We start from the raw sequence: 144,179 nt of genomic DNA, 5'->3' as shown, positions 1-144,179 counted from the left end.
TGACAGTGGGCCTGTATCTGTCTGGAAAGGAGATCCTTGGACACCAAGTCAAACCGCTCCTCACTGTAGTAGCTACTTCCCTTAATCCCTTTAATAAATTAATAATTCCAAAATTATCTTTGTCAGTTGCAAAACGGTACTGTCTGGGCTGTAACTGGAGCAAAGCAAGGGAGAGTTGAGTGCCCATCAGTTTTAACAGCAGGGAAGAAGTTAAAACACCAGGGGGCAGTTGTTGTAGGGGTTTTGTATCCCAGAGAATATCTGTTGCCAACCACCACTTCTCGCATGTAGAAAGTTAAGCTGAAACTGTCCACAGTTGTGAAACTGTGTATTAGTGTCAACAGGTAAAACAAGATGAAAAGAAAAAAACAAAAAAACATCAAACACCAAAGAAAGAAATAAAAAACAGAGAGTTGGCCCAGAAATTCTGATTCTGGCTGCAGGGGCCATCCAAGCTGCCAGCTACAGAGCAGCTTGGGCAAACTGAATTCAGCATGTGCTCTTCGCCGCGTCACCTGCCTTCAGCCCATCACGTTCCTCTTCTGCTGGACCACCCAGACTTCAAAACAGCACCAAACAGCAAGCTCTTTTTTCCTCCAATCAATCTGCTGCAAAAAGTTTTGTTCTTCTAACCAGATTCAAAATCTTCCTTCTCAAAATAATAGCAACTTGAGATTTGGGAGGGACAGTATTGAAACTGGGAGAAGAATGACAAAGCTAAGACCTGCCATCTAGAAGTGAGTGCTGAACAGTGAGAAATATCTCTAGCAAGGACATTCCAGAGCTCTTCTTTCCTCATAAATGTGAAGCATTTTATTCTATTTGTAGACTAGAATATCATAGAGAGGAGTTTAAAAAAATGTCTTTTTTTCCTCTTTTGCCCTCAGAGGGTCAGCTTTATGGCATTTGTGCCACTTATCCTTCCTGGATGTTTGACACACCACATTAATCCTAAAGCTCAATTTTCAACTCCAAGAAGCCAAAGAGACTCACAGTGATGTGGCATTTGGGCACAGTCGGCTCTTGTGCGTAGGCTATTTGTGGTTCCAGTATTCTTGAACCATGTGGGCTTTCCCAAGCTTCTGCCAGGAGCCTTGCACCATCCCTTCCTGGATTGGTATGCACCACTTCTGTTCCCTTCCCTCACATGCACCCCTCTGTCATTTATATACGTTGTAGGGCTGGCAGCTGCAAGTGTTTATTGCTGATGTTTATCTTTGTGTACTGATCATTGCTCTCTCCTCATGTAATTTTATTGTTTTTCTATCCTTAATGCCTGTTATTTGTTGGCAAAGGAAAGCTACCAAAAGAGCAACAAAAAGTGCTCCAGAGCAGAGAAGCGTGCAGTGAAAAGAGAGATTGGATGGAGCCTCTTGTTTCCACTCCATGGACAGCAGCTTGTGGTCATTTGAAGTGGGGCATTTTCCCCATAGCTCTTTTCCAAAAGCATATCTTGCCAAGGAGTCAGGCATGGGTGCAGTGGCCACTCCAGGCTGGGGAGCGAGTGGGGACCCGGGTGGCAGTGATGCTCAGTGGGAGAGGGTGGCAGGTGGCAGCAACACTTCCCCAGCACACCTAATGCATGTTTAGTGCTTGAACATGTGAGTTTGCTCTCTGAATGGCCTGGATTCAGAAACCAACTCCCAACGATTTTTTGTGAGGTCTCACCTCCAGAAAGAAGTCATCAATGCCAAAAAAGGAGAGAAACTGAGGGCAAAGAACAGCACATCACCTGACAGAATGGGCAAATGTACTGCCACACAGCTGAGACTGATGCTTCTGATAAGGAGTGACAGACACAACACCTCATTGCAGGTTTTCTCTTGAATAGCCCTAGGCTGCAATGTTTGACCTCAAGCCTGGTCTTTTTTGACATTTAGAGGCAATGTGTTCAAGACCATCTTTGATGTCTAAAGCTTTACTGATGTTTTCATCAATGATGTGTTCAAAAATTTTGGTTTAATCTCATCACTGCTGATCACCCCAGCCATAACCAGTAAGTTGTCTCGGAGTATGTGCTTAACTGCAAACATATACACCAACCCGCAGCTTGCAGCAAGAGCATCTGATTGAGTTGCAGGTTTGACATGTTGGTAGATCAGAGAGTTTATTGCAGAAAAGGTGGAAGGCAGAAAAAGAAAGTTAGAAAAGGGTACTGGAAATTAATATGCAGTGACAGACAGTGTTAATCTACTATATTTCATGTTCATACCATGAGATGTAGCTTGCTGCTAATGGAAACATTTGGGCACATCTTTAGGTAATGGACACAAACAGATGGAAATCAGGCAGTCTATGCCAATGAAGGTGATAAACTTCCAGTAAAATTCCAAATCTTACTTTCTGTTCAATGGAAAGCAAATTTCAGAATGAGTGGTAACACCACAGCAGAGAGTACTGAACTTTAAAGTTGTCAATAGCAGTGTAGTTGCCTAGAAAACTCTTGCCCTGGCTCATTCCACAATTTCCTGCTCTGGTTAGACTTTATGTTTTTTAACATTTTTACTCATTGACTTTATTCTGAATCCCTGATTCAGCCAGATGCTCTTTCAGAGGACGAATCAGAAGCCATGAAAAAGTCTATTCCCCTCTAACAATGCACTGAAGTAACGGGTTGATAGTGAGCGTATCAGTAATTTCATGGGTAAAAGTACATCAACTTAAAAAGTCTTGGCCATGATTCAGCAACATATCCCTATTCAGCAAAACACTTAAGCACTTTAAATTCTATGGACTTCAATAAGATTTAAGCCTGTACTTAGGAACCTAAACATTTACATAGAGTTTTATTCCTTCTTTTCACAGCAGGAATGACTAACTTAGCCTTTTAGTAATTTAAGATGGAAAAGGCTATATAGTTTATCATAGTCCATCCCCATGCAGCCATGAGAGATTAAATGGGTAGGCGACACAGAGCTGGGATATAAGTGCACTCACCTTTATTTCACTGTGCTCCAGGGGCAGGAGTCTGAAGCGTCTCTTCCTGAGTCTTCAAGTCATCTCTTCATCATCCAAACACCCCATTTGTCACAAAGCTTCATGTGTCTCCCAAGACCTTGATATAAGCAGAATTTTATTGTCAAAGCCATTTGAAGTTGAGGAGAAGCCATTTCTCACTTTTTTAATAAATAGAGATACTGTTTATATGAATAAAAGTGAAAAGTACTTTCCCTGGATACTTTTGAAGCTTCCAAAAATAGTTCTAAGTCTCAGCCAAAGTTACTGCTGCTGAGCTTCCCCAGGAGAGCATCAGTACATGGTACTGCTGTGTGAAATATTCTTGCTGCCAGTTAAATTGGTGAGAAATCACGTTTTGGTGGTTTTGTAATAAAACAGAATATTTTGTGGCCTGGCCCCTAATTCTTGGCTTATTTTTAAAGAAAAAAAAAGCCTGTTTCCATAGCTACAAAAATAGGGAAACATCTCTGTAAAAAATTAGGCTGCAGTCTAGAACTGAGAAATTTCACAATTTTGCCCATAGCTGAGTAGCGATTCCGTCTGCAAATAGAGAACCTTGTTCTGTTTGCATTAAAACACTTCACTGTTTGACAGATGTGTTTTCCTCTTGATCAGGTTTGAGATGTGTAGGTGGGGGGTTCTCACACAAGTTCCTCTTTCTGCAGAAGCACTCTCTATCACAGGACCTAATCCTTCAAGGTGCAGAGCGGTCTCAGTTCCCAGCAGTCACACAGAACATTTTTTTTTACTTCTTTTGTTCTTCTGTATCAGAAAGAGCTAGGTTTTGGACTTGCTGCTGCATTCCTTACCTACTTGAATAATCCCACAGGGCAGCCAGATAAGACAGTAAAAGCTGTGGTAATGTTTCTTTTACTTTTGACTTAGTGATAACTGTGAATAGGAAAGCCAAATGAGCACTAAGGACCAGGGGATGTAGTCACTGATTCCTGCTTGTTATTTTCTGCAGTGGAGAGACTGTTTACACACAGTCTTTAAGGCTGGGTATGTATAATATGGAAAAATATTAAGTAGATCAATATAGCAAAGTAGAAGGAGATCAGCAAAGCACCAGTGTCACTGCCAAGAGTTTGTTTAGAATGACAAAACTTCTAATAGCAGATAGTCATTGAAAAATCTACCTCTGCGTGGCATTATTTTCAAATATCGTACTTATCTGCTCTCTCTAAAACACACAGCTAAATGAATGCACACTCACGTGGCAATACATAACTACTTATTGAGCAAGAATTTTAAAAATTAATCCATTCTAGTGTTTTAAATTTTGTCTTAAACATAGCAATGTGTGCTTCTATGAATGGGTAAGAGGCACGAAAGTTATCAAATAACAGCACCTTCATGAAGTCTCAGCGCACTGCAAAGAACAGCAGTGATTCCCCTGTAGAGAGAATCCATGATTACTTCTTCACAGCCATGATGGTCGCTTAGCACAGAACAGGAGCCACATACTTCTTGAGCCTTCATGAAAGACAGCCTGAGATGATGGGAACCATCTCCTCTAAACCATCCAAAGAGCTTATGAAATAATTTCACACTTAAATTCTGCTTCATTACAAATGGAATTTTGTTACGGCTGCATCACCATAAGTCAGTCCCTGTGCGTGCTTTGGCACACGACTGCCACTGCACTTCACTTGTCACTTAAGAGAAGCCCCTTTCAGGGAGCAGAAGCCTTCATTATTGCTATCAGTTCCTGCCTTGTACAGTGGCCTGAGGATTGTTTCTAACTCTATTGCTATTTCGTATTCAGGACTCCCCTTCACTAATATGCATCAGTGCATTTTCTATTAGCACTGTGGATGGTAAAATCTGGTGTTATAGCCAGGGTCACTTACACAATTCATTTACTGCCAACATACAGATGCTTGAATGTTCAGCTGTTACTAGCACCCAAGAGAAAACACTATGCTATAACTGGACTTTACATTAACTAGCTTAGGTCCTGTTTTCCACAAGCCAGGTTTGGAACCTCTCGACACTGTCTCTTGTGTCCCATTGACGTGATACAGACATTTCTCATTGAAGCACAGTAATTAGATTTGCTCTTTAGTACTTTGTAAGGTAAAACAGAGGTTCCGCTTAGATGAGTACGTCAAGCCTGCAAGTACAGTAGGCCTGCATCTCAGGTGCTGACTGCAAGTGCATTTTAATCTATTTCAGGGTTATTTATAAGGTACACCCATACTACCCTTTGGAATCTGTTCATAAAAAAGACAGTCCATTCCTTAGATGATCTTTTTCTAAATTCTTAAAATTTAAAAAAAAAAAAAGCTCAAACAGCATGTCTGGCAGTTTAGTGCAGTGAGTTGAAGAGCCAAGGTGTCTTTAGCAAACATTGCCCTGCTGGCAGTCCTTGCTATCAAGCAGAGCTGCCTCCCAAATGCCTCCATTGATGGCTGTTGAGTAGTGTGCTTTGAGGAGAGAGCCTGCATCCAGAGTTTTAAAGGTCAGCACCAATACCTTGAATCCCGCTGGCAGCCAAGACAGCTCAGAGCACGTTGGTGTGACATGCTGCAAATTTAAGATCTGATTAATATGTGACTGCTGCATTCCTGACTTCCTTCAGGCTCTGAATAATCTCAAGCAATAGCCAAAAGGAAAGAATATTACAGGAGGCTAACCTTGAGGTGACAAGACTGTGAAGAAGCATAGCAAGTTCCATTTAGGGGAATTTTTTGTTATTCCAGGTAGATCACAAATTGTGGAATGGAAATTAAAATGCGTATGCACCTTCTGAACTGCAGCACATGTGAGCTACGGCTGCTAAGTGCATTGAAGTGATTTGATGTTAGGTATTCTGGGAGTGGAATGAGTAGCATTTCATTTTTCTACAACTGCTAGGAGTTTGCTCTGACTGCCTGTATGCACCTTCACACTGTCCAAGGGATTCTGATTTCTGCCCTGTACTGGTAGTGAATGTTCTGTTTCATCTCTCCTGTCTGCAAGATGGATGCAGAGAGATTTCCTTTGGGTCTTGATTCCAGATTGCTGCTATTGTTCCAGCCAGTTAGAACAGACACTCAGATAATAATATATTATGTTAACAGACTTGTATGTTGCCCACAGCAGTAGATGAGTTGTGTATAGAAAGGGGCACCTTAGGTGACACACAGCTTTTTTGGAATATAATGTCCCACTAGTGTTGGCTCAACTCATATATTCATCAAAGGCCCTGACTTTTACAAGATAAATGAGGATTTAGATTCTAGGAAGTAATTTGCTGTGTTGCATGAAAATTAATGAAAATCTTGCTGCTCCAATAGTGGTAGACAGAATGGTGGAAAAAATATTTAGGTTTGGGACTAATTAATAAACCAAGGGATTTTAATGCATTGGGTAGGACTAAACCAGAGATTAATTTGGTCCACATTGCACATACTTTGTGTAATGAAGGATATTAAGCTCCCTTAAATTCAATGTTGTAGGATTCCTACATATTCGATACAGGGCTGCACGAGTTTCCACTTACCCAAAACTGAGACTTTGACAGAGACAGTAGCAGAGTTATGGTGTGTCACTTTAGCTTTGTATTGAATTTTGCCTGTGGTTTTATTTTCCTCTATAACATAACACTTTATGGCTACAATCTCCTATCCTTCCTAACAATGAGCAGTATCTTGCCTTATTGCTCTCAACAGACGATTGTACACAGGTGCTGCTTCAAGACTGCAGGTGAAAGAATCCAGTCCTTACACAGGAACTCCAATTGATCATAACTTAAATGTTGGTAGAAACATCTGCAAAATGCCAAAGTGTTGCCAAGGCTCTCTGCCCTGGTAAAAGTAAGCCTGTGGGAAAGAAGCATGGTTGTTTGCTCTGGAGACCTGCCCCCCAGTGGCAACACACGCTAGCCAGGCTGGAAGAGGAGGAGAGCAACAGAGGCAGAGGCAAAAGTCAGATTTCACAGAAGCAAAAGATGACACCAAAATTACGTACAGCAATATAGCTGTTGCATGGCACAAGGTGAAATCCTTTGGTTAGGTCTGTACTCATGAACCGTGGGCCAGGGCGCACTGGGAAATTATCTGTAGCACATTTTGATCTGAACAAGCTAACACTCTCCTAGACTTGCAGATGTGTTTTTCAGGTATAAACACAGACTAGGAATCATTCCTGGTAGGCAATTTAAAAGTGGCCAACCCATTTTGACTGAAGTATTTCACCATCATAGGGACATGAAATACCTTGCATCAGTCGTGTTGGTGTCAGGGAATTATAAATAGCCCATTTGTTATCATGTTGTATTAATATAGAATTATTGTATCCTAATTATTCTATGTCTGTATTAATAGGATGATTAGTATAGACATATCCTCAGAGACCTGTCTGCCTCACTTCATTCATTCTGTAATATAAGGATAATAATGTTTGTCTCCCCCACTGCCTAACAAGGATGCTGTAAAAATTTATGTTCTATAAATGGTAAAGCTTTGAGGATTTGGGCAAAGTACAATGGGACACACATTAAATAGCACTTACACTTTTAATCTAATTTTGTCATTCCTTCTAAGCATTCTAGCAGCTGCATTTCCTACCTAGTACCCAGTAATTTATGTTTTCTCATATGGAGTGATGGGGAAGAGTCCTGGTTAAATTTATTATGCTGTCTAAGTGAAAATTCATTTAGGAATTAGTCTTTTTACTCCACTCCACTGGATAGCTGCTACAGAACTGACTGTCTTCAAAGGAAGGACGTGGTATACCATTTGCCTTTATGAAGGATTTAACACATCGGCCGTGGGCAGAGAGAAAGACACACACATATAAAATATATATATCTATATCTATATATATATAGATACAGATAGATATAAATATATATACATACATATATATATACAGTAAGACCTGCTCATGTAAAGGTCACATAAAAACTACCAGCTATACAAAAACAACAAGTTGGCTATCAACTGTCCCTAGGGTCAAAATTCTCCAAGACCTAGTGAAATCAAGTTGGCAGGATATGAAACATATGTTGTTGCTCCCACACGTCTCATGCAAAACTTCAGGAAATTGCATTCATGTTTCTTACACCAACACTCTCAAATGAGATACACTTTTTCAGTGCAAGGACACTCAGAAAGACATATTAAAGAACTGCTATCCTCATCCACTCTGAAATTTCACTATATTAAGTACTGTCTGGAACAGCAAAACCAAGAATATTGGAAAAACACCAGGAAGACGAAAGAGTGGAGAGAGCAGTTTGTTTGCTGATGTCAAGAAAAATAGGAGAGAGGCAGCAGGTCAATCTGCGCAGACGGGCCCAGGGGAAAGGCCCTGGTGTTGCCCTATGTCAGAGGACAGGGCTTCTCCAGGGAAAAGAAGGCAGAAGGAGCTCCAACAGGAGCATGGTCTGCGCCCATTCTGTGTGCGGAAGCTGGGGGGAAGAAATGTGAGATATTAACACTCCTGAACAGGCATCTCCATTTCCTAGCATTGTTGGAGTGGAGAGCTGTGGGCTTTGCTTTCTTTTTTTTTCTTTACAAAATCTCTTATCTAGCTCTACTAGGACTTAAAGGAAGAGCAAGTTGAACATTTCCCCTTCCCTGACTCCACAGATACCTCAGAGGAAGAGTACCTTACGCAGAGGAGATTATGTAGAGTAGAAGAGTCAGGCAATCTGTTGTGTGTCCCTTCGTTCATCAGTTCAGCGAATTAATGCTTTCATTAATTCCACAATCACAACTTAACAAATCCCCTTAATGCTGATGCTGCCTTTCTTGTGTTTTTATTTTATTCTTTTAATCCAACCTCTTCAGGTAACTTTGATGATCCAGAGGGTGAGTTATGTCACTGGAAAGCACTGTCTGGAAATTATTAGTGGTATGATCCTGTTCAGCCTTGATGGTTTTCTCTTTTGCACTGAAGCAGACACAGAGTATTGCCAGTGATGATACTCAGATAAGGAGCAGTAACAAATCAGTGAGGCAGAGAGGGACCGACTTAAACTGGACCAGCTTCATTGGTGATGCACATCCAGTTCCACTGCATGGAGAAGGGATCTTTGCCATGTGCTAGCTTAGCACATGGTTAGCATATACCCCACTGAAACTGCCCTCCCAGTCCAAGGGCTACTTATACGTGGGAGAAGTTTAGGTCTGGAACTTTAACATTTAAGGTTGTGATGGCACAGAGGCAGCAGGTGAGCGCTTCTGCCTCCTCTGCAGATGCCTGTAGTCTTTAAGTGCTACAGACAAAGTCCCAGCAGTCTGAACACTCAAGTTCAGCTTCAGTGACATGGTCCAACGCAGAGTATAGGTGAACACTGTGGCTTAGAGGCCACATGAGATGATGATACTTGTTCCATTTACCCTTCAAAAATTTATTAACTGTAAAAGGTTTGTGACCCTAGAAATGCTTTAGGAGATTGACTTGTCGTGAAGACTCTGCCTAATGCACATGAAGTAACCTGCACCTCTTGTTGCTGCCATATGTTGATAGCTCAGCTCATGCCTCTGTCCTAATGGAGCACCCTCCTTTACCAGAGCATGTGAGGTGGGACAGCCAGGCTCAGAATCTTTGTGCTCTGTGGCTGAAGTTTTGGGGTTTGGGGGTTTTTTTGGGATGCTAATTTAGAAAAAAAATCTTACTAATTCAAATACTAGGTTTCCAGTCTCGGGAAAGCACCTGAAGAACAAGCTAAAAAAGCTAGTTTACAATTGCCATTTACTGATGGCAAAGCTATGAAACAAAGTGACAGTGCTGGGTGTTCAGCCAACTGCTAACTACAGCCATGCTGAAAAGAGGCTGAACCACAAGAGCCACGCTTAATTTGCACACTGAAGGAGGCCACTGAGAATGGACTGGGGAAAACTCAAGAAAACAAAACACTATGATTTCATTTCACAGCTTCATTGTAAAAGAAGTCTGAAAAGTCACTGCTGAAAGTCAGCTCTGCCTGGTGATTTTTCTCTTGTTGAACTGAGAGTGATGTAGCATAGGGCCTAAGTGACAGAAAGAGGAAGGTTTGGAAGGTGACTCACTACCTTTTTCACAAGCAGAGGCGAGCACTTGGTAAATATGGGGAATATGAAATTAATACCTACGCAGCCTTTTAATAATAAGTAAGAGTACTTCCTCTGGTGGCATAACACTGTATATTTGAATGAGCTGTCCTATGAGGAGACGGTGCATTTTCCCCAGCATTGGAAAGACGCTGAATAGTCATCACATAGCAATACATGTTCTGAGCTTCTGTGCTTCCTGCTCTTAACAGACATGAAAAGGAACAATCAGGGCTAATTATAAGGTAGTAAAGAAGGGATTCCTGCCTTAAGGTTTCTGAGTGCTTAGCTCAAATATAATTAAAAACAAGAGTTTAAAGGGAAAAAAATCAGCCTTGTCCAGTAAGCAGAACAATCATAAATTTATCCTGTCCATCTAGGTAGATATAACCTTTCCAGAGTACCTGAATGTGCTTAAAGTAAACACTTAGCAACACCACACTTAAATATTCTTGGTCACTAGCTCCAAGCAGTTCATATGACAGGAGAAAGGAATCTGGGCTGCTTGCACATGTACGTGGAAAATTTTCCTGTGTATGTGGAAACAGTTAAAAATCACTGGAAGTCAACATCCATCTTGTCAGGATGACACCATGCCAGTGTTAGCTCTTCTTTCAATTCATCTGATCTTAATTGATGCCTTGAGAGGCCACCTATAAACAGAGACTAGACAGGAGTAAGGGAATAAAGGTAGGTATTTATTTGAAAGGCCTTCGGAGGTACCTCCTGGGGAGTCAGAGGCTATTGCCAAGATGGACCCCAAGATGGACAACAGGTCACAAGTTCTTCACACTTTTATAGGTTTGGTTCATTTGCATATCAGGGTTAATTCTCCAATTAAAGCTTCAGTTTAATGATGTAATTCCCCTCAGCTTGCCCCCCTTTCAGAGGTTTTTGGTTTACACTTTTGGGTCCAGGACGGTCTGGGTGTCCTTGGAGAGCAGGCCTGGAGAGGCTTTGTTATGTCTACCTAGCACAAGAGAGCAGAAGTTAACAGGCTACAAGAAACTTCAGAGTTACACACTAAACAGTACAAGATTTGAAAAATATGAAAATTAAAACCTAAGGCATCATAATCACCACAATAATGGGTAGGTCAACCCAACACTACGTATTCGCCTGACACTTTTTCAGTTTTGTATGCTACAATGGTTCTGTGTTTGCTGTCAGCCCTATCAGGGGCAAGTAGTGAGCACAGCTTTCTAAGCAGTATGGCACTGCTGATTCACAACCAGAGCACTGCATGCTGTCATCCTGCCTTGCTAGGCACAACCCACACTCCACAACTCCCGCACAGCCCATACTCCGCAGCCCCACATGCAGGGCACTACAGCAGTTTCCTGGTTGCCTGGAGAAGTTGTAGATGCCCCAACCCTGGAAGTGTGTAAGGCCAGGTTGGATGGGGCCCTGAGAAACCTGATCTAGTGGGTGGCATCCCTGGCCATGGCAGGGGGTTCAAACTAAATGATGTCTAAGGACCCTTCCAACCCAAAACATTGTATGATTCCATTATTCCATGATTTACAGTAATACTAGATGTGAACTCCTGTAATAAGACGTGAAGGCTGTATCTTCCAACATTTTTAAGTTGAAAGAAGTAGCTTCTGACCATACATTAAATTTGTCCCCAGATTCAATTGGTAGATAGGGGAAGGAAGAAAAGACAACTCTTTGGAACCCTGGAAACCCCCTTGCATCAAACCAGTTGGGACAGGATGGATGCCATCATACAGGTGATAGCCTTTAGAAATGTTTTAGCTATTCCTCAGACTCTTCTGATTGACTTCAACTGCTTGATGCCCACTGCTGGGTACCAAGCAAGTGGTAGAACACTACAGAGAGGAACTGATCCTGCACAGCCTGGAAAATTAATGCAGTCAGCTCATCAACAGGTCATAGTCATCAAAAACTGTGTAATAGACATGGTATTACATCTATTGAAAGTTGAGTCTCGAAGTTGTTCCAGTCATTAGTTTTTCTCTGCTAGACTGTGATCTGGTAACAAAAAAGCCCACAAGACACACACTGTTTTGTTCACACACCTATGGGAATTCATAGAATCATGGAATGGTTAGGCTTGAAAAGACCTTTAAGACCACTGAGTCCAAACATTAACTCAGCATTGCCAGGTACCCCAATAAACCATGTCCCTAAGCATCACACCTGCACATTCTTTGAACAGTTCCAGGGGCAGCTATTCCGCCACTTGCCTGGGAAGCCTGTTTCCAGTGTTTGACAACCTTTTCTGCGAAGAAATTTTTCCTCATATCCAATCTAAACCTCTGCTGGCACAATTTGAGGTCATTTCCTTTTGTCCTATTGCTTGTTATTTGGAGAAGAGACCAACCCCTACCTGGCTACGTCCTCCTTTCAGGTAATTGTAGAGAGTGATAAGGTCCTCCCTGAGCATCCTTTTTTCCAGGCTAAACAACCCCAGCTCCCTCAGCCGCTCCTTATCAGACTTGTGCTTGAGGCCCTTCCCCATCTCCACTGTTCTTCCCTGGACATGCTCCAATACCGTATATGCCTTTTGCTTCCTGATTTTAAAAGTAATCCAGAGTTAACACCTGTGAACCTGGTCGTGATTTGTACAGTAAAAAGTGACAACTGGCATAGTTTAGATAATCTGACCTCCTGTCCTATCTGAAAGCAACATGTCTTGACGGTATTCATCCACCCACTGGAAGATGTATTTAAATTTACAAAATGAACACTAGAGGTTCTGTAAAGATGTGTAATTGTGATCTTTAACATGTGTGTCTGCTCTGTCAAAGCCTTTGTCTACCATCACCAGCATCTTGAGGTGCTTCCCAATACTATGGAGGGTTTGGTACAGAACTGCAAATGCATTTCATAGGGGAAAAATCTCTTTTCTGGTTCTTCCAAAGTTCTTTTCAAGGGTCTGCCAAAAATTCTTGAGAATAATACATGCTGATATAGAGAAATTGTCAAATAGTGTTATCTATGTTGTACCTACCAGTACTGGGCATGGACTAAATCTAAGTCTTCAGAGCTGTCAACTTTAATCATTAGAAGATTATTTAGAGAAAACTGATGAACAAGGAGAAAACATTTGGAAGAAAGTAAGGAGAAAACATTTGAAAGAAAGACCTAGGTTTCTTGAAGCTAATCAATTAATTTGCTGGTGGTGTTGTATGTGTGTATCTTCATTTCCTATGATAACTGCGCACGTCAAACAATTCAAAGTTACACACCTAAATGCTCATCTGCATGGCTGATCGCCTTGCCTAATCAATACACTTTCAGACCTAACTTCTCTGCATATAAAAATGTTTCCTACAGAATGTACCTTCCCAAACCACTTTAGATACCTCCATAGACAACTCATAGTGTAGATGTCATTTTTGTTGCTCTTCATAAAACTTAAACAGTAGTCACAATGATAAGGGGTTTCAATGGCTGGTGTGCTTATTAGATCTTCCCTTTTTAAATTAAAAAATCCTAATAAAAATGATGCTTAAAAACCACCAGGGACTTTCCTTGTATGAGTATTGTAGCTTTCCTTACAAAGATGTTTCAGCAACCACATAAAAAACTATTTAGGGAAAAAAAGGAAACAGCACATTTAAAGCAAGATTAAAATAAGCATAATTGATTTGAACTTCTCTCTTTTTTTTTTTTTTTTAAATTCAAAAGTTTGTTCTTCCCATATTGTTCAGGAAAATGTGCCCATGTGCAAAAGTATACGATGCCTAATTGGTTCTGAAAGTAGAGTTCATCTGTAAATACTTGGTTTGAGAAGACAATGACAAATCTCCCCCATTACTCATCAGGATAGAGCTCTTGCTGATTGTCAGTGCAGCTTCCTGAGCTATCACAATTCTATTGCTCAAAGCCATATTTTCAGAGTACCATGTATCTGTTTCTGTACTTAATTTAGTACAGAATATTTAGAGCTAGCAGCTGAGTTAAGTCTGAGAATGCATTTTCTCCTGCTGGCATTTAGACTGGACCAGAAGTGGTGGGGGGAGGAAAGCATAAAAAAGAAACCTTAACCTTTTAATATTTAATTCTGTATTTTAAAAGCAAAACTAGGAAAACACAGCTAACAGAAATAACCAGGGGAATATAACATTTAAAATGAACTAAAGAAAGCAGATTTAGTAATATCTTTCAAAGACACTATAAAGTCAACAGAGTTGCAGAATGTATCTCAGTATTGCATTTTTTTAATATATTTTTAATAGGTTTTCTTATGGCTCAGTCTCTATCATTTTCCCCCAAATTCACCATATGGGGAAGAGTCAGAGCAATATAAGGGTGCTGACAGACAAAGATTAAACCCAAAAAGTATTAAGTCCAACTCAATCAAAAAATTGTGTTTGATCCAAGCTCTTGTCTGTCTAAAGATAGTTCTTGCATCCAAACACTTTCTCCCAAATCTCTCCTTAGTGGCATAACTTGGGGATGATATAGCTACCAAGAGGTTGGCTTCTTTCCATCCTTACTGTTGGAAATGTTCCATTTCATATAAATTATCAACTACCATTGATCTAGAAATCAAAGTACAGGGAAGATAGCAGGGAGAGAGAGGACACCTTGACTCTCTAGCCCACTAGCTGGGAAACACAGCAAAGTTCCGAGTTCAAAGACCTTCTCAAATAAGTATTTAATTATTGATATTAAGTGGAGCACCCCTCACAGGAGTGGATGAGAGACTCTTCCCATATTAGCCAGTACACTGGTCACTCATGCAGTCACCCAGAATACAAGAGACTAAGTTCAACTGCTACATTAGGGCTAGATTAGAAACACCTTGGTTAGAAAGTACCCTTGAGAAACTCATCTTTTGGCCTATATTAAGAAGGATCTTGTTGTTTTCATGTTAACTAGGAAAAGGTTACTTAGACAAATAGTGCAGTACTAGAAACCCACTTTTTAAAACACATATCTCATTAAATACATGCAATATTAAAAATGTTTAAATAAATAGCAATTTTCTACTCTGCAAAACATAAAAGGTTCAACGGGGCAGACAATTTTCCTGCAACGGACATCTATTAATGCCGTATGGGTATTCCCCTGGCACGAGGAAGTTAACTGTCATCTTGCCGCTGAGGATGTATTCATCATACTCACTGACCACAAGGAATGAGTGCAAGATACCACTTGGGCCCCTGTATGAGGAACCTTTATCTGGAACTACGGCTTGAGATAGATATATGCATATATATAGATACATATATCTATACAGATATATACATCCACTAAGAATTAGAGACCTGACAAAGTACTTCCACGACATCATACTTGGCATATGCAATAGGTGTAGATGTTAATTCAGCCGACTGCATGCAGATTCAAACCTGTGAATATTTATCTGGAAGGACTGCTCACTGGCTAATTGTGTCCTGCCGAATGCTGTTAAAACATTTTCTATGATGTATGTAAAGCATGAAAGTAGGAGATGTAATGAAGTTATGTTTAGATCCCAATACTGAAACAAATGACAGGTACAGAAGCCTCTTACCTTTCTCTTCAATGTGCATTAAATTTAAGGTTAATGTAAAGAATCAAATTACTATTGGAAGGAGACAAGAAATATACATGTTTCAACTGATCTACACTTCCACATAAGAAGAAAGATGAGCCAATGATAGGGAAGGGAATGAAGCTATTAGTGGATTGTCAAAGAAAAGAAAGTGCTGGAGAAGAGGTTTTGGAATTAGGAGACTGATAAACATAAGTTCTGGTCAGAAAATCTGGAGAATAGATTTCCCACTGGAAAACTGACATCTTTCAGCAGAGGAGCAATAACTTCAAAACTGTGATCTATAAATGCGACTTCAGTATCTCATTTTGGGCCAGAAGTCCCATGTGCCTGAGGAAGTCTCCCCATCAGCCCCCACCTCCTATGGCATGTACAGCTGTCCCCAGCATGAACACAGCTCCCCCAGCACCATGGAAGCTGAAGCCAGGATGGGAAACTTGCTCACAGAACAGGGAAACTAAGTCACTGCATTATATTTTCTAAGAGGTACCACTGTGCCACATTCAAATTATTTTGTCTTGATGAAGACAAATAAGACTGGCTGAAATATTGCATTTGCTTATATTTTCAGGTATATTTCCTTATTTTTCCAGGCATTCTTTACAGTCAACATTTTCCATGGTAATAAACAGATACTCTTCTCAGGTCTACACTGCACATGCACAAAACAAAAAAACCTCAGTCTTCCACTGCAAACAGATTTGAAAAAAAAAAAAAAACAACAATCAGATTTAAAAATTATACTCAAGAGTAAATAATTAAGCACTTCAATTTTTGAAATAATTTCTAAAATATTGATTAAGGAGGTAGCAGCCTTCCTGGACAGTTGAATCAGTGACACTTCTTGACTTTGTAAAAAGCTGCAATCTCCAGGATGGATCCTTAAGGTTAATCAGTGAAACCAACTTTCTCCCTGATTATCTATCTACCTGCCTGGCACTGACAGAGAGAAGACAAGCCAGAATGTGGCCTCTGAATATCTTCAGTAAATCGTGTGCTTAGCCATCACTCTGGCTACTTTGGAACAATCTTGAAAAAACAGTACAGAAAAGGCAAACCTACTTTTGTTCCATTGACTCAAGCATTTGTACATATGCTACCTCAGCACCGAATATTGCAAATTTGTCACTAGATCATTTCATCTGATACTTGTTTTTCATTGGTTGGAGCTGAAAATCTCAGTAAGAAAAAGCTTTCTTGCAGAAGTGAGCCTTGCCATTGGATCAGCACATGCTGCATGGTGTGTTTTGCAAACATGTGGCCAATGTGCAGGTGGCAGGAAGGGGAAGCAAAGCTAATATTGGTTTGTTTAATTTCTTACCCAGTTCCATCAGAGAAGCCATCTTGCTCAAAGGTTTCCCCTGGTGTTAATCTCCTAATAGCTTGGTTTTCGTCCATGCCATTGATTCATCGGTCCAATCTTTCTTCAAATTTCAACAAAGAGAGAAAAAGAAAAAAAGTGTTTTCCCATTTCCAATAGAAATCCCTGTGCTAGCTCTCTGCCTTTTTCTGTCACAGGCCTATGGGTTAATGCTTGATAAAAGGAAAGACATAGGTATTTGTCTCCTGCCTGGAGAGAAATTCTTTGCCTCTTTGCCAGGGAAAACATCTGATCCTGTTGCAATGATTTTTCTTTTAATTGGAATGCAAAGATCTTATCTTTTTATTACTCTTTTATTGTTGATAATCACCCCACTTGCTCACTCTCCACAAATGTCCAGCTTATATATACAACCAGGGAAGCAGTTCATTTTTCCTCCTTTTTAGCTTTAATCATTTGCCTAACAACTGAATAGTGTCAGAGTGGTTCATATATCCCTTCCTGCACAGCCGTCTCTTTCTCAGATGCCTGGTCTGTGTCTGTCACTCTCTAATTTTCAGGCACAGATTGGCCCAGTACTGCCTCCTGCTCTCTCAACTCCCTGAGGTGTGGGAGATCACTTTATGGGAATTCAGTCACATGGGCCAATGCAAAAATAACAGTAAACGAGAAATTTGCAGTGAAAGGGAAACATTGCATGCAAGTCAAACGCCTACTACTCTCCTAATTTAGTTTCTTTGTGGCTTTGCATCGCCATACGTTCTGTAATGTCAGATTAGTGCGTGGGGAAGCGATGGCCTCATGGATGGAGCTGAGGCGCAGGAAATCTGAGGTTTATTCTCAGCTCTGCCCAGCTCCCACAGAAGCACGGCGTCACCCATCTGCTTGCCAGCACACAGGGAGAGCCTTGCTGCCTGCTGCCCACCTGCCCTGCTGCTCAGCTGAAGGATGCTCCTGGAGACATGCTCTAGCAGAGCAGCTGTGGGCACCTCCAGAGCCTCAGGGTTTCCACAGCAACTCCACTGCATGCAGAGCAGGAGGTGTTTGGGGACTTCTTGTAACCAGAACAGCTACAGATGTCTTAACCCTGCCTTTTTCTGTGCGAGACAGTCCCCCTCATTCTAATACTAATTTTCTGTCAATTGTGACATATGTGTGAGCATGTGTTTGTGTACAAACAATACCACTTCGTCTGTTGCTCTCTGATTACTGTTGTTCCTTTAAGAACCTCTCCCACAATTGTAGGTCCTCAGCTGGTACCTTAAGTCTCTTAATGCCCTCTGTGCTTCCTGCCCTTCTCCCTTTTTCTTCCTCCTTCCCATATTCCTCTTCCCTTAGCACATTTTCAGTTCTGGTTTTGACCATCTCTTCCGCTCCCATCTCCAGCCCCAGACTGCCCCTGCCAAAGGGATATGTTCAGAGTGTGGCACTGTGAAGTGCATGTACATGGATGAACGTGCCAATACAGGATCAGTGCTCCTGATAACTGTGCTGTAGCCATGCAACTGGTCTGGTCGCTTCATATTGCAAACCCTCCTGAAGAAAAAATTATTACTCTTACACAGTCTCGTAGGACAATAAGCCTACTGCTACTTCCATCCTAGCGGTGATTACAGGGATGCTGTCCCATTCTTCTTCTGCTGCTAATTCCTCTGCCACACAGCACATCACACCAGCCCACAGCTCATACCAAGGCTGTGGCTGGACCCATCCGCTGCCCGCCGTGGAAATAGACATCATCACCATGCCTGTGCCACGGGGGTTTGGCAAAGTTTAATTCCTTAATTAAGGAATGTGTGTGTGTGACATGCTCAGGGCCTGTGCAGTTGTGAACTTGCAGTGTCTCTAGTTTGGGATACTGCATCTGGAAACATATGAGAATATTAGCTGAATATTAGCTGCAGTGCTAAAGGTTTGTTCTTGAAGAGTTACCCCAGTTTCACACACACATTTACTATGTATTACTGTTTCTATCTGTGCAAGAAGAAAACCCAGATTATATATCTGGAAAAGAAGATAGAACTTTTGTATAGTTATGAGTGAACAGGTAGATGTTTTTTCTCAGTTCAGTTTAGACAATGTAGCCACATCTCATACTAAATAGGTATTTCTATCCACTTTTCAGTTACCACTATATCACTAGAACTAACTAAGAGAAAGGTATGTTCTGAAAGAACTAAAAAAGAAAAATAATCTTCTCTTCAGATAAAATGGATATTTTCCTGGAGTTACACTGCAAAGAAAAATACCAGGTTTCAGAAATGTTACAGATAGAGGCTGAAGTCTAACACTTAGTGTAAGAGTAGCACTCCTCTCAGATACGGCTAAGAGTGCTGGGTGCTAACTATAGAAAATGCATTTTTCCTCCATTAAGTCTTCCAGTGCAGGCTGGTTCTGTATCAGATCATATTAGTCATCCCAGAAACTTTCTGAAACATAAAACTGCCCTTTATTGGGAAGCGGAGAAAACAGAACTGCTGCTCTGCTGCATTTATGTGGAGCCTTTATCACACCTTTAGCAGCACTGTTGAACTCTACTTTTTGTTTATCTGTCAGTGGACTACTGGGACTACTAAACACATGTACATAAGCTTTAAAAAAGAGGCATCACTAACTGATAAATACTACTTGAAGACCCCTTTAGCTTTTGTTTATCAAACTATCTGTCTCCAGCAGCAGCCTGAGCAAATAGGTGAACATTACCCATGGTTATGCCTCTCGAAGCTTCCACTCGATGAGGGCAGGGGGGGCAGAGTTCAAAGCTGAGTGCCCAGCATTCACTTCTCTGCATTCAAACCAAGACCATAATACCTTTCCTTGCTCACCCACTGGAATGGATGTAGTAGGGAAGAAAGAACAAGCATTACAAATCATAAATTATGTCCCCAGCATTCAAAGCATTACCCTAATGGATTTATGAATTAAGAATGTCATCATATTTTTTAGATAGAAAATTAATATTTTCAACTCTTCTGCTGAACTGTGAAGTTTTTAGTGACCAAGAATCACAGTAGCTGTGAAATTAAGCCACTTGTCAATATGGCATTCAGTCTCCTGGATGGTCTTGGTACAGATTTAGCCAGGCAGTGAGTGCAACACACTAGCACAGACATTACAAGTATCAGTAAGATGTTGATACTGTGGGTTGAGTGTTAGCAGCAGTTCAAAGCAGGATGTATTGTCTAAAACTTGAATTGGCCGTGGCAATGATATAGACCTGATGAGACTTTACTGTATTGCATCCTGACAAAAATGTCATGGAGAAAGAAACACCATCAGCATCTCACTGTGAAGGCCAAACCAGAAAATAGCACCAGTGATGGCAAGCCAGTTAAATCAACAACCAGCCCAGGCACGAGAGCTTTCTTCAACTCTGCCATCCCATAAAACAGCTTGGGCATGAGGTGCAGCCAGAGCAACGATCCCAGGCTCCCTGCTGCCTCCTTTTGCCCATGCTGGCACCCAAGCTGCAAGCCAGACAGCGGACTTAATTAATAACTGTTTGGTTTTGTCAGGTACATTTTCAGATGAAACAAATTTCCTGATTTGACAAGCAAAAAGAAAATGGGAAGGTGAAACTGGAGAGAGAGGAGGAAGGCTGAACTGACCTTCTGACAATTGCCTGCAGCTCTGTTGGGAAGACATGCTCTGGGACCACACCAGCAGGGAGTGTGCCCTGGCACATAGGCCAAAGATGCAATGTCAGGACAAAAGCTCCCTAAATTCAAAAGCCACTTAGAATACATCATGTAAACAATCTTTGCAATACAGATTTTATACTGAGGGAGGAGGTGTAAATTAATTAAATGCATAGTCAGCATACAAAGAAAGCTGAGGTGCATTTCTGAAATATGGCAGCACCTCACGTGCAGCAGCAGCATTGCTTTCTTATTGGTTCCGTGTTTCCACAATCCGCTCTATTTCAAAGGAAACTAGTATATCTTTGTTTTCAAAACGGAAAAAAGCACTACTGGTTTTAATTTTCTGTCTAACTATGCTGTCACACGCACATGGCACAGACAAATACAATTGAAACGGACTGACAATTAAAATCTTGCACTGCCATCTTGTGGCGAATGTTAGTAAAACATGAGGTTGTTCTGCTCATAGATACGGGGATGATCCTCTCGGAAACGCGGAGGCTACGCAGCAGAGCCAGCAACAGCTCAAGGACCAAGAGTTACGCTGGGTGTTATCCTGGGAAGCAGAGTAGAATTTCCAGATATTATTCCCCACTATTCCTCCAGCAATGCAGTATCTTCTAGAGACCTTTCAGAAGACACACAGTCCATGCCCAAGAATATAGGTTCTTTTAAGTGAAAATATTCTGGATTAGCAGTGAATAGCACTTATGACACAGCAGGCCAGGTGAGGTAAGCACAGATGGGCTGGAGGGGAAAACTCAGATGTCACTGAGAACTTGACAGGGCTTTAACAGGCAGTTTGGGGAGTACTTCGGGGCTTGAGTTTGACCTATGAAAAGTATAGTGAAGTTCACTTGTAAATAGGTCAGAAATTCCTGCTTACTGGCTAAATGAATTTTTTTCCAGTGAATCACTACTAGGCTTAAGAAGAAAAGAAAAGGAGGGGGACAAGCCAAAAGGGCACAAAGTCAGCCAACAAGGGAAAGAGAGAAAAGATGTCATGCAAATAGTGTGCAAAGTATGCAGTTGAAAAGTAAAATGTTTCCCAGATCTTGACCACAATTAAATTCTGTGTGAGGATGGTTCTGACTTGCGTTATCACACCTGATGCTAGTTTTTCTACTAGACTATGATTTTGCTCCTATAAAAATGTGCATTTAGTATACTGAGCATTGCCCCAGTTCATACATACCCTGTTGCTTACTTTTCTAAGACAGAAGCATTTTTGTCAAACCGAGAATAATAGAACACATATATTTCTCCAAGAACAAGTACCCCAGTATAGTGTGGCTTCTTAGTTCTTACTATGTCTCCGTCAGGACACTAACCTTGTAAACAATTGCACAGTCTAGGACTGTGCACAACAAGAACTGGCCTCTCCACCTGTGTGATGCATCAAAAGTTATAAAAAGCTGGCACCTGGAGCAGAGAGGATGCTGATTGAGGATCATCGCTAACAGTTTCTCCCCACTGTTTTAAAAGTGCACATCAGCAGGATCAGGGGGAGTCCAAATTTTGCCTTCCTGAGAACAGAATATAAAAATATCTCCTGCAAAATATCCCTGAATGAGAAAAAAAAAACGCTCAGTACCACCTGTACAGCAAGTTTTCAAATGAAGTAAAAGGGGGAAAAAGGTTTAGCTAACCCTTGCAGCTTGTGCAGACACCCACATTGTTTTTGCATGTTTCAATATATGATTATGGGTTTATTAGTAATGTGTATGGAACCCCACTTTTCCCAGTTCAGAGGCTCACAACTAATGCTACTGCTGTAATTTATGGTTTGTAAAATCAGCTTATGAAGCTGCCATGCTTGTCTTTTACATAGTATATGCTATGTCTTCTTTGATCATTTATTGTCCTGTCTTCCCCCTTCTTCTTCAGATGTTCTTCTTTTCATCCCTGCTTTGAATAAAGAAAAAAGTGGTGTTCGCCTCACTCTGTCCTCACCTGGTAACAACTTCTGTCTCCCACGTCTTTCCTCAGCAAGCCACCAGACCAAATGACTTTTTTGTTGTCCCTTCTATTAGCAGTTCCATGATGGATCACTTTTGATTCTGTTTATCTTCTTTGCAGCGCTATGACTTTTGTCTTTGCTTAAAAATCACAATTGGCGGCTTCTTTCTTCCCCCTCCTACATAACTGCTTGGTTTTCTGAACTTTTCCTGATCCACAATAAGCAGGGAATCAATCCTCTTCTGAACTTTGAATTTTATCTGTCCCATTTTGCCTGTGTAGAGGAAACAACATGATTTTTATTTCCCAGTTAAGTAGATTTTTTTTCTCCGTTGCCCTAAATAGACATTTTTTTTCTTGTCTAATTAAGACCTATCTTACTCAGTATTTTCAATATTTGTTTCTCCTTAAGAACCACCCTATGGCACTTTGCTAGGAGACAACAGTGGAGAAAGGCAAGTCCTCCTAGGCTGGGGGAGCACTTCAGCCCCACCACCTGTGAGGGACAGTGCAAAAATTCAGATCTGATAAAAACCTTTTCTTTTCTTTTCTTTTCTTTTCTTTTCTTTTCTTTTCTTTTCTTTTCTTTTCTTTTCTTTTCTTTTCTTTTCTTTTCTTTTCTTTTCTTTTCTTCTCTTTTCTTCTCTTTTCTTTTCTTCTCTTTTCTTTTCTTTTCTTTTCTTTTCTTTTCTTTTCTTTTCTTTTCTCTTTTCTTTTCTTTTCTTTTCTTTTCTTTTCTTTTCTTTTCTTTTCTTTTCTTTCCTTTTCTTTTCTTTCCTTTTCTTTCCTTTTCTTTTCTTTTCTTTTCTTTTCTTTTTTCTTTTCTTTTCTTTTCTTTTCTTTTCTTTTCTTTTCTTTTCTTTTCTTTTCTTTTCTTTTCTTCTCTTTTCTTCTCTTTTCTTTTCTTCTCTTTTCTTTTCTTCTCTTTTCTTTTCTTCTCTTTTCTTTTCTTTTCTTTTCTCTTTTCTTTTCTTTTCTTTTCTTTTCTTTTCTTTTCTCTTTTCTTTTCTTTTCTTTTCTTTTCTTTTCTTTTCTTTTCTTTTCTTTTCTTTCCTTTTCTTTCCTTTTCTTTCCTTTTCTTTCCTTTTCTTTCCTTTTCCTTTTTCCTTTTCCTTTTTCCTTTTCCTTTTTCCTTTTCCTTTTTCCTTTTCCTTTTTCCTTTTCCTTTTTCCTTTTCCTTTTTCCTTTTCCTTTTTCCTTTTCCTTTTTCCTTTTCCTTTTTCCTTTTCCTTTTTCCTTTTTCCTTTTTCCTTTTCCTTTTCCTTTTCCCTCTTTCCCTCTTTCCCTCTTTCCCTCTTCCCTCTTCCCTCTTCCCTCTTCCCTCTTCCCTCTTCCCTTCCCTTCCCTTCCCTTCTCTCCCCTCCCCCTCCCCTCCCCTCCCCTCCCCTCCTCTTTCTCTTCCCTTTCTCTTCCCTTTCTCTTCCCTTTCTCTTTCCTTCTTCTCTTTTTCTTCTTCTCTTTTTCTTCTCTTTTTTTTCCCCAAGTGTGGCCTTCGGTAAAGGGAGGGGCACAGTGAAAGATGAAAATTTTGGGCTCAATAAACCTTTCACACAAGTCTGATAAGAAGAGCAGATGTTTCATTATGGCAGGGCTTTTTGGCTGATTTTCATCTCTATACATTTTCCAGTGGTTGTGAGGGGGAAAAAAATTTTCCCAGCTGTAGACTACTAGACAGCAAAGTGTCTTTCTTAATCACCATCCATGGACTCATCAGTCCCAAAAGCCTGCAGAACACAGGCTGGAAACCAGAGCACTGGCTGCTCTAACGTTTTGCAGTCACAAACAGCCTAGGTTATAAAAATTCCCCATCCTGTCTGGTCGATGGCCCAGTCTAGCACTTGAATGAACTTCTGTTGTGATGGCACAGGAAACTCTGTCATCAGCTTCTCTTCTGAAATGAAAATGTTTTGACATGTCCCTCTTCTGCAGAGGAGGGAAGGGATGTTAAGTTGTACACATCCCTGCTAAGGAAAGGGAGACGTGTTGATTCACACTTCCGAGTCATGCATTTCAAAATTATGTGGGCTTCAAGATGTGAAGCATGACTGTGGAGGCATCGTGGGAGTAGCCCTAACCTCAGTAAATAATGGTTTACTTTATGACTGAAGACAACAATCTGTAGGGTTTTCAACGGCAGGACCAAAAGGATGTGTCTATGATGGAGTATGTATGGGTAGACAGCCACACACCTGATGATGTACATGCAGTAATCTCCTGTACAGCTGATCTGGCATGAGGCAGTCTGGATGGTGCTATACAGAAAAACTTCCATGCACAAGTATTTGCACTGCTGAACATACACCTATGCAGATCCATCAGTGCAATACTAACCCTAGAAAAGGAACTGTAGGGAAAATGTAAAACTAACATTCACAAGTGGGGGTTTTTTTAATATCTTTTTCTTTCAGGTTGCCCAAGAAAAACAAAAATTGAGAAGCTAAATTAGTCTCTGCTATATTTCCACTGAGGAGCACAGAGCTTTGCCAAAGATATTTTCTGGAAAAGTAAAGATCCTCTGTTAACAGAGTATGAAGATCGCATATTCAGACACAAAGAGAAAAGCTGGTGACAGCACAATTTAAACTGCCTGTTAATTGATTATTGCAACACTAAGAATTTGCATTGTCTCCTTTTGAAGGCAATTGACAACATTTCCAATAGTTCAGTGGGAGTGGGATCAAACCACAGATACACATTTTATTGTATTCTGTGTGTTAAAGTCATTACCTGGGTTGCTTCTGTAAAAGCCAGAAGAAACCCTGGCAGAAGGTCCTTAGCTAAGAAGTCAAGAATCTAGAGTCAGGAAAGGATTGCCACAATGGAAACTACCCAAACCGCTTTTACACGGGCGCTCACATACAGCACAAGCTGCCTTAGTTTCTGATACTAAGCTCTGCCAGCTTTTGAGGAGGGTAAAGCTTCCTTTCCTACTGGAATTGCTCAGACAACAGGACGAGGTTATTTCATTTCCGCAACAGGAATCTGTCACTGGTTATCACAGTGGATACAATGAGGTGCCTGGGCACAGAAGAGCTGTGAGACCTTTTGAATGTCTCCATATTTTCTCATAATATTTAAATGTGATACCACCTTGTAGACTTCTTGCACTGAGGAATTATATATAAACAGCTAGAAACTCCCTGCCATAGGGACTGGCCAATCTGTGACTCCTGAACAACTTCAGCATCACTTCTGAGTAGTTCAGCAACAGCTCTCATAATAACATTACATCACGTAGCTGGCAACGGGGCTGTCTAGCACCAGGACGGCTGGTCCATTCAAATCCCCAGCCACAGGGGAAGCCGAGAGTGACTTTGCCCAGACACCCTGTGCCACAGCTGCACACCCAGGCTTCAGGCTGGAGCAGGGTCCGTGGATCACCGGTGAGCTGCTGTCACACCCTGTCTGCAAACTACCCCACAGCTCGCCCGGGAGCAGTGAGGTATGGAGCGAGAGCTTTGTGGCTCTTCCCCATTTGCAGATCTCTGTAAGCTACTTGGAGATTTTGGGAGGTTGACCGCCTTGTGCTCTACACACTCCCAAGAATTACTATGGAACAGGTATTAGTGAGGATTAAATATGCTGTGACAGGCTTACAGCATCAGTCATCAGTCTGAATAGGAAAATACTCAGCTAAGTCATCTTTAAGAGGCATTATATAATGCACTTTAAATTTTCATTAAAGCTACAACACATGAAGCAGGGTAACGTGTGTTTTATTTTCAAAGAAGTTTTACCTAAGCATGTTTCAACCTTAAGTAACTACACTGAAGATTATCTTGTTTATCTTCTTGGAAGTCAGCTGTATTTTTACAATGCATGTATTTTTAAAAATCTAGCATTTTCAAGAAATGCTTTCCACAAGGCTATATCTACCACCCCAGTGCTTTCACCCAACAGTTCTATGAGGCTGATATCTACACCATATGCTTTTGGTCATGCTATGTATTCAAATACAAAGGTGTGGTTAAATTCTGATGTCCTTTTTGAGGGGAAGGCTGGGGAAAACATCTGCCTCTTGATGGAAGCCATCTGGTATAACCAGACATGAAGTCAAGCATCCTAACACAGTGTGCTCCTTAGGATTCTACTAGCTTAATAGAATTACAGATTCTTCCCCTAATGTTCTCATCACATGCCATCTCAGGGATTTTCCCTTGTACCTACCTAGGATTGATTGGTGCAATTATTTTATAAAGTTTTGTCTCAGTGCAATCAAAGTAACCAGAAACAATAATAATTATTACGTAGATTTCTGTTTTTAAATTCTCAGAATTTAACCTGTCTGAGCAGTTCATCTGCACAATTACACACACATGCAGAGAAACACAAAATAGTTCCTGTGGAAGGAAGGGCTGCAGAGGCTTCCTGAGGTCAGCAGTACTGCAGAAGCTGCAGCACACCTTTAGTTTCTTCCAGACATAAGAGTCAGCATATCAGGATTGCTAAGAGGAGGTGAGCTCTTCTCACTTCATCCCTTACTTGAAGTGTCAGACTTCAGTCACTCCATCAAACCCACCAGTGAGGGATCAAATACTGTTTATCCTTACCCTTCCAAGGAGGTCTGGTAGGACAGACATGACATTGAAACATAAAAAAGCTGTGTGGTAGGCCAGCTTTCAAGAAAATGGCAGGAGCTAAAGCTGCATGAACTTAAATGTGTGTCTTTGAGTGAGAGGGATTAGCAGGCAAAAGGAAAACAGAATAACCATCAGTCTGAGATATGTATAGGGCAAACAAAGCCAGATCATTTTTGTGCCATGGTTCTGCTCTGCTGCCAAGACTGTCTCCTGCACATACAAAAAGGGACATTCAGTACCAACAAAGTTTGTTTACCTGAGATAATCTTCAAACACAAGGCAAGACTACACTCAGGGAATCCAAATAAAATTAACAGTTTTCCTGGTTTCCTTAAAGATGTTATTCTCTATGGCAGAAATGGGAAGAAAAAAAAAGATATGAATAAATATGAATATGAAGCTTGTCCCTGGTGCTTCATGCCATACTAGGAGTGTCCTGTCACTAGTTACCCAATCACCGGTGCTTTGTCCAGGGGACAATACCAGGAACAATACTGTTTAACATCTTCATTAATGATCTTGACCATGGTGCAGAGTGAACATCCAGCAAGTCTGCATGTCATATCAAGCTGGGAGGAGTGGGTGACAGGCTAAATAGCTGTGCTGCTGTTCAGAGGGACTTTGACATCCTGGAGAAATGGGCAGAGAGGAACCTCATGAAGTTCAAGAAAAGGAAATGCCAAGTCCTGCCTGTGGGGAGGAACAACCCCAGGCACCAGGACAGGCTAGAGGCCAAGTGTCTGGAAAGCAGCTCTGCAGTGAAGGCCTGGGGACAGTGATGGACACCAAGCTCCCCTTGAACCAGCAAAGATAAACCTTGCAGCAAAAAAGGCAACAGCATCCCACGCTGCACTAGGAAGAGCACTGCCAATAGGTTTGAGGGAGGTGCTTCTTCCCCTAGACTCAGCACTAGTGACACCACACTGGGTGTGCTGGCTCCAGTACAAAATAGGCATGGACATATTGGAATAACAGGAGCTAAGGGGTGCAACGTTACTAAAATGCTTGGAGCATCTGTCATGTGAGAAGAGGCTGAGAGAGCTGGGACGGATCAGCCTGGAGAAAAGAAGGCTCCAGAGCAATTTCACCAATGTGTATAAATGTTTGATGGAGGTGGGGGAGGGTTGATAAAGAAGACAAGGACAGACTCCTGTCAGTGATGCCCTGTAAAAGGACAAGAGGCAACTGGCAGGAACTGAAACACACAAAATTCCACTTAAACACAAGAACAAGCTTTTTTCACTGTAAGGTTGGTTGAACACTGGCACGGGTTGCTCATAGAGGCTGTAGAGTCTCCATCCTTGGAGACAGTCAAAACCCAGCTGGACACATCCCTGAGAACCTGCTTTGAGATGGGGAGGAGACACAGCCAGGACAGGTGACCTCAGCTGACCAGAGGGATATTCCAGACCACAGGGCATCATGCTCAGGGTATAAAGTGTGGGGAAGAAGGAGGAAGGGGGGAACATTTGGAGTGATGGTGTTCATGTTCCCAACTTGTTACACGTGATGGGGCCCTGCTCTCCTGGGGATGGCTGAACACCTACCTGCCCATGGGAAGAAGTGAATTAATTCATTGTTTTGCTTTGCTTGTGTGCATGGCTTTTGCTTTTCCTATTAAACTGTCTTCATCTCAAACCATGAGTTTTCCACCTTTTACCCTTCCAAGTCTCTCCCTAGTTCTGCTGGTGGGGGAGCGAGAAAGTGGCTGCTAGCTGGGGTTAAACCAAGATAGCTGGATATTAGGAAAAGATTCTTCACCCCGAGGATGGCTGACCAGTGGAACAGGCTCCCCAGGGAAGCGGTCACAACACCAAGCAGTAAACGGTCGGAAAACACTCTCAGGCACATGGTGTGATTCTGGGGGGTGTTCTGTGCAGGGCCAGGAGTCGGACTCCATGATCCCCGTGGGTCCGAACTCGGGATGTTCTCTAATGCTGGCTCTGCGACGCCACTCGGGGCCGGCGAGCGGGGCCGCGGGGGCTGCCGGGAGCCGTAGTTCCTCCCCGCCCCGCCCCGCGGGCCGGGCCGCCCGCGCCTGTGCCTTTAAGCGCGGCCGGACGCGCGGTGCGGCGCCTGCGCGGAGCCGCCGTGACCCCGCCGCTGTCGGCGCCACCGGTGACTATCGTGGCGCCCAGAACCCCCTCGGCGGCGGCAGCAGCGCTAGGTCCGGCCCCACTGCCGGGCACCCCCGACCCACCCTCTGCGCCCGGCCGGGGCGATGGAGGAGCGGCCAGAGCGGGGCGGCGGGCCCGGCGCGGAGGGCCCGGTGGCGGAGATCCGCGCTCCCGGCCCGCGGCCGCTGCGGCTGCTGGAGTGGAAGGTGTCGGTGGGGGCGGCGGTGCAGATCGGATCGGTGCTGGCTCTCTGCGCCCCGCTGCCGCCGCCGCCCGCTCCGCGCCCCGCCGGCCCCGCCGCCGCCCCCCTGCCGCCCGCCGCCGCCCCCCTGCCGCCCGCCGCCAGCGGCGCCTCCGCCCGTCCCCAGCGCGGCGGCCCCGAGCGCAGGCTGCGCGCGGAGCGGCCCGGCGTGGTGCGCGAGCTCTGCGCGCGGCCCGGACAGGTCCTCGCGCCCGGGTGAGTGCGGGGCGGGGGCGGCGCGGGCAGCCTGTGGCGGGACGCGGCTTTCGCGCTTCTTCCGAGGGGGCCGGGCCCGGCCCTGCTCACAAAGGCCCTTCCTCCGAAGCTCTGCGCAGGGAAACTGCCGAGCGAGGAGGAGGAAGCGGCCGGGGAGGTGCTGAGGGATCGTGCTCCACTCCCGTGTTCCAGAGCTGAGCCCTTCGCTGTGAGCCCTGTCTCAGAGAGCTGTGCATCTCCTGCTGTGTCGGGGTTCTCTAAAAACTGCTCTTACTGGAAAAGCTACTTGGAAATCACAAAGTCGTAGAACGAGTCAGATTGTAAGGGACCACAGTGGGTCATCTGGTCCAACCTCGCTGCTCATGCAGGGTCGCCCTACGGCATGTTGAATGGGATTGCATCCAGACGGTTTGGGGATCTCCAGTGGGGGAGGCTTCACAGTCTGGGGAACCTCTTCTAGTGCGTGGTCGCCAGCACAATAAGGTTGTTCCCGGTGTTCAGGTGGGACTTGCTACGCATCAGTTTCTGCTTACTGCCTCTTGTCCTAATATAGTCTTTTTAGTTTGGCAGTCAGGTTGGTGCAAAACTCGGGGGGCAAACAGATAGTTTTGTGCTCAGTAGAAGGAATTTTAATAGGAAACAGCAGTGCAGCAAGGCATTTTACAGTTACTAATTACCTTACACATAATATTGGCAGCCTAAATGTTTTAATACTGTAGATGTTTTCATCTATAAGGCTTCACAAGCATAAACAAGACGTTGTAATTTTAACTTTGGGAAGAGCAAGGGACTAAAGGAGACATTTTTTTCCATAGTTTAGCAATGGGTTTGTCTTGATAAGGCTGAATGTTGGTTAACTTTTAAATTCTTAAGTGCCTGATAGTGGGCCTCTCAGATTTCTAGGTTAAATTGTCCAATAGCCTGCTACCCTGTACTTTGAGCAGATTTTTTTTCTCAACAGGAAACTAGTGGAACATTCTACTTCCTCTGTTTTATGACGGCAATCTATTTTGATGGTTGTAGTTCTCTTGATTTTTAGGTGAGAGCAGCCTGGCCTAAACGTTCTTGGTTGAAATTCACTAGTATATGCAAAGCGTCTGTGTGTGAGGGTGCTCTCAAACATTCAAGAAAAAAAAACAGTCTGATGCATTTTTATGTCAGTCAGTAATATAATGTGCTACTGAGGAGGTACAAGCTGTGTGTTTCTTGCTACAGAGAACTCTTTCTGAGATAAGACTGTGGCTTTCCTTTTGTGCCACATCAGCATTCTGCTATTGCATCTGGTGCAGCATGGACGATCTTTAATACCTGAGGTAGAACAAAGGTACTGTAAATGCTAGGTCAGACTAAAAAAAGATCTTAAAAGTACAGACTGAAATTTTAAAACACCATATGCATGATGAAATTCATCTTGCTAGCGCTAAATACAAGGGGAGATAACTTTTTCTGGTCTTTTCATTGTGTTAGCTAAGCGCTTGGAAGGAAAACGAAACTAAAAATATTCTAAATGTAAAATGTAATCAATTTAAAGTAGTCTGGGTCTGATTAAGCAGTGTTTTAGTTTTGCTCAATGTTAATTTCAGGACTGGAATGCACAAATTTTTTTTCAGTGTTCTTACTGGATTTGCCTAGTCTTGAGTCACGTGATTATAATTAGCAAGTTCTTGCTTTGAGACAATTAGAAAATAAATGGTGTTCTTTCTTACCGTTGTTCTTGGCTTCTGGAATATTTGTATCTTACACGACTGAAAGACAGTATTTGATACTGACCATTGCTAAGCGTTATGCTTCTGGGATTCTGACTTTTCAGTCTGGTTCCTCTGTTGCATGTTGCAGTGGTATTTACTGGGTGACTGCAAGGGAAAACTTCAGGTGAAGAGGTAGAATAAGCATGACCTAAGGGTAGTAGAACTCGTCAGCAGTTAAAGACATAGCTGCATTTCTTTGGTCACTTAAAAGGTTTTTTTGGCAAGCATTTAATCTCTTGCCTGTGGTTTCCCATTTTGTGGAATTGAAATAATATTTCACTATCAACAATATTTCAATATACCTTAAGATTTTGTTTTATTAAAACACAGGTGTGATTAAAGTAAGTAACACTAAGCTGAAATTTATTTACCATCTGCAGAAGATGCTCTTTTTATAATCCAAACTGTCCAGAATGGTAGGTGCAATGCTACCTTCAGAAAAATGAACTTGGCTGGTTTAGCCCCAAATTCTCTATGAACCAAAGATATTTGCAAGTATTTGTCAGACCCTGAACATTGTAGAAGTATTCTATTGAAAATATTTTTCCTTTTCTTCAGAACATGAGAAGATAAGCTGATTAAACCTTTTTATTTGAGGATAAACAATATGAGTGGATGAGTTTTCTTCTATGTCCTTTAGGTCATAGTATTTCTGGAAATAAAGACATCATTTAGCACAAGTCTCTCCCAATTAAGAAGACACATTTCTAACTTTTGGTTATTTTTCTTTTAGACCGGGCATGAGATGAAATCTTTTGCTGTGTGAAAGTAATTTTGCACATTTATAGCACTCAATTTTCTTGTAGTTTGATTACCCACTTTTTAGCATTGACAGGGGTGCAGACTTTCCCCAGGGGAGAGCCCAAGGCAGGCCGGCAGTAGGTAGCTTTTGCTTATTCTAGCAGAGGTAGGCTTGCATCGCACATCAGACTGGAATGTGAGAGAGAAAGATGTCTAACCTTTTAGGACTGTAAATAACAGGGAGGACAGGAAGCAGTTAATGAAAGGCCTTTGATGTTAATGAAGCATAATTTTGAGGGGTAGCAGGAGCAACAAAACGCCAAAAATCTTGCACTGCTCTGTGTATTATTAGTGCCTGTTACCCATCAAGCTTAATCATTCTGAAGCTGCTACAGGTATGTCAGGATTCTGGATTGGGTCAGTATTAATGCTTTATGCAAATATTTCAATAAGAGTTTCTAAAATAAAGTGATTGCCCTACTGATGGGACAGACTATTGCAAGGGTCATGTTTGGTTCACATTAGAAAAGTCTTCCAAAATATTTATTACCTGTATATTTAACCTGGGTATCTTTGTGGCTTACCACATACCTTTAATAGTGAAAATTCACATTCTTCTACACAGCATATTTGTATTGTAATAAAAATCTTGTTTAAACTATCTGGATCCTAGTGAAGCAAAACTTGTAATTTTTTGGTTTTGGAGAAGATAGCAGGAAAGAGGTGGGGATTTGTTCTCTAAAACTGTGGATTTTTGTGTCATTGCTTGATATTTTTTTGTGCCAGAAACTTGATTATGTATTTTAAAAAGAGTATCTTCTTTTGGTTATCTAATGTCACATAGGCTCAGGGCCTAGTTTACTGTCCACTTAACCCCAGCCCCCAGCATCATGCATTTTACATTCTTCTAAAGGGAAGAAATTGCTAATGAATTGTAGTTTATTTTAAAGTGGTGGCACTTTTAACAAAGTACAGGAAAAACACCTTGGCTGTTTGTTAGACACAAATGTTTTCATAATATCCTGGACAAATATTTAATGATAAGAGTCTAAAAAAAAAAACCCCTCAGTGCTAAACGTTGAGGATTGTTGAATAATACATAACGATCCCAGCTTACAGTATCTCTTGTCTAACTCCTTTTTATGCCTGTATTCATTGCATTATTTCTTTTAGTAAATTTCGGTATGCGTCTTTCTGACTTGTTTCTTGTGTGTCTTTTTTTTATATTTTTCCCCTCTCCTTTCTGCCATTTACCGTGATACCAAGAAACATTAAAAGAATGCTATCTCTCTGGTATTTGGTTGAACTGGATATTGAAAAAGATGCAAGTTTTAAATTAGGGCTTTTGTCTTTCATTGCCTTCTCTTTCTCCTATTCCTAGGCACCTAACAATTGGAAGCTCATAGTATAGCTCATTGCACTGAATGGTAGAGGACAAAGTGCCTTTTCTTTACATGACCATTTTTCACAAAAATTGTCGGAGCTTCTTTATCTAAGAGAATCAAGCTGCTCAATCAGGTTTGGTTGGAAATAGGCATCAGTCTTGGAATTTACCAGTAGTGTGGTTGTAGAAGCCTTGAGTATGCAGTTTTTCTCAGTGTGGCTTTCTTAGACCATGGTTTCCTGATTGCTTCATGCTAATACAAGAGTTAGCTGGAAGGGATGCTCCGACTTGAGTGCCTTCAGCTTGCATTGAGTAGGGTGTTGGAAATCATGGAGCTAAAGAGGGCATGGTTTCTCATCTTTTTTTCTTTCTGTCCTTCCCACCCAACCTCCTATAAAATGGTTCATAGTAAGCAATTCCCTCATTTTGTTCAGTTGCTGCAAGAGGAGTGTGGTGTAGGGAAAGAGTAATTTATCTTTTCAGCAGTAGCCCATATATAGGTCAGATCAAAGTGATTGTGTAAATGCCAGTAGAATCATTAAGAGAATAAATGGCATGTCAACACTGGGGAATAAGATTTTTGAGGTTGTATATGTTTCATATGACATTCTGTATGATAGTCTATAGTAACATTCTTATTTTTACAAGTTTTCTCCCAAACCAGGGGATTTTCTACTCTCTTAGTTTGTACTATGAGTTGCTCAAGGGCTTTTTGCTGTGAGTGAGTGTATGGGCCAGCAGACAGAATGAGATAGCTCATGGTACTGTTTTATGCATCCCATTGTAGAACTGCAAGCAGGTTTTTTAAAATGTTGGTTTGTAGATGTCTGTGCTGGAAATAGATTGTATTTTACCCAAATGGTAATGGATTTTCTTTATTAGTTATTGCTGTCTAGTTTCTTTAGGGTATTTTTGAGCTTTAATACTAGAGTTGTTTAGAAAACCAGTCTTTTTCAAAGGCAAATGTGCATGTTGTTTCTTCTCAGCGACTGCCACATGGTTTTCTGTAATTCTTCTCTTCTGAAGAGAAAATGTATGGACAAAAATTCTAATGGGAGAACTGAAATGAGACCTTTAATTTTTATGTTGCAAAATACATAGCCGTTTGAACTGGGAGGGATTGGAAAAGTTTGAGGAAGGAAGAGAGCAACAAGACTTTAGCTTTGAATTGTCCCAAAAGATTGTCTTGACCCAAAGAGTTTTTTTCTCTTGAGCAATCTCAGTAGTACAACTTGCATGCCTACTTGGAGCTTTCTGATTTGATGACTGTGTGTTTGGTGTTAACTTAGGGGCTCATCCTGGTAGGGAACCCAGCTGTTTGGATTTTCAAAGTCAGATTTACCTAGTGGAAGACTCCCCTTAGGTAAATGGCTAATGCTACATTTGGACTCACTAAATAAAAGTGAATGTGGGGTGATGGTATTTCAAAATCTTAAACATTGACAATAATATATAAAAGTATTTGCAGATGGGATGTACTAGCCTCAAGGCTTAGTAAAGAGCTGCCAGCCTTTAATTTTTGGGAGCTCTTTTGGAGAATGGTAATAGACAATTCATTGTAAATTGTCACTTACGAAATATTCTTATGGATGTCTGTTTTGTGTAGTTAAAAATACTGAAGGTTAATTTAAGGTCTTCTACCATATATGGATAGCTGAATTGGAAGTAGTTGCCTTTTAAAGCATATAGAGGAACATGAAATGACTTCTTGGAGAGCAAGTAATGCATTACTGGTTACAGTTCAAGGATCTTGATTATACTTTTTGTCTAGGTTTGGTTTTGCTGAAGTTAGACCTATGGAATTGGAAATAGGGGAAGGATAGAACTGTCACCAGCAGGAGAGACTACTAGTCTTCAAAAGGCTTTGGAAGTTGGAAAGGTTCCCCCAGTTTCCTTTAACACAGTGTTGCTGTGTTAAAGGAAATGTTCCATTTTTTAAGGCAAGAATTGGGATATTGCCAGGTCACTGTTGCACTAATGTCTTAAAAAACACAACCGAAATTGCTTTTCTACAAGTGTTTTGAGAAAAACTGTAGCATAAGGCAGTGATTTTGACACAGTAGAATTGAATAATGCCTATTTGTTTGCTTTTTAGTGCTTCCTAGTTTAAAAATTACATCTAAGACTTCACAGCATTTGAAATGGTGTGAAAGGCAAATGGTCTTGGTTGAAGCTTAATGGAGTGAATGCTATGGATTCCCATTCACGGAAGGGCGATGGGGGCAAGTGGTCCTACCCAGGGAAGGCATTGCTCAAGAAGAGAATTTAATTAACTTTACTGCTATTTATCACACTTACCCTTTCTAAGGTGGCCAGCTTTCTAAGCTGTTGTCCTCTGCTTTCAGAGTGTGTCAGGTTTCCGGGCTCACATGATGCCGTTGCTGTCATCTGGTTGTCAAATGTGGAGCTGCTGCTCCTTGTTTGAACACTGTGGTGTAACTTTGGACAGTCTGGTTCATAATTGCTCTTAAGGATGTTAAGAGTTGTTAATTTTTCCTATGGAAGTTCATTTGGTTTAACGGTAAGTCCCAGAGGAAAGCACATAGGTTGCCATGTCCAGATAAGTTTGCCACAGTATCTAAAAAAGGAAAGGATGGGAGGAAGCTGTTAGACTTGAGGATTGTGCATCCTGCAGTGAGCCTCTTCCCGTTTTATTTGTTGTTTGGAAGTAACAGACAATGATTGCCTAAGTGATTGCCTAAGTGCATGGTTTCAGTGGGGAAGGTGGTAAAATATTTGGAGAAAGTGTAGTATTCTGTTAATAGATGCAGCTTTCCAAGGCAGAGGGGGAGAGACCACAGGATCTTCCCAGATTTCTTTGCACAGGAAGAAGCAAAGCCCATGTTTATAGCTTTGATGTCAGCTGTGTGTGTGTGTTTGAAATGGTCTCTTTCTCAGTCACTTTTCTCTGCTGTGGTGTCCAGGCTGTCTTGGTGTTCATCTGTTGCTGATTATGTAGATGTGAGCCTACAGGTGCAGGAGGCAAACCAGATTTGTTCCGGTAATTACAGGTGATCTTGACTGGGCATAGGAGGAATGTGGTAAGTTGGTCTGAGATAAAGAGGAATTATGTGCCTTTACCTGAAGGAGAGGTATATGCCTGAAAAAAACCAAAAATGAGTCAGAGGTGGGATTAGTCCAAGACTGTTGTCACCTGGATTTGTGACTGTTCATCTGCGAGTTAGTGATGTGAAAGTTGAAGTGTGGTTTGAGAAAATTTCAGGTTTAGGTTAATTATTTTTGTGTCAATTAGAAGGCTGTACAGTCACTACTCAGTCACCTCAACTTTTTGAGTAAATCCCACCTAGGTTGCCAGGGTTCATCGCATGTATTTATTTCCTATGCATAGATTTGGATTGATCCTGCTGTCAGATGGATATTCCTCAACTCTCAGGGGGAGTTTTGCAGCAAGTATTTGGGAACTGCTGCATGTCAGTCAGAGAGAAGTGGTGATAGAAAAGCAAATGCATAAAAGTAATGTCAATAGTTGACAACAGTAATGGGGAGAGTGGACTGCAGAACTGTTTATTGCTTTAGTGAATTACTGAAATATGACAGCCTGTTTTCTTCATTAGTTATTAGAAGTATTTAATGCTAAAGAAACAAGTTACAGAGTTACAAGCTTGCATCTTTCCACTTCTGGATTCATTCTGTGTGAATTTCATTGTTTTGAAGGGGTTCTATGTAAAAGCATTGAGAACTGTATGTTTACCTTTTCCCTTTTAAAAACAATTAGTTTTGAATTCTCCTAAATATTACTACTTCTGGTTTAAAGTGTTCTAAATAAAAAAAAACACATTGTAAATAATATTGAAAGATTTACTAGATCTTATGCATAGGGCGCTGCAAGGCAATTTGCTTTTTTTTCCTTTTTTTTTTTTGTACCTTTTTATTATACATTGTTAACTCTTAGCAGTGGTTTTTTGAAACGTGCAAGAAGCTGTTCACAGATGTCTGCATAGAAGGTGAAGGAGGGTTACCTCCTTGCTTGTAATGCAGATTCTTCTCCGGAAGTGAATGGAAATATGTAAAGCCTTGCGAGTCATGGAAATAGACTTACTTCAAGCATAAGATGTTTTTTGGATTATAAATAAAACCCAGAAACTCTGGGCCTGTGTTTCTCTTGGCATTTATGACCTTAGTCTAAGCCTGAATAGGTATTTTGCCTGAAAAGTAGAAGAAAAAAGTTCACAACACTTTAAACTCATAGTTGTGAATAGTTTGTATTTAACAGAGGAAAAATAATCTCAAGACCCTTAATTTCCCCATTAGCTTTGGAGAACTGAGATGATGCCTTGAAGTGTGAACTGTGCTTTCTGTGAGCTGCTGCTCACAGCAGTTGTTACACAGTTGGCTGGGCTAGGGCATGGGGTTTTGGGGGATTTTATCAAAAGGTCTGACTTGTTTGGGTGAGGCCTTTGGGGCTTATGGGTATTTGATATATAGCTGTCTGTGTTTGCTGTCCTTGAGTGTAAGTCAAGTGGCTGCTGTAGTGGACTGATGAGACATTTCCTCCAACAGCTTCAAGAGGCTATAGACCACGTGTTGCTGGTAGCAACAAGGGCCATGTGTCCTTCTGAATCCTTGGTATTTTTAATCAATTATTCAAGGACTCTCTCAGCTTCCTCATAGACATTAATGAGGGTTAAATAAATATATAAATCCAGTTGTTAAGTACTCTTACATGGTGAGACCAAGGTGATTCAGGCTTTGAGAAAATCCCTGCTACAAAACTGGAGTGCTATGTAACAAAAGCTGTGGTTTGATGCAAATTGGTCTTGAGGGCTCTTAGTAGTGGTTCTAAATGCTGCAGACACACACCACAAAATATTGTTCTGGTATAAGCAAACAAAAATGTCGATGTTTCAGAAATCTGACTAATGAAACTGTAGAAGTAGGCTTTAGGTTGAATCTAACTTCATCTGACAACTAAAAGATTTTGTGCTCATACTTGTTCTAAATCGGTTGGTTGATTCAGTAATGGTTGGTATTAATAATCATTGATCTGAAGATGTGTTCATTTGGTATTTTTACCCCTTGACAGTTTGCCAGTAACACCCTCTTCAGCATTCTGCAGAACCAGGGCAATGACTTCTGTTCACTTGCACACCAGCATCTCCTTTTGCTGCATTGATACACTTAGACATCTTCTAATGCTAATTGGAAGAGTATATGGCATGAGATTGAGAACAGCAGCTTTGAGTGATCTCAGTGACAACTTGGTCTCTGTGTTTCTTGTGGTATTTGATGTCTCTCTTTATACCAAACAGATCTGAGGAAACCCAGCCATTGCTTGGCTGCCAACACTCACGAGATACAAGTCAGTGCAGGGCAGTAGCTTTATCTTGTAAATGTGCACTATATTGCACTATATTTTCAATGCCAATGCATGGTACCTTGAAACAGACTTTAAGATAATAAATAAAACTTACGTTTCCATGACTTGGAGTTGTCCAAGCTAGTCTTGACAGATAGGCAAGATAAATGCTAACAAAGTGGCCTGGTTACTGTGGAGAGAAAATGTGAGTTGTTCAAACTGTGTCTGTCTTTTCCCCAGTCTTAGCCCTGTTTGTAAAACATTTGCAGCTTTGATCAGTCACCCCTGATGGACTGCTCTTATCAGCTGCTTGACTCTAAAACCAGCAGAAAACTTGGTTGGGACTGGTGAGTTCTATCTTGCAGTGTACTGAAATAGTCCTTTCTGGAAGTGCCAGAGGAGGGGAAACGTGATGGTGGGGAGTAAAGAAAGTAGACCATTGCCTTTCTCTGGCAGCATGTCATTGGAGCAATTGCCTCTGGAAGTGAAGCCAAGCTGTAATAGAAGGCCATGGCTAATGTACAGTCAGGTTAGACTAGTTCTAAGTAACAGAGGGAACCTCTCTATTCCTGTGTTATGCTAAGTATCCTTAAGATACAGAGCTTTACTGAAGACAACCACAAAGAGATCTCATGGCCATCGTACTCATGTGCTGCAGCTGGCCCACCGATGCAGGTAGCTAACTTATAGAAAAAAACATGTCAAGAAGTTTTTGTTTCTGTTCTCCTTCAACTCCTGCACTTACTGCTGAAGTGTTAGATCATGCTTAAAAAAAACAAACAAACAACCAAAAATAAAATTAAGCACTACTAAAACCTTTAAGGGATTGCTTTTTTGTTTGCAGTGAGTTCCCTTCAGTGATTTGGTAAACTGGTTGCTACAACTGAGGAGCAGCACAGACATGAGAACTCTGTTTTGGCTTTCCAATGTAATTAAGTTACCAGGAACAAGTGCTATGGTTATGCTTGATACAAAGTTCTTCCATTTGAAGTCAGCTGTAATGACCAGGCCTCAGGATTAGCACAGACGTTGACTTCCTCTGTTAATAAAAGCAAAAAAAATCATATTGGATTTCATGAAAGCTTTCCCTTTTTTTTCCTTTCCCATGCTGCTGACTTAAAGAAGATATTATTAAAAGACTTGGTTTAGAAACACGATGTAAGTGTGGAAGTGCTGGGAGAACAGTGGTGACCTTATGGTAACCTGCATCCTTAGGCTATTGGTGAATGCCTGTTCCTATTCATGATTGTGGCCACAAAAACCAAAATTTTGTTTTAATGGCACACCTGATTTCTCTGTTGTTTACAAGCACATCTGGAAGGAATGTGAATGAGAGTCCAGACTGGGTTTCCTCATTTACTGGTTCAAGTTTCATTGTACCAAAGAAACCACGTAGGTATTGTGTGGTTCTCTTGCAGTCATTTAGCTATCAGTCTGGGTATTGGAATGATCTACCACCTCCACAGTTGCCCAAAAAAAAGTGTGCTTGTCACAGCCCAGTGGTTCTTACCCAGTTGCTTCACCCAGCTCATCTGCACAGCTGGGACAGTTTGTAAAACTAGAAGAAGATTTAGCATCTTTTGTGGCATTTTCCTTGGAATGCTATTGTTGAAGTAATCAGTTGAGCTCTGCTTATGACCAGGTAGGTCCTGAAGAAGAGGAAGATGCTATTAGTGTCGCCAGCAGTAAAGTGTGCTGTAATCCCTCATATTTGGAGGGGGCGGGAGGGGGAAATCTGTTTATTCTTTGTAGAAATGGAGTAGGGAAAGGCTCTGTTCTTTTAAGTGGGTTTCACTTATGACCTGGAGAAGAGAACAGGCAGAAACCTGAACCCATGTTTGGTATATGCAGCCATTGTAGAACCAGACATGCACACCTTGATTCAGCTCACTTTTCTCTCATAATTTGCTTCGATCTTGGCCATTACATTTTGAAAATCCCTCACTTCAACAGTAAAAGGAGAGCTTCCAGGTGTGACATGAACAAAAGTCATTCTACTTGAGGTCTGTGTTTGCTTCTTTTTACTAATTAAAGCACATGTGCTAAAATTTAAGTATGCCTAGGCATTAGTAGAGTTCAGGCTTTCTGCAACACTAAGTAGTGTTGGGCTTTTTTCCTGAGAGAAGTCTGCGTAAGATCCTGACAGTTGTAATTGAAACTTGACCATTTGGTTGTATGTTGCTCAGAAGTTTATCAGGGCTCTGGAGTTCTTCCTCTGTCCTTTGAGTTAAACATCACAGAGAACAGTATGACAGAGGACTTGGTATCATGTACTTTTTATTTTATCTCTAGCACATCTAAGTGTGGCCAAGAGTTCTGGTTATGTTTAGATTTTGCAGGGGGAAAACTGCTATTGAGTGGTCATGCTTGGTATGAGAAGTTTTAGGAACAGTGTCAGTGAATAATTTAGAACTCTAATTTTCTAATGAAAATCTTTGCTCTTACCCATCCAATTCTGAATCACACCTCAGCCCAGGAGTATGCCATCTTCTCCTATTGCATACCTGGAGTGTGAGGTTTCCTTGACTGCAAAGTAGAGAATGTCTAGAGATATCGTGCCTTCTAAGCTGGCATTGAAAGGCTCTTTTCCTCCTGAACTATTGAAAACCAATTTATGTAGGGTATAAATTCAGTCACTGTAGTCTCTTAAGCATGTTTTCTGTAGCTTGTACTGTGGGGTGGGTTTTTGGCCTTTTAGGTGTGTCTGTAATTACTGATTCATACACTGAAGGCATGGTGAGGATGAAAAATTCTGACATGGTCATTAGAGTGAATTGGTAGCCTAAAAAGGAGCTTAGCAGTGAATCAGTGTAAAAGACAGCAAAATAGACATATTGTTAAAGAGAGTAGGGAGAGGAACCAAATTAAATAATGCAAACAAGGGGATGAGAGGAGACCTAAATTCTGTGAAATCTGTGAAATAATCCACAGTGAATTGCCACTAATGAAGGGCCACAAAAATACTTTATCTTGTGCAGCTCTTTTAAAGAGCCAAGACTAATTATTTGTTTTCTGTGAAACACCTACCATGTTTATAAAGAGAAGAGCTAAGGTGCCTGCACAGGAAGAGGAGATGTAATTTCCAAGCAGATAATGTCTGCCAATGAGAAGGACATAGATCTGCACTTTTGTAAGTGGGAATACTGGTAGTATGATGGCTTGTGAAGACTTCTTTTGAAATAAACCTGACCTGCATCTAGTTTTTGCTCTCAAAGAGGAAAATAATTCTCATTGTGGGCACGAACTACAGTTTTGTTAGTAGAGTCATCATTCTTCTGGTTGTTGAAGAATAAGGGACACACTGCAAGTAAGCAGTTGCAGGTATTATTTAGAAAGTGGGTTTCTGCTTGGAATTCCCAAACACTTAGTAGTCAGATATATGAATGCGAGATTTGAGCTTGCAAAACAGTTTTCTTCCTGTTGCAGTCTGCTTATTGCCTACAGGTTTGAAGCCACACTTAAAACACTACAGCCAGTTTATGAAAGAGGTCAGGTTTTGTTATTTTTTGCATTTTGGTTGGGGGTTTTTTTAGCTGCTTGACCTTTTAATTTTTTTTAAATATTAGGGAGATGTTGTAGATAATTATCACAGAGTTGGTGAAATTTTGTAGTAGCTAAACTATATCTACTTACTAAAATTTTTGAAAAATAAGTCTGAAAGATCAGTTTCTCCAACTGTATTGAAGAAAACAAGTCTCTTATAATAGCTGTTAAGTGTTTGAAAGAAAATAAATAATGATATTTTCAAGACCTGGAAGTTTGATAACTGGACAAGGAATACTTTAGTTGGACTATTCAACTGAAAAGTCGAGTTTGTCTTCTAAACAGTTTGGAATAGTGAATGTTGCATTTCTCTGTTTCCAGCTCTAATTTCTGGTTTGGTTTAGCCATTGTTTAAAAGAAAAGAATAAAATACCCTTTTCTATGTTTTTATTTTAAGATGTGTTGATTCAAGGCTTAAGGATCAGAAATTAAAATATTTTTATGAGAAGATTGAAGCAATATATGTCTGCCATGAAAATAATAAACTGAGTTTGGTATTGAGCTCATCTGGTCCTGTGTTTGGCACTGTTGAGGCTACACCTCAAATCCTGGGTTAAATTTTGAACTTCTCAGTACAAAAAGGACATTGAAGGATCTGGAGCACAGGTCTGATGAGGAGCAGCTGAGGGAGCTGGGGATGTTCAGTCTGGAGGAAAGGAGGCTCAAGGAGGGACCTTACCACACTGCAACTGCCTGAAAGGAGGGTTTAGCCAGATGGGAGTTGCTTCTTCCAAGTATCAAGCAATAGGATGATAGGAAATTACCTCAAGTTGTGCTAGAGGTGGTTTATACTGGATTTGAGGAGAAATTTTCTCACAGAAAGGGTTGTCAGTCATTGGAATGGGCTGCCTGGGGACATCCCTGGATGAATTTAAGATATGCAGATGTGGTGCTTGGGGACAGAGTTTAGTGGTGGGCTTTGCAGTGTTAGGTTAATGGTTGGACTCAGTGATTTTAAATAAGAGAATCTAAGCTGTTCTGTGATGTTGAAGTTTCTGCATTTGGTTTTCATTACTGTGTAGTTCCGTACAGTTGTATCTATGTATGGGGAGTGAATGTAAAGTGTTTCTGGACAAACAATACTTGTTCTCATTGAATTTCTTTGCTAAACTATGGTTAGAAACTGACCTTAGTATATGATTCGGTGACTTTTAAAGTTGTGAAAATTAATAATTTGAAGATTTAGGTGGTTGTCCTTTTCAGCATGTTGTGGCAAAAGCATGTATCTTAAGGGGCTGACATTCAAGTCATAACCAGAATTTGTTCTTTGAATTCGTTCAATCTGTGGGTTACTAATCTACATGTCTGTGATCTACCTACTGTAAATGGAATGCCTACATCTTTTTCAGGACTGTCTTGGTGAGACTGGAAGGATGCAGCCATCCTGTTGTTATGAAAGGCTTGTGTGCAGAATGTGGCCAGGATTTAACTCAGTAAGTACTGTCAGCTCTTTTTTCCAACTTCTCCTTGCTTCCGATTAGGGATTCAAGCTCTTCCATCTGTTGTCTAAATATAGTCATAAAATATCCTGAGCTGGAAGGGACTTGGAGGTCATCTAGTTCCAGCCCCCTTGCCATGAGGAGGGAGACGTTCCGCTAGACCAAGTTGCTCAGAGTCCCATCCTGTCTGGCCTTAAACACTTCCAAGGATGGGGCATCCACAGCTTCTCCAGGCAACCTGTTGCAGTGCCTCACCACTCTCACAGAGAACAATTTTATCCTTATAGCTAATGAAACCTACGCTTTTTTCATTCAAAGCAATTCCCCCTTGTCCTATCTCTACATGCCCTTGTAAATATAAATAGTTCCTCTATAGGTCTCTTTTTAGGTCCTTCAGGTACTGGAAGGCTGCTCTGAGGTCTCCACTCATTTAGGATTTAAGAGCTGTGCGTGCTCTTTTTTCTTGGAGATGATGTTGGGTAACTTAGGTAGAAAATATAAGGAGTGTGTGTAAAGAGGTAAATTCTCGTCACACTTTGCTTTCCATGTACTCACCACTGAGACTGAGAGTTGTATGGTGTGTCAACAGTGACTTAGTAAACTTGAGAGCTTTATGTGTGCAGGTGCAAATAGCTGAGAGGTAGTAGCAGTCTCATTCATACGACCTTGCTTCATTTGTACTGTGTCTGAATAGGAGCTAGCTTGTCTCCAGTGCTTTCAATTTAAGGCTTCTTAATTGTTTTCAATTTTTTGTGAAACATTCTGCCATGGAACTAAAGGAATTTAAGCCTTAGGCGAAAAAGAAAGCAAGTTCAAAAGATGATTGTATTTCTCCTTTGCTCTGTCTCATTGCTTGGTAAAGAGAATGTTTCTTATGCATATCACATTACTAATTCAACAGCTGTTCCAAAACAGGCTATATAGTTGCCTAGATTTTATAAATTAATATTGCACACTCATTTCGTTTGTCTGGAAATACTTTAGTTTCATTTTAATTCATGCTCATTGTTAAGAATTACTTTGTGAACATTATCCCACAAACTAGTGCAAGTGGACCGAATACTGAGAGTGCTATGCAAGAAGTAGCCTGGTTGATGTTTGGATATAACTTCTTATTTAAAGTCGAATGTTAATGTTTTATAAACATTTGGCAAACCTAGCGAAGTTAGGATAATCATGAATAGGGCTTTGTGTGTCCTGAATGAATATTTGATTTGAGGTTTGAATACAGTCATGTCTAAATATTGTTCTTCTGCTATCGTTTCATGAAAAATCCAGAAAAACTCAAGGTATCCAACGAATTAAGATTTTTTCACTTAATACTTCTTACTGTGTCTTATGTATGTGTCTTCATTTTATACAAAATGGCTTATACATCTGAAATACTGTGTTATGTCTGCTGAGCCTACTTCGGAAGACAATTCAAAAGCCGTGATGCTGTTCTTGCTTGGAGAAAAGCAAGTACAGCATTCTTAGTAGTCATTCAACTAATGGTCTGAAAACAGTTAATAATTTTTAAAGGCTCATTTGAAATGTCTCTCAGGGTTATATATGAGATTTTTCTGAACTCTGAAGCAAAGGATGTAAGATGCTAAAATGTGCATGTAAACTTTAGACAAGTAATACCTTTTGTTTCTGGACATCAGTGCTGCCATACACTATGGTACAGTGAAAGATACCTGTCTGTGGTTGTGTCTGCATCAACTCAGCTCAGTACAGTTGTTCCTCAGAAGTTTGCTTGTCACAAAGTGAAATCTGGTTTAAGTTTAACTCTTGTTGTAGATCTGATACCAAACGTTGTCCTTAATAGGACTGGTACGTGGGAGAATTAAAACATGTGCATGTGTCACCTAGGACAAAATTTGTATGGTAGTATTTTGTAATATTGGTGAATCATCAATTAAATGTCAGAATTCCCAATAAATTCATTGATATAAGCTGTAAGCCAGTGAAAGGGATACTATACAGGGTTTCTTGGTCAGTTTTCAAGCAATTTCTTACTCGTGTGTGCACTTGTACATGCTCTGTGTCATATGTACACAAGGGTGACACCTCTTCTGTGTTGGTATCTGTATATGCATGTGTCTGTGTACCACCAAGTCTGTGTGTATAATATGCACATAAAATAAACACGAGCATACAAAGAGTTCCTCACGCTGTGCCAATGGGAAGAGCATATATGGGGATTTTTTTGGATGGTATTTGTGAAGCAGCAGTCACTCTTTGTGCAGAGAGTAACTTTGCCTGTCCTTTGTTTAAATTTTTCGTACTCTAGCTTGGAAAAAAAGCATATAATTGCATGCTGAGTAATTGCAAAAAAAAAAAGTGGAATAGCTCTAAATTTGAGTGGTTTGGTAGTTTATAGCTTGTTTTTTGATGCAAATCAATACTTAAATGTGTTTCATCTTAATGTCATGTGTCATGAAATAATTGTATGGAAGTATAACTTACTACACTGACTTTTTGCAGGGTTTTTTCTGCTGAGCTTCTTTGATCTCTATCCATTTTGTCTTGCATTAGCAAGAATTTGAAAGTGTGTGTTAGTTAAAATAGCTCTTTTTAATCAATTTTTGGTGATGATTAGTTTGAGACTACAGATTTTGGTCTGTTTAACGTTTCACTAAGCTATTACTCTCTCATGTCATGCTGCTCTTCCCTATGTGATTAGGATACGAAGCAAGAATGGAAAGCAGAGCGTGCCATTATCCACAGCAACTGTATCAATGGTTCACAGCGTCCCAGAACTGAAAGTTAGCTCCGAGGTAAGTACCATCGTGCTTTCTTTGTTCACACCTTTCACAGTAGCACCACAATTGAGAAACTTAATTATAGTAGTTTCTTAAATGTTGTGTACAGGAAGTTTAGCTCCTCTTTGAAGAGGAATTTGGGATTGAACATTAGTAGCCCCAGGCTTTTGTGAGTTTATTGTAGTGTAGATTGATTTTTATCAGATTTTTTTACCAGTTTTTTTTAGAGCTGTGTACTGAAAAGATGGCACTTTGACAGTAGCCTGTAAACTTTCTGGTTGAACATTTTTGTCACTAAGAGTGAACAGTTAGTGAAAAGTTCCATTAGCTGAAATCTGTTCAAAGCTTGCAGTGTCTCTGAAACCTAGCTTTAACCTTCACCTTGAAATTGACCCACTAGATATAGTGAAGTTAGTTTGTCTGCAACTTACCTTTATGGTAAAATTATTTCATTATTTTTCAAATATTCCAAATATTCTGAATTCATTAATATTTCAAATATTCATCTGAGTTATCAAAATATGCTTGTTAATCCCTCAGTTTGTGTAGGGGGAAAGAGCATGTTTATTTTGAAGATAAACATTCTGTTTATCTTCTTTGTCAACCTGATCTGTTTTAACTTTTTTACGTTGCTACTTGCTTTTTTGTCTCTGGTAATTCTTCAAAGAACACCAATGAGGGGAACTGTGAAGATGTAAGCAGCTAGAGGTGTCCCTAACATAGATGAGTGTTTCAAAGGGCAGTTTGCACTTGATCCTTGCTGCTTCATAGTGCTCTAATTTAACTTTACTTTTAAGTTCAGCTATCTTGAGGGTAACACTGCAACTTGCTATCAGAAGTGGTTAAGTGAACACAGAGCTTCACATGGTACTTGGAAAGTTTGTAAACACCTGCAAGAGGAGTAAACTTCGCTCATGTTTACTGGGTTATAAAATCTCTGTTGTTAGTGCCAATGTGGAACTGCATGATCTTAACTATTTATGTCTGAAGACATACATTCTGTAATCTGAAGTTGACAGGTATCATTTCTGTAACCAGCAGCTTCGGTTTTATACTCGGCGTGGGGTTGTCAGACATATTGTCCTTAATGATGCAAAACTACTGGACATAGCAGTCAGAAGTTCTCAGACCTACTTATGAATTTTCCTTTGTGTTCGAAGCTACTGCTATTTCCTATCAAGACACTAGGACTTAAATTAAATCAGTGGTTACTTATTTGTTAAATTTGAAAGTTTTATGTTGAGTTCATGAATTTTAAGAGTTAATAGTGTCCAGAGGTCTGAGAGTAGACTTTGAGAGCAGTATTTTTTTCTGTAAAAAAATTGTTGCACAGCTGCCATTGCTACAGTTATGCTGAGGCATCATTTCTTGTGCAGTTAGTTTGTAGCAGAAATGCTTCTCCCTTTTACAATAAACAAAAGGCCATAAACCTAATTTATTTCTATGAAGCTAAGCTTAGCAGTGAATATTTCTGTTACAGCAAGCTGAGCAGCTGGGAAGAGAAGATCAACAGCGACTACATCGAAATAGAAAACTGGTGCTCATGGTAGATTTGGACCAGACATTGATCCATACTACAGAACAGCACTGCCAGCAAATGTCCAATAAGGTATTTGGGGTGAACTTGCAAGCCAGTGTAGCAACAGGAGTGTTTCTGACAATATTTAAATTACGGTTCTTTAAAAGAACGTTCTGTGGTTAGGTAAAATTGTAGTTGAAGAATAAAAGAAAATGAGAAACAAGTCTTCCATAATATGTTCCTTTTTCTCTACATTTAAATTGATGTTTTCTTTTTTCCATTCATGCTTTCCTGCGCTTTTCCTTTCTAATCATTTTGAGAGATGTTTCAGGTAGCTATTTTTAATCTCTGCTTTCCTTCCTCTGCAATTCACAAGCTGAGTATTCAGTAATGAGACTATTTTCCCTCCAAGTCTGAGGCAGACACAGTGAATTACTGTTCAAAGTCCCTTTTTGAGCAATCCTGTGTGTTGCTATGTCTGTCCTTCCATGAGTATGTGTAGAGATTTTTTTAAAATATTTTGGGGGGGAGTGAGGCAGGGAGAGGTTGTGTGTTGCTGTTTAATTTCTTCATGAAACTCTTGCTCTTGAACTGACGAGGAGTATTGGCTTGTAACATTTCTGATTTGGAAGCTCTAAAACAAGAAAGGTGTTGAAATGTGTACAGTGGCTTGAACAAGAGGATGCAAACTCAAACATCAATATCATGCAAATTGTGATTGCTTAGTTCTTTTCTTTCCTCTTCCCGTTCTTGCATGTCCAGTGGGCTCAGCATATGTTCACAATTGCTAGGAAAAAGCAAGCTAGAAATGTACATTGCAATTAAGAGAAAAGGGAGCTGTGAATATTCAACGTAAAGATTAAAAGAACTAGTGTGTCTGAAAGGCCTCTATCTGTATGAATGTATGGTTTAAAGAAAAATACTTTTAAAAATATTTTGAGGTTTTTAGGGTTAGCGTTTTAACTGGGATCTTTATCTGCAAGCTTCCTTCCTGGTTTGCTCTCTGATGCTGTGTTTCCATACACATAGACTTCGTTGGATGAAGAAAATACTTCTCTGAGCTCAATGCATATTGAAATGAATCTGTCAGAAGTTCACTGAGAGGTATTGATTGTAGTGAGATCCTGAACTTTCCTGAAGCAGGATCTTCAGCAGGTTGAGAAATTTCTCAGATTGGTTTGCCATAAATAAAGGTTTGAATGAAAGCCACCTGCATCATAAATTTTTCAACAGTAGACTTTCCTGCATTTGAAAACCTTATTGTTGGACTGCCTGGCACAGAGCAAAAATGGGCTTTGGATTTTATTTATCCACGTAATCTTGTGGCCAAAACTTGCCTTGGTCTAGTTGGACCAAATAAAGTTGAAGTGAGATAAGAGGGTAGTTCTGGAATGCTGGCATTTTTGTTTGCTATTTTGATAATGTTCAACGTGCTTTTTCTTCTAGGGAATATTTCATTTCCAGTTAGGTCGAGGTGAGCCTATGTTGCACACACGTTTGCGTCCTCATTGTAAGGAATTCCTGGAAAAAATTGCCAAGCTCTATGAATTACATGTTTTTACTTTTGGCAGCAGATTGTATGCACATACAATTGCAGGTGAGTAGTATGTTACATTTAACAATATTTACCTACCCTGCCTTCATACTCATATAATTAATTCTCTTTATTCAGTTGTTTTCAAGTAATTGTTCTTTATTTTGTGCAAAACCACCTCCTAAATAGTCCTATAAGTAGAATTCTTAGCTTGTTTACAAGGCAGTGCCTGTCTGGCCTGTAATTTTAGAAACAATCCTTTTTTTCCCATGAGATGTGCTTTGCTTTACTGATGGTTAGAGAATTGGATTGTTAACTAGTGCCTTCTTATTAAGTAAGAAATTATGTTTATGGATCCTAACAATGAGATGCAACTTCTCTTGTCTTACAAATCTAATGTACCCGTTCCATAAAACTCAATGATCTGACATTATCTCATCCTGTGGGGAATGCCACACCCCACATTGTTTCCATTCACCAAAGGAAGTTCTGCTGCTATAAGTCAATTTACAGCAGTTCTGTTTGTGTCCTGGAGCTGAGATGCACTTACTTTATGAAAAACAGAAATCTAGCTGTATTTTCACACAGTTTTCTCAAGAACTTAAAAATATTTTCTCCTAGGAAGTGAAAACTTGTAGTAGTCTATTGTGTGGGTCACTGGCTGAAATATTTTCCTTTTTCCAAGAAGCATAAAAGAAGCCTGCCCTGGTTATGCAAGTGTATGGGTCTGAATCGTGTTAGGAGGGACACCATGTGTTTAAACTGCTAAGATGGGGTTAAAGCCAATTTTAGTCTTCCCTGTCAGAAGAGCATTTTCTCCTCACGCTTCCCTTTATCAAGTCTGTTGGTCAAAGACAATACAATTAACAATATTTTAGGTTATGACTCTGATTGTTAAACTATCCATGCTACTGTTCCATATCTCCTAGCTTTTTTTTAAGTTGTCTTCCACATTTGCTTTTTTTTGTCATATTGCCAGGAGTGCTTTGAACAGCAGTGTCCCAGTAATCACACCTCTTGGCAAGAAAGGAAGATTCCAAAATAGAGAGCTAGCTATCCTAGTTAGCTCTAAAAACACTTCAGAAAAAAATATATAATCAAACAATTCTTTATGCATGTTAAATGCCACAGAAGAAGCTTGCAGTGACAAGTATAAGAGACTTCTGAATGACATACAATATTTGTGTAATCAGAATGGGATGCTTATTTGTGGTCTCCAGCTAATTTTCCTTGAAAGGTTTGAGGCATGTCCTGTTCTGCCCATCCAAATGAATGTTTCTATGTCACTCAGTCTTTGACTGTAGTTTGAAGAATCTTCTAAAGCTTTGTCAATCTTGCTGTTGGATTAAGTGTTGTGTACTGCTAATGCATTAACAATTCTGTACCCTTCCGTACTTCTTAGAATGCATTTTTATCTTCTGTGGCAAAAGAGGAATAGTTTTCTTCTGCACTAGGTTTTAAATATGTGGTAGTCAGAAAGTGGGGGGGGGCAATTTTCCTTACCTGGATCTGTGTGCCAAGATGTGGCCTAAGGTCAGAAGCTGTATAGCAAGTGGCCTTCAGAGCCAGGGAGGAGTTGCAGAGCTAGTTAATTCATGATGTCTAAGTGCTTTCCCTGTCTTCTCTCAATGTGTGAATTGGTCCTCTGCCCATTTAAATCTCTGAGCCGCGGTGTGGACTACCCTGCAGTCCTGTGCTGCCACAGGCTGACACTTAACTGCGGTCATTACTCAAGCTACCTCTTTTATTCCATAGAGGAAATAGCCACCAAATGAGCAAATCAGGGTATTGCTTTTTCCTGACACCCACAGATTTCTGGATTCCTGCTTGAAGCTGTTTAACCTCATCAAAAGCATTCCAACTGCAAGTGAGTTATTTGTGCAGTGCTAGTAATAGTTTCAGCTGAAATCTGTGGACAAACTCTGGATACAGTCTTTGGTCTACCTGTGCAGCCAAGATGCAGTATTATAGAAATACATAGCTGATACATATAGAGAACACTTGATGGCAGTGTTGGTTAAATGATTTCTCTCAGAGCTGTCAGTTTGATGTTTTATTGTTATCCCTGTGTTACATAAAGAAAAATTTGTAATAAAATGCTGGGGATTTTTTCATAAGAAAAAAGTTCTTTGCTTAGGTCTTGTGTATACATCCTATATTTCTTTGTGAATTCTGAACTCTGAGCTGTTCCTTTCGTGTCCTAGAAGGCTTTTAAAAAGAGATGAGATCTTGTCAGTCCTTTTCTCTCATCTCAGCTGACTCTTGCCAGCTGTTAAGTGGAATTAGCTGATATTTGTAAACACCATTTATGTCTGCTGAAATAATTTCTCCTAAACCCTTTTTTAGTTTGACATATTTACAATGTGATATCTGGCTGTATGTTTATGAAGATGAGCTTTGGATTTTATTATTTAGAGCTCCCTGGAGTATTTCTCTACTAAATAATTATTTTGGGCAATTGTTACTTAATTTCTTTTTCTACTCTGCGTAAGAGAAGTTTGGTATATTTAAAACTGATGTCAGCTTAGAAGCTAGTTGTAAAATGCCACAGTGAATTTTGAGTTCAGACGCTATTAGGCAACAATAAAGCTATGTGAAATCAATCCAGATTTACAACAAAATTTAGAAAGTAGGACCAAGTTGAGGGCATTCATATGTATGGTTTGTTACAGCAAGTATATTACAGAATGTATAGTGTGTATGTATAATCACGAGTGCCTGAAGTTGTCGCAGCTTTTGAAAGATTGAGTCAACAGCTCTTTCTGGGCTGTAAAGTAGAATCTCAAGTAGAACTGAAGGTAACCTGGTTCTTGAGAAATTCAATTTTAGTTTTATTTACAAAAAGACTTCTTCAAATTCATGTTGGTTCCAACTGTTATGTAACTTCTCCTGGGAATTGCTATTTAACTCAGTCTTTCTCTGGGATTTGAGAAGTCCCCAGTCTGAGTTAGTTTTCAACTTTGTATCTTCTGATGGTTTTAACTTAGCTTCTATTTATTTACAAACTTTCTTTTTTAAGAGAGTCTGTGTAAGAGCAGGCAATATGGCTTAGTAAGTCTGTGTACAAAGACCCAGTTGGAGATAATGGGAAACAAACAACTGGGGGAATAGTCTCTGCTAGGTGAGTCTACTGGATAGTCTTTCCTAATGTGGCAAAGGATAGTGATAGTGTCTTCGGTTTGTTCACGAAACTTGGGGGCATATCTAGCACAGTGTCTGATTTATGAGACTAAATGGAAGCTCAGTTTGTCAACTCAGTTTGTCCTGGTCCCTCCTGCTCCTTATCTCAACACATGAACCCTTTGTTATATTTTCTCTCCCTGTCCAGCTGCAGAGAAGAGTGAGAGAGCAGCTTTGGTGGGTGCCTGGTGTGTTGAAGAAAATAAATGATGTATGATGAATGAAATGTTACGTGCCCTTTCCCTGATATGTGAAAACATCAAATTGTTTGTTATGTTGATTTAGTTGACTAGGGAACATCTAAAAGAAACCAGTTTGACCTGGAAAGAACTTCTTAAAAAGAGACCAGTGCTGTTTTCTGTGTTGTTTGCTCAGGTAGCTTAGCTTGGGACTCTCCTAAGGTGGGCTTGTATCTTTGCAGATGAATCTTTGATGAGCTCTATCCTCAGTGTGTTTTTATTTTATAGATAAGACATTACTGTGAAGCTTTGGAATGCTACCTTATCTCTAATCCCTGGCAGCCAGGCTTTCTGCATTTGGACTTTTTTATTTCAGCTTTGTTTTTCTTACAGTTTTAGCTCACCAACATTGCAGCTGAGTGCCTCGTTGAAGTTTTGCCATGTAATCAGTGCACTTCTGTCTAATTCAGTGTAGAGAGTTCCTGTTTACTCAGACAATTAGTAGAAGAGAATTTTGTTGGGGAGAACAGCAACTTGTATCACAGCTTTTGTGGTTTGTCAAAGTATCTGTGTGTACAGCAATAAATCTTTGTAGCTAATTCTCTCAATTCATTATGCCTAGGTACTGCAAGGGTCTCACTACAGGGGATGATTCTACGAGTTTGCAGCAATTCTTAAGCATAGTCGGGTGAGTTAAGGTTGAACCTCTGTCCTTAACTCAGAATTTTCTTGCTTTTATGGGTTTTAAGTTATTCTAATTACACATTAATATTAAATACATACAGGATCAACTTTCAGAAGTGATGACTGATTTTTTTTTTTTTTTTCTTTTTTTAAACTTTGTTTTTGAAGTCCCAACTTAAGGTACTCTTGGGAGCTAGACTGTTAAAAGGAGTTGAACATATGTTCTGTGCAAATCTGAGCTCCTTGAAAGAAAATTGAAGTTGGTCTATAGAGTCTGTAGTCCTTTTGAACTCTGTTTCTGGCTATATAATATGGCCACCATTTAAAATAAAAGACAGTAAAACTTGAAAAGACTGTTCCCAAGTAAGTATTGACTGCCTTGTATTATTCATAAGAATAATGAGAAGTTGATACTAGCTTCAGTACAAATTCAGTAAAATGAAAAATACAGGTTAGCATGTAATTTGCCAGTTTCTTTCTAAGCAATTATGTGGCTGTGATCTGCTCATGAAGGTGAACTTCATTATTTGAGACTAGGTTCAGAAGCATGTGCATGTGTGTTTGTGCACCCAAGTCACCATTTTCCTAAATAATGGCACTTTATCTTGCTTTAGGATCAGCTAGCACAGCTTCTGTTTTGGTTCTGGGGTTTTTTTTGTTTGTTTGTTTGAAGAGTGCGGCCAGGAAAGTTACTACAACTGGGCCTAAATATTTCTAGAAATCCCAGGATATATGCATTATGTGTAAATGTATTGAAGTAGTTGTTAGAAGTACAACTTAAAACCTACAAATGCAAGAGCTCCGGCTGGAACTGTCCCTTAACTTCCTACTGTGCTTAAGTATTGCAGCACATTGCCGACTCTTGTGAGACTTCTCTGCAGTCCCTAGGCATAATGAGCTAAGGAGAGCATTTAGCTTTAAAGAACCAACTATAGAGAGATAAATGTAAGTTGCAAAAATTGTGTATCTGTTACCTGCTGTATCTCTTTCAGCCTTATTTATTTGGCTATCACAAACTCAGTTTTGTTACCATCTTGAAAGAAAATTAGATGCAGTTTTTAAAATTAATCTCACTGAATTAGCTACAAATACTTGATCCACTGTACTTTCTTCCACATGATCTCGTGCCTTAAAATTGTCTGTTAAACTGCTGTTGTACAAATTAAAATAGCTGAAGTATGTAAAACATAAACAAGGAACAAACATCTTGAACATTAACTCTTTAATTTCTTCTTCCAAAAGGATTTTTGGACCCTGAAAAGAAGCTTTTTTCCCATCGGATATTGTCAAGGGATGAATGTATTGATCCATTTTCTAAAACTGGGAATCTTAGGTATGTATATGAGTCTTAGGCATTGTACAAAATAGGACAAGAAACAGAGAAAATATGCTAAAAAAAAAATTACTCCCTCTGCACTTAATGTGTTTATATCCTTCTTTGCCCCTTAAATATCAACACCATCTCAGTAAAACTGGGGTGTTGGGCATTGCAGCATTTACTCTACTTAATGGGTTCTGTGTTAGCAGAACAGTAAGAGTGTGATGCAGTGGCATCCTGTTTTCACTTACACCTCTTATTCTTGTAATAACAACCATATTTCCACTTTGTCTTGTGATCTTGTATAATGACTTGTATGTTGTGGGTTTTTTTAATTAAACCAAAATTCTCAGTTTGAGTTTAATTCATAATTGAATACCTAGTATTCTGGCTTTCAAATGTGCTAAAAGCACCTTCTGTTCCTAGGGTTTCTTGAAATTAGGTCATCTAAAGCCTTGAATTCATGTTCTGATCTTTTTCAGGGTATAAAGCCAAGATTTTTTCTGAGACAGATACATTTAATCCAGCTTTATGAAATACTAAAAATTATTGCCCCTCCACACCTGACTGTAGTGAATGAGAAGCTTTTTTTTCTTTTCTTGCTCTGTTTTTTATATGCATTTTAAGTACTCTACCTCCTCTTCCTCCTAGGCGATGGGTAATACTAGTTACTTCTGTTTCCTTTATCTTGGATTGAGTGAATCTACTCTTTAAAAACTCTTCTTGTGTCTTTTTCCTATCTATATATAGGTCGTGTATTGACCTTGTGATAGTTGATTTTGGGCTATTGGTTGTCAAAAACCAGTGAAAACTAGACTGAAATGTTGAAATGGTTTGTTCTTGGAGAGGTTCCTTGTTTTCTGCTTCTAGCCTTTGGGACAGAGATTTTAAAAGAGCTGTTTCCTATTTTTCACTAACTTCAATTTGTTTAAAGTTTGTATTTTGAATTCCATAATTTTAATATTGCTGACTTTTTGTAAGTTCCATGTTCTGCAGATCATGCTCATAGTAAACCAGAGCATCAATAGAAATTGCTTTCATTGCTATATAAATTTCTAAATTTAATTTTCTTAATTTATCAACTGTTTTGTCTCTTAGAGATCTCTTTCCATGTGGAGATTCCATGGTTTGCATCATTGATGATAGAGAGGATGTTTGGAAGTTTGCACCCAATTTGATAACTGTGAAGAAATATGTATACTTTCAGGGGATAGGAGATATTAATGCACCTCCTGGATCAAGAGAAATGCAAATGAAGAAGAAAGGTAATTAGATTGTTTTTAAACCACGTTTATAACTTTGTCCACTTTTCAAACATGATTGATATAAGTCATTAAGGTGGTCTTACTAATATTGCAGTTGTGCTCAGATGGGCAATCCCAGACTATTGAAGTTGATAGCACAAATGTGAGTAGCTTGGTAAAACTGGGCTGCTCTTACTGAGAGCATTCCTTTTGGCAGCAAACAGCGCAGAAGTGGAGTCCTAATAAATGTTGTGGCTGAGAGCCGATTTGGCAATACACCAAACTGTTCAAGAATATGTAGAGGGGAACAGTTTCTCCCTCACATCCTCATGTAAAACATGCTGATTTTTTCTTCTCTGTAAGTTTCACCTCTTCAGTCCCCTTCCTTGCCCTTGGGACTTGGAGGAATAGGTAATAAACTCTGGCCTCAACACACTGCTGAAAATGAATGTTGATCTCTGCTTGCCTCCCGGTCTAAATTGTGCTAATAAAATTAGTGTGAATTTTTAGCACCTACTGAACACGGTGTTCTGGCATTTGACACAAGAACCTTATGTTCAACAGGCTCAGCAGTGTAATACACATAATGGATTTAGAAAGTACACATCACTAGATTGTGTTTCCAATACATTTTACACCCAAATAATTACCAATGTCATAAGAAAGAATTGCTGGGCTTTTTCCGGTTTAGCCAAGGGTTTTGAGGTTTTTTTTTTAATTTAATACTTCTGACATTGCTCTCTTTCCCTTGTTGAAATAGAAGTGTCCAATACAAAAATAGGAATAATATGATCAACCTCATTCAGGTCACTGTGATGTGGGACCTCTACAGTTGACTCCTGCTGCTGCTTGCAGGGCAGGAACATGCGCACAAAAGGGAAACAAAGTAGTGTGATCTCACACAATGTTCCCAGTGAACATTTGTGTGCCAAGTTTTGGATGTCTGCAGTTTCTTTAATTGTCTCTCTACTTCTGCAGACATCTGCAGACACATCCTAAAGCTATTTCTTCTGCTTTTGACTATTACCCTTTTACTTGCATTCCATCAGTCATAAATTGAGCTTGAAAGGCATCTTTGTGTTGCTAAAATATGTATATCTTTTCAAGTACTAAAGTACAGTTATTTTGTTATGAGAATTATATATGAAATATATATATTATATATGAAAGACATAGCTGTTTATAAATGAAGTTCTTGTACTGTAGTTCTGGATTAGGATCTCACAAAGCAAATTCTGCCCCTGTTTCTCCCCCCTGTTTATTTTCATTCCCTAAGATGTAACCATAAAACTTCAACTACAAGATAAATCCTTTAATGCTTGCAGAATTAACAAATAATTACTTAGGACCTGTGATTTAAAGAAAAAAAAGAAGCTGCTTAATTAACTTTTTTACAAAAGTAATGTTTGTTAGGTTAGAGGATTTTAACAACTTTGAAAAGCTTAGTGGTCACTTCCTAGCATAATGTAGTCTAAGTCCGTATGTAAACTCTGTGTTTAAGGTCAAAGAAAATTAAATTTTGATTAACCTTAAAAAAAGAAAAAAGGGAAAATACGTATATGTTTTCTTTCTTGCCCATGTCTTAGCAAACCACTCTGCAAAACCCGAAGCATTGGATACAGCAGTGATTTCTGCAAAAGATGTTGAAGAAATAAAGAATGTTATAGGTGTAGAAGAGCACAGTAACGGTCTCAAGAAAACTGCAAAGGACACTTGCACTGCAAATGGAAGTACTTCTGTAAGCAGTGAAACATCTGATGGGGATGTGAACTCTCATGATAAAGTTAATGTCCAGGACTCCTTAAGTGATAGCACTGATCACAAAATGGACAGTGAGGTCACTGATGATTTGGCAAATACAAAAGAATCTCAGATGCTTTCAGAACAAGTTGGTTCAGCTGTTACAGAGAAGCAGCAAATGCAAGAGAAGACAACAAATGACTTGGACTTTGAACTGTCTAGTGACAGTGAAAGTGACGATGGATTGGATACCAAAAAGTCATCCACTTCTGTATCGGACAGTGAGAATGAGGAAAAGAGAAGCTGGAAGAAATCCAAACAGCCTCTGCAGGATGAAAATTTGCAGCATGAGAGTTGCACTGATGTGAGTGATAAAAAGGATGGTCTGATGAACCATTCTGGGGACACACAGTCTTTACCTAGTGAAAATATCCAGGACAAAATTGATCTTGAAGCACAAGAGGAAAGTGAACAAGAAAGCCTTTGTGATTTAGGAAATGGGTCTGGAGACAAGAAAGAAGCTGAAACAGAATCTCAGATTAGTGAACAGTCTGGAATTACAATGGGTGAGTCCTTAGACCAGAGCATGGAGGAGGAAGAGGAAGATGATGATACAGATGACGACGACCATTTAATATACCTTGAGGAGATCCTCGTGCGAGTTCACACTGATTATTACACAAAGTATGATAAATACCTGAAAAAAGAGATTGAGGAAATTCCAGACATCAGAAAAATAGTACCAGAACTAAAAAGTAAAGTGTTGGCAGATGTAACCATAATATTTAGCGGACTTTACCCAACGAACTTCCCTATTGAAAAGACACGGGAACACTATCATGCCACAGCACTTGGAGCTAAAATTGTGAAGAATCTTGTACTGAGTGCTGATGATCCTGATAAAGCAACACATCTCATTGCAGCAAGGACAGGTAGGTATTTGAGACTTGAATTCTCCAGCAGCTTTTAGTCTGTTACAGTTCATGCCTTGAGCTCTTTTTTGTATAATCTACAGACTTTAATGTAACTGAGATTAGCATTGAAATCAAAGGAAAGATTCTTCCTAAAACAATTTAGCAGCCTTTTTGAAAGGATTTTTCTGTTCTTTTTACTCAAATGTGGCTTTTTAAGTAGGACCCACTAAATACCCTCTGATGTAACGTGTCATGTCTCAGTTTTTTGTTAAGAATTGGTGATAGTAATACTCAAAGAGTCAAAGTTGTTGAATAGAAACTTAATATTTGTGTCAAAGAAAAGTTTATGGTGGGCTTGCTATAAAGGTATAGCAGTGTTCTCTTTCTCCATTTCTCACATTCACTTCTCATGGTTCAGTTTCCCTTGGTATGGAATTCAAATTATTTTAAGGCTGCTAATACCCTGTCACTGCACTGTGCTTAACCTGTACTCTTTTGTCAAAGAGATGTAAGAGAGTTTAGTGTAACTTTTGGTTTGTGTTTGACAAAGCTGCCTGGTTTTTCATAGCTGTTATGGATAGCAGTGTACCATTGGTAGCTGCTGTAGAGGACCTAACAGGTCAGCAGCTTTAGCTTCTAGCACCCTTTTTTTTGGGGTGCACCCTGAGCCTTGATTCCCTCATTGTTGGCCTTTTGAAATTACATGGAATCTAAATACCTGATAATCAAACGCATGAAATCCAAAAGCAAAACTGCATCTTTTAAAGCATCTAAAACTTACAGGTACTTTTAGGACATGCTTAGATGTCATAAGCAAAGAAATACATTATCTGCCACCTATTGGATTTTTTTGTTGACTGCTATTCATGTGATGTTTTAGTACATAAGAAGCAGCTTGGTTTCACTGGCTTGTATTTTAAAGAGAGGGTACTTTCCGTGAAAGTGTGTATGACCTTAAGTGCAGAAAGGGCATATGTCAAGAGGCAATTAAGTAGTAAAAGCATATTATATAAATGGAGATAGACATTTTAGTAGTAAAAACAGCATAAAACTCAGGAGATGGATTTAGATGCATTGAGATTAGCTGGGATTCTCGGTTGTGAAGATGTGATAAAAAGTTTTGAAATCAATGGATACATTAGTTTGGGACTCCGTTGTTTTACTACAGTTGCTGAACAGCTGTTTTAAAACTTCGTGAATAATAATACTTATTTCAGCAAGGAATTATGCAAGTTCGTCATACTTCATTGGAGACATAATAGCTGTCGATATGAGATGTTTTTCCAGTTTCAAATCTTAAAATGCTTCATTTGAAAGTTGCTTTATTTATCTTAAACTAGATGACTTCTGAATGTAGTTATACATCAGATGCAACTATTATTGTGTGATGGGGTAAAATTGATAGGATGAATGTGAATGAGACCCTCCCAATCATACACATTTCTCTGGAGTTAAAAGTGTTGAGAAACATACTAAGGTACACATCATATGATAATGAGAAACAGTAGACTTTTTAGTTTGTTTTTGGAATGTACAGTTTGAGGGTTGTGTGTTTATGTAGATGCATCTATGCATCCTTGTGTTGTATTTTTATAGGTAAATTACTTGCCACCTGCACATTTTTAGTGAATCATATGCTAAAGTACATCTGAATATGACAAACTATTTTAACCTTTTTTTTTATTAAATTGCATATTGCACTAATTCTAGATGAGGTTAATTTGCAATCATTTCTGCCTAATGGGCAATTCTGTTGTTATCTTTAATCATCACTTAATAATTATTTCTGTAGCAATGGCAATGAAATAGAGGGATTTCAAGTGAGAAAAACTATATTCTCCAGTAACTCTTTGTAAGATCCTTGTGGATTGACTGGTTCTGGTTTTGTGATGGGGTTTTGGTTTTTTTTAACTGGAGACTATTATACTCACCTCTGGTTAGGTGGGTGTAGTTATGCTGCATCGTTCTAATCTCATGAAAAACTTCTTAATCAGAGATTTTAAGGATATAAATTTTGTTCTGTCACAGCTGGATTTGTGATAATTCATCTGTCAATGTGATTTTCATAGTGATTCTTGCATGGTTAGAGAGCAAATTCTTACAAGCCTCTTGCTGACAGTAAGCCATACAAATATTGTGTCTCTGGCTCCCATGGCAAACATCTGAAGCCTGCTTGATGTCTAGTTGCTGGTGAAAAGGGGAAACAAAAGCATGTCCCTTCTTGATTTTTTTTCAGAAGTCAATGAGGTGAGTCCAGGCAACATTGTTATCTATACATTTATCTTTTTTTTTCTTTTTTTAATGTGTTTGTGAAAAGTTAGTTCAGTTTTTCTGGGTGACACTACTAACAGTGGTGGACTTGGGACTCTTAACAAGCAGCTAAATGTGTATGTTTACTTTGCATTAGCTGAGATGTAAGGAATGGCATATACTTAATCTGCAGCAGTGTTTGGGGAATAATTACTATTAGCTTTCTCATTTTGAAGGCAAAGGAAGAATTTGGCAGAGGATGTAAAATGGGAGAAGTCAGTCTGAAATAGTTACCCCTTAGGTCTTGAAGTGATGGGGATTCCCCTGCAGAGTGACATCATCATAACTTGGTTCATTGAAATGAACAACTACTGAAAACCATTTTAGGTTGTTTTTACAGCATTCTTCCCAGCTTATTAGAGTAAATAATTTTAATTTCTTTTATTCTTATATCTACTTGTATCTGTCTCTGCAGATAGGCAGCTTATTTCCCTGTAGACACAGGTACTCTGAATTCTGAAATAAAATAGCTCTTCATTCTTGTAAAAAATTAGAACTTTTTTCATTACGTAGCGCAGAAAATATTATCTGCCTGGATTACTGGAAAATACAGGACTTTTGCATCATGTAATCAGCTTTCATAAATCTGAGTGACTGAGAAAAGGCTACCCCATAGTCCTTTCCACTTGTCTATGTGCTGCATAAATCTTGCTTCAGTTTTTGAAACATCTGCTGTTTGCTTTAAGCATCAGTAAACTGCACTGTAGGATGAGTTGTTATAGCTGTGTACACACTTGGCTAAGCAGTTATCACACTATTTCATAAACCTTGTTATGTTCCTTCCTGAACAGATGAAAGACACTGTAATTGGTTTCTGTATGGAGTTTTTTCTGGGGGATAAAGCTGTTCATATCTCTCAAAAATTATTGTAGTGTGGTAGGAATAAAAATACATCAGTTTTGGCCCTGAACTTTTATTTTTCAAAATATATTTGAGTCCATGGTATTTCCTACACCTGTGATGTGTCAACAGCATTTTTTTCTTGAAAAATATGTTCAAGGGCTGTGTCTTTAAAAAAAAATCCAGTTAAGTGTTGCTCTAAACTTGGCCACTGACCAGATAAGCCTCTTGCTTTTGTTGCTAAAGCACAGTGCAGAGTTAAACCTGAACTTCAGGCATAGCCTCAGAACAGCACGTCCATCACTTGTCTTAGGTCGGACTTCTTGCAGAAGAGCTTCAGGATTTGATTGTAAATCAAAATCTGTACGTAAAGACCATCTGAGGAGAAATAAACTTCTAGTGAACAGGTTTTCCAAGCAATGTCTGGCGGCCTGGTTGCAAACTACCATAAGGGTATGTAGATTTTGGTGTGTTGGAATCAGGAGAGAATTCTGCAAGTGCCGCTGGTGGTCTCTTCCTGTCGTGTGCTTTGGTTAGTCATGGCACAGCCTTGAGTACACACACAGAATTTCTCATGGCTGAGAATGAATCAGAGGCCACAGTCGGTTGAGCAGTGTTTTCAACAAGTGCAGAAGTAGAATTGATGAGCCCCTTCCTCAGCTTTGAAAATAACATTTTCTGATATTATCTGTTTCAGACTGTATCCATCAGAGAGTAGATGTGATGGATTTGGGCCCCAGTTGCTTCATGTGGAAAATCTTCTGTGCCTTTTTAACTTTTTGGAACAACTTTAGAATTTGAAGTAAGGAAAGGTGATTAGATGACAATAATGCAAAAAAGTAGTCTGGAAAATCAGTTTTTCTCTAAGTGGTTTTCAGCTCAGCTGGGTAATTCAGATGTTTTTAGTTGCATCAGAAGTACTGTTGCTTGGATTAAAATCTTTCTGCTGTTCTGTCTTAATAAGCCTAATTCGAAAAGGAGAAGTTACAGTGGGGAAAGGGAGAGGAGAAGGCAAGCACATTAAGTATCACAATGCTATTTCTTCTCCTGGTTAAATTTGGTGTTTCACCAAATCTTGCTTTAAGTACATCATACATGTGAAATCTTGATTTGTCAATATGTCAGCTAGAAATAGGAAGCACTCCCCAAGAGTACACAGTTGTGTTCCCTCATGCAGCTTTCAGTGTGCTGGAGTGTGCAATAGGCACTTTAGAAATGGGGAGGATGGAGAAAGCTTTGGATGTTGTGGAGGTGAGAAAGGTAAGACTTTTGACTCTTGGGAGGTGGGTTTGTGTCACCAACTTTCATAGAATCCTAGAACATTTGGGTTGTAAAGACCACCTAGTTCCAGTAGCAACTTCATACAAAATTGTGCCATTTTGGCTTCCATGTTTAAGTTTTCTGTTATAAACCTGTTGACTAGAATAAAAATTTAGAAAGCTCCTCAGCATACATCCACTATAAAACAATCAGACGTGTGTGGATGCAGAATGTGGGGGTGAGGAGGAAGGGGCATCAAGATGAAACACCTGACATCGGTGCAGAAACATGAGTTTGAAAAACAGTTGGAGGAAGCCATCTTCTCATGTAATTTCACAGATTTAACATGAGGTGATGGTGCAGTTTTATGGTTTTGTCCAGGTTTCCCCTGATGAAGTCCAAAAGGAGCAGCATAGTCCCATCTGTCCAACCGCATCACCAGCTCTGGTTAACTGTTGTGTGTGCTGTTGTATATTGCATTGAGTCAGCTCCAGAGCTGTTATGTGCAGGACAGTATTGCCAGCTGTCTGATATTTGATTCAGTATCTAATACCAGGCACAGGTATCTAAACTTCTACGAGACTTCTTGCTCTTGTTGCTTTTTTTTTGCCTTGAAACTCCTATGGTTATGAACCTGATTTTAGCATCCTCTTTATAACAGCTGTCTTCTTACCTGTCTTTCTTATGTCATCATTGCTTTTCTCCTTTATTCTCAAAAGAAAATAATGTCCAAGCCAAGTCTTTAACTTCTTCAATCCTTTTTCTCCCCGATCTCTTAAATTGATTCTCCTTCAGAACCTTTGCTTTATTTCCTCTGAAATATACCCTGTGTAGAAATTAAATACAGCTTTATACATAACTGTTTCTAACTGCAGGTATTTCTACAATTCCTACTGAGGTTAATTAAATATTAATAATACCTCTAGTCAAAGCTCCTTCTGGCACTGTAAACTGGCTCATTTCCAGCAACTGTTGTATGAAATTTCTCTCAGTTGCTTTTGTGACTGATAATTAATTGGAAAACAGATTTCTTAAATCAGGGCATGTATGATTTCAGGGAGTGCATTGACCTCTCTCATTAGGGTTTTATGTTAAAACCTCTTGAACTGCAAAGGTGTGCTGCGTTTAACAGTTGCAGTTCTAAAATTGTTTTCACTAAATCTTTGTTGGACAGTGGTTTTATTTTTATTTCATGGCAAAAATTAAAATATTACATGTCCAGATCATTAGAGGTTTGGACAGGGCTGTATCTTGAAATACTTATTTTGGTGTTTGTGTTTATCTTGGGTTGTTAAATTAACTTTTTTTTTTTGCAATGATACTAGTGTGGAGTAAAGCTTTGTATGTACAGCTCTTACATCCTGAACTGTGCAATTGCTTGCATTTACAGCTGAAAAAAGAAGAAATATATTTGTGCACACAACGTTGTTTTTTCTTTTAATCTAAATTGAAGAAAAAGCATGTGTATCTAGAGAAAAATGTAGCCCTACTGTATTCCATTGGATTTGGGGGATGAAAGGTAGGGAAACAGAAGCTTTCAGCAGTTTGGTAAAGGGCAGCTATCTCCTGCTCTTTCTGTTTATTTAGGCTTTTAAATTTACAGATGTCTTAAACTGAGCTGTCTAACCAACTAGTTAGGTCAATCCTCAAGTGCATTTCAGTTCATCTGTCTATCCCAGTGGATTGTAGTTCAGGTTGTACAAAGTGCATTAAGTATTTGAGATTATCTGCTTTGTCTCATCTTCAAATTATGTGAAGAAATATGGGTACTTCAAGATACTCGTCTTAATTGAAACAGGTAAAAAATCATGTTGTTAAATGACAGTGATGAAGATGAAACTCCAGGGAATTGTGATGAAAATGTCAAATTAATTTACCATTCTTGATTCCTTGTCAGAATTGTTCAGAAACTTGATTTTTTAATTTTTTTTTTTTCTGGGGGCTTCATTGTTTTCACATGTGTGAAAACAGACAAGGGCTCATATTATTAGTGTTATTATATTTTACTTGGTTTCATTAGTTGTTGTTAACTCACTAGGATTAATGTTTTTTCCCTGATTCTCCTCCCCATCCCACTGGTTGGAGAGAGTTGGTTGGAGGAGTCAACGAGCGGCTGGAATTAAACTACAGCACTGATTTTTGTGCTTTTTGGTAGATTTATAGCAACTTTACTGAGTTTCTCTCTTGTTCTGGCATCCCCAGAGAGCAGAATTTGAGTTCACCTCTTGCAAGCTGCACTGTTGTTAGTTTCACCTGGACTGCGTGTTAGCCTTCCATGTTTTACTTCACATTCTTTGTTCCTGTTTTGGCACAAAGGACTTCTGTCTGCTCTGCCTCCACTTCTGGCAGATGGAGGTTGAGTGGGTGACAGCCTGTTGAAAGGTAGCACGCTGTATGAGCAGGGGACCACGTGTAAAAAAGCTGGTATGATAAGTTAGCCAGGCTTCAACAGCATTGAAAAGCTGCTTCTTGTTAGACTGCTAACAAATATAAGTGAAGGAGATATAATACAAAAGTTGTATTGTTTGTTGGGCTAACACGCAGAGAAGATGCAGGGATTTTCTGTATAAATCTTAGTGGACTACTTCCATGGTGCCAGTTCTTCAGAAAGTTACGTTCATCCAGCTTGAGGCTGAGGTACTGCATCTTACTTAGATTCTCACTTTTATTAGTTGTGACTGTTTTGTTGGGTTGGGGAGGAGTGTTGCGTTTTTTTCCCTGTACAATTGGTCACAAAATGTTCTTAGTTTTAACTACACACTGGTTTATCTTCTGTGTTTCTGGGAACACTGTTATGTTATGTTTGACTCTGTAATAGGCACAGAAAAAGTTCGGCAAGCTCAGGACTGCAAGGACCTCCACGTTGTGAACCCTGATTGGCTGTGGAGCTGCCTGGAGCGCTGGGACAAGGTTGAGGAACAGCTCTTTCCCTTGAAGGATGACTACATCAAAACACACAGGTAAGTGCTAACCTGAGGGAATAGGGGCCATGAAAATAGGTTGTTCATAGAGTGATGCTGATTTGTTAATAAATTGGTTTCTGACAAGTTTACAATAGTTATTTATAGCAATTCTTACGGATTTTATGAAAGAACTCCCCATTTTTGTCCATTTCTCTTCTGCTTAAATTGAAGACTGTCAAGGGATCAGGATACAGTTCAGTAACTAGCACAGTGAGGAGAAAACTTGTGGTAACATTTCTTTCTTTAGCAGTTACTGTTGTTAGCTCTTTTAATTTGGAGAAGTTGCCTTTTTCAGTTCATCTGTAAGCTAACATAGGGAGTGTCATCAAGGCGCAGGATCATTCATGCCACCAAAAAATGCACATTCTTCTACTACGTGAAGAATTGGTAAAGTATGGCGCTTTTTTTTTGTGAAATTTGGTAGTGACGAGAAAGAGAGAAACAGAAAATACCATAGAAAATTCTAAGACGAATTGGATGGCATGAAGATAGGAGCAAAAATGGGAAGAAAGGAAGTAGTGAGAGGTGGTTTCGGGATGATAAGAAAGTGCTGAAAGAGAAAAGGTAAAAAATAATTAGTGCACTAGGGTGACAGTAAATAGAAGACACAGCCAAAAATATTATTAGCAAAGAGGAAGTCAGAGGGCTATCAAAAACAGTCCCCTTCAGGATAGTGGCATGGCTAAAGTAACTCATGACAAGGTACTGTCAAGCCAGCTTCTGCTTCTTGGCTTACTTGTTCGACATCTTGCAAGCCTAAGAGAGGATCTTCCCTTCCATGTCTAGACAGGAAGGAGCCCAGCATATTGGGGTTTCTGTATTAAACTGATACTGGTGTGATTGGCAATGCTAGCGATCTACTTTCTACTTGCAAGATGTCCTTTGAGGGCAGAACATGTGTGTGTAAGGCCTTGAAGACACCAAAAGAAGAAACATGTGGAAGTGAGGGCATTTATCAAATGGGACGCTAGGTTGAGACATGGGATCCCTATAAGTTAGGAAAAGATATGTAGCCTGCTTATGGCTTGACTAAAATACTTAGTCTTTAAAAAGTACTATCAGATGGTTTTTAATCAAACTTTGGAATATTTGCATGGGATGCTTAATTTGTCTCAGAGACCTGACACTGCAAAGTTTGTAGTAGAAACCTGGACAGTGGCTTGTAAGCGTTGTTTTTTGTCTAGATGAATGTTAGTTTTCCTCCCTCTACTAATTTACTCTTCCATTTTACTGAAACATGAAAATTTTTCCTTCTTCTGTGTTTCAAATGCAATATATCTTAGCTTCATACTTCCCCTCACCCAGTCAGTAAGGTATCTATCTTAATGCAAGTACTTTTACTTTAATCCTGTATGTGCAGCAACTTTGGAAAAGATTTTCTCCTTAATGAAGCTGCTTGAAATAATGGTTATGGGTCCAGAGTACTTATAAACTAGGGGAGGGATGAAGTCTGAGCAAATATTTGCATGTAAAATGAACTCAAGATAGCAAGAAAAGAGTAGGTAAACTTGGAATTGGTTTACCATGTTATTGCTACAAGACTACTTCAGAAACATCCATAAAAGCATCTGGTAAAAACTCCAGTTTTGTGTCACTTCTAATATTTGTAACAAGTTAATTGGATCTTTTTTTAGCATAACACAGCTTTCATGGAGCATAACATGCTGTTTTATTTGATGATTTTTAAAAATTAATTTCCTTGCCTTTTTTTTTTGTGGCTCTTCATCATAATTGGATAGTATGCCATAATGGTGATTCCTGCAGACTAATCTCTGAATGTTTCTGCTGACACTTCTAAAGTTATGTTTTTAAAATGCAGCAGGGTGATCATAGGCAGCTTAGTATTTTAAAAAATTAGTTAGGATGACTTGCAAATTAATACTACATGTTTATTTTCTCTCAGAGCTAGTTTGGAGAGCAAATACAAAGATTGATACAATAGCCTGCTTTTCTCTTTGTTGCATATATGCAGATTATCATGCTATGCTTAATTGGGTTGCTGTTATTACCTGAAAGCTATTTCAGTAACTTTATATGTTTAGACAATTTTTAAGGCACACTAATTCATATCTTAATAATTTAAATATGTTGGTATCTTGTATTTGCAGTTTTCTCTTTTAAATTCAGTGAGACTTTAATGAGGTGAAGAAATGTTTCTGTAGAGATTTTCCAAACCATTTCCCTCTTCTGCTTTAGAAAAAAATGGAATGCTCATTTTTTACGTTATGGTTAGATAGCTCATTTAAATTTCTAATGCAATTTTTTTCTGAACTTCGTCTAACAGAGAAAATAGCCCTGCCACATTTCCTGATACACCCAGCACATTTCAGACAGCTCTGTTTCATCCAACACCCATCCATCCGAAGTCTCAACCTGGTCCTGAAGTTCGACTTTATGATCCTAACACTGGAAAGCTGATCAGGAAAGGCACGCAGACGTCTGGGCAGTCAATGTACATCCAGTCTCCAGCTCCTCCCATCACCTTGCCAGTCCACGGTGAACACTCATCCTTCAGGTACCTAAAGCATAGCTAAGAGTCACATTTATCTACGTTTTTAGATTCTGTAGTAAATCTTACTGTCATTATCCCTTCATTTGATCAAATTGTCATTTTTGCTTTACTTATGTTGTTTGCTTTCTAAAAAAGGAAATGAGCGCAAGTGAATAATCAGCTGAAGTGAAGACAGGATGCTATGATTCCAGATGCTTTTTGTGCCTCACCGAAGTGCAACTGGAAACCTCAAACCAAAGAAATTCAGCGTGTAGTTTTTGTGTATTCTAAAGAATGTTACACTGACTGATCTCTGAAGTGAGGCAGCTTGATGTTTCTTAATAGGTCTTAGAATACTGGATTGTTTTTTGTTTATGAAATATACCTGATAGCATTTGGCTCTTGTATATAAAATTTTCCTCTTCACCTAATTCCTTCAAATGGGGCATTAACTTTGTTTTTGAGGAATATCAGAAGTGATGGAAGAGGTGTGTAGCTGACTGAGCATTGTGAAATAAGGCCATATGGCTGAGTGTTTGTTACTAATTCTTAGATCACTAAGTCAAGACAATAATTCAGGAGGAGGAAGAGACAGACTACTTTTTGAAGTACAAAGGTTAGCATCTGGACTTCGTCAAAATTCGTGTAAAGCTGCAAAAACACCCCTTGTCTCGTTAGGATGCGTAAAATATCTAGAATTCATCCCCAATTATCTAAATAAAAGATCTGACTTTCTGGAAGGCTTGTTGATTCCAGTGGTAAAGAAGTATCCAATTAAAGTCAAAGCTTTTCTTTGTGAAGTGTGATCAGCATTCCCTTGTACAATGTGATCAGAGTATAGCAGTTATTACAAAGCAATTCAGTTTTTAAAAAATGTAAATCACACCTAAAAATGCACACAGTTTTCTACCTTTCTTCTTCCTTCCCTGCCACTTCAGCAGTGTTATCACTTGCAAAGATTTAGGATAGTAGTGTAGCTTATTATGTTTCCACTCTATCTTCATGTTGTTAAATATTTCAACCTGGTTTTTTTCAGTTATTATCTGTTTGTAGCCTTTTTCTTATTTCAGCTTTCCTGTTGCTGTCAACACAGGTTTTTTGAGTTTCTCTTGTTCGTGAAGATGTCCTGTTTTCAGTTCCTTCTTAACTGTGTCTTTTAAAGTCTGTTTTAGTTTACTATGACGTGGTAAATGAGCGTTAGAAACTTTACATAATCAAGGCACAGCGTGTATCTATAGAGAGGAGCTGAAAAGTTTTTGGGTTTTTTGGTCAGTTACTGTGGAAAGGAATTTTTCTAGAAATAAAGCTGGGAAAGTTGTACCTATATGTAATTGTCACAACATTTGTAAGATGCTTCAGTATGATGGGCTATGTTGATACTAATGCATCATTGGATGCTTTCAAAAGAATAGGTTTTAATGGTTTCCCTACCTTTGTCAACAACTTGATGAAGAGTTTGTCCACACCTAAGCCTATTTTTCCTAAATGCTGAGGTGCTTCTTGAGTATCTTATTGAAAAGGAGAGAAATGTACTTTAACTGTCCTCTGAGTTTCATAGAGCTTCAGACAGGTTTTGAGGGTAGAGTGAGGCTGTGTCTCCTTTCTACTCCTTTTATTTCACTTCAGTGGTTTTTTTTGTGACTGTCAGTGCTCAGAATTGAGATGTTTTCATCTAAAACTGTGAGTGCAATTACTCCGTGCTGCAACTTCACCGCACAACTAAGCAGCTGTAAGAAAAGAGATGAGCATAAGGTCTTACGCTGAGAAAAATTGTTTTCATTCTCATTTCCTGTTGATTTGGTTCTAGCAGTGAAGTTGGTGACCTGTAAGTGCTAATCTCTTAATTGGGGCACATTTCTATTCCCCAGAGCAGTTCTACCTTCTTCCGTTGAGATCCTGAGGAGTGTGTTGGCAAAGTCTAAGAGAAAAGCAAGGCAATGTTTAAATACCACAGTGCAGGCAGAGCAGGAAGGCTGTGAACAAGTAACAAAAAGCCAAATAGAAACAGCTTTGCTATGTCTTCTTGAATGAGGAAAAGCTGAGGCAGTAGTGTATGCTTTGTCTTAATGCATACATCAGTGATAACTTCTTTAAAAAGCTTCACATCCACTTTAAAATTTGATATAATACTTGTCTTAAGAGAAAACTACATTAGTGCAGCAGTTTACTGGTAGAGGACAATGTATTTTGTGTCCTGACAGACTTAATGTGCTCCCTTGTTCACATTCTACAGAAAGAGGGGAATATTTGTAACTAAAGCATTGAATTTAAGCAGAGTCAAAGTTGTTGGCACTCACAGCTGCTTCTGTTGTGGGTGGGTGTAGTCGAAGCCTCCAATAATCCTCTTTGATAGTTTCTCAAATCTTCATCTGATTCTGCATTTCAGATAGTGGGAAACAGAATTGGACTGCTGTGAGTGGAAGCCCTTGGGGACGTGGTAGCTGCACATGGCATAGCAATGGTTCTTGGTCTCTTAGTCTAAGAATAGGTGTCCTTGTGCTTAAGAGAGAACCTCTTCCTTGCAGGGCTGGTAATTGCAAAGGGCTTCAAGTTATCTGAATACCATTTCATAAGAACTGTTGCAGTTCTCACTGTGTTGGATTTCAACATTTTTGGTTTATTTCTGGGATTCAACTTGAAACATAGTTTAAAATAGGATATAATTAATTTAAATATGTACATGCAATTTGCAGTGAAACTGTCACCAGTGAATTACAGATGGTTCAGTTAATGTAGTCAACATTTCAAGTGACAGGTCTTGCTGTTGTGCTCAGCTCTGAGACTTGAGTAGCTTCTTTTTTGTCATGGCTGTTGCAGCCCAAGTGGAAGGGTGACAAAAAGTTTGCAGCTGTAGTAGAAGGGAAGGGAATGCAATGCTGCTCAGGGGCTGCTGGTGGCCAGCAGCTCTTCTCTGTCTGAGAACAGGAGGGATTCCTCTCTAAAAATAACCTGCTTTTCAGAGCTTTGACATGCCTTATGTATCTCAACAATTTGCATTTCATACAGAAGCAATATTCTACAAACATTGCAGTAAACACTAAAGTTGTAACGGGTCATGAGATGTGTAATGTAGTGTTGTTCAAACTAATGCAAAAGCTAATGACGGCTTCGACTAGAATAAAGAAAAAAGTTATACTGCAAGTTACATTTTAGTGAACACTAGTAATACACTAACAGATGAGGCAAGGCTTAAAATATGGGTGTCATTTACATGTGAGAAGTTAAAAGTGGCACCCTGGTTTAAAATAATGCTAAGATGCACCGAATGCTTGGTTTGAAGAGGTGTGTCAAGATGTTGGTGGCTGAAGCCATACTTGAAGATTTGAATAAATTACTTTAACTTACAACATTTCCTACTTAATGTTATCAATCTTGTTATGATAGCAAAAATATGAAGTGCCAAATTGAACATGTGACTGAAATTTTAATATTTTTAACACTTTCATGATGATAATGTTATTTTAGCTTTTACCCTGATGTTGTATCAAGGAAAGTGCTTGTTACCTGCACAAATGGTGAATCCACTCTGCACACATATGTCCTTGTGCATGTAAGACTGGCAAGCACCAACCAACCTCTGCAGGGTTGAATATGGTGTTGTTTTTTAAGAAGTACTCATGAATCTCATTTGATTAGAAATAAATGCAAATTCCTGCCTTTTTATGTCTTTAATTTTTATTGAACTTTACAAGCAGCTGAAAAAAGCCTAAAAAATATTTTTAACAAAATAAAAATGTCTTACAAACCTTAAAGACTTTGTTTCACATTGCTTTTGGAATGTTTCATGGGAAGGCCCAGTGTTTCTTATCTAGTAGCAGTGGGAAAATACTGGGAAAAGCAGAAGCCTTTAGAAGCTATTAATACAGTTATTTTACAGTTAATATTTGTATGTAATATAGTCAAGTATGATCTCACGCTCTCTTGTGCAAAAGGAGAAATTCTCGTCAACCATATGATAATGTGTTCTTAAAAAATATGCTCGATTTATTTCTAGTCTTAAGAAAATCTGCTTGGCTGCCCTGCTACATATAACTTCTCTGTAATTCTTGGAATGGTCAAGATTGTCATATTTTTAATAGAGTTGTGTCTATTAAAGTTGTATGTGATGTCTATGGCTTCTTTTTTGCCATTCTCTGTTTTGCTAAGAATGTAAATGGCATCACTGCTTTTCCTGCCTGGGTTACCTATTAAAAAGGCATGGAAATCATAATTTAAAAGAACCTTTTGGAGAATATAGTGGAATTCTGTATTATTTTCATCATCTATGTATGAAAATTACTGTTTGAGAGAATTTAATAGCAAAAGAAAACAGTGTGGTCTTTAAAATAGAAAATGTAGTAGAGGGGAGAAAAAAATCACCCAACCCAAAAACTTAGCAGTGGTGAGAAACTCTAGCAAAAAAATAGTTTGATTAGTTCATTTCCACAGCATCCAAATTGGTTTAGCTTCACAAGAAATTCCGCTATGCAGAAATAAGAGACCACAAAGGGGCATGTGTCTGCTGTGCTGCTGGGGGTCTTCTGCAGCAGATAGTGCAGATCTTGGTAGCATGGCAATGCCTTGGCTCTTTTCCTTCACTGCCTCCCATTCAAAAGAAGAATGCAAATTTCCTGCACATATCAATGGGATCTGAGAAGAGAAGTGTGTATTTGGGAAATACGAGCTCTCAAAATGAGCAAAATTGACAGGTTTGTATGGCTTTCAGATTTCATACATTCTGGAATTTTAAGTACTGAGGTAAAAAAACCCTTGATATTTAGATAACCTTCTTAAGAAGTTATCAAGGTCACAGAAGGAGAAACAATTTTGTAGGACCTTACCTATGACTGACTGGATTTGCATAAGTTAGTAGTGGCGTTTTTTTGTGGGGGACTCTTGGTCTAAAGCTGTTTCTTGTAAATCCCAGCTTGATGAAAATTAGCCATTCTGCATAGAAACTGCTGAGCAGAGACTACACTGTACCCTTTTTCAGTCACGGTCACCCTCAGAAACAGGTTGATGGTCTCTCACCTAGTAGATGCAGCTTGAAACTGCTTGTGATTTCAAATACAGTCACTTTTATACCTGGTTGTGGTAGTCATTCTCCAAATGCAGTCTTACGGTAACATAAATAATTTGTGACTCATGAGCTTTATGACTTTTGAACTGGATTCTGGGCGGTGCTAGGCCACTATAATTTGTTCCAGGAGGCTAATGTGACCAGTACTTGTAGTTAATCTGTATTGTTTAGTAATTTTAGCTTCTGCAAGTCTTTAGTACTTAAGTAATAGTCACAGAAAAATTTACCCAAGGAAGGTAGAAGTCTCCTGCTGTTGTTCTACGTGTAGTCTATCTTTTTATTACTATCATAAAGCAATTCCCATGAAGCTATGATTATTTTATCATTTTAATGAATAATTTGATAATCTTTTTTGTACCTGCATGTTTGAATTAAGTACAGCAATTAACAATGTGATAGAATACAGACTAAAAGAAAAAGCTGTCATATTTCAATAGACTAGCCTAAAAGAAATATTGCCTGGTTTGCATCTTGTCCAGGCTTAGCGTGTGGGAAATGTCTAAAGGTTGCCACTGCAGAAGTGCACTTTCTGCATGCAGAACTCTTGTCTGTAAGGTTAAGAAATAGAAGGGTATACTTAGAGACTCAAAATTAAAAGCCTAGCATAGATCAGGAAAAATGCATTAGAACGTAGGCATTGCTTTCAGAATGATAAATGTGTCAAGTGATGGAGAAACTCCACTTGTGCAGGAACATTAATGTGTTTTAAAAGCAACACTTCTACAACTACTGAAGCTCCTGGCAACAAGAAAGGTTTGATGGTTACTTAACAGAACAGTGCAAAGGCAAGAGAGTGAGTTCCTTGTCAAAGGTAGAATAAAAACTTAAGCTGTCAGACTGAAAATAAAAGCATTAATCGGGAGACTTCACCAACCTGTTGATGAACACAGAGTTTTATTAAGCGAAGTTGTAGATATGGGGCACTCATGAATTATTTATAGGGTTTTATTTGTAGCTCTGAATCAAGTAAATATTTCTTATGTGAGACCCCTGAATTTTTTCAGAGTTGTTCAGCCACATCAACAGCAGATGTTTGAAGAAGACCTACCAGTAAGTGAAAATGAAGAGCAGCCTGGTCCATCTAAGAGGAAACGCCAGCCAAGTATGTCTGAAACAATGCCCCTGTACACTCTATGTAAAGAGGATTTAGAGAGTATGGATAAAGAGGTGAGCATAACTGATTCTGACAGATTTCTAACATAAGTTTTAACTTCTGTTAAATTATGCATGTGTATGAACTGACCTTGTATGCCACTACAGTAACTTTAAATAAAAGCCCCAGCAGACAAAAGTATGGTTCAGGCTAAAATGGAGTTCTGTTCTGCAAAGCAGAACAGGTGTGTAAGTAGACCTTTAAAGTAGAAATGTAGGCTGTTCACGTTTAACGTGTTATCGGAGTCGCTCTGTGGATAGCTTTGCCACGTGTCACTTCAGAGAAGTTTTGCTCTGGGGTTTTTTTACAGTAAATCTCAAAATAATCTGGACAAAAGTCAGTGGTGGGATGGGAGAAGAGAGGTCTGCAGATGTAAAAGGCACGGGCTGTATGGAAGATCAGGGAGACAGACTAGAGCATAGAGCCTCATTATCCATAGACATGTAATTGCAGTGTTGTTAAGTCATAGCTATAATTGTTTTACAGATGAAGGGAACTTTCTGTTACAGAGAGAACTGCACATCTTTCATGCAAAAGCACATTATTGCAATTCATTGTGAACCTCTAGCTGCTCACTTTTTGTATATAGTTCTATGCACTTTTTTCAAATGAGCCACCAGCTTACATAATATTAAATGATACATAGAAGAAAATTACCTATCACTGCACCATGTTTTCATGAATTTATCCTCTGTGACTTCACTATAAAATCTATTGACCCTGGAGTTTGAATGCATCTTCAAGCTTACATAGTTCACTGGGGTGGGGACAGGAACATATAACTTGCCATGTTCTTGTGATTAAACTCATTCCAAGGTTCTAGCTGTAACAGGCTTTGAGTTATCTTCAGGAAATGTAATAAAAGTGTGAGAAGGGAACTGCATATTTCACCAACAAAAGAAAGATTTTATATATACAGTACAGGGTAAATTCGAGATGGGCTTTTGAAAGAACTTCAAACTGGTATTCTAGGGAAATGTCCCATAACTTTCAACTGCTGTGATGACCTCCTTTGAATTTCAGGTGACTTCAAGCTTTTAACTTTACCTGGTAGCTCTTGGAGTTGACAACTTTTGATTTCTTTTGCTTTTTATTCTGAAGTGTTTTGCCCATTTGATCTCAAACTTTACCAGAAATAGTATTTCTTCTTGTCATGATACCAGTCCCTGAATCCATCTGTGCCTTCCATCTGTATCATCAGTGATACTTAAAGACAATTGATACTATGGGCTGCCTTTCTGATTTTGTGTACTAACATTTTTTCTATCATGTGGCTCTTGAAAAATATTAATGAATTGTTGATGCGATGTGTGCACTGAGTCAAAATGAAGTGTGCATGTTATTCAGACTCACTGCATAAAGTATTTATTGTTCTGTTTTTAAAGACACTGTTTGGGAACCTTCTAAAAAGTCTGAATCTTTTGGCACCATTCATTTAGTGATTGATCGCTCTCTGCTGCTACATTTATGACTAAAGAAATTAAAGCTTTTCTACTTCTCCTACAAATATAAACATCTTAATTTACAGTTATTTGTTTTTAAATTATGCTTTTGCTGAAGCAGCATATTGTGCTTGGAAACTAGACTATGTGAACTTCAGAACAAATGAAGCCCAAATTCCAGTGACTTTTTTTTTCATAGTTGACTTAGCTTTGGTTCCAGGAGTATGATTTGAGGTTACAGTTGCTGCCAAAAGTTTTCCCTTCCACCAGTCTCTGTTCCTTGGGCAGCTGAACCAGTAGGGGGGGTATGTTTGGGGCTTGTTTGGTGCAGAAACAGGGTGGGATTTTCCTGGTATTTTAGCTTCCCAATATGATTTTATCAAGGATCAAATACTAGGGTTGAGACATGGAGGAAGGGTGCACACAGGATATATGTCAGGGAGGTTGAACTGGATGTGGTAGTCCCAGCAGGTCATTGTCTCCTGGGAGCTGACTGTAAAAGACAGGCAAGGAAAACTTGGGACTGCTAGCATCACCTTAGTAAAGGTGTTGTGTTCATGTAGAAGAAATGTAACACAAATAATAAAGCAGGATTTTATGGCCTTATATGGGAGTACACTTAGGAAACAGAGATGATGTGTGATAACGTACTCTATAAAATATAAAAGTTTCGTGGAGTGTACACAAGAGAGTCTGCTGTCAGGAACATTATCAAATAAAGTGAAAATAAGCTTGATAAGCCTTGCTTGTTGGGACTCAGTTCATTTTGGTCACACTGTGACTGGTTTAACTTCCAGAGAAAGGTGTTTGCCCCCACCTCATTCTTTATCAAAACATGTTAAAGGGTAAGAACCTTTCTGGAATCAGATTGTCACTAAGATATGTGAAATTTCTACTTTTGTTTCATTGGTATCCATTCAAGTGGCTATGGCAGGCACAAGAACTACAGCTGACTGCAGACTGCCTGGGCAGAGCAAGGGAGTCTGTTCCAGTCACAGCAGTGACTTCTTGCTCCACAACTTGGGTGCTCATACTGAGGCTGTTTGAGTTAGGAGTATGTGCTCCAAGGAGAGGAAAAGCAAGTTCCAGTGGGGCTTTGCTGCAGTGTAAGCCATGCCAGGCTCAACTGCTGTGTCCCTGTCCCAAGCCACTGTTGGTAATCGTAGGACCCTATGCCAAGCCAGCTCAGGGAGCTGGTTGGGACAGAAAAGATCCATTTCCAGGTTAATCTTCATCATTTCCAGCTTCCTGAAATAACCCACCATTGCTGCTGCATGAGTGCTAGTGCCAGGAGCAGGCAGAAGATGGGTAGAGCTGGGAATGAGAGTGAAGGCAGCACTGCATTTAATGCTTCAAAACTGCTTTAAATCCTCAGTATTTCTACCGAATTCTCTCACAAAATCAGGTAAGATCAAAAGGAGTCTTTTAGCTTTAGGCACTGGGATTTTTTTTCAATGAAATTAAATAGGAAATGCAAGCATTCATATATACTGTTTCTATGGGTATAAGTAGCAATAAATAACTTGGCAGTTAACATCTAAAGAAAATGTTGCTTTCTCTTTGCAAAAATCTGTGAAAGGCTACACAGCCCCTGGTAATACAGAATTTGCATGTCGTTTATATATGAGAGAGTTTTGTTAGAAGAATCAAAATGAAAGCTGATAAAGATAATTTAATTATGATCTATTCCCAGACTAAATCCCTTTCCTTCCTTAACCTATTTAAAAGTGTGTTTGTCACTTGTACTGGTAAAAAAGCTGTAGCTGTTTGACTGTTCCGTTGGGAAGAACTACCATGAATAGGCATCTGTATTAAAATTTGATCTTACGTAGATTTTTATCTTATTTTTTCAGTCGTAGTTGTGCTATGGATACCAAGTAAATCAAAAGAAATGAATAGCATTTTAGCTATTGGGTTGCAGTTTAAGGTCACTTAGCCTTTTGTATCTTTTTCAGTGCCAAAGATCTGGGAGATCCAATGATAGCTTCCTTTCCCTCTGACGTGGAGGACTGTTAGAATTTTAGAGAAGTGGAAGCACAAGAGTGTTCAATGTAGTAGAATTGCCATTCAAAGGCAATTGCCGGATCAAAGTCAGTGCATAAGGAATGTATCCCTACTTGGGAAATATGCAGCCTCTTGGTGCTGCTGCCTCACAGTTGAGAGAATGTTTTCCCCCTTTTCTGTACTAGTCTGACACAGGTGCTTTCCAACTGATTGTTGCTGTTTGTCTGTGTTACAGAACGGTAAAGGACAGCAGAATTCAACACTGCCGGTCAAATTAGCTTGTTTATAGTCATTTTTACAGGACTGGATAATTTTTTACTTCTACATAACTGGTTATCTGCTACATAACATGCAAAAGATCATTCCATAAAAATGCTTTTTATGTAGAATTGTATCTAGTATGCTGGAATCTTCACCAAAGAAAAATCTTTAAAGAAATGGTTTCCAAACACTTAAATGCAGTTAACAACTAACTAGAAACCTCTTGTCCATAATAGCTGTTCCAGGATGACTTTTGTTTTCTCAAGATCAGTTCTATCACTTTACAGGAAAGTTACCTACTTTTGCTTTCAGTGTCTGCGTTGGAAAGTAACTGTTGCAGAAGCCTGTCCTGTAGGGAGAAGAAACTGGGCTGTCTGCAGCTCTTCTTTTTCCCCATTTCAGCAGGAATGGACTTGTTCACCTGCAGGAGCCTTTGTTACACACTTTGGGTGTGACTGTGTGGCACTGTTATCCTTTGTCAGGGCTAGGTGGAAATTCCTGACCTACCAGTCAGTACAATGTTGTGTGGATCTGCTGTAGTTTACTGAGAAAAGACAGAAAGTGGAATCCAGGCTTCAGATGACTCTTACTTGTTTCCAGAAATAAGATCTATTAGCTAAAGCAAGTTGCACAAAAGAAGGGGATGACATATGAACCACATGAAGACGTACAAGTCTTCATAACTGTTTATCTCAGTACAGGATGCCATGTAGCTCTCATCCCCAGAGGTTACTCATGGATCATCTTGTGAGCCTATTTCTTCAGAACTGATTGCTAATTCCTTTTCATTAGGGATCATTTTCTGCTAAATTTGTATTCCTAAATTATATTTGGAGAGAACCTTACGATGGGGATAGTATCATGCACAGTTACTTAGTTGACCTAATCCTAAGTGTTGTGTCCTGTGTGTTATTTATAAGCAGTTTTACATACTAGTTGCTTCCAGATGCACCTTGACTTTGCTTTTCTGTAAAATGTGTTCTTTCTTTGTGGGTGCCTGTTGCAGACACAAAAGGTGATTTTTAGCCTTGTGCATTGTGCTAACTTCTTTTAAAAATGAGTCAGCTTTATATAAAGATTTTCCCTTTTTTAAGTGTCCCTTTCATAATTAGGTTGACATTCTTGTGTATAGTAAATTACTTAACCAAGAAGTAAGTAAACAAGGTCAAGAGTTTTCATTCCTCTCTTCCTTTTGGCTACAGATTATTCACATCTGTTCCTTTTAGAGCTGTGGCTGTCAGTACAGTTCCCTTACGTTATTTTTCAGGTGCTTTCTAATTCACCAGTCCATGTAAATAGTAGAAATGCATAGTAAGAATCTAAGATGCTCCCTTATAACATGTCAGTGATAGAGGAAAAAGAAAATACCCTGAGCTGAGCTCAAGATCCTGCTCTCAATTGCTCATATCTTGGCTGCTGCTACATCCATGGTAACAGTAGAAGGCAGACAGCCATAGGTTCTCATGTGTGTCAGTACTTCCAGGACCAGTCCTCAACAGATCCCAGTATGGGCTTCACTGATGGGAAGGAAGTTCAAAAGAAACTTCCAGTAAGGCAAGAAGATTAAACAAGTTCAGTAAGGCAGGAAGATTTCTGATTGTTTTTCACTACCTCCTCATCCAAGATGGCCTGGAATTACTAACATCCTGGAACAGCTGTGCACACATAGTTTACCAGTTGTATGATGCTTAGGCTTTTGTGTTTGTTACTGTGTGTTGGTCACGGTGTTTGAGAGTAGCATCTGTATCTTGTCAAGTGTCATCATCTCTGCCATCTAAGGTAAAATATTTTCCTAGTTTAAATTCCTCTCAGTTTGGGACTTGGGACAGGGGAAGAGAGGGAGTGAATCTGATACCAGTCCGAGGTCTAGCTTTCCCATCTCTCACTTCAGTGAGTGGAGCTGCAAAGATTCCTACCATCTGGCTGGGATATGTGGTCAGCAGCTGCAAAGTGACCACATTGCAAAGGTATGTTCTGTGCACCAGTGCATTTAAGTATACAGATTTTTCTTTAGCGGGAATTGCCTAATGAACTACTTTTGCATCAGCATAGTTCTGTTGATTTAGAATGTATTCTGCACACTCTTTTCCTTTAACTAAGTTGTAATTTATATGCTATATATAAAGACTGAAATTGCAACATTGTGCACTTACATAAGGCCACTTATGCTCTTACATTTTGTCACTCTACATTTTGCTTTTATCTAAGCAAATTTATCCCTTAATTTCTGTTTTTTATTTCAAGTTAGTGACTGTACCATGCAGTGAATTAGGAGGGAGTGTTTTTCTCCTTCAAATTGGTGAAAACTATTATCTCAGTAAGTGGTTAGCCTCTTGGTTTGTTAAAAAGTACTAATTTAATGTGGAGGATGGGTCTCTAGAGCAAATAATAGCTGCCTGGGCTCCCTTGGACAATTAACTTGCGCATTAACAGTTCTTTGAATTTCCACAACTACATTTCGCGTACAGATTTTCTTGTTTGACACCTTAGCATGTACTATGTCATAAACTGATCAGATGCTAAATTTGGTTAGCTTCTTATAAATTGTACCTCTTTTTGAAGCTAAAAGAATGAGCGTGTGTGTACACTTGCTGTTGTTAGTGATTGTCATTGAGGCACCTTGGTCCTTTTAAGTGATGAGGTCTTGCTTGGCAGTTATCAGACAGCTGTCACTCTAAGTGAACTTGTAAAAACATTTGAAGTAACTATTGGTGAAAGTACACATACTGAGAAGTAAGAAAGGTAAACATGCTGCTCTTCATCAAGACAGTAGGAGGCTGTATGAAAAGGATTTGCCAAAGTATCTTGTGATATAAGCAGGCCTGAGGAGACTCAGATTGGGTGGTCTCAGTCCGTTGGTGCTTCCTGGTGCTGTTTCCTTACTGACAGCCCTATTGTCACCTTCCTTCACATGGTGACTCTCACATCCCATCTGGCCCCCATGCTCTGGATGGCTTTTTGTTTTCACTGTGGAGTGCTTATTACCAAATGGCTTTACCCAGCAAGACTAAATGTGTTGCTTGCTTTCTTTCTGTGGGAGATGAGTTTTCTGGAGAGAAATGGTGAGGGTGCAATGCTGGGAGTCAGGTTGCTGGTTTGTCTTCATGAAGGACTTACTGGGGTGATGGCTGGCTGGTGCACCAAGAAATACAATGTGTTTTTTTAAAAGGACATAGCTTAAAGTGGTTATATAAGAAGGAAAGTATTTTTACTGCTTCTCCCCTATTTTAGGATTTTGACATTCACCCTTCTCTAGTATGGTTAAATAATAGAGAAGTAATTGAGCATTAGTGTATTATAATGTTACAGCAATTATTTCACCTGTATCTCATCTGATTAGTAGAGAAAACTGAGTGAAGTTTTCCAATACTATTTTTAATAGCTTGGTGATGAGAATCAGCAGGATAGAATTAAGATACCGATACAGTGCATTGGAGAGGGGAAAGATGAGCACTTAAAAGAAGCTGGCCATCAGTAGTTTGCTTCTGCCTTTGTTTGTTTTGCTTTGAAGAATTCATTTTCCTCTGAAAAAATGGAAACTGTTTTAAAAAGCAGCTATGCTTTTCTTGCTTTTCTCTTTCATTTTTTAGTTACAGAAGACATGAACTTTTTTTTTTAATCAGTATTGGTCATGCTTAAATTGTAAATCATCCTGACCAGAAACAGTGACAGTCTGATTGTTACTCACCTAATAGAAGAAACACCAAAATACATGTAGTGTAGATAAAGCTAGTGAGATTCAAATGGATTATCAAAATGTGAAACATATATTTTCCCGTTTTTTTTGGTCTGATATTTCTCTGCAGACCATTAGTTTATGCACTAATTGCGTAGAGCTGGTTGTCTGCTCATTTTTGTTTTTTAAGAGGGCATCATGGTTCAAGCTTTTTAGAAGTGTTTGGAAAGAGGCTTTTTTAATATAATACCATGTTTTACAAGGAGACAACTCATTACCAAAATAGGAAAGGGATTTTTATCAAAGTTGGTATTATCTCAAGTAGACAATCAGTTGTGGATCACTTCTGTTTTTCTGCACAGGTTGCATAGAAAATACTATTTAAGCACGGTTTTTGGTGTACTTGGATGCCTTATTTTCATTTTAGAGGGGTTTTTTTGTAATTTGTATGTCATGAGGATATATGGGAAACATACTGTAACCTTTTGGCATTCAGATGACACATGGTATAAATATCTGCATTTTGTAGATAAAAATGGAGACTACCTATATATTAAAGAATTAGTTTGATAGCAGTCATGACAAGTTGTTAATTAAAATAAGATATAAGACTTTTGAGCAAAATGAACATGATCAATCAAGTTCTTGGCTGGTCAGGCTTTTTAGAAAAAAATAAAAGAAAACATTTCACAGAATCACAGAATAAGCTGTGGGAAGGACCCGCAAGGATCATCGAGTCCAACTCCTGGTCCTGTGCAGTGCTATTGCAGAGTCACACCATGTGCCCAAGAGCATTGTCCAAATGCTCCTTGAACTCTGTCAGGCTGGAGCTGTGACCACTTCCCTGGGGGAGCCTATTCCAGTGCCCAGCCACCCTCTGGGTGAAAAACGTTTTTCTAGTATCCAACCTAAACCTCCCCTGGTGCAGCTTCGGGCCATTCCCTCTTTTTTATTGAAACTTCACTTATATTATGCCTAATTATTTTAACAGGTACTTTAATCATAAGTGCAAATATTTGTGCTACAATAGTTGTTAGTAATGGGCTGCAGCAAGTGGACATCAACTAAAGAAGCAGCCATGCTTATTTCAACACTTACTTCTTTTTGAGGAATCTGATAAAACTCAATCAGATTGATGGATTGTCAGTAGAAAAAAAGGGAAATCCAGGCAAAACTTAGTCCAAGATTGGTCTGATTTACTTGTCAGCAAAGATGCTTCTGCCATCTTACATAGTTTTCATACTTTCCTGATTCAATCAATAGTTGATTCAGATCCTCTGCCATTCTCCCAAAGGTGTTCACAAAATTGTTTCATTGTAAAGTTGGGTTTTTAGAAGAGTAGCTTCTTTTTCCATGTAGCTGACATTCTGCTAAGCATAGAGTAAAAATTATGCACATAAGGATAAATCCTGAGCTCTGTGATACTGCAGATATGAACAATTTCTGGCTTGTAAACTATGTCTGATTTTATAGCAAATGTGTTATTCTAATGTTACTCCATGTGAAATGGAAAATAGTTCTATAAAGCTTCCACCTCTGGAATGTATATACAAGGTTTTGGTTATTCTGTAGGGGAGAAGGCTTTCCCATACAGTCTGTGGAGGTTTTTCAAAAGACTCTGGTAGTACATTGTCTCTGCATCCTTATCTGGCTGGCTTTAGTAAAGAGAAGCTGAAAGCATTTTTCAGCTGTTTGTCTACTCACCAAAAATGGGGCAAAACCTCTTTAAATAGAGTTCATTAACCTTATTTTAACATATACATATACTTCCATATGCTAAATGAAATGCAGCTAGGCTGTCAACACTAATTGGCCACAGTTAAAAATGAGTTGCCTGAGCCATGTTAAACGATTTGCAAGCTGATCCCTAACATAATTGTGAGCAGCTGCATACAGGGCCTGATTGAGCCTCATCGCGAGTCTAACATGTTTTTAAATTTAAATTTGAGCTGTTACTCTCCGTGAGTGATATTTAAAGGTGTCTGCTCAAGTCCCAGTCTAAGTCTGAATTGTTTTTCCATAACTATTTCTTTTGTTTTATCAAGATCTTCTGATACTTGTATTTCAACATACAAAGAAATATAGATATGCAATATAGCATAATGTGTGTTAAGTGCTATGAAGAATCTTTGCAAACATTTGCATAATGCTAGTCTGCTAGCAAACTTAATTTGTGGTTGGAATTCTGGGACAATAAAAATGCAAGTCCATTTTGGTGACACAAAGGCCGGGTTATTTCTACATACAGCATTGAAGGACAGTTTAGTTTATACCATTATTTTTTAATCAGCTGATCTTGATCAGTTATCATAAGCTCATTTATTTTTAAATTTACTTATGCATAATTGCAATTGCTCACTTCAGAGACATTTTCAAGGGAAAACGTCTCTGCTTTGGTAGTCTTTGTTCTTGTCAGGTGCCAGCTTCAGGCACACTGAATACAGCCAATCAACTCTGCCTCTGTGTGATAGTCCTTCAGCTCTGAGTGTTCTAGCTCCTGTGTCAGCACCACTATTTCCATTCCATGTACAACTTTAATAGAGGTTAGGAAAAGCCGCAGAGCTAGAGCCCCCTGCTGATGTACAAGATTCTCTGCTGCAATGAGTCACAAAATTAATAATTCCCCAATGGCTGTGCTCTGGTAACTTTTTCATGCCTACAGTAGTGGCATTAATTTTAGATCTTGTGAGAACATCATTGTTACTCTGTATTGTTACAGGGTTTGTATATGAGCTTGCACTTTCTAATTGCCAGGGGTCACAGTCATCTCTGGCCAATATTCCCTGTCACTCCTTGTAGCAAATATGATGATACTGCTTTCTCTGAGATTAACACAGACAGCTGCCTATCCTAGATATTTCAATGCTCCAGCATCAAACTTGCTTCATCACAGAGGTATTGAGGACTGGATATAGCTGTCATACCATGACACAGAGATCATATCAGAACCTGCATGGTATTCAATCACATTAATATTGAGTTTGTTGTAGAAACAGACCACTCTTCAGCTACTGGGCTTATTGTTCACTGTTTTATGGATTACTTCTTTTCTTTTTCCTTAACTTACTCCATGCCTTATTCTGGCTATTGAGTAGGCTAGCTACACAGAATGCTTCCATATACACAGTGCTCATATTTCAGCACTACTGCACTTAAAAGCTACATGCTTGTCTTGTAGAGAGTCAAGCAGTCTTATTGCCCAGTTCAGTAGAAACCGTTTCAAAACTGCTCTGTCTTCACTGTCATCCTTAAATTTCTTGTAAAAGCAGAAATAGTTTTCTCCAAAGCTAACTATGTGAGGTGGTTTTGTTAGCTGGAGCACACTGATAAGTATCTCTTGGCTCTTGTTATAATAAAACCAAACTAATCAGGCTTATTGAGGAGGGAAGTTCACTGACATAAATAATGCTTCATGAGCCAGCTGATATCTGGTAATGCTAAGTTAAAATTAGCAAGTCAAGGCAGTTCCAAGCTGGCTTAGCCATCTTAGGGGGTGGGTTTGTTCATAGTATGTGTGAATAAATCTATACTGAACACAGCTTATCTGTGGTTTTTTAGCAGTGTTTTTGAGCTAGTAAGCCCTACTGTATCCCAGTTGCTCTACACAGCCATAGTTTGGGTTCTTTTGCAGCTGTGATAACTGCAGAAGGCTTGGCATGCAGGTAAATGAAAGCAGGTTTTTTTGCCTGTCTTTTGTTCTCACCATAATGTTTTCAATTTCATTTGGACTGTGGCTTCCGAACAGCTTTATATTCTGCTGAACAAGAAGTAAAGGAGTTCAACCTCTGAAAAGGAAAAAAACCCTTATTTTTCTCTGAAATATGTATGTAGTGATGAATATTCAGTCTCTCTAAGCAAAAGATAAGCTTTCAGTTAGCCTTGGGATGGTGAAACCCAGCACTGTGCTAAGAGAGTGTCTTGTTAAAACATGTGGTAACAAGGACTCATTGAGAGAAAGCTTTGAAAGTTGAGATGTAAAAAATGGGAGGGTGGTGTGCATATTGTATCAGCAACTGTTTTATGTATCTTCTTTTTAGGGTGAGGTGCTTGGGTTCTTACATCTTCTGGAGTAAAGTCCATAATTGTGGCTGTTATTCTACAGTATTTTCTGATCATGACTATGCAATAAGAGACTGCATTTTTGGTTGCTGCATTTCAGAAGTTTAGTGTTTGCCTCTGAGCTGAAGAACATTAAAGCCTCAAAGGTAGTTTAAATAATCTGTAATTCAGGTGAAAGTGTTCAGAAATTAGTTCAAATCAAGTTTCCTCCAACTCTTGGTTTTCTCATTTTAATGGAGTAACCAGATGGGTTAAGCCCTAAATGCTTCTCAGCAGTTTTCAAGGATAATGTGCTAAGTGTACTTGCAGGTTGGCTACACTACTAACTAATGCCTTTGGGGATGACTTGAAAGAGAATATGCAGATTAGTGTCCTAGTACTTTTCTTCATAAAAGCTGAGATTTTCCCTTTAGAAATGCAGGCTGCAAAAACCTGGATCACATCTACTATTAGGAAAAGAAATACTATTTTAAACGCCATCCACCAGTTCAGCAGGTATTTCCAGATAAAATAGTGACTATATGTTGAGAACTGTCCCATTCTCTTTTAAAAACCATTTGGACAGTCATCAAGCTGCACCGATGAAGGAAGCCTGTTCATGCCTCTTCAGATCTGCCTCTCTGTGTCAGGAAGAAACTTACCAGCTGGGCCAGAGTGCAAGTGAGTTTTAGCAGTAGATGACACTTCATCCTAGCTAGCTGCCTAGGAATCCCATTGCTTATTAGGCTTGGGCCATTAGAATGCTATCCTCTACAAAATGCTCATGGAGGGGAGCACTGCAATAGGTGTGTTCAGCATCCATAGTTTCTTTTCTTTTGTGTTTTTAAGTGAAACTACATGAGAGCAGATATTGTCAAGGGGTCACTTGACAATATTTTGATGTTCAAAAAATAGTTGTTAAATGAGGCTTATGTCCAAAAAAGGCTTGCTCTGACGGACTGATTAGAAGTAGTACAAATAGACTAAGTATTTTTTATGCTAAATGATTTTTGCCCAAATTTCTATTTCTTTATATAACCTAAACAGTATAAAAGCAGGTCAGTTCCTTGATACTAACATACTGATGTCGTGCTGCCCTCAGCACTTCATTAGCAGCTTCCTACTGATGTCTCCCCTTGGCAATGAAGTGTCAGAAACAATCCATCAGAGCCTAGGCTTTGTGCCTTCTCAAATTGCCATGTGTCATTTTTAATAGAATGTTAGAATTTCTCACCTAATATGTCAGTGGTATTTTGTGACAGTATTTAAACAACTTGTGCAAGTGTTTTTTCATTAGCAAATGGGATTAATTTATTTTTAAAGAAATTTAGATTGTGCATATCTCTTTTTAAATCTCTAGGAATAAGAAGAAGGTTATGACAGCTTCTGGCAAAAATGTGCTTCAGTTACTAGCCAGACTGACAATTCTCAGAGTCTTGCAAAATTACAAGACAAAGCTGTTGTTTGTTGTGTATCAGCAAAATATATCTTCTACTTTAAAGGAAGGGTAGCTTTGAGAACAAAGTGTGATATGGTCTTGTTTTAAAACAGATGAGCAGTACAGCTGTAAGCTGTTACAAGTTTTTAACCTGTTGCTGTAAAGTTCTGCAAGATAAGAGCTGTAGTGACGGGTGCAGCAAAAGTGAGATCCCTGAAATGTCCACCTGTGTTAAAGGAAAAGGGAACAGGTATGGATACTTCTAGTCTTTACCAGGCCTTTTTTGTTGGCTGGGAAAAGACTACAGTGATATTAGTCTTTGTTCATTTTGCACGCTTGATAGCTTCTGTGAACTAAGGAACACCAAAGATGTATTTGTACAAGAATTTTCTCCTTCTTCCTTTCCCTTCCCTCTAGGAGTTTATGTATATTAGTATTCTGTTTGTATAGCATCAATAGACTCTCTAGATATTCCAGTCTCTGGATATTTAGATAGTGCTTATTTCTACAAAAAGACTGTAAAAGAATTTGAGTGCAACAGACTATTGCCTGGGGACTCACTCACTGCCTCATTTCTTTAAGGTGAAGGTTTGCTTAAAGTGAAATCAGGACACTTAGTAATATGTGACACTTGAACTTGAGCATGCAGCTTGAGTTTCTCTTCTATTGCTGGTTTTTTTGGTTTTGTTTTTAGGACTTGCAGGTACAGGTGAACTTGAAAGATGGCCCAGTGGCACAAATATTACTCTTCAGAGGAGAATGTGCTGATAGTACCAATAGGCTGCAGTAGTAGTGTATGGTTCAGTTCATCAGATTATGAAATTCTAAATTGGTCACAAAAGAGTATGTGGTAATACTTTAAACATAACTTCTCCAAGCCATTGGTCTGTTGCAGTCGCCCACTATTCAGGTTGTGGCTACACATTTTAATAGAGATGCTTATCCAAAGTCTCTTTGCAGCGGTTTATTCCTGCTGTGGCATACTGTTAACAGCTTGGGTGTTAGTGTAGACATTAAAATGAAGAGGGATAGGGAAATGGGGTAGCTAAGCAGTAACCCAGCTTAAAAAAGTAACTAAGGTAACTAAACTGCTCCTGTCTCTTGAGATGTCACACAATGAGCAGTGAGATAGTTTTGTTGCATCTCTCTACAGCAGGACACTTGAAGTGTCAGTCCTTCTGCCTTCTTACTTCTGCTCCTCTTGCAATACCGGGAAACCCTGTGGTTAAATTTAAATGTACCATCTGTTTGTTGAAGGTGTACTCACTCGTGTTTCTGCTTGATGATTGGTAGTGTTACACAGGGGAGGGGAAAAAACTTTGGATAAATCTAAATTAGTTTTCCTTTTTGGTGATCAGTTTTTGTCCTGTAATTTCAATGTTCTTATCCTGGCTCTCTGAGAAAAAGCAAATTATGAGTTTTGAATTTATAAAAATAAAGCTAAACTCAAGCATGTGACTTTGCCCTCTTTTTTTCTTTTAGTTCATCATGATGGTTTTATTGCCATTATTATTAAAGTATCAACCCTTCAGAGATCAGATATGAATGCTTAAAGTTTAATGGTTAATTGTCTGTCCTAGTAGAAAAAGCCATGCTGTATTAAAACTTTTGCCTAGAGTCCTCCCCCCACCAAATCCAAACCTAGTGGGTTTTCTTAAAAAATATGTACCCTTTCAAGCTCATGGCAACTCATTTAATAGTGGTGGTGAGAGTTCAGCAGCTGTCAACAACAGCATGAGAGTTTAAAAAAGACACAGGTGGACAATTCCCAAAGATGTGCAGTGATAGGGTGGGAGGCAGCAGACACTAATTACAAGGATTACTTTGACTTTATATAATGGAAAACCTTCTTACCTCAAGGGTGATCAAACTTTGGAAGAGGTTTCCAGGAGTGGTCCTAGATCTACATATCTGAAGATATTTAAAACGCTCCTGAACAAAGCCTTGAGTAACTTTATAGAACTGGTCTGACTTCAAGCAGGGTGCTGGACATTGTGACTGTCAGAAGTCCCTTCCAACTTAAATTATTCTGTGATTCTAGGTGTCTAGCGACTAACAAACTCTCAGATGTCCCATAAGGTGTTTTTCACATAAAGGATGGGCTAATTGAAACAGAAAAAGCAAGATTAATATTTTGCATAGTGGAAATTCTGAGCACTCAGATGGTTTCCATTTCCTTCAAGCTTGCAAGTTATTAAGCATGTTTACTAGTCAAATCCTGTGATTTCTCAGTAGGGGAACTGGTACTGAAGAACATGCAGTTCACAACTGAGTATATAAATGTATAGCTTTTTTCTGACCAGCTTTGGTTTCAGTGGGATGCATTTTAATTTAAATGTAGTCATTCAGGACATACAAGTCAATATCTAAATTAATTATATGTGAAAGAAATCTCATAAAAGCTTTTTTCTAACGTTTGGTAATATTCCTTAAACTGTTAGAATAATTGTTTCTTAATCTACCAAACTAGATATAATAACACTGCCAGATTTGATATTCTAACCTGAAACATGCCTTTATCAAAATCAAGATGGTACAAAGGTAGTTCTCAGTGTATGGAGATGGAAATAGAGGAAAAGTGCTTCTTTTTTTAATCATGAACAAGACTAGTCATTTCTGATATTTATTCATCACCTGCTCCAACGAGCCAGTGGTAATTGTGGTAGAGAACAGTGAAATCTGTATTTGAAGTGTTTGAGACAAAGGGGTATTGGACACTTGCATAAATGCCTTATGTGACTCTAAAAATCAAGTCAGAAATTTGAAAGGAGAAAAAAGCACTCTAATGCTAAAGAAAAAAAACAGATGAGACAGAATGTGAAAGGTAAGTTCTTTTGAGGTTACTCAGAAGAAATGGGACTGAGTTATATCACACATTCTCCCTTAAATTTTATGTACTGAGGGACAATTTAACCTAATTCAGACTGTTTATCCTTCCTGTGACATCATTGTATAAGAAAATTTTTTGTTTCAAAGTTACTTCAATTCAGCCCAAATCTCTTGATACAGACTGTAGGAAATTGTAGGAAAGTTTAATTGTTCACGTGTATTATGCCATAATATCACCTCTGAAAAGCATGCTGAAATACTTGCTAGCTTTTTTGAAGACATAGGTGGTAATATCCTCAGTTAACTGTACCTAAACATTCGGGTGGTAGGAATAAACATAAAAAAAGCTTTTCAGTTCATTGAGGAAAAAAGTGAAATGAAAAGTTTTCATATACAGAAGAAAAAATTAAGATCAAAGCTAAGTTTAAAAATATTAGTTTTTTCCATATTTGGAAAAAAATTTGTGATGTGAAACTAAGTGGATTCTTTTCTGTGCAGTAAGGTCATGGTGCAGCCCACAGTTGCTTATAGCTATGAGAGTGACCTGAAAAGTCGTTTGCTGCTGAGGAGGCAGCGTTCTGTTCTCTGTGTCAGCAGAGGATTGCTTCCCTGCAAAGAGCCCTAGGACAAACCTCTTCCAACTACTTGCTTTTTTGCCGTACCTAAGGCCAGAACTTTTCATAAATAATGGTCAGTAAGAGACTAAAAACACATTCTTTCTCTGAAGGGTAGCTGTAGATCATGCTCTTCCTCACTGGCCTTTAACTTACGTTGTTGGAGCCTTTTCTGGAATTTTTGGCATGGATATTTTCAGCAGTCTAAATTGAAGAATCATTGCATTTAGCAGCCATGGAGTTCTTATGTATGCTAGGGTATCATTGTCCTAGAAATGCTGTAACCAAAGGAACAGAGGGCTCCACGCTTGCTGCCTCCACTGGGCTCAGGTTGTCTCTCCTCTCCATCTCACCTAGAAGCGGATGGGCAGGGAAGGTGGAGTGGGAATGCTGTTCTTGTTTTCAAGTTGTTCCCATTGAATCTATCCTCCTGCATAGGTGAACAACTGTATTCTGGCCACAGGTATTGTGGTAATTTTTTTTTATCTTTGACTTCACTGTTTGAAAAAAATTACAGTGTAGATTTACAGGCCTATTGCTATTTAACAATCTTTTGGCAGAGGATTTATTTTGAAAACAGAATAAAGGAAAGGAAGATTAGAGTTATGGATGGCTTTATAATTGGATGAAGCCATAGCTTCCAGGCTCCAGTGATGTCTCTGACTCAGAAAGGCTTTGGAGAAATCATCATATTATCTCCCTTGAGATATTTTCTCTTTAGAGACTTTAAATTAAAAATTTGTTGTGAATATTACAGTTGGTAACTTTTAGTCCATGTGAATTTAATTTGAATTTCACAAATTAGTAGTTAGGAATGGGCTTTTTCATCTTTCCAACATCAGTGAAGTGTTACTAATTTAATGGAAGAAAGCAATTTTCATTATACTAATAATCAGAGAATCATATAATGGTTTGGATTGGAAGGGACTTAAGTCATCTCATTCCAGCCCCCCCTGCCATGGGACTTAGACCATCTTGTTCCAACTTCCCTGCCATGGCCAGGGACACCTTCCACTAGATCAGGTTGTGCTGAGCCCCATCCAACCTGCCCTTGAACACTTCCAGGGATGGGGCATCCACAGCTTCTCTGGGAAACCTGTTCCAGTGATTTACCATCCTCACAGGGAAGAATTCCTCCTGATATCTAATCTAAATCTGTCCTCTTTCACCTGAAAACCATTCCCCCTTGTTTCATAATAAAATTTATGTTTTAGAAGGACTTCAGAATCCTTAAGTCAGCACTCGAAGCACCCTAATTTCCAAGGAAAGATTGCACCTTGTGTTTCTTTTAGCAGTTTCAGGTATTTGTTCTAGGCATCTTAAGAATGTTTACAAGGTTTCCACTCAAATCTAGACATTGATCTCCAGGTAGGAAATTCAAAGTTTTAAATGGGATTCTTTGAAGAATCAATCTCATTCAATCATATGAAGGATACGGGATTAGTGTTGCTTTTTAATACCAATATTGGTATGCAATCTCTAAGTGACATTTTATTTCATTCTAGTCAAAGTATTAACTGCAGTAGTGAAGCCCAAATACAGTGAATTGTGCAGCTGTAGTTGCAGTTACCTTTCCTTTTCATTTGCAGAGGTTAAGTGGTCAGATTACCAGAGGCAGTGGGTTTGGGATTTTTCCCTTCATATGTGCCTTTAAGGAGCACAGTCTATTGCCCAGGGCTGCAATTAAAGCTTGTGCTGGCATTGTAGCCAGTGCTGTGAGAAGCGTTGGGAACTCCAGCTATTGGGGCTCCACTGCCTCTGTTCATTTCCCAGCAAGGTCCCAGTGCAGCCTCCAGGGATTGCAGTGGGGGCTCCTTGTAAATTACTTCCACGTGGTGTTTTTAAATTGCTGGTTTTCAAATTTGAGCATAGCAGCTGTCCTCAGCATGGAGCCAAGGCTTTTTCTTCTCACATAATTGCTTTTCATCCTAAAACTGGCTAATAACCTCCTGGTTATTACCAGGAGCTGCTAATATTTCTATGTGCAGTTTGATGACAGTAGGTGAAAATCATTCCAGACCACAAGTGCCAGGAAGCACAAGTTACAGGTTTGGTTTTGCTCTCATTCTTAACGCCTGACTTTGAATATAACTCAGAAATCTGTTTACTGCCTGAACTAAAAAAAGCTACCCATGGTTAATGCCCCTTCACAGAGGAAAAGGGCAATCACCTCCCACTCAAAAATATACCATAAAGTATTTAGAAAAGCAAAATGTATTTTAAATAGTACTTCTTGAGCATGAAGATCTCATTCTGGGACTTCAGCTGCTGAGGAACAAAGCAGTAATGTCTTTATTTCACTAATACTTTCCTATTACAAAAAGACAGTAAAACGTTGTAATGTTTCTTTAATTGCTAATGAAAGAAAATTGAGGGTGTCTTTTTGTTGAAAGGGAGAGACAGTGTTTATGAATATAAATACAGTAAATAATAAAAATTACAAAGAAAAACACATTCCCTTATTTTGAAACTATTTGGATATTCTGAAAGCTTGTTGTAAAACCATTTTACACCATTCAAACCAGATTCTATGTTGAATTTATTCACAGAGTGAATAACTGCTTGTCTGTGATCCTTAATAGAAATTCACTTGACTTCAGGTATTTTTACTTATTCTAGGAAAGGTTTGTTTTGTTTTGGAATTTCAATGAAACTCTGTCTCTAAGTACTACTATGCTTTCTTTACACTTTGATTTTGCTTTTTTGCTGTTGGGCTTCACTAGAAATTAAGAGTATTTTCCAGATATGTTGTTGAACTCAGCCCTTTTTATCAAGGGTACAATGTAACACATATATGTAAAAACTAGATTAATACTGTATTCAGTAGAAGATAGCATCCAGATAGTCAGCTATCACCGAAACTTTACTCTGACATATAGAGTTGCATAACTAGCACCTGATCTTGCTTAAGTTTGACATATGGGTAACATCTGTATTATGCTGTTTAGCACAGAACCCAGTGGGATTTGAAATTAAGATGACTGCCTGTGCAAGTTAAGTGACCAGCACTTCACTTTCTGCCTCGTGCTTGTGCAGGTGCTTTGTCAGTCCTGTCATGGCCTCTTGCTCTTCTTTGCAAAACTGCGCTTCTTTTGTGTGGAGCAGTTAAACTTTCCAAGTCAATTGCACAAACATAATTTCTTCTGTCCCTCTCTTGATAAACCTTTCCTTGCTTTTCCAAATGCCGGGTGTACGCTTTGAGCAGCTTGAGGAATGAAAGGACAGTCATTTCTGATTGTGCCACAATCATGATTTGTTGAGAGATTGTGCACACTGTGTAGAGCACTGTTGGGTGACTTCTTGTAAGCTGGGTTATGGGAATATAACTGCACCTGCTTTAGAGTTAGCAGTGCTGTATTAATTCCTACAAACTACATTATAGTGTGGAGTTAATAAGCTTTTAGAGTAGTATTTACATTTATTTTGCCACAGACAGAGCAGTTTTTTCACACTTCTGCCCTGGAAAGTTAGAAAGTTCAGTGCGCAGCTCCAGAAAGATAGAGCCACCACTCTCTCTAGTTTGATTTACAATCTGATACAACCATTCACTGTTAATTTTACATGCTCAGAAGTGCTGCTTAGTTTGTAATTTTCAGTGTCCCCTTTCCTACGTTATCTTTATTTGTCTTCTCATTTTCTGCTCTTCTAAAGTTTGTGAAATAGTCAGCTGATTTCTGTAATGTACTAAAAAGCAATAGTTTGGGACAAAGTAGCAGGGAATGTTGGAAGGGGAGCCAGGGGTTATAGGATCCTTTTAGAGTTATTTTTTGACCTTATATACCATAGGGGGAGTATAAGGTACATATTGAAACCTTTTGACACAGGTGGCAGACTATATTAGTTTTTGCCAGTTTTTTCTAAGAAAAAATGCATTCAACACAATCTCAAATGCTCAGGACACACAGGTTTTTATGCTGAAATGGAGTTGGGTTTTATCTGTACTTACTGTCAATACCAGTTGCTTGCATTGCTAACAATGAACAGTCATTTTTGTGGCAGTAGAAACAGACCTAATGAACTCCTTTAAATGCTTGGTGGTTTTTTCTGATTTTTCCCTTAACGTACACAATCAGTTGGAGCAAAAGTCTTTTCAGAAAGATGGGGGGGGGGGGGGGGGAGGGCCAGAAATGTGTGTATCTTCTGTGCAGTACAAAATTTCCAGCTGTTTATCAAACCTATTGTTTTTATAGATTTTTTTTCTCTAATTCCTGTAAAGTGTTTCAGACCATTGTAGCACTTTTAAGAGATCTTTTGAGCAGTTCCAAGTGTTGTCCTGTTGGCTGTCTAAGGTAGCTTCTCAATTCTATTAAAACTTGAATCCTAAAGTACTTGCTAGTTGAAAAACAAGAATTAAAGTTTATTCACAGCTCCTTTTTCTTTTTAAATCTGTAGTTTGCACTACTGTGTATGTAGTTGCTACTTGAAAAAATGTAAGGTATCATGATAGCTCTCTGTCATATCCATAAAGCTGTATCAAAACATTGCCTGTAACTTAACTTTATGAAAAATTGAAGTTGCTCATAGCAGTTTCTTTTTTGGTGTTTTCTTGGAGTCTTGATTCAATTTGAATGTGTAAACTCAACTTCTAGAGTGAAAACACTTTCAGCTGATCTGGTTTGTTAATACTACAGAAAGTTCTGACTTTCTTTTTAGCAAAGCTTTAGGTACTTTTCAGCTCTTCATCAGAGAATGAGACTAAAAATCTCATTGCTCTTTGGTCTTTATACTTTGCTTGAGTGTGTGCTCTGCTCCTCCTAAAAGAGAAATAAAATAACTTTGTCAGATGAGGACTTTTACTTGGTTTTATAATTGGGTGTTTAAAAGAGTTGTCAGGCTTTTGATTCTCTTTCTGAATTGAACAACTTTGTCATTTTCAAGGGATGAATCATTTTTCAATGTTAATCATTGTTGCTGGAGTATAAAACTCTATTTCAAAGGTAGCTGCTATGGGTGTTAAAAGCAGTAAGCATCCCTTCACTGTATCTTATCAGTAAGATTTGGTATTAGCTGGCATTTTCTTCTGAAGTGTTATATGTTCCACTTAATAATATAAAATCTAATCCCATCGATGAAGCTATAGTTGATACTTGGCACATCTATATCTGTCATGTTCTGAATCAGATTAAAAGTTTCCTCTACTCTTTGAACTTTCTTATTTATTCAAAGTTAGTGATAGATAAAGATAGGTAGTTGGTGTATAGATATTAATGAACTTTTTTTGCCTATTAACTTGTTCAAGTGTCAAGGGCTGAAATCTCACTACCTCAATGAAAATACGAGGTTTTTTCCATTTCTTTTGAGAATTGTGGAAGATGAAGATGTAATACTTACATTTTTCAGCACATTTGCAATTTAGCCAATAATTAAGCAGGAATCCATGTTTGGGGTGCCCTTCTAGTTTGAGAGATTTGTAGGGACCATCCCACATTGTTTTCATGTGCAATGATTTTCAAAATTTTATGTATTTCTGTGATTTATACATGCATTTTATATGGCCTTTCAGAGAAATAGCATATATATGTGTACAACTAATTCTAGTAATTCTAATATTAAATGGCATTTCAGACTTCAAACAAATAATGTTATTGTACAGGATGAAAGAAAAATAGACATGGCAATAACTAGACTGCTAGTCTGTCAAAACTGTTCACACAAAGTCGATTTTAAAAGGCTTTCAAACTTCAGTTTGAGAGAGGCATCTGTAATAGTGAATGTCTATCAGCCTAACTTTATCCTTTGAAAACCTTAACATATTTTGTATTGAGAACATAGTTTTAAACATAAGACTTTCTGGAAAAGTATTGCTTTTGGAATGAAGGAATGTAATTTTAAATGTTAAAGACTTGCAGGAAAGGAGTTGTCAAGAGCTGTGGATCTGTGCTGCCATTCGGCTGTCAATTACTGGCCATTCAGCTACCTGGAGCGTCTTTTACCAAAGCTGTATGCGCAGGGTCTTCCTGCTATCCCAAGATGTAGCGCTTAAAACACTTGACACTTTCACTGTGTTCTGTACACACAGAAAAATCCCCATCCTGTGTACTCCACATTTTTCTACTTGGTTCACTGTTGGCTTATCTCTAGCAGTGTTTTCAGTCTCCCTGACCCTTAATTGTGTTCCATGATTCTTATTTGTCATACATATGACAACTTTTGCTCACAGGAAAAACATTTTTGGACTAATGCCATTTGATTTGACACAGCAGTTCCTACAGTTTCTACCTGAAACTGCCTTCTGGATTTAGATGTGGTACACTGGTTTGCAGTTCCTTTTAATGAGCTAAACAAAGAAATTAAAGGTCCATTTATTAATGACTAGATATAAGTGATTTTCTTACAGCTTTCTTTTAGCTGTTGGGATTATTCATGTAAAAGCAACAGATTAACAGCATAAAATCTTTTAGCCCATTTTCATATGCAGATATTTTTCTTATTGATAAAGTGCGGGAGCTCAGGGGGTTCGGACGGTCGGGACGGTGACGGATGGAGACGAGAGATCTCTGTAGTCAGATCTTGGAACATGCGGTTTATTGCAAAGGGCGTGGGTACAGGGGCACTGCTTAGAGCTGCAGCTGGCAGCTCTGAGCAGGCCCAAGAGAGCAAGAGAGTAAGCAGGTAAGTAAAGAGAGGGAGGGGGAGAGAGAGGAATGAGGGTGAAGAAGTAGTGAGAGAGAATGTGTGTAGAGTATAGTAAGAGTGTATAGTAAGAGTGAATAGTAAGAGTAAGAGTGTGTATAGTAAGAGAGTGTATAGTAAGAGTGTCTGAAGTCCTGGTTACAATACAATAAATCATCTTCTGTACTGAATATTCTAATTGTCACTAACCAATCTAATACAAGATACAAATCCTATAGCATTTACATACAGCCTATAAGAGTTCTTATATTAACCATAGAGTGTTACATCTTAACTCCTAAAAACTACTCTTTGGACCCCTTCTGTTGAGCTAGTAGGGTCTGCTCTGACCCTTGGACCTGCCTGCAAGCAGAGGGTATTGTTCAATCAAGAGGGGATTACCTTCAGTTGGCCATACCATTGTTTTCCAGTTGTTCAGTAACTAAGATTTGGTATCTCAAAGGTGGCTTTCATTTCGATGTCGCTTATAGTTTTCATATTCCCAAAATCTTTTGTCAGGCAATCATATTTATAAGGCTTTCCTGTTTCATCTTCCCCAACAATAAAGCAGGTGTGGATTAGGGAGAACAGAGAGTAGTAGTGAAGCATATTTTAATTTGTGTTGAAATAAGCTGCTTCTAGGAAAAATTCTTAAGTATCAGTAGAGAAATGCTCACACATGGCTTAGTTCCATGTCTTCTGCCATTCACAAAAAATTGAGACTGTGGGATCTTCACCTGTGTTTTCTCATGTTTTCATCTCTTTCTCAAGGTTGAATGCTAACCCAAAAAGAATATAACCTTTTGAAGCTCATTAGGGTGGCTCATGAGTATGATTTGCTTTTAATGATGGTTTCAACAGTACTGAACCTGTCACAACAAATTTTTAGAGGATTATCAAATCCTATGCTAACTTTTCAAAAGTAAAGACCAAACAATTATTTAACAAAATATGTAAGCCCTTTGATAGATTTATCCTTAATAATTAGCACAATCAGATAATCTGGATAAAATGGGGTTTGTACATTGTTTCATTCATACTGTATTATTTAGAAATAGACTTCTTTATAGTTATATATATTTATCAAGGAATACCTGTAAATATAAGAATTCTTAGTAGAGATTTTAATATGCCTTGCCCATGTGATTCTGTATGCTATAATAATATAAAATGTATGCAGTAGAAAGTATGCATCAGTATGTTACGATAGTATTAATCATCTATCTCTTTAATTTCAAAAGACAGCACTCTTTTTATAATAGTTTTCTGTGTGACTGTCATGTGAGTATATGTGTATCTATCTTAAGCTAAACATAGAATAAATATTTGAATAGAATGTTGTTAGTTGTTACAGAAACTGCATTGAAGACATTGGGGTTTAATTTAAATTTTGACAGAGGAGGCCAAGGAAACTTGAAGCATATTCTTAATGATTATTGAAGAGTGATCCAATAATTATGAAAGATTATTACAGAGTAGTCTGCTGGAAGATAAACTGACTCCTCTACTCTTTGGCAGGTGGATGACATCTTAGGAGAAGGCAGTGATGAAAGTGATACTGAAAAAAAAAAGCCAGGAGAGGAAGGTGAAAAACCTCAGACTAGTGCAACAGAGACTCTAGGGAGGAAGACAGATCAGAGACCTGGATCATCATCATCATCATCAAGTGAAAGAAGTTTAACAGGCACTGTACCCAGGTATGAATATTTCAAATGTCAGAAGATATGTTTCATTGTGTTTGTGTACTATTCAGCATGCTTTTTTACAATCTGCCATTTGCAATCTGTTGTTAACCTATGGATGTAGGCAACTTTTTCTTGTAAGCCTGTGAAATGCTTATCTCTGCAATGTTTTGGGATTTATTTAAGGAAGTGGTCTTAGTAAATGTCTTACTGAGAACCAGGGTATAACCTGTTCAGAAAGAACTGAAGGCAACTGAACTGCACTTCTTTTAAAATTGTCTCAGTCCTGTGTCAGATATAGAACCATGTCCTCTGCAGTGTCGCTTTGAGTAAAATAAAGCATGGTTTTGGAAAGCTATGCTTTTTTATCCCAAATTTTTGAGATACTTTTATATTGGTCATTCATAACAATGAGGTTGTTGGAATGCTTTTCTACTCAGAAAGAAATTTAAACTTGCTAGTTTCTTCTTCAGAATATGTCTTAGTGTCCCTGTATTGACTGTTGGATGATGACTATCAACCACTTTGCTAGTAAACTAGAACTTAATAAACTAAGTGCTTATGTTAAATATGTTAAAGAATGGTTCTCAATATGCAACCTGTTAATAGTTTTTAAGCTTAAGAATTTAGAGCAAGCAATACAAGATTTTAATTTAGAATTGCAGGGGTCATCATCCTGTACCACAGGGTGTTGAAAGTGCAAACATGATTCAGATGTGTGTTGTAGTTCCTTTCTGCTCTCTAACCAAACTCTGTTCCAACCATAAGACTTTAGGCTCTAACACTTTTTCCTTAATGAGGATAATAAAAGTATTTGGTCTTAAGCAACTGACTTGCAGTATTTTAACTTTTCTGAGCTTTGTTCTAGCACACAAGGAAGGTATGAGAGAAACTGCAAAAACTGCCACAGAATGTGACATACAAACATTCATGGAGAGATTTTGATTGGGGTAATAATGTTGCTGTATGTTGGGTTTACTGGAGAAGGAGCTACGGGGAAGCTTGCATGGCCTCTTAGTTTATCATGGGTATTCCTAATCATTGAACTTCTTCAGGAAAAAGTCTGAAAATTATGATAATTCAATTTGTCTCAAATGGATAGAAGAAAAATTCTCTCGTAAAAGAAGTTTGGAAGAGGAAAGGCAAGCAAATGATCAATGTTATAGAGCGCAGCTTGAAAGCAGCAAGGCATGGTGGTGGCATGTCACTGTTAATTCATCCTAATACTGTGATGTTTCGTTGTGTAGAAGACATACAAGTTTCTGGAAACCTAAGGGAAGAAGGAGTCACATGAAGGAATATTGCTACATATTATTCCGCAAAGATGATTGTCTTGGTTTGAAAGACAGGTGTCTGCTAAGGCAGAAGCCTCCCTTGGAATGGCAGATGCAACCCCCTTCCCTCCGAGTTATTATAATTTTGAAATCAAGGGGCTTTTAGGCAAAGATGTGGGAAATAGGAATAACAGTTCTTTACTATTATATATATAACCAGTCAAACAAACAACAATAACTATGGCAGTAACAGCAAACACAAACCCAGTCCCAGCCTTCTCGGCTGTCGGGCCCTTTCCCCTTGGGTGCAGTTCCGCTCGCAGCCGGCAGGGGCGCTGGCGGCTCCCGGTGAGCAGGGCAGGTGCGATGGTTCCCCCGCGGCTGCAGGGGGCGCTCCGGAGCGAGCTCGGGAAACACGCGGCACTGGCGGCCTGGGATCCCGGGAAGGGATGGAACAAAGGCTTCACAAACCCCTGGGCAGCTGATCCCAGTGTCCGGCTGGACCTTCGGGAACAGCAGGCTGGAACGGCAGGGACGAGCACAAATCCCAGCTGGCAGACAAGATGTATCCAAACGGAGAGCCCCCTGGAGGTCTGGGCAGGCAGGACGAGCAGGGCTACAACGCAGCGAAGGCTCAAAGCAATGGCCGGGCAGGGCGGCCATGGCCCAGCTCCGAGCGGGGCAGGGAAGGTGGGCTTGGGATCCCAGTGTTTTCTCCAGCAGAAAGAAAAGCAGCCATAGGAAAAACAGCTTCCTTTCTCTCTTGACACCAAGACCCAACTGACCCCACACCCAGGTGAAGCAAAAGAGTAGCCAGGCGCACCCCACCCCCAGTGGGTAGCTCTTTGTTTTCTTAAGTACCCAGCGATTTGTTGTCTTAGTAACAGTATGGGGGAAAATTCCTTTAACGGAAAAAAAACTTAGAACTCCTAAAAAACCCCGACAATGGTGTAAAAAGACAGAGCAAGTGCATTTGTAATTAACTTTTGTTTTATATACAGGAAAGTTTGTAAGTTAGCTTGGCAATATTTCTTCACTCAGAAGCTAAGTAGACATAGTAGTGTTCTTGCTGGGATAAAGTCTTTGAGCAGCTTCTTAAGTAACTTTTCTATTTTTGACCTCTCCATGTCTTAAGAGTTTCCATGTCAGTTTGTTAAATTGCATTCAGGATTGAGCTTGAATGGCATGCGGGAAAACATACGAAGTGCTGGTTCAGATGCTGACCCAGTGTCTACTAGGCAGGAAATCCTTCTTGATAAAAAGGAACCTGTCATCCCAGTTATATTTTAAGTTTGAAGCTTTAAATTGATGTTTTCATGGTCAGTCAGTGTTGTATCTGCTAAAGAGATACCGTATAAGAGGGATAATGTAAGAACAGTCTCTGAAAAACAAAAGATAAACAAGAAAAAGGCAGTCCAGATATGACCTAGTACTCCTGTCTTCTGGCTCAGCTCATTCCTAGATAAGGCCTACAGGGGCTGTTGGTTTCTGGTAAGCATTGCTGCTCCTCTACACCTTTCCAGTAGTTACTGACACTGGAAACACAGCACTTACAAAAAGATCTAGCGCTTACACTTAATGTTACTCTTCAGTCTCGAAACTTACAGAATACCTTGATCATTTCTCTGATTGGTGCCACTTCTGAAATTGTCAAGCACGGAGAAAAAATCTTTGAGAAAACTGGTAGCTCCTACTGGAGGGGAAATGCAGCCTTTCTCCCACATCCATTGCTAATTCACGATCAAGGAAAATTGAGCTCAGAGCCTCAGAAATCCCTCAACTATCTTTCCTGTGCCCATTTACTAGAATTTTAAAAGGAACAGTGATATTTTGATTCCTAAGTGTTTTCTTTCAAATATAATAGCACTTCCTTACAACAGTCATTCTTCTAGAAGACAGAAATTATAGTTTTCCTTTCTTCCTTACTGACAGAAAAGACTGCTGCAAATTCCTGTGCAAAATTTTGTTGATGACATCTTTTATCCCGATTGAACAAGTATATTCACTGTCACTGTAGCTTTATTCCAGTTCCCTGTCTTGAGACACTCTACTTTGAGAATCTTAGGACCTAAGTTTTTTTACAGCTCAGTGCTTCTCAAGCTGTCAGCCTCACATTTGTTATAGTCTGGGATATTTTTCAAAAACTATTTCAGTGACAAACTACTTCAAAACGTATTAAGGAGCTAGCTGGTATATATGGTCAAAGTCTTCTTGAAAGTACCCTTAATAGCCAGCAGCACATCTCAAATATGGCTGACAAAATAATTATAGAAATGCAACCATTTTGCCAAAGAATGATGGTTCCTCTGTTTTCTTACCCAAGCAACTCATTGCATTGTTTCACTAGTAAAGCTGTAATGTTATTACACTGAAAAGTCCTCCAAAATTCCTTTCCAGGTGATGTGAGTATGCTGTTGATTTGATTTTTACAGTATGGAAAAGCTGAAGATCTAAATTTAGAAATATTGGTGATTTAAAGTCATCCTTTTGTGCCTCCTGGATCATTTGTTGCATTAGCATAGCTCACTTAATCATCAAGCAGTGTGTCTGTTAAAGAGCTTCTGTGTAAGGTCACCCTAGAAAAAAATACATTGAGTGAAGTTAATTTTAAGAATTAAATCTTTCATTACCTCCTTCCCTTAGAATAGATTTTATTTAAGGGGACATAAATTTTATTTATTTATTTATTTTATTTTATTTTATTAATACTCAGTGATGTCTAACTGCAAAAGGAAACAGGATCAAAATTTCTGTATGTGGTCAGTGCTTGGATGTTTAAGAAAACAGTAACCTTAGTTCCAGAGTGAGCAAATGCTAAATTAAACAATTGTTTGCAATTGCAGGTAATTGGAAGATGTTGTTTGTCTGAAGAAAATACAAATTCATTTTGCTCTCATTGATAGTCCTATTACATAATTGTTTCAAACTTGTGATCGGAATTCTGTGATGTGCGGTTAATGCTAAACTACTTACATTTCTGGAGCCATTAGAGTTTTCCCATGCATAATAGTGAGGTCCTTTTGAAAATCTCTCATTCAGACTCCCTCAGTAAGAACTAGAGTTCATTATTAGAATTGGCCAGAACTAGAGTATCAGTTCATTTCTAAAACTGCACTGTGGTTTTGGCTGTGGCCCTGCTGTGTCAGTGGCCGTGGGATTACAGAGGAAAATGTCTCATTTCAAAGGCTGTTCCCTCAAAGCTTATTCCATCTATGTTCGTGTTGCGGAGGCAGCACTTCAGTTAAGCATTGGTGAATGAGGTCGAATCTTTCAGCTTGTTCAGGGGGTTTAAGATCTCTTCGTAGAATGAAGATTGCTGGAAGACTACAGAAAGCAAATGCGGCCCATTTATTGATTTTGGCAATGAGATAATGAATCCCAAATCAATCAAAGTGTGTCTGATAGGAGCGGCAGCTCGTTGTTTCTTGATGTAATTTGGTAAATAAATGCAGTTTTCCTACTTGAATGAGTTTAATGCATTTTAATGGGCATCTCACTGCTGTTTTAGAGAGATCCAATATGTCTCCTTAACAAAGCAGGAAACCCACTCAGCCTTTAAAGAGAATGTATAATCATTGAGTAGGGAAAAAACCAGACCTAAACTCTGCAAAATTAGAGATCCGTGACAGGCAGCCACCTCCTCTCCCAGTTGCAGGAAAGGCTGATTTGCTTTAAGAATTCGCAGTGATAGATGGCATTTGTCAGTTTGAACGTGCTTCCCTGGAAATGCTTTTCTTAAGGTGAAGCAAGTTAAGGAAGCTCAATACAGATTATGTGATGGCTCTAACTTTATAGATTATTACATTTACAAAGTTTCAAATTGTTAGAGTCTGTTTCACTGAAAACAGCCCAAATTTGTCTCCCATGATTAATTTCCTGTAAGTTCAGTCTAATTCAGCATTCTAAATTAAATATTTGGGAGAAGAAAACATGCTTCAGGTAATAAGATGTGATTAATATTTTTTTACGTAACCAAATTCTGACTGAATATTTTGCAAGGTTGATACAAGTACTTTTTTCTTGCGTTTAAAACTTAACTTCTGTGGGTAATACAACACCTGGAATGGCCAGCATGTTCCAAGTCTGTACAGTACTCTTTAAATGGCTATTCAGAGGGGCATTTTGAGGTGTTAAGAGCTGAAACTTTCACCAACTTCATTCTTCCCAAAACTATTGATTGCATTCAACTTCCAAAGTAGAAATTTTTGTTGATTCCTGGTGGGCTGGGATTTTTGTTTGTTCATTTGTTTTTTGGTTTTGGGGTTTTTTTTGGCATAACTATTGTTCTCAGTTACTGTAAGTGGAGAGTATGTTTAAATGACGGAGTTTCTTTACATTTCTAACAGTTTGCAAGTAAACAGACTCTTTGCTGTAGTCCACATAAGCAATTAAAAAATTACTGCAGTTTCAGTGAGATTTTTTTCCCAGAAGTAATGGTGAAACAGTCCAGACTGAAATCCAGGATCAGCTTCTAAAGAGAAATGCTTCTGTTGGCAGCACATCTTGCTGTTTTCACATGAGCCGGCTGTTCTGCAAAATTTTAATGTCATTTCTGTTTGGAAGTGATTTTGATGAAGAGTCTAAAATGGAAGAGGATTCTGGGCATGCAAAGCATAATTTGCTTTTGTACTTATATATTAAAAATTAGTTTTCATATAGGAACGTTTTTATTTGAAAGCTCTCTTGTGATCCAAAATTTCCACATGAGAAAATCAGTACTGAGCTAATAATAGCTTTTTTGAAGCCATTTTAATTAAATTTTTTCTCCAGTGGTAATTTTTTTTTCAAGTATGTCTAGTCCCAAGTACTCTACCCTCTGCTACGTTGAATCAACACTTACTTTCAGTTTGCCAGCTAGAAAATTGTAGAGCCAGGTTCTAGAGGATTGAATAAATGGAAACAAGTGCTGGATCTCAGTTGATAGTTTATTTATGTATCGAGGGTATGCCTTTTTCAGGCCCTCTTGAAAATTGTCCAAATGTCCTGAAAATCAGGAGTCCTTCAGCAGTGATCTTTATCTGTTAGGGTTAGAATCTGATTAGTGACCACCTTCAAAGCTTCATTAGGGTTGCTTTAGGCAACTGAGGTGCATCCCTTCCCCATTTAACCACATTTTTTAGGTTATTAAGCCATTGGTTTTTTGATAGCTAGTACTTTGTTTCTGGTGTTCTGTTTAGGCTAATTCTCAGCTTTTTCTTTGTCTCCCACATTTGTGGTAAAATTGACCTTTCTTAATTTGTACTTCTGAACCACTCATTCTAGCCCCTCCTCTCCTCAGAGAAAAAGTAGTTTGGAGAGATAGATTGTTTTGCTCACTTAAATTTTCTGCATCTGGTAAGTTAAATCCCACCCTTTTGGTCTTTGTTACAACGCACAAAAGATGGTTTTAAGAGCAAGCTGTGCCAAGGATGTTTATACTTGAAAAGTGTAGTTACAGACTGTGCTTTGTTTCATTTGAGTAGCTTTGTTTCCCGAAAAATAGATTTGATTGAAGTGGTGTCCAAGATCCTAAGTTATTCCTTCCCTATAGCAATCTTTTTCATAAAGCTTCAGTAAATACTGGGGAGTTATTCTGAGTGTCTTTACTCGTTGATCTGTGGAGCTTTAACTAAAACCTGAAAATTAAGTGGGTTTTAAATCAGAAAAGTTCAACAGTATTAGAATGTAATTGCAGATGTCTAGAAAAGTCACTGACAAACTCAACTGTTCTAATATCATATTGGACACATTTTATAATTACCAGCAGAGAATTTAAAAATGCAGTAGGAGGAATTGGAAACTGGAAATATTACTATTCAAACTGCATCTACATGCCAACGTTTTTGTTTATTGCCCCAGTTATTATCTTTAGATTCCTTTTTTTTAAAGATGCCAATCATATCACTTGGCTGTAAACATACTTCTAAAAAAAGTCATTCTTATGCTATGGCCTCACAAATATTATATATAATGAGTAGTGCTTCATTTGCAAGTGAAGTAACATAGTTTGCTAAGTCAGTCTTTCTTTTGAAGGAGTATTTGAAGGCTTTTACAATAGAGAACACAACCATTCAAACGGCTATGACAGTGCAAATCCTGTAACAGTGCCACTAGAAGACAAGAGATTTGTCTTCTCACTAATGAGGTTAAGCATCATTGGGTTTTCTTATAAAATGCTGAATTACTCTGTAATTAATTTTAAACTATTACAGAATATAATTTTTAAGCTCTCTGATAAGAGGAACTGCTTGCTTTTTTTTTCTTGTTATTAAAGCAGAATGGGAGATTCAGCATGACTTCTGCCCTGAGTAAGCTGTCAGCTGCAGGCAGTGCTTGTCTGTGTGTTTTCTCAGAGGGGAAGGGCAGGGCAAAGAGTTGGGTTTTTTCTACCATGTGAAATACCTTTTAAGAGGAAAACTAGTTTTTGTATCTGCAGCAACCAGAACTTTGAGGCCTATTTGTTACCCGTGGCTCAAAAAGCAAGTTACTGTGATGGCCACTTGCTGCTCTTCAGTGTCTCCTCATATGAGAAAGTTACCAGCCATCTTATGTTCAAGAGCAGAATTGCTGTGGGCAAGTCATTTAGTCAAGTGAGGGGAAAGAAGTGCTTCCTGTGAGGAGGGAATGCAGAATTCTACTTTCTTTTTCAGCTTAATGTGCCAGTGTTTTTCCACTGGGGAGACACCTCCCTTCTAAAACAGCTATGAAACAGTTTATCTGGATCTTAACATTTGCTCTCCAGTGAGGTTTGCCAGGCTGACTGAACAGGGTTAACAGTATGGTAGATCCCACTAACTCCCTAGATCCCTTCCAGCTGGTCAGACAGTGTTCAGTCTTTAGCTATTTATAGAGTATTTTTCACTTTTGTTTAAAGTCTGCTTTTGTTCTGGAGGTTTTTTCTTCTCTGAGCAGAAATGAGTACAAAGAACACACAGATTTGGTCAAAGTCACAAGGAATTCTCTCTTTATGTCTACATTTAAGGTCATTTGAGGTTTTAAATATGTTCCATGCTGTTTCAAAGCTGCTTCACTGGTTGTCTTTCCTTAACATTTCAAGGAATCTTTTTGAATTTAAGGTGGAATCATCCAACTCTTTTATACACAATATTTGAAATAATAGTAGTTGAAAAATAGCAGTAATATTCTACTCATTTGCTGTGTCTGAACTGGCTAATTTGTCTTTGTCGAATGCATTGCAGGAATTTGCTCAGATGCATGTTGTTGGATGCTTCTTAAATAGCTTTTCACAAAGGATTCAAAATTCCATTGCTGTGAAAGGATGATACCAAATTTGCTCTGCTTTGTTCTGTTCTATTAGTAAAGACTTCTGGAAGCCTTTACTAATAGAAAGGTCTCTGTCAGTTTTTGTATGCTAAAAATGTGATTTTTCAAGCTTTTTCTCAGTATTAAATTTAGTTAAGTCTGCATTCTGCTATAATGAATGCCCTGTAAAGCTAGACGTTGTGTATTTTCCTCCCTCTCCAAAGCTATGAGGTGTATCTATGGCATGTTATGCCTGGAAGACTAAATCATATGGAAATACTGGGTTGAAAAATGCATGTATGAGAGTTATTTCATGGTTTTGTGGCATTTGGGGTGTCAGGAGAAGGTGAAGATGTAGAGGGAAGTTCTATGCCCTTCTAAACCCACTGAGGGGTGGAAAGATGCTGGAAGTTACTGATAGGTGGGTGTGCTCTAAGGAGTAAAATGTGTGTTGCTATTTTCAGTACGCTATTTTATTTGATAATAGAGGACAATGTCTGACATGCCTAACTAAACTGATATTTTAGGGGAATACTACATTTCTATTTTTAAAAAAAGAAAAAATAATTAATTGCTGCAAATGAAAGGGTATCTGGGAGATCTGCTGCAAGAGAGAACACTGTTAGAAAGGGAGGTTGGCATTACTTTTTAGAAAAACTGAATGGAATTCTCAAATACAAGTGAAAAAACCTCAGAGTTCGTGAAAAATATTTTTCTTCTTCGTTTGATAGCCTACGCTATCTCATAGACTGTTCCCCAGGAGGTTTTTGAGATAAAATCTATATCAATTTGTTAGGTTTTTAAAGAGAAATTATCTTTCCATTAATATCTTAAACTTCCACATCTGGTCTGCATGTCCTTCACTTTCAGATTTTGTGTTTAGTTTTCTTCTGCTGCTGTGGTAAAGAAGTTTATTTTATTCGTAATTTAAAGGAATTAAACTTTATGATCTCATAGAAAAATTCATATGGACAAGTCTAAAAGCTCATAAATCATCAAGTATGGTTTGAACTACTCTAGCTGTTCCAGAAACAATTAGCAAGGGCATGAAATAAATGGATATATTATTTATTTCAGATTTCCTCAGAGGTAAATCAGAGAGGAGGCTGTAGTACATTTAGTGGCAAATGTTTGAAAGCACTTGTGAGAAATGAAGAAGCAGTTTCTGTGTACAAAGTAGGTACTCAGCAGAGAACCAAATGGTGAGAGTGCCTCTGGTACTTGGAGGTTGTATCTCAATTAGTGTTGTAGCCCAGTGAGGAGTGTGCCTTTGAAGCAATGCTTTGGTGTGGCTCCCAAAGGGATCTCAGGATTCATCATTTCCTTTAGGTCAGTGTAAGCTGGGGTTTCACTCCAAGAGCTTGCTGTGGGCCAGCCACTAATGCACCTTCAATCCACAGAATGAGCTGAGAGCTTGTTCAGAGTAAAACCCTACTTGTGCCTTTAATCAGCTGTAAGGCCCACATGCATGAATGCCAAATGTATTGTCTCACTGCATACAGTGTCAATAGGACAAAAGTAAAAAGGTCACTGGAGTTATTCTGTTTAAACTTTTATACACTTACAGAGTTGGATTCTCTTTTTTATCTCTTTTGATACTCGTCTATCTAGACAGTGAACATAATTTTGCAGTTATTTCTTGATCATTTAAATGCTGGGACATTGCAATACGCTGTTTTAAAATTTCAAGTGGCTAAATTACTTAAATTATAAGCATGACGCTGATAAACGGCAAAAACAGCTGTATAAGCAAATGAATGCATGGCTCAGTTTCTTTATGAAAGCACTTAAGTAGATGAGTCATTCATATCTTCAAGCTTGCTAATGATTTTAATGACCTAAAGTTCCAAGCTGTTACTGAAAATATACCTACTACAGCTTCAGTTAATATGCAGACTAAATTACAGTTGTGTTTCCAGCTGCTGATTAGTCTTGTTAGTAAACAGTGTCCGTCCAGTTGTCAAGAAAACTAAGAAAAATACTTGAGAAAAGGAATCTGAATATTCAGTATGTGGGGAAAAGATGTCATTGCAGTTTGCCTCAGTTCTTTTTCAGAGAAGTCTTCTCTGCAATTTTACAGTTAGCTTTACTCCTATGATGTTGTCTGTAACACTCTACTGTCTTCCAGTTACACTGAAAAATTACAATTTATACTGGAAAATCTTCTCTTGGCTATGTATATAAATTGCATTTGCAACCTGCAAGACTAAAAAGTGAAAAGCTGTAATAATTAAAAGTCCTTTATTCTGTTTAGGATGCCTGCCTAGGAAAGCAAGCAGCCCAACAACTTAATTATCTGCAATGTGTACAAATGTTTTCTTACACATTCAGGGAAGAACCTAACAGGCAATTTGTACCATCTTCAGCTTTAGATACATGAGCTGCCACTGCATTGAGAAAATCAGAAAATTGTATGTGATTCATGTATTCATTCTGTTCTCAGTAGAGTCTTAGTCGTGAATTACCATAATCTTAGTGTTTTCAGTAGTCATGTGGTGTGTTCTTGCTTGAAACTGTGTTTTATCCACATACAGAAATGTAGGCGCAAAACCAGATACATTCAGATGAACTGAAGGAAGTTGTGGAAAGCAAGCCTCTGGGATTCTATAGAGTTCTTTTTCCAGAAACCTTGAGTAGCCCCTGAGAAGTTTTTTCTCTTGCAGAATTTCGCAAGGAACCCTATTCCCAAATTCATAATGAGACAGATGACACTCTGGAAATTCTTCCAGGCACATGAAGCTGTTCCTATTTTCTGTTTTTCCACCATTTTCTGGTATCACGAGTTGACCAGGAAGAAGGATTTCAAATTTTCAGCAGATTTGCAGAGATAGATCACTTAATATCTTGTCTTTATAATGTATAGCCTGGGTGTGTTCAGCTGTGGTCCTTTTTTCTCTGAGAGCCAATGCATCAGTATGTAAAACACTAGAGACTATGCAGTGATTATGACCACCACAGCCACAGCTGGGAAGCAATGGATTGGGTTTGAGGCAATGGAGAACAAAAAAGGTGGAAAAAATAGATCTCATTATATGAGTGTGCCCGCTTCTGTGTTCTAGTGCTGTGGTGGTGGAGGCAGGACCAGCATGCTGCTGGGGTTTTTTTCTAAAAGTTTTGGAATATATTTGGGTGAAAGGGAGAACAGGGGAGTGCCAGATGTCTCTCCTCAAGTTCCTCTGACCCTCAGATGGATGCCCAGGTGCTCAGCACTGGAAGCAGCTCACATAACAGAGAAGATGAATTATTTCATATCTCTGCAAGCCTAATCTAGCATTGTTCTGCATCAGGTCCTTCACATGATCTAGTGTTTGATGACTGAGAAGCATGGAATACTAATGTAAGACAGGAGTTCTCAAAAGGGCTAGAGGGGCAAGGTGATATTGCTGCAGTTTTCAGTATCTCCAAGGATAAAGCCTCAGCAACCTCTAGATAACCTGTGCCAGTGCTTAATCACCATCACAGTGAGAAGCTGTTCCCTGATGTTCAGTGGGAACTTCCTGTATTTGAGTTTGTGCCTGTTGCCTCTTGTCCTGTCCTCGGCACCACTGAGAAGAACCTGGCTCCGTTTTCTTTACACTATCCATTCAGGATTTTGTACACGTTGATTAGATCCACACTTCACTCCTACATCAACAGTGTCTGAGGATCTTGAGAAACAGAACCAAAGGCCTTAGTGAAGTACCCTCTGCTTTCCCCTCATTTACCAAGCCAGTCATTTCACTGTAGGCGTGTATCAGGTTGGTCAAGCAGTTTCCCCGTGGTGAACCTATGTTCAGCACTACTGATCACCTTGTCTTTCATGTGACTGGAAATGGTTTCCTGGTTCAGTTGCTCTTTCACCTTCCCTCAGCCCTGTTCCTTTTAAAGGTAGGAGTGGAATTTGCATTCCTCCAGTCATGAGGCACATCTCTCAACCACCATAATCTCTTTTAAAGACTGAGAGTGGCCTCACAGTGACATCACCCACCTCCCTTGGCACTCGTGGATGCATCCTGCCAGGGGCCATGGACTCAGGTATGACCCATTTACTTAAGAGTCCTTCCCTGTGCTGATCCTCTTCTACCAAGGGTACCTATTCCTTGCTGGAGTTTTTCACCATCTTCTCTGGCCCCTGAAGGTTTGTCCTGCTAGTAAAGAAAGACTGAGGCAAAGGAGGCACTATTACATCACCTCAGCCTTTTTCCTGTCCTTTGTCACTGGGCTCCCTTGCCCCATTCAGCAGCAGGCTCACATTTTCCCATTTTATACTTATAGTACAAGGCCTTCCTCTTGTCTTTGACAACATCAGCATCTCATGGTCATTATAGCTAAGGCTGCCTTCGGCCTTCCCACCCTCACACCTCTGCCTCATTTATGCCTGAGATCCAGTAGAGCACCTGTCCTCGCTGGCTTCTCTGTTGCTTGGGGTCAGCACTGTGCAGTGCTGTGGAAGGAAGGCTGAGGCCCTGCTGTGCCCCGAAGGAGTGGGGGGAGCGTGGAGTAAATATTTGAACAATGTAACTAAGATCTGGATACATACTAATGAACACTGAAATGCTGGAGCTGAGCTTGTACAAATTCGGGTCCAGCGCCTCCGAGCAGCACAACTTCCGGACAGGCAGCTTCTTTTGAATAGCTGATAAACCCTCTAGAACTGAGTACAAATAGGATGTTTCCGTTGTGCTATCTCTGAAGGGCTTGTTTTGAGTTGTGTTTTCCTTTGTTCCACTGCTTTTGCACCCATCTGGGAGCATTCTGTGAAGCTGCAGTACATAAATCTGGGTCTTGCAGAGCCCTAGCTTCTGTCAGTGGGTCTAAATTTTGCTTGCTGTCTCTTGCAGTGTGCTCATGTTGCACCTGATAGTACTCAAATAACATGAGTTTTCTATTGTCAAGAATAACCCAGCTTATCCTGTGATGCTGATCTGATCTTTGTGTATCTTGCTGGAAAGAAAGGGAGGGAAGTGATCCTCCCCACAGAGTCTGGTTGCCTCCATTTTGTACAGCTGTAAAAACTAAGGAGCATTTTTTTGTAAGGATAGTTTTCTGTAAAAATCTTTGATACATAGCCAGGTGTTAAAACCCATTCCCAATAAAAATAGCTTCCTCTAGATACTATTGACACGTTGCATCAAAGTATGGAAGAAAGAAGGGGAAATGGCATGTTCTCCTCAGTAGAAAGACTCATCTTCCAAAAGAGCTCAACAACAGTGACAGAAACTATTACCAGCCTTGAAAGTTTTCCTTCACTGTACCCATTAAAATGTCTTTGATAATTGCTGTTACCTCCTGCAAAATTTTAGCATTGCTGATTTTTTTTACAATAAAAATAGCCTCTCAAACTGTTACCACTGCCTATGTTTGTGAAGTTCTCTTTCCAGCTCTTCATGGATTTAACCTTCTTAACTGTTCATAAAGGAAAATATATGAGCTTTAAGCTGATGCTTTAGAGCAGAAGCTTAGGGCACAAGTATAAGATGAATATTAGAGTGTAATGGCTATGACATTCATATTGCTTATCCAAGGAATGTCTTTTTCTTTCCAGCAAAACACTTTGCAGTTCTTTTCATCTGGGGATCCCTTCTCCATTTCATCACTTTTCAATTTTTACATGGCTGGATGTCTTGGGAAGAAGACAGGTTTTTCTTGTGAGGATGAGGGAGAATTTGAATTACAAGAAGAAAGGAAGGCAGAAATTTTAGGGAACCTAATAGAAAAGATATGAAAAGATGTCAGGAATGATACCCTGACGGAAGGAACTGGATAGTTCTGAGGGATCACAGGAAAGACAGCACAGCAAAATCAAATCCTAAAGACAGTAGAGAGGAAAATGCGCTCTAGTAAATCAAAATTAGGTACTTTGGGTGTAAAGCACTGCATACCTTGCATGGCAGAGTTATCACTGGGGTTTCTTGCTGCTGTGGTGCACCCTTTCTGTGAATGGTACAACCCTTTCAGGGATAATGCGATGATTGTATTTTCTTTTGGATATGTCTTTCAATGGCTCCCAGTCTGGAGGAAGAGAAGTTTCTGAATCATACTATTTGAATGTCTTAAGAGTTTAGGTACAGGAGTGCCTATCTTAGATATTCTGTCATTTACTCCTGCTGTTAGTATTTTACAGCTTTGTAATTGGTTAGACTTCCCATTATCTGAAGCTACTCTTCTAAATTAATATGCCACAGTATCTTTCTATAAATAAAAACATGAATGAATAATTCACACGGGCTGGCTGAGGTTTTTATACTCCCTGAATTCCTGAACACTTATTTTTCTCTCTTCAACATCATCTGTCTTCTTTTTTTCCTTAGGCTTCAGAAAGTTGTCATCTGTTTCCATTAAATAAGAGCTTTTAAGTAATCTTAAGATTTCTGAAAGGACAATTGATAAAACCCTATCTGATTTTAAAAGTAGACTGTCAAGTGTATTCCTCCTTCAAATGGCTTTCTTTTAGAAATCAAAGTTCTTATTGCATATGTGTATATTTATGTATGTCTCGATAGCCCTTCCTATCTGGGGATCATAAAATACGATAAGACAGAGACTGAAACTCATAATTTCTTGGGCAGCAGGGACAAAAAGCTGTTCCACTAATAAAAAAATTCAAATTACAATCTCTATATGAGAAGAAATCTTAAGTAATTGATGTCTTGTATATGTGTTAAAGCATTTTAAAAGCAATAGTTTTCATTGTGGAAATTACATATATTGATATAAAGAGATCAGCTTTTAATGATAAATAGTAGTAACTTCTTTTTATCTTAGACAGTTATTTAAAAATTTGAAAAGGGGAAGAAAATGGGCAACTCCCCCCAAAACCTAGATATCAGTTCTGAGGGATAAACTTGTGTGCACTGAAAAGATCTCTGCAGTTCAACCTGGACAGTTTTGCCCTGAAGACTCATTAGTGAATCTTGTAGGAAAAAAAACTGTGTTCTTAATAAAATATATTTCATTTGCTTGTCTGGAACATGCTGTTGTATATTCTTTGTGTGCCTATCTAATGCTCTAGAAAAAATATTATGAATATTAAAATCAGGAGATTTAGGAAAGGTATGTTGTGTGATTAAGCAAGCTTTGTTCTTGCAGCTCCATTTGGGAAGCACACATTGCTTTAGTTTTCTTTACTCTGATTCTTGATGGTGACATTTAAGAGATTAAACAGCGATGACAGCCTGTAGCCTTAGGTTTCTTTAGAAATTGTATGGTTCTGTGAGGGAATTAAAACTATAAGAAATTCTTCATAGATGCCTTACAGAATACATAAAAGAGATTACCTTTCCCTACTGCACATTTGTGCCTACTGAAGTATAATATCATGTTTCAGATGAAGTTACTTAGGATTTATTTGACAAATGGGAGAAATGTGTAGATTTCACTAATCTTCAAAAGCAAAGCAGCAAAAAGAATATTGATCATTGGAGAGGAACCAATGTGAGGAAGCACTCATCAATTCAAAATACACTTTTTTTTTCCCCTTAAGGTACCTCAAGTTTATCTAACCACTTTTCAAGGAAGAAATACAATGTTTTTAAATGAAAATAAGAAGGTAAATGTTGCAGATGCAAAACTACAACGCACGTGGAGCTAACTACTACTCATATTTTTACATTTTTATCCTTCACATAAGCATGCTCTTAGTCCTGTGGAAAGCAGGAGACTTGTAAGCTAGTTTTCAGAGAGATGCAAACCTCAGAACTGCACAGTACTTTTTCTCTCAAGTCCCCTTTTGTTTCAAAACAAAATTTTTTTTTTTTTTTGCAGTTACATAACATGGATAGTAGTATTTCCAGAGTGAAGGAATGGAAAAAGTACAGCCTAGCTTTGAAAGTACTTTAGTATGATGAGCAGATGAAAAGGAGCTGCTTTTGCTGTCCAGAGTTTGCAGTAAGACACTTAAACTCTGTTTTGCAAGACACTGAGGGGTGTCATAGGTAGAACTCTAGGGGAAGCAACATCTTCATCTTGTTCTTCTGGCATCAGTTACTGTTCTGTAATGAAAGGGATTGCATGAGGCACAAATTAGTCCAGAGCTGGTCTTTGACACCTGACACTCAAACTTTCAAACTTGGGGTTGAGACTTCAACAAAGATGTGTTTGAATAGGAGTTCTTCAGTGAAGCTTTTTAGATGTGATATAATTACCTGAAATTCCAGTTTTCCAGTCACTGCACTAGGCTTACAACTCATGTCAAAATGGATAAGCAATTTTAATTCTTCTATATATTTGTATCTATTCTGGCTGGATTCTTACATGAAATGTTACAGGACTCTCTTCTTTCTACTTGTCAGAGATGTGTCCCAAATTCTTGATAAAATAGTTTTCCAATGTTGAAATTACTAATATGCAAAGAAAGGAGAAAGGGATTTCACTGTGCATGGGAATGTTGAGATATTCAACTGGTTCAATCTTCATTTACTGCAAAATCAAAACTCAAAATCACTGAAAGATTGCTGAGAAAATACAGATCTAATCAGGTGTGTTGCATGTTCAGTGATGTATGAAATGCACAGGAAAACGAAGGTGTGCTAATTCAACCACTGAAGAGGAAGGTCCTTGTTCTAAGACTCCCGACAAAAGTACATCACAAGTGATAGATGCAAAGTTTGCTTCAGGAAGAATCACAGAAGGACACTGTTCACTTTGTAGCTGCTTCTGACATGTTCTGAAATACTTTGAGTTACTGCAAAGGTCTAATATAATATCTGTTAAAGAGGAACAGGCATTTTGGAAAGCCTCCGATCATTAACTGGATAAGGAAAAAAAAAGTTACAGGAGAGAGCTGAGAGTGTGAACTTTCACACATCTAGACTATTAACTGCAGCTAAAATTAACTAAAGTGCTGGTTCACATTTCGATCATGAGATTTCAGTCTTGGTCTTGTATTTCTCTATATTTCCTACAAGGTGCAAATGCACAGCTTGTGCATGTTTGCTCAAAGTGTCAAGCTGCTAAATTTCCATTGCAGGGGTTTTTTTCTTATCCTTCTAAAGGCTTTTAGAAAGTGAACTGCACGGTCTAAAAGTTCTCAGGTTCAACTAAGCAAACCTTGGCACAGAATTAATGAGCACTGTTAGAGCCTGGGTTGATCTCAAGGCATCTCTTTAAGGTATAGCTGGGCTTTCCCACAGTCCTAAAATGACCAGAGTTGTAGGTATGCATGTTATGTCCATGGCAGCTGTCCTAAGAGAGCTGGCTCTGCTCTCCATCATGCAGGGACAGTGCTTCCTTGCCTTGGAGGGCTGCTTGTGGCCTGCTCACAGCTGCAGCAGCAGAATGGAATACATCCAGGGTGCTGCTGACTTGTTGCATGGTCAGTGGTGCTGATCTTGTCCTTGTAAACAGCAATATTATCACTAATACGTGGGGTTTTTTCATAAGTCTTACAAAGCAGGTGCCATAGCTGAAGTTCAGGAGGACTGAATGACTCTTGCTCATTTCTCCTGGGATGATTCTTTTTGAAAAAAATATCTGAGCTATTTTTCTTGTACAGTGTTCCTAAACAACTTGAATAAATGGTTTCTCAGTAACATTTACATCCACAAAACATAAGGGTTTTTTTCACATCAAGCCTATCAAATATTAACAGCAGTTGAAGTTTTAAATTTTCTTTCATTTTCCTAAGAGATATTTTCCAAAGCCTTTCTCTATGGATATGATATCACTTCCTTTGGCAAGTTTCTTTAGCATTTGGTGGTTTAAGTGAGGTGTTCACCACTTAAACCGTCACCTAAATCTAGTAAGTTTTATGTTAAGAATAATCTAAGTTGTTATAGTTCTAAAAAGTTTTTTTCATTGTTCACCAAAAAGCTGAATAGTGGTGCTGTGAACTTGAGTGAGATAATTTAACATAGTTCTGTGGTATCTTGATGTTTCCCTCCACAATATGTAAATTGCTAAAAGACAAACTGCACAAGGCTGCTTTCCTCAGAAATTGGTGGGTTATAATACTTGTGTTTGTGTTAGACCACATCAGATGGGAAGCTTGAAAACGCTTTGAGATATAGTATGTTTAGAGTGACCATCTGCCTTCAGCTTCTTTTACTGTCTAATTGTGAAAATACCTAGAAGTTGTTCAGATGTAATAATACTATACTATTCAGTCCACTTGTGTGTGCAGTTGTTATTACTTGGATTGCACTGATACTATGGTTATACCTGTTAATTAATATAGCAATTATGCAATTGAGATCAGGAAAAGAAATGTCCTTGGAAAAGTGAAAAATAGCATAAAGTTCTCTTATACTAACTGTTTTCAGTATCAGATTTGAAAGCTAGTTTGTCTTAGTATGTTTTTATTGAAATTCTCTGTGTACAAAGTCATCAATAACATTTTTTGGTCATGGGTTTTCCTATTTCAATGTTATGTAGATTAACTGGGCGAGTCTATATGAAGCTTAAGTTCTAACAGTTCTAGTACTTCAGGGGAAGGATAGACAAGTAATTAAAAGTCTGTTACTAGTATGTTACTAGGCTTAGAAAAGTGCTGGTAAAATATGTCTATTTTTCTCAATTCACTTTAAGACTAAACAGGTTTTTGTGCTTGTCAATGGAAGTGTGCTGGTATTTGTAAAATGAACTGGGTGATCTAAGTTGCCATTTTTTCCAGGGGCAAAAGTTTGGAATCATAGGTCATCAAGCATAAGAATATTTGCCTTGTTCTCCTTGTCTCCTTAAATGTGCTAATAAATGCTAAAGTACGTATAGGAATTGTATTGTTATTCTTACTTGCTTGTTATTCTTACATTCCCCTGTTCTAACTTTTGCCATCTGTAATGATTCAGTGACTCTGTCTATAACTTAAGAGATCTGAGTGAAGTAATGAAATTGATTTCTCACTAATGCATCGATGTATTTGAAATAGAAGTCTTTCTGCAGTCATTGCCTTTTATCACTGCAGAGCCATTAACTAATAGCTTCCATCTTGGGACAATGCAGTGACTAGAGCCTGAGGGAATATAATTTTCTATAATATATCTGCAAGAAGCACCAGTCTACAAGAACTGGATTTTTGTAGAAGCAGACTTTAGAAATCATTTGTTGCTATCATTTTGGGAAGAGTGAGGGCTGAAAAATTATGAGAGGTATTCACATAATCAGGGAGAAAGAACTGAGAAAAGAGATGTGCTTTCTAGCAGAGGATTCTTGTTTAACTGAGGCCAGCTGAAGAAGAAAGTGCAAAGCAATGAAAAACATCGCTTCAGTTTGGAGAAGAGGCCGTATGTGGCAGGGAGGATCCTGGTACCCTTCCAGGTCTCCAAACCTAGGCTTAAGCAGTGATCAAGACTGGTGAGAAGAAATTAAGTCAACACGATTGTCTTTTCATATATCTCTCTTTTTCTTGGCTTCTGCAGCTTAGATGAGTTTCTCTCAGAATCAAGAGTGTTTTGTTTGCATTGATTAGTATATCACAGTTAAATGATCTGTAAATTCCACATTGCTGAGGTCAAAGTTGAAGGAGAGTACATGGATTAACTACCTGGGAGTTAGAATAGCCCTGAGCAGGTCCTGGGATTCTACAGCAGAGTTAGGTGCTTGTGGTGATGAGATTCCAGCCTAACCCTAACCCAGGGTTCTAGGAGCTGTCTGACCCCATATGAGAAGCTTCCAGACTCTTAATAATGTAATGCTACCCCTTGAGCTTCTAGGTTGTGGGAGTGAGGAGTTTTCAGAACAACACACAAAGGGCAGTTACATGATGCTGATTCCTCTAGCCCAGCTAGGAGAGATGCTGTTGTGTGAAACATTTCATTTAGGTATTCCTAGATCCAGAAAATGCCAAAAGCACAATTTAAGTTTGAAGAAATTAAGACTGCAAGAAACTAGGATAATGGGAAACGATTTGGGAGTTACTGACTTGATCTGCTTAGTGGTCTGCCACCGTGAAGAATGAACTTGTTTCATGTGATTGCCAGGGTGAGAGAGGGAGAACTAGAACCCTGAGTGAATTTAAAAACCTGAGCTCCTATTGTTCACTCACAAAGGGAGGAGTAGGAAAAACATTTCATTCTGTCTTCAGCTTCAGAGCACTTGTGACACACAGAGGGGACAGTTCCTTCCTCTCATGGAATCTGAATTCCAGTAAGAAACTGGAGCATTAGATTGTTTTGGATGCATTTCTGTTCCTGCACAGGAGTAATTTAGAAACACCAGGTTCCAGTATCCTGCTTCCACTCACGTGACAGTTCTCCCAGCACTGTGTGAGTATTTATGGACTTACGACCTCCAGCACCACTGCCCCATTCCAGCAGTCCATAGATATTAATGTTGTTCTGCATCTGTGGCAAATGGCAAGGGATAAGGAAGATGTAAAGCAGAAGTTCAGGGTGAGGCAAGCCTGTAACATACTGCTTTGGTTTGCATGTTGGTGAGAGCTGCATTGGGAAGTGAAGAATAGCAGGGGGTTGCCCCTCAGGTAATTTAGGCAGCATTTTTTTCCTTTAGTCAGGCTGAATGCTTCAGTGCAATTTATGAGCTCTTAAACAATTTATGTTTTTCCTTAGTAAGATATGTAGATATCTAAATATCTCCTGAGACTAAGGAAACCAAGAAGTACATTAAGAACTGCCAGCGAAGGTTTTTAATCCTTCATTGTGTGCCCCTGTTGAGACCTAGGACATTAGCGGGAATACTGTAAGGCAACATTGTTCTGATCAAGAAAAATAGCTCTAGTTTCCCTAATGAATTCTAAAAGTACTTTAAATTCCACATAATAACTAATGTGCATTAATCTTGATCGCTGCAAGTCTTTAATGGCTGCTAAACAGCAGTGTATATCTTAAATTAAAATGCCAGCTTGAAGCATGTGCTAAAAGTGTTGGTAGAAAAGAAGCAGTACTGCTTCTTAATGGAGGGGAAAAATCTCGGAATCTTAAATGGGTAGATATTCTTGAACTTGCTTCAGAAGACTGCTGTATCAAGCCAGTTGTGGAGATGGCCCTGCGTTGTTGGCAGCCATGCATGTGAAAAGCAGATAGGGATGTTTTAATTCCCCACCCCACAGTAGATGCCACAGCAGCAAACGTGTCCTTTGCTGTGTGACCCATGCATATTGCCGCTGCATTGCACGGAAGAGGTCCCTGTTTGCAGAGGGAAATGTCTCCTGTTCAGAGCTTCCTTTTGCTGTTTCTCAGACTACCACTGTGGCTTGAGTGTGCCGTTAGATACCCCAGTAAATATTTACTGGAAAACACAATTGAATACATGACAATATATGTTTTGCCAGTTACAGTGAAATAACACATCACATTAAATGTTCTTGCAAAGTATGTTCCTACTAGGTAGAGAACCTGTAAAGCTGGCTGATCAACAGAAAAAAGATGTGTCTCTGCTGTTGTTGCTGTTTGCTTCAGACCATTGAATACAAAGTTTCCCAGGAATTAGCAAGGGTGGGTAAACGGGCGCCTGAGCAGTGGGGCCAGAACTGCCTGCAAGATGCTGGTGTGTGGCTGGGCTTCTCTCTCTGCCAGGTCTGTGCACGTGTGCTACCCCTCACCCCTGAGGGTCACCTGTGCAGGCTGTGAAGGAGCCAGGGGTATCTGAGTGAGGTCAGCTGTGAAATGTGTTCCAGCAGTCTGGGAGAGGGCCTGTAAAATGGTTTAATTCCTGAAGTCAAACAGAGAAGTGTCTGGTCCCCTTCCTGGCATTTCAGACCTTACTCCTGTTCCTGGATCAGTGTGGCTATCTTATTCTCAGATAGAAAGAGAACAACTTGTTGCAGTCTCAGTTTTTGTTACATGTTTGAAGTGCTGTGTCTGTCTAGTCATTTCAGGCCCAGGGAAACACACCTTTTCACATTTCCCTCTTGTGTACATTCATATATCCAGGTAAATTGATAATAGAACTTTATAGGAGCCTATGGCCAGTATCATTACATGGATAAGACCAGCCTGTAGCCATTTAACTCCAAACACTACCTAAGAACCACACAGCCACTCACTCACTTCCCCCTGCCCTGTGTGGGGGAGAACCAGGAAAAAAGTAAACCTATGGCTTGAGATAAGAACAGTTTAATAATTGAAACAAAATAAAATATTATAATGGCATAATAATTGTAATGAGAAGGAGGTAGGTTTAATTTCTGTAAGGGAAACAAGTGATGCACAATACAACTTCTTGTCCCTCAGCAGCAGTCTCTCCTGTCCAATGACTCCCAGTTTATGTGCTGGTTATGATGTCCTGTGGTCTGGAATATCCCTTTGGCCAGTTTGGGTCAGCTGTCCTGGCCATGCTCCCTCCCAGATCTTTGTGCAGCTCCTCACTGGCAGAGCACGGAAACCTGAAGAGCCCCTGGCTCAGGGTAAGCACTGCTGAGCACCAACTGAGCCATCAGTGTGTTATCAACATCAGTCTCATACTGAATTCAAAACATCACACTGTACTGGCTAGTGAAAAGAAAATTAACTCTCCAGGACACAAGCTCAGTAGCTGCCTTTTACTCTGGACTGATAAGATAATGAGCTGCTTCTCCTTCAGATGCCTTCTTCATTAGTGGTATGGGGAAGGCTGCAGCTAAATAATACCATAAATCTGAGCTTTGGACAGGACCATCATAAAAAATTGCAACTTTGTACCAGAAAGTACAGATCAAGTATAAACTGCCTTTGCTAGTTCAAATTTATTCCAGAAATATCGACAGAAAAAAATTGTAGAGCAGACTGTAGATGGGATCAAGACTGTGAGCCAGGAGAGCTGCGATCTGCTGCACTGGGTCGTTTGTCACATCGTAGCTGGTGTGAAAACAACAGGTACGGGAAATTCTCAGCGGTGCGATTCCATTTGGCACATAGGCTGGGGATTGCCACATGCCTTTTGATCCAGATTGAATCTGTGATGGTTTCTGACCCAGTATCGTAGAGATCCAAATTTAATGAATGCAGACCCACTTTTTAGATAGTTTGTTGGAATTGCACAGTAAAAAAGAGATGGGTGGCATTCTGTTTCAAATGTATTGCATGTATTGGTATGCTGTATATATAATTATGCAAACCTTACAAAACTGATGTAAAAATCACGTAGTTCTGGCAGATATTACTACAACCTCAATTGAGATTTTTTGTCTTTGTAAATCAAGCCTTGACAGTACTTTGCTCTGTTTCTCATGGAAGCATAACAGTTTCTAAAACAAATTTCTAAGAAATTTTTTTTAATTTCCTTTACTGAGAAGTGACTTCCTGCCTTGATGTCATTTCATTTTGTAACTTACTAGCTTTTCTAAAACATTCTGGAGCAAAATTAAGCCAAATGTTGACTTTTTAATGTTGATAAGTTATTTTCTAGGTTCTCTGTAGCTTTGTATTTTAATGCTGTTGTGTCTCCAAAACAGTCTTCCAAAACCTGCTTTAATGCATGAAAAAAATATTTATTGTGTACAATTTCAACAAAAAAATAAAGAGAAATTTAAGTTGTCAGAGCTAGGAATTTGGGGAAGGAGGAGTGAGGAGTGCCAAGATAACATGTCTTACCATTTGGATAAAGAATTAAGTAGTCAAGAAATGTAACATTGCAGGAAGATGTTGTATGATTCAGAGAACAAATCTTGCAGCCCATTGCTAGATGGAGCAATCTCAGTCCCCTGTACCATGGTGTAACCCACAGCCTGACAACAGCTCCAATTCCCCAACTGTTGTGCAGGAAGTACTCATTGGAAGCTGACTACAGAGACGGTGGACAAGTGGCTTACCAGGCTCTGAGGCAGGCAGCAGAGCCAATAAACTGGGGGATTATCCAGTTAAATCACATGGCAATGTGAGGAGGATGAAGAACTGACCGTTTTTGGCAGGAGTGAGCCAGTGCATTTCATGAAAGAATATACCTGTGTGGAAAGCGGGCTGTGCATTTTGTCCCATAGAATACAACATGTTAAAGGAATTTGAAGTCTGGTTTTTGTACTTCAGTGGAGATGACGGTATTACCAGTATCCATATGGAGTCAGCAATGTGTTTTGTCTTATTTTCAATATTTTACAATGAAGCAGAGATATTCTTAGTTAATATTCTTGTGAGCAAAGCAGTGAAGAAACATCCTAGAAGGATGTTTGGTTTAGTTATTTGCAATTTAATCTCAATTATTTATTGAAAACAAGGACAAAGTAAGAGAAGAGTTAGTAAAAATCAGAGTTGAAGGCTTTGACAAAACTGTCTTATCTTTCAGTATAACTTAGTGTAGCCCATAACATATGTATTAACACACAAATTAAGATAATCTATGGATATTTAATTTTAAAAGCCACCATATACCAAATCCTACTTCCAGCCTCTGTGGTTAGCACAGTCAGCATGTTATCAGCTAAATTTCATCTTAACAATTTAAGAAGCCAAAGAATACATCTCGTAGAGTGTTCTCAGTCTGTGAGTGATGCTGGCAAATCCAGTGAGGATTCCAAGCATTACTTTGCAGTGCTGGCTGTCTTCAAACTGGAGTTGGTTCTCCATTATATTGGCACGGGGGTCTCTCCACATACATATTGTGCTCCTGTGAGAAAAATTAAGTCAGTTTGACTTTTTTCAGATCAATCAGATGATGTTTCTTTTCCAATTTCTTATTTTGATGTATGGTTTTGTATTTTCTAAATTGCCCATACATCTTAGTTTTTTTGCTCACTTTTCATCTTAATTTTTTATTGCATGCTACCATTTTTTAAAACAATGACTCATATTTAGATCTGTAGTGAGGGCATTATTCTTCATCACTATCTGAGACTATCTCCTTCCTATAACAGAAATTAGTTGGAGGAATTAGCCCATTTTCAAAAAACTTTTTTCAAACCAAATACCAGTAGAGTTGCTGTACAATGCCCATCCACGCACTGGGAAGGAAGGCTTGAAACTTTCTTTACTCACTGCTGAGCCTTGATATCTCCTATTACATCTTCCCAGAGCTACCCAAAATCTCTACAGAGCTATAGATCCACCATCTGACATTTGTTGTCAGAATGGGTAATATTTGTAAACTAGAAGAAGCTGGAAAGAGAATTGATGCAAACAACAAAGGCCTGGTTTAGCTTTCGAATAGGATTAAGAAGTGATATGCCAGAGTGCATCTGTGCATTCTCCATTATGAAATTGTCAGGTAACAGTCTAGTATTCCACATAGTGAAAAGTATATTTATTTTTCTGTTGTCTTCTACATGTCAATGACAAGATCATTTGTTGTGTGATATAAAACTGCCACTGTCACCTTTGCCTTCCGAAGAAATTGTCATATTGCATGTTGTAAATGTCTTCTTATAACTACATGGATTATTTTCAAACAACTTGAAGTTAATAACAACTAATATTTTAGGGACACAGTTTATATTTCTGTGATTTAATTACAGAAGCAAAATTGTATGTTCAACTTTTCAATTTTCCATTATCCAATTTAATTATAATCTGTATCTAAATTAGTTCAGTGCAGAGAAAATCACACTGCGTTTTGTTTTAAAGTTTTATTGCTACACTGTTTTGGAATATCCCAGTGTTTAATTATTAAGAAATCATCATTTTCTTGAAGAAGACATTAGTATTGTTAAGAAACTACTGTTGGGGTGATTTTCTTGTTATTAAACTTTCCCCTTGACCTGAATATTAAGAAAACACCAACTCATCACTGGGCCAATTTTAGCAAAATTTACAAAATATCCTTTTGGATATCCTTGGATATCCTTTTGGATACTACACACTGTAGTAATTGCTGGATTTATTTTCAATTTTCTGTGACTTCCTGACTTAAAATACTCTCAGTTTAGATATACATTGAGTGTTTAGTTCAGAGAACTACCTATAAAGCTGTTCTAAGATGGTTTTCAGTTTCCAGAATAGTTTCTCACCATTGGAATTGTGCACAGGTGTGCTCGATTTTAAAGCAGAAAAGCACTGAGGCTGTACAGAATTTAATTAGCTCTCACTTAACTGTTGTGTTAGTTAAAATATGCTTTGGAGCTGTCAGTTGGAATTGGTGGATGCATGGAAGAGGTTTTCATGAGGAGCATTGAAGGCACACTGTTCATCCAACTGCGGGGACTCTGTCTGCACCCCAGGGCTGTGCAAGACACGTTCTCGGTGCATTTTTCTGCATATTAGATTTCTGGATCATCTTGTAATCCCGCAGACAGCATTGGATGAGTTCTTGAGGAAATATATGAGGTGTCTGGCATTTGTTCCTGTGGCACTAAATAGTGTCCTGTTTGTCACAGCACGAGCATGAAGTGAAAACACACACTGCAGCTTGCCAGGAGTGCTGGGTTAGTGCTGTTTGTTTCTCCCATGACTGTGTGCCTGGCAGCGTGCTGCACTAGTGCCAGGGAGGAGCACCAGGACAGAAAATCCAGTGTTCCTGCACAGATGTACGAGGGAAATTGCCAGAGGGTAGACACCTGAGTTACAGGCAGGCTATGGACAATTGCTTACTCATGTATCAAGTGTACATAAAAGGGCATAGATCAGAATGGTTGGGCTTGGAAGGGACCTTAAAGATATTGCCATGTATCCCATGCTAAGAAAACATAATTGCAAAACTTAGAACATCTCTCTGAAAATTTAACCATCTTGTCTGTCTCATGTAACATATTAATGCTCACAACGTTGATTTTCAGTCTGTGTGTTCTCAGAGCTCAAGGCATTGAAGCTTGTTAGCCAAGTATTGGGCTGGCATCTTCAGAATGGGTTGAAGAAGAGTTTTACTGGATAACCAGCCCTAATTCTTCATAACTGAAGAATATTGCCAGAGAACTAGTTTAACTATTTTTACTAGTTTAGAATAAGTTGTTCCCATAGTCAAATTCCAGTTGCATTACCAAATGCTACATCACCTTCTTTCCATTGTGGAAGGAGTTCACAGAAAGCTGTGGTCTAGGTGTGTGTGGAAACCAGGACAGACCTTCTGCATGGAGCTTCAGAGGCTTGCCCGGGGTGGTGTAGGTTGTGTTGCAGGGCTGCGATGCTGTTGGAAGACAGCACACAGTTTCAAAATGCCCCTTTCAAACCCTTGCCTTCCAAACTACTTACAGCTGCTGTGTGAGTGTTCTCATTAGAGAGAAACTTGGCTGTATTTGGTAGCAAATTGAAGTCCTAATTTATAATGTCAATGCTGTAAGCTGATTGCTTGTAAAAGACTAAACACACTTAGTCTGCAGACTCTACTTCATTATTGTACTGATTTTAGGAGCTGTTGAAAAAAAGCCAGGTCAACTTGCAATAAATTAGAGGTTTACTTATCAGAGTAGGGATGAGGATGTGGGTATTGGGAGTTTAAAGGATATGTGAACATTTATTTAAATACTTTCTGTAGTTCTCATTTACAAGTTCAAAACAAGGTTTGGAAAAGATTTAAGTTTGCTTTGTTTAAAGGAAGGGTTATGTTGCCCTTTGAATTCCTTTGCTAATTAGATGTTTATATTTTAATGTAGCGCTGTATTTCTTAAAGGGGTGTCATTGGGATGCAAAACAAACCAGAGACAACCTGCATTTCAGTTAAGAGAAGAATGTTTTTCCAACATTGTTTTCAGCCAGTTATAAATTAAGGCCTTCAGATAACAGAAGCAAGAAATACTGGACTTTTTTCACTTTGTTCCCTATGGTTCTCTCAGTGAACTAAATTTAAATTGATTTTATAAGAATGCAGTTTTCATTTGACCTGTACATTGTAATCAGATTTTAGTGGTCATTTTAACTGATCAAGATCTAAATAAATTTTCAGTAAGTTTTTCTGTGCTATTTTTAGAGGCATACAGCTTGTGCTATTGCCACTTCGTAAACCTGTCTCTTCTTTTGGAATACCACTACTTCTCATTAGCATTCTGTAGATAAAATTTTTCTAAAACTACTTTTATACATATATAACTACAAATGTTTTTTCATGTTTAATATCATTGTGAATTACACTTGTAATTTATTTAAATCTCTTGACAATTCATTTAAATATGTGAGAGTTTTTTAAATGTATTTCTCTTTTTTCCAGCATGTGAGCTGGTGGGCCTCTAGTACTGGGTATTACAAAGGAAAAATACTTAATGCAAAGGAAAAGGAAATGTGAATTGTAGAAGTGTTTTTCACAGAGTTGTCAGATATTTAAAATTCTGCATTCAGTGTTTTGGCAGTTGTTCGTATGTGAGCTTAAAGATACTCAGTTATTATTGACTTGTTTGGCTTTTAATAGCAGTCAAGCAAAATTCGTTATAAAAATGCAAATCAAGCTAATGGAAGCCTGCAACATCTGCTGAATCATTCTCTCTAAATAGTAAGAAGGAATCCTGTATGTGCTTAACTTTTCCATTTAAAAATGCTCCGCACTATGGCTCTGAAACTGGAAATGACAAGGAATGGGCACAAAACAGTGAGGAAAATATATATTTAAAATTGTTTGTTATGTCAATAGATATGCTGCCACAGGCATATACTGCTTTTTCTCTGAAGGTAGAAGTTATTAAGAGGATGTTATCTCTTTTTTTTGAATTTGCAAAGGAAAAATGCAGCTCTGTGTTCCTGATGTCCTTCCTCCATACTTCTATCAGGGTTAGCTTTTTATTTGATATCATAATAGTTATTTAAACATTTTTTTGAATACCTGTGAAGATGCAGTTTATGGTACACAAATACTGAAAGGTTTTTATACCATAATAAAAACAATGCTAACATTCTGGAGAGGGTTTTTTTTGTTTTTTCTATTAGAGGACAAATACTTATCTGTGTTTTCTTTTTTTTTTTTTTCATGGCTTTTTCCTCCCCATGAGTGACTAGGTTTTCATGTGGAGATTGAACAGAGCTGTCATTTTAGCTTTGCTGAAATAACAAGAATTGACAAAATAGATGATGGTCAGTCTTTTGCATTTCCAAAGATACTGTTTAATACAACTGTATGAGGGATGAAATATGGAAGAGGCATCCCTTAAAGTTTCTGGAAAGTCTTTTTGTAGACTGGAAATCCATTCTTTAATTAACTAGTCACACTGAGTATTTCAGATCCCTGTATTTTGTTGATTGTCCTCACTGAAATCTAGTTGCTATGAAGTATATTTAAATTTAAAAAGTGACTTTCTTGCATAAATCAATAATTTTGCTAGTCTTTGCTGTAATAATTTAGTAAATTAACTGTTCTGCACTTTCAAGAAATAATGAACTGGCAGTGAGATATTATTTCAGTGACCTGTTACTTCTTTAATTTCTTCATAGACCCTTTTTTTTTTCTTTTCTATGAGATCTGTGCTGTTGGTTTCTGTCCCAGTAAACATTACAGTATTTGGGCTGGCTCTAAAAGCCTGCTTGTCCTGACACATTCTTTAATACATCATCTGCAGTCGCGTGTACATGTTTCATATGTGTAAATGACAACTGTCAGATTGTTAATTTCATTTTTCAGTGGGCAAATACCATCCGTTTCCATAGATGCAGCCTTACAAACAGATGAATACAAATGTTTTCAGCTGTGAGCATTGTGGTATAGGTTCGCTCCGTGACTTTATTCATCTTTATTTCTCAGTTAGCATTGCCTTTGTACTTCTTATCCACTGCTTGTTAAAGATGCACTATTCGTTTCTTCTTTTGCTGAGTAAGACTCTTACAGGTTTCTTTAATTCCCAATTAGCTTTTCTTTGCTGATAGTGTCATTAATGCCTAAAATAGCGCTATAGCTTTGAAGGCTGAAATCGTCACAAAGTCAGCAAGGGTTACTAAGGCTCCATACATTTGCATAGCTTTTAGTGAAAATGTGCTAAGATTTCTTCCAACTGGGCATTTTAAGTATGGGAGCTTCCTTGTCCAAACTGCATGCTAATAGAAGCTGTTTGGAAATAATCCGTGTTATGCCTGAGAAACTGCTTTTTATTGTGAATTAGGCTGCATTTAGTGCCCTAAAACTCCCTCTGCACACCACATTTGAGTTTCAGTAGCAAAGTATTCAGGAAATGCTTTTACTTCATCCCATTTTTCTTTGTCAGGGATTTAGAGGCCAGAGTGTATCCCAGGGTTTCAGTCTTGCCTCCCAGGAATATTACTTCTACCACCCTATGCTGAACAGCAAAACCCACCTGACATCAGTGGGAGAAGGTGGCCTGTAAAGCAGCAGCAGTGTCTCTTTTTGTCCCACAGCTGCAGCAGAAGGGGAAGACGGAACATAGTGCTCTCACTTCCCATTCTGACTTGGACTCCCCTTCTGACTTCCCACCACACCTTGTCCATCTCCCTGAAAAGCTGCAAATGGGCAGGTCAGGTGTCAGTCAACCAGCCCACAAACCAAGCAGTCTGGGCTAATGAGAATTCCTGTTTCTTGGAAAACAGCAATAAAGGTGTCTGTATAAATAAAAACTCCTTTGTATTTCAGCATTGCTTACAAGCTCCTAAATATGACTGTTAATCTTTGCCTTTATTTCTTCTGGATATGTATAACTCATGTCAGTATTTATCAAAGGTCTTCCTTGCTATATGCTATTTCTCTGTGCTCTCAAGTAACAGGATTATTGTTAAATTACTGCTTTTTGCTAAAATAGATAGATCATTTTGTTAGTTTTTCATGACTGCAAGTGGGTGCATTGTCTTCTTAATAAAACCCCGCCCAACAAGGAAAAGGAAAGTTTTTGAGAGATGCCTGCCCCTCTGCTTGTATTTTTCTGCTTGAAATTTGATGAAATTATCTGGAAGCATTTTGAAGGTGTTTCTACATCTCATTATGAATTCTGTGCAATGCAAAAATCTCAACTTTATTTTTGTCTCAGAAGTACACGTCTGATATAAAATTCCCTTTGGCAAGGAAAAGAGATTTTAGGATTCCATAAATCCAAATTCTTTTGCTCATGGCTACATCCCAGTTGAAGCGTTAGATTTTCCTTGGAGATCTTTCAGAGCCAGGAACATGATTCTTTCAGCAGGGTATGGTGCATATCAGCTTCCTGTTTAAACTGGTTCATTCTCCAGAGATGCAAAGAAATGTGTTGTTCAGCCTGGCAGTACTAATCCAAAGAGACAAAAGGGAAGGATGGGACCCCAAAGTTTGGAAGCATGAAACTGTAGATGCTGGTGCAGTGAGATTTGGCTAATCAGTTACGGTTTTATTTTTATTAAAAAAGTAGAAACTTGAATATTTCAAAATAATATAATAACATTTTTGTTTTGGTAATACCTCTTTCACACAATGGCTTTCTTTCTTTTGGGATGCAAGAGGCAAGTAAATCTACTCATTATTTTCAAACAGTCTCATACTTTCTTCAGAAGATGGAAGAAACAAATTAACAATACTTTACACCTACTGCTGACAGTGCATAACAGCAATTAAAAAATGAACTGTGTGAACTAGCTACTTTAAAAACAAGTGCTGTACTTTTTGTCTAGGCCTGAAAAAAATGAGTCCTTTAGCCTCATTTTTTCTCATGTTGAATGTAAGTCTCTCAGTAAGCACTGAGACACCTCCATTCATGGACCTTGTCTCTGTCTGTCCTTCCAGGGGTCACAAACGCAAACTGGATGAAGATGATGCTGCCAGTGAATCCAGTAAAGAATCCAGCAATGAAGATGAGGAGGGAAGCAGTTCTGAAGCAGATGAAATGGCAGCAGCGCTTGAAGCTGAACTGAATGACTTCATGTGAGATTCATGCAGAAGACAGAATTTGTGATTATATTTTACTTCTCATAAACAGATTGGACTTCAGATGAGTCCCTTGTGTCAGTACTCAATGTTTTTCCAAAACATGTGTGTATATTTTGCAAAGCAGCTCAAGAGGTGATATGTTATTTTACAAAATCAGAAGTAGATGTTTTTAAGTTGTTTTACTAAAGGAAAATATACTTTTTTAAGCAAAAAAAAAAAAGTATTAAATGGGATGTGGTGTGCTATGCCAAAGACATGTTAGGAGCTCTGCAGAACCTTCATGTATGGGACAGTAGTACAAAGACTTGTGATTAAACACACATCAAGTTTCTAAAAATATTGCAGGCTGTGGTTTATGGGTTACAATCTTCAAATAGAGGAGGAGATAAAGGAGATGGAATTGTCTGGGTAGTACAGCAGGAATCTGACAAACTGGTCATCCTTTTCCACAAATAAAGCTATCAAATATAAAAGGATTTTTGAAATAAAAAAGAACTATTTATATTTGTATAGAAACAGAACGTGATATGCAAGCTTTGTGAACTCTGCACTTGACCCACCTGTCATTTGTTTGTAAGAGAATACATAGTGATCAGCATTCATGGTTTTAGGTTACTTTGTTAAATAGTTGGGTTCTTTAGAGACATTGTTTAGATTTTTAACTTCTCTTCTCTGTAAACAGAAATATAGCACAGCAGACTATGTGGTCCTGTACTGCCACAAGATGCATATTCACCTATTTGTGTTGTCTTGGAAAGAACAAGTGCTACTTCAGGCTAGATAGAATTTAATTTCTTTGAAAAGAGATCTGATGTAAAGTTTTTGTATATTCTATTTCATATTTGACCCACAAAACAGATTTTCTTTCATTTAATAAAGGTTCATTTTGTATGCTTTGTTTCTCTTTCCTGTTCATTTTCTTCCATCAAACATAAGACACTTTTCTCTATTATCTTTCCTTTATTCTGCATGAAAATAATGAAAAACATTGAAAGCAGGTGCAAATTTGTAGATTCAGGCAGATAGCTGAAGGACAGAAGGAAACACTGGCCCAGACGATTCATGGATGCTAACATCTGACATTTTCTCAGGTGGCTTTGACTGGCCTCTGAAATTACCATAAGAGTTGTTGCTCTGGTATTGAATTTCTGGGGCCAGGACCATGGTTTATTCTCAATTGTTAGCAACTGGAGATTGAATCCTTTTAATAATATGTTTGCAAAAGAAGACTCATTAGTTCGTATGTCATGGTTAAAAGGAAGTACATTCTGGTGCAGAAATACTTCATTTTTCCACTTAGCAGTAAAACAGAACATTTCAGTAGAACCTCAGCTGCTTTACAAAAAGCACTCTAATTTTAAAGCTTTATAGTGACAATAAAAGGAAGACTGAGAAAATACAAGAGCCTTTTCAGGTTAATACTGCTTTCCCACTTTAGAATGCAAAGTCAGCACCCACAGACAAAAACGGTGGATTTTTTGGGAAAATGTTCAGTTTCCTGGACATTTACACAGCTACCACACAGCTGAATGCTACAGTGGCCTGCCTGCTGTAGCTCTCCGTGAAAACAAGCAGGATGTCTCCAAGTGACTTTCATCATATAACAGGAGAAAAAGACTAACACTTGTAAAATGGGAAGTCAAAATACTTCCTTTTTATTCAGTAACCTGAATGCAGCCTCCCCAGCTATCAGAGGATGATTCCTTGCGATTAAATACTAAAATGTCAGGGGTTGTGGGGTGCATTTTGTGTTTTCTTAAATCCCCACTTGAAATAATGTGAAATAACACTGGCTTTCCGGGTCACTGTGATGCTGCAAATGACTTGACAGCACAGATTTCAGCAGAGACTCGTTCTGGCTGATGGTCTTTGCCAGTCACGCAACTCTGTGGCAGCATTCAAGCTCTGAATGTAAACACAGTCAGCAAGCAAAGCAGGGCAGGCTCTGCCCTGGTTCAAGCAGCTTCGCTGGGTGCTGCATCCCTGGCACCGCAGCTGCCGCACAGTGCTCGTGGAGGGATTCCATGTGGACAGGCCCTCTGCTGAGAAAGGCTGTATCTTCCTCCCGGTGTTGTTTTATGGCTGATGGTTTAACTGGTGTCAGGGGGTCTGGGCAGGAATCCTAAAAGCTATCAGCTCTCCAGTATCTCTTAACAATCCCTGCCCTCCAGTCCTTGGAGTAGGGGGGACCTAGCACAGGGAGAGTTGAGAGTCACCAACCCATTGCTCACTGCCAGGGCAGTCCAGAAGGCATCGAGCCTGCTATTGCTGAAAAGTCGCCCCCTGCTCATTCAGGTGGCTGTGTTGAGTGCACTGGTCACCAGTCTCTGCACAGGCAGGAGAGAGAAGTGGAAACTGAAGATTGATAAATTAAATGAGATAGATGGTAAGTTAAATGCCCATTCTAACCTGCCAGCAAGAAGTCTCTGGATGTATGAAGTTGTCACTCACTCCCACTAGCTTACACTTTTTTGAAGGTGCAGGAGCATCTTATGAAAAGCAACAAATGTGCTTTGTGAAATGACTTTAACTCTTATATTAAGTGACCTAGATATTTGACTGGGTGTTTTATCCTGCCTTCTGGGCCTAGTTCTGTACGTTATGTAGCCAGCAGGGACCTGCTACCAGCGCGGGCACTCTGATGGCTGAAGCGGAGACCAAATTCCCAGTGAGGCTGTTGAACTTATTGGGCAGTACTGGTTTCTGAAAGGGTACCAGGTGTGGAAATGAGCACAGAAAGGACACCTTGCTTCCTTAAGCATTCTAAGTGTGTACTATCACTGCTGGACAGGAAAGATGGCTTCTAAGGCCTCATGGTTATTTAAGAACTGGTAAGAGCCATTATTTTGATTTAAAGACCAACACTTTTACTTTCTCCTCAACTTGCCCTCACCAGTTCTTAAGAGAATGAGAAGACATCACAGCTCTGAAGAGGATCATAAAATAGTTTGGGTTGGAAGGGATCTTTGAAGGTCACCTAGTCCATTCTCCCTACAATGAGCAGGGACATGTTTAACTAGACCAGGTTGCTCAGAGCTTGGTCCAACCTGGCCTCAAATGTTTCCAGGGATGGGGATGAGGTGGGACCTGTGATAAAAGCAAAAAGCATCACGTAGTGGCCAAGCTTTTCTCCTTGTGCCTGTGCTGGGGAGGGGGGAAGAGGAGGGAGCAGTTGCTTAGCACTGAGATGTGGAAAGTTCCAAGCATGCAGATACTTTTGCTGTTGGGTTTTGTGCATATGTGAAGTAGGCCTCGAGTTTTCTGTGTTAGATAGTAACATCCTCTCTGAAAGGTGGGGAGTCTCAGTTTTCCTTCTTGGCGCTACTGCTTGCGGAATAGGTGACTGTCTTACAAGTGTGAAAATACACATACACAAACCTGGAGCTGTACCTAAAGATTTCTCAGCTCTGCCTAATTTTACTACAGTGAACACTGCAGTAGGTGACAAGTCAAAGAATAAATACATAGTGGTCTCGTTAAAGAAGTGGATCTTATCGTGTAGCTGAAAATTCAGCATGAGAAGACTCCCAATTTTCACTACTTGTAGGAAAGCTTTTTATACATTTGTTTTTCCTATCCAATCCCACCTTCTGTTGTCATTTCAGAAGTGTTTGGAGCCCAGCACCCATCTCAGCCTCCTCTCCCTTCCCTCTTCAAGGAACGGGAGGCAGCAGTATCCAATCCCCCAGGCAGCATCACCTACAGCAGGCATACATACCTGCCCTGATGGGCTGCAGTTGCATATCCTGTGCTCTTCCTCCTGACCTGGCTTTGTGAGAGAGAGAGAGGGAGATATTAACTATAATAACAGCAGTAACAAATAGTACAGATAAGTGAAAATATTGCCTTTTTGTAGGCTGGGTGTGAGTGCTTCCATGTGGAAAGAGGAACATCTTTCTTCTAGGAATTTATTCCTCAGTGTCATACAGCTCATAACCATAAATGGAAAAACCTTTGCTTCTGGTCTAGCCTCCCATATATATCAACTGGATCATTCCCAGCAGCTGTTAAGTCATTGTCCCCAAGAGCCAGGCCAGCTGCTTTCCTGGATTTCCTCAGGCCCACATGAACCCTGTGATCTTTCTCCTCCAAGGAAAGAGTAAGTCTGTTGTCATCAATATGTGCATCACAGAATGGCTGAGGTAGGAGTGGACCTCTGGAGGTCATATGGTCTAATCCCCTGCTCAAGCAGAGAGGGTCACTCAGTTGATTGTCCATGTCCATGTCCATGTCCTGTCAGTTTCTTGGATGTCTCCAGCGATGGAGAGTTTCCAGCCTGTGCTCAGTCACCCTCACAGTAAAAAGATACTTCTTTTTTTTTCTTCTTTTTTTTTTTTTTTAGGGGATATGGAAAGGGAAAACATTGGCACGAGGAGCATGATTGCTGGCTAAAACCGAGGAGGCGTAAAGCGGGTGTGGCCCTCCCCGCTGAGTTTCTCAAAGAGGAGAAACTTCAGGATGCATAATTGCCAGCAACTTGTTTTCTTTCAGGTCCAGAACCAGACCTTGTACTGGAGAATCCCCTACCATATGTTAATGAGAGTGTGGATTTTAATATATATGTGATGGGGTTTTGAGACACTTGAGATTTTACTTGGGAGAAAGATTTGAGAAGGATGCCAGGCACTTGGAACACAGGATTGCTAGAACTGTGGAGAAACAGACATGAACGTAAGTCAAGCCCTCTTTTGTGCAAACTCTCTTTCTGGTACAACAATTTATTCCTTTCACTCTTCTCATTCTTTGTGACTTTCTCTTTTTGCTGGTGAGTGGCAGAAATACCCAGTGACCTGATCCCATGGAAGGGTGGGGTTGGCATAGACCCCAACCCCAGAGCACTCAGATCATTTACTTGGCAAAATGGGGGCTGATTTTGACTCAGATTCTGTTGTGTGCCCTGAGCAGAGGGTGGGTTGATGTGTTTGTATTACTTGACACTTCTGACTTGCACGAGCCCTTTTAAAACCCCTGAATTTCTCATCCCTGCAAGTCTCATGCTCACAGAGGCTGTGCTGCCACCCTGTGAGTCAGAGCTCCCTTGGCAGAAGATGATTAATTCTTTTCGTTACACACTCCATCCTAACTCTGTTCCCTGAAAAGGCAAGGAGCCACTTCTATCTGGTAGATATAAGTATGTATGGCACTTCTAAAGAGCTCCATCCCAAGATGAAGCTGGTCTGGCTTAGTCACTGTGTGGGTTTAGAGGCACTTTAAAGGTAAAGCAGATGCTAACCTGCTAACACCAGAGGTAAAAGTGTGTTTTGTTGCACTATCTGTAGGATGGACACCTGTGTCCACAGGTTCCTTCCATGTGCTGTCCTCTTCCCCTGAGCAGTCCTCCATGAGTCAGTGTGTCTCACCAGGAGACTGGGAAGCAGAATAGAGAGAGACCTTCCTCCTGAGTCACCACTGCCATCTTCCTGAGCCAAACACTCACCAGAGCTGGCAGACAGTAACCGCATTGCAAAGCCATGTAGGTTTAATAGGTGGTGAAAAATACCCATCCTTCTCTAAGTCTGCTTTTATACAGAACAGTGCAGTTTTCCTCTGTCCCTTCTACATCTGCCAGGGGAAGCCTTGACAAAGTGAATCACAGTGACAGGTCTCTACTGACAGTAACCATGAGGGAGAAACCTTGACCAAGGACTGTCAGAAGGGCTGGGTCCTCCTCCCTTTCCCTTGTCTACAGGCGACCAACGTCTCTGAGTCCCCAAGACTGTTTGCCTGTCAGATTTCGGATGTGGTTGCTCCTTCACAACAACCAAGCTGTTCTTGTTGAAGCACAAACTACCATTGCTATTGATCAATTGTAAGCAGCAAAGCCCGTAGGCAACAGCCTTCTCCTCCTCCTCATGCTGCCTTCAGACCAGGTGCTGGCACTTTTCTGGCAGGGAGCACAGCAAGAAGTCAGAAAAGCTTCTTACCTTTTCAGATCCACCCCTACGGAGATGTATGACCCTTTCAGGACATAAGTATTAAATATGTCACTTAGTTTCAATATAAATGGTGCTTGGGAGGTTCTTTGTTTTAATTAAGTGGATGAGTTTGGTCCTCAGAGAGCTCAACATGTCCTTGGGTGAATAAATGTTTTAATAATTCAACTTTGTCTCTCATAATCTTATAGCTGCAACCCACAGAATACCAAATGAAAACCACTGAATACCAAATGAAGAATACTCCATTTCATTCCTCTGCTTTTTGCTTTCTGTCCTTGGATCCAAGCTCTCAGCCAGCCTCTCAGACCAAGGGGGAAGCCCCACCATGGGACCCATATGCACAGCAGCCCTGTGCCAAGCCCACAGGACAGAGCCATCAGCCACATCCTCCTCCCTCCAGGGGCTGCCTGTGGAAGCCGTGTCACCTCTGAGCCTACCTCAGAGGAACAACAGCTGTGCATCTTCCAGCATCCATCAACTTCACTGACCATCACCTTTCCCTCGCTGGCAGAAAAGGCATTCAGCTTGCTGGCACAAAGCGCATCTTCCCCTGCAGCTGGCTCCTCCTGTCAGCCACCCAAGACACTTCTCAGCGCTTTGGGTTTTGGCACCTGAAATCAATTTTGTTTTTTAAAATTCCTAAGACAGCTAAGGAGGTGAAAGCAGGCCCCTGGTGGGCTGTGGGATGGAAAAGAAAGAAACTCAAGAGTCTGAAAGTTGTGCATTACCAGAAGAACTCATCTCTCACTACAGAGGCTATGCTTGGTGTGCATTCATCTGAACATACCCATCAGGCAAGGAAAGGTGAACAAAGGCTGGGCACTGTTCCCTTACATGAGAGGGTTCTCAGTCTATAAGGGGAAAGAAGGGGGCAAAACAGAGGTTCATCAGATCAGAAATTCTCCTCTATAGAATGTGCCCAGGGCTGTATCAGCCCAACACCTACTGTTGGACTGCTGTAGCTGGAACTACAGCCTGTGCACAGGCCATCAAGCAGAGCCCCTGGTTTGCTTCATTACAGGAGGGTGCCTGTAGGTGCAGACTTGGGCACAGCAGGTGTTAATTTCAGCTGTGGCTTTACATAACTTTTAATTGCCTGCATTTGACATCTGTGAGGCAAAGGCACTAACAGCAGCAGTGGAAGTGCTGAGGAATAAGTCCGTGAGTAATTCCTGGTTTATCTCCAGCTTATATCGTTTACCTCATTACGGGACTGCCTGCAGCCTTCAGCTGCTCTCTGCTTCCCCAGAGTTAATAGATTTCACATGTCTCTGTACCGCGTCCCTGTCTCAGCTGAACTCTCCACACAGACACAGCACAACCTCCCCCACGCCCGCGAACAGTGAGTTGGTGTGAAGACAGCCCAGGTGCTCTGTGACAGGGATGCAGCAGCTGCTGCCCGAAAATGTGCGATGCTCAAAGAGCAACCCTGGCCACGGTGCTTTGCTGTGATGCAGCACAGGCCGAGACCCGAGTGGCAAAGCAGAAACAGCTGCTGCTTTCAGAGAGCAAAAAACAAAAATGCTGCCTGTGCTGGAGAGAGACACGTTGCAACTGCGCTGCAGCTCGCTCACTTCAGACTGCAACCACCCTGGAGCAGCCCTGAGCAGGACATTTTGGGCCCCTCACTACAACACAGTCATTGAGATACTGGAGCGTGGCCAGAGAAGGGCAATGAATCTGGTGAAGGGTCTGGAGCACAAGTCTGATGAGAAGCAGTTGAGGGAGATGGAGGTGTTTAGTCTGGAGAAAAGGAAGCTCAGAGGGGACCTTATCATTCTCTACAACAGCCTGAAAGGAGAGTGTAGCCAGGTGAAGGGTGGTTTCTTTTCCAAAGTAGCACGGGATAGGACAAGAGGACGGTACTTCGAGATGTACCAGAGGAGGTTTACTTGGATTTTAGGAAAAAATTTTTTACTGAAAGGATGGTCAGGCATTGGAATAGGTTGTCCAGAGAGAAGTGTTCAAAAAGCATGTGGACATGGCACCAGGAAACATGGTTTAGTGGTGAACTTGGCAGTGCTGGGTTAACGGTTAGGTTCAATGAGCTAAGAGGTCTTTTCCAACCTAAACTATTCTATAAGTCCATGAAACAGCCCCTGTATGCTGGTCTCTGCCTGGGTTTGGGGGAAGCAGGTCCTCACACTCAGCATGAGCTCCATCCCCCGGCAGCTTATCTAGAACCCAGGTCTTGGTATTAGGGGCACAAAATATGTTGCTTTTCTTAGATTCCCCATTGCTCTTTGTGCTGCAAAGGGCTGTGGGACACCATGGAGCTCCCAGAGAGGCAGCTCTTGCCTGGTGGACACTGCTGTGTCTCCCCTGATGGAAACCCTGGAGCCCTCCAAGGAGCTCATGGTGGCTGAGGAGGTGCTCTCTGGCATCTCTGGAAGCTGTGATAGACCACTTTTCAGATCAGAAGAATTTAAAACTAATTCAGGATCCTCTTCTGGGTCATTGTGGAAGTATTTAGAAGCCTAGAGAGCACAAAGGAAAAACTGCTTTCATTGCCTAGTTTCCTGACATGACACTGAAGGCTCAGTGCTTGTAGCTCTCATGCTATGGTGTTCACTTGGCTTTCTTGGAAGATATTTAGCTAATCATTATCATTTAATGCCTTTGTGTCTGTAGATATTGCTGCACCACTCTTCACACTTCTGCTACTGGCTGTTACCAACTCTCTTTCCATTTAAAACCATGGAGCCTGCAAACTACAGGAGTTTCAATTTGCACTTTAAGAAAATGTGAATTTCTTCTCTACTCCTTGAGGTTGTGAAGCAAACTTTGAAACCATGTCCTGTCTGCACTGTGAAAAAGCTCAGCGACGAGTATACCTGGTGACTTTTAAGCTAAGCTCACAGCTTCGTGGGGGTTTACATGCAATTTTGAATGTGAGAGGCTGTGAATAATAATAGTAGTCTTGAGGCAATGAGGTGTAATGAGGTAAACAATATGAGATTTTCCCACTGAGTTGAAATGAGACTCCTTCAAATCTTTTGTGAAATTTTGACACAGCTCAAAGAACTGTTTTCTGAGGAGCATGTGGGCTGCAATATTGGGAACAGATTCTTCCAGTGTTAACAAGTAAGGATACTGCCTCAGAAACTACATCCAAGCATTTTCAGAGTTGAATATCTTATAAATACATTCTTTATGTTCGGATATGTGAGATTGGGCACTGGAGGGTACATCTGTTTTCCAGCAGAGAGGATCTGAATGATGTAGTTTGAAGAGAGGTGCTAGAGCTCAAAGATGAAGTCTTGTTATGAAGTAACCTACAAAACAAGAAAGCTAGACCAAGAGACAGAGATATTTGGGGTGAGAGGGATGCAAATCACTCCAGACACCAGTGACTTCAATGCAGTGGCGTGAATACGAGTCCCTCACAAAACTCATAAGTAACCTTTGTTTCAGACAGTTTTTGCCCCCATAAAGACTACCTGAGATGCAGGCTCTGAGTGAAAATCATCTAGGGCAATCAGTAGAATTTCCACTTGCTATTCCTTTCCCATTACTTTGGCATTTTGGGCCAAATGTTTTAAAATATTTCTAATGTCTCATCTTGAAACTATCAACATGCAGTTCTTCATCCGTGTTTTCAAGAGGCCCAAGTTCAGCTGGCTGCCTGTGTGCACACAGACCGACTGATTAAAACAAGTTTATTCTTGTTTGCACCCGCTTCTCCTCAGTCTTTTCATGCTTTAAACTAGAAGCCTAATGTAGCCAACAATGTTAAAAATTGTGTGAGGTGCTGCATCTGTGTGGGGGCAATACAGGCTGGGGGATGAAGAGACGGAGAGATGGATAGATGGAGAGCAGCCCTGCAGAGAAGGACTTCAGGGGGCTGGTGGATCAGAGTCTGGACATGACCCAGCAACATGCACCTGAAGCCCAGAAAGCAAATCCCATCCTGGGCTGCATCCAAAGCAGCGTGGGCAGCAGGGCGGGGGAGGGGATTCTGCCCCTCTGTTCCCCTCTGGTGAGACCCCACCTGCAGCACTGCATCCAGCTCTGGGATCCTCAGCACCAGAGGAGGGCCACAAATACAGAGCATCTCTCCTATGAAGATGGAGAGAGCTGGCATTGTTCAGCCTGGAGAAGGGAAGGCTTCAGGGAGACCTCATTGCAGCCTTTCAATACTTAAAGGGGGCTTATAAAAACAGTGAGAACAGACTTTCTAGCAGGGCTTGCTGGGATAGGACAAAGGGTAGTGGTTGTAAGCTAAAAGAGGGTAAAATCAGGCTAGGTGTAAGGAAGAAATTTTTGATGGTGAGGGTGGTAAAACACTGGAAGAGGTTGCCCAGAGAAGCTGTGCATGTCACCTCCTGGGGGACATTGAAGGCCAGGCTGAGCAGGGCTCTGAGCAACCTGGTCTGGCTGAAGATGTCCCTGCTTAATGCAGGGAGGGTATTAGCCTAGATGGCTTTCACAGTCCCTTCCAACCCAGACTATTCTATCTTTCTATGAAAAACATCAAGGCCCTGAAGCTGAGCTTCTGCACCAAGTTGGTTTGAAGAATAAGTTTTGAAAATATAAAAATAGGCTTTTAGCAGCCTGCCTGACAGAGGCAGAGACATTGTGTGGGCAAACTGTTCCAGAACACGGCTGTGCAATGGTTATTAAGAGCTGTACTTCCATAATAACAGTGCTTGGAGCTTTCCTTAGTAAAGAACGATAAGCAAGTTTCAGCTCCTTCCTTGCTGAGACCTGGAGGCAGCACTGTGCTTGGTTAGCTCTGGTGCATTATCCTGTAATAGCTAAGCAATACACTTTGAGTGAAGGTTGAATAATAGAGTGTTTTCTCTCCCCTCTCCCCCCACACCACTTTACTTTAAGAATAGCATCTTCCATTGTTGGTTATTGTCATTATCAACTGATTTCCCCAACGACTGCTCTAACCATCATTTCTAGCTTCTGGGCATTAAACAAAGATTGCTGCAGCATAATTGGATTAATTTAGAGACTGACTTTGAACAGCATAATTGATTTGAATTTTATTCTGTTTTCTCTAGCCACTTTTTTCACTAAGAATCACAATGCCTGGGAGCCTGGGCATGGTCTCAAGTCCTCTACAGGCAAAGCCTTCATGAGTGGGAGCCCCCCTTGCTAAGTGGGTACCTTCCCCCATGCTCCATGCATCCCTCCACTGGGGAGGGGTTCCCGCTGGGCTTCGTGCTCCTTCCTTCTGCCACCTTTTGCAAGGGCTTTGTCTGCCAGAGGAGTCATGAACCGACTCACTTCTCTATCACTGTGGGGGTTGCTTCGTGCTGCAGGAAGGGTTTTGTTCTCTGGCACAGGGTCTGTCACTGCTGTGACATGGGGTGTGGGTGATGCTGCACGTGGGGGCCAGCCCACCCAGCTGTCCCACATGGACCCTGCTTCAAGGATGCTTTGTGGCACACTTGGTTCTAACACCACCAGGGCCCTTCCGGGCATTTAGCTGTGCTGCTGCCGTACCCAGCGCAGCAAACCTTGCATCCTGCCATGGTTTCTAACTGGGTTTTGATTCTGTGTCTCTCAGATGTGGGTGTGGAGTGAGGAGTGCCCTGCAGATGCTGCAGCAGGGCCTGTGGGTGCCTGGTCAGGTTCCTGAAGCAGCATGCACTCACCAGGGATCCCCAAAACACGCTTCATGGTTCACTCCCGAAGCTTTCTCTTTCTATGCAAAACATCCTCTCTTGGTTTTCACCACACATCTTCACAGATTGTTAGGGAATGAAAAGGTTTTTAATTATAAATTAAAATAATTACAAAAAACTTGACTGAGTAGCGTGGCTGCAGCCCATCCTCCTGAGTAGCTCTGAGCTCCCTGTGCCATTTCAGCTCCTCTTGGCTGACTGCAGAGGCTGGCGGAAAGGGATTGGTCTGGGATATTTGGGCAGTGGCTCACCTCCAAGATGGAGCTGCCCAGGCCTACGATAGGATCTTAGCATGAGTCACTCTGGCTTGTACTACCTGTCACAACTTGCACACAGTGCATGGGACTTCTGCATTCCCAACGAGCCCAAGGTTGCCATCCCACTAATTTCAGAAGACCCAGGATGTCCTTGCCATGCCTTTGGAGAGCACCTGGCTCTCATATTCATGTGTGGCAGCACACTGCTGTGACCACATCCCATCATACCCTCTCAAAGTAGAAAAGGAAAAGGGATACAACTGTGTTACTGCTTCCCACTCCAGTGCCAAGAAACAACAGAACTAAAAGCAGTGTTGGCCCTTGTCCTTCTTATTGTTTTGGTGAAAGAGAGTGATGCTGCCCAACATACAATTCAGTTCTCTGAAAGTCACCAGATTCTGTGCCTGCAGCAACCTGGTATCCTATTTCCAAATAAATCGGAGATGGAAGGAATGCAGACAACTCAAGCGCTATTGCCCAGTGATGCAGGGTGCTCCCTTGGGAAATCAGCTGCTCCTCAGCTGTCAGCATCTGCTGTAGTGATCAGCCTAGGGGTGCACAGCCCCTACCTGCACTGCTGCCTGCAAGTTCCACAAGGCAAAAAAAACCACCTACCCTCCTGTTTTTCCATACAAAACTGCATGTGTGCACTTGCATGTGGAGTTCATGTCCTTTAACACATAAAGGCCATGACCATTGTAGGAATGTTCATAAAAACATAGTTGCTGTAAGGCACACAATAGATTTTCCCACTTCTTCTCCTGCTTGGTATTGTCTTGTAATAAATATCTTGAAGATTTAGCTGAGTTAGGGGACTATATCC

General features: G+C 39.5%; 1 protein-coding gene across 2 annotated transcripts; it reads left to right on the top strand.

Moving 5' to 3' along the window:
• Positions 1-29,119: 29,119 nt before the first annotated feature.
• On the top strand, positions 29,120-132,420 carry CTDP1 (CTD phosphatase subunit 1). Of its 2 annotated transcripts, XM_082278162.1 has the most exons (13): positions 29,120-29,570; positions 43,653-43,736; positions 46,411-46,504; positions 47,970-48,098; positions 49,455-49,605; positions 54,828-54,918; positions 56,002-56,168; positions 57,734-58,819; positions 66,030-66,171; positions 68,459-68,689; positions 74,729-74,891; positions 99,310-99,488; positions 131,381-132,420. In XM_082278162.1, exons 1-13 carry the CDS (start codon positions 29,218-29,220, stop codon positions 131,520-131,522), a joined length of 3,012 nt encoding a protein of 1,003 aa, XP_082134288.1. In that variant the 5' UTR covers positions 29,120-29,217; the 3' UTR covers positions 131,523-132,420. The 2 variants fall into 2 exon arrangements, with proteins under 2 accessions (XP_082134288.1, XP_082134289.1); XM_082278163.1 differs by lacking the exons at positions 74,729-74,891; positions 99,310-99,488; positions 131,381-132,420 and adding an exon at positions 68,822-68,841.
• Positions 132,421-144,179: the final 11,759 nt, after the last annotated feature.

The sequence above is a fragment of the Coloeus monedula genome, assembly GCF_965178545.1.
Source record: "Coloeus monedula genome assembly, chromosome: 1".
NCBI classification, from domain to species: Eukaryota; Metazoa; Chordata; class Aves; order Passeriformes; family Corvidae; genus Coloeus; species Coloeus monedula.
This window is presented reverse-complemented; position numbering and strand designations above follow the sequence as displayed.

Coding starts and splice junctions, on each gene's coding strand:
- CTDP1 (XM_082278162.1), top strand. CDS start 29,218: ATGGAGGAGCGGCCAGAGCGGGGCGGCGGGCCCGGCGCGGAGGGCCCG. Junction 46,505..47,969: donor AACTGAAAGTTAGCTCCGAG/GTAAGTACCATC, acceptor TTTCTGTTACAG/CAAGCTGAGCAGCTGGGAAG. Junction 48,099..49,454: donor GCCAGCAAATGTCCAATAAG/GTATTTGGGGTG, acceptor TTTTTCTTCTAG/GGAATATTTCATTTCCAGTT.